The following is a 111,328-nucleotide window of genomic DNA, read 5'->3' on the forward strand; positions in this document are numbered from 1 at the left end:
CTATGCAGTTTGAAGAAGGAGCAGTTGCGGGCGGAGATATGTTACCTTTCCATTACCTAATTAATGGATGACAAAGGGGAATAAACTCATCTCCAGTCTTATAGGAGCTATAGAAATGGAAAGATGAGGAGGAGAAAGGTTCTTGTAGACCACTGAGGACCAGTTCAGCATAACCTATGATTCACTTAGTCAAAAATTTGTTTTTCTCATTTTCAAAGGTTCTGTAGAATGGTCAGCTGTCAGATTTTTTGGGCCTGAGTCTCAGGGTGAGTCCTTGGAGATGTCACAAGAGACAGATCTTGATGATGTCATCCAGTATGATGCCTTAAACCACAGTTGCCCAGAGTTTGTGAAATAATAAACACCATGTCTAATCCTTGTAGGAAGCATATACTGTTGGCCCTCCACATTTTTGGGTTTAAATTTTCTAGATTTCATTATTCACAGATTTGAATAATATGTTATCTCTAGGTATCTCTAGAGCTTCTAAGGTGAATCTGTGATTAGCTTCTTCAAGATGTCAGTAAATTAAGAGCTGCTTTTTCAATGCTATTACATGAGTTTTAATATTTTTAGGAATGGTTTAATTTTCTTAAAGCCTTTATTTATATACAGTAGTCTCACTTATCCAAGCCTCGCTTATCCAAATTCTGGATTATCCAAGCCATTTTTGTAGTCAGTGTTTTAAATATATCGTGATATTTTGGTGCTAAATTTGTAAATACAGTAATTACAACATAACATTACTGTGTATTGAACTGCTTTTTCTGTCAAATTTGTTGTAAAACATGATGTTTTTGGTGCTTAATTTGTAAAATCATAACCTAATTTGATGTTTAATAGGCTTTTCCTCAATCCCTCCTTATTATCCAACATATTCGCTTATCCAAGCTTCTGCTGGCCCGTTTAGCTTGGATACATGAGACTCTACTGTAGCTCTAAGATTTTGCTATATATATATATATATATATAGCCTGTGCAATTAATGAAAAAAATGTTTCAACACTCATTACTAAATTTGGGGGGGGGGCATGGCAAATCATTTCTAAAGTGTTGCTAAAATATCGTAGGGGCTCCATATCATAACTATTATGATGTAACAAATTTTTTGCTAATTCTTAATTAAGTAATTGCTTAAGTGGGGAAGCTTCCGGGGCTCCTTTCTCCCTCATTTTTAGAGTTATTGGGATTCTTAATATCATGTTGTATGTATGAATCTTACAAAAATAGATACAACAAATAGGGCACAAAGTTTTGCACAGCCCTAATACATATACACATTTGTGTGTATATGTGTGTGTATTAGAGTAGGGCCCAATATTTGTTTCATTTATTTCATCTGTGCATTGCTTCCCATTAACATAACGTATGCCCTTGTCAAGCCCTGAGCATAAATCCTATGCCCTGGAAAAACCTTCGTGCTCTCCCAGTATTGACATATATGGATGAAAATCTAGCTGCACTCTTAATCAGTATAGCAATAACTAAAGCTGAAGCAACAACTACAGGCTGTGCTAACTCAATGAAATTTCAGCCATGGATTTTTATTTCTATCTTTTTTATTGCCAGATCACGTATTCCTTAAAGGTAATTCCTAGCTCTTCGAGGTCTCGTGCCACAGCCTTGATGGGAGGACTCTTCGCACTCTGCACCTTGGGAACATTTCCATCCACCTGCTGCTGTGCTAACCAGATGAATGATGAGATTAGCACTTGCTGAGAAAAAGTATGAGCTCCTTTATAGCCAGGCAGAAAGAGATCTAATGTGAGGGATGGAAGCCAAGATGGACCAACAAGACTGCCAGTTCTGAGACTCTGCCTGGACTCTCAGAACTGGAAGATAGTAAAGCCTGGATTAAAACAGATACACAGCTGATTCTAGTTAATGAGGAGCAATCTGCCTGTGAAATGCTAATGTCTTCTAGAAGGGTCACTTCTTATCTTCGAACATCTCCCTAAGGCTCTAGGGGCACGTCTTATCTTCGGTTGCTTCCAGATGGCTCTAAATGTATAACCTGACAATATATAGAAAGGGAATCTTGTGCCAATTGCTTTCTGGCTGTGTGTAACTGTGAAGTTTCATCTTCACATTCTATCTACCTCAGGCCATCTTGACAGATACAAAGAGGGTTGGCAGGACAACATATATGATTTCAGATTGTTGATTTCCAACTGCTTCTCTCTTTGTTCCAATATTTGCCCCACAAGGAAAATAGAAGTGAAAACAGAGAAAGGGCCAGCTTTACCATTTGAAAGAATGGTTCAGACATTGGATTTAAGGAAAATACATGGTTAATTATTCATCCTCATTTGCCAAAATAATTTGGTTGGTTTTGGCACTGGTCGTGGTGTGAAGCACCATTTCCTATTAGATCTCAGGCAGGTAAATGTCTTGGGCTGGTGCTAGTGGAACAAGATGGGAAAGGAAGATGTAATGAATCTTACCTCCATTTTGTAGAGGAATGCCAGGCAGCCATCTTGAGTTAGAAAGGGGGAGGAGCTTAGAGAGAGACTCCTAGGATTGGCCAACCAGGGCAGATGGGAGGAGCCAAGTATTAGAGGGCAGAGGGAAAAAAGAGCTCCAGGCAGTTCTGTTTGGAGGGTTTGAAGAAGGGAGTTCTGTTTTAGGGTTTGAAAAGAGCAGTTCGGTTTTGAAGTTTGGAGTGTGTGTGTGAGAGAGAACTAAAAGCTGTGAAAACTGACAGGGTAGGTCAGGCAGTTTGGATCTCTTGGGGGAAGATAACTCAAGGGATTGACTCTCACTACTGGGCTGGTTAATAGAAGGACTCTAGGTTAGAGTTAATTAACAACCCAGGGGAATTCGTGACTATTCTCAGCAAATAGAGCGAGAGTTTTTGTGACCAATAGATAGATTGGTTGGTTGGAACTGTTTGAAACTAAGTGAAGTAATCTGATACATACAACTAAGTTAAGCTGAAGAACGTCTGTAACCGATTACGCTTATGAACCTCTCTGAAGTAATCATTTGCCTGTTTTTAAGAAAATAAATTTTTATTCTATTTTCAATTTTCAAGAGCCTCCACAGTGTATATTTCTATCAAGGTGCCTTAATAAAAGTTCCAGCAATACAACAATAAAATACCACAGAAAAGCCTCATAGTGAACATCAGTTTGGGAGTCAGGGGTAGAAACAGTGTGGGCAGTGAATGGGAGAAGCTTGCCTCAGACACATTTAACAACAAAAATCCTAAAGACATTTTAGGTTGGTGGCAGCTACCATTTTAAAAGAAAATCTAAAATCAAACGGTATATCCTTGCTTCTCACATACATGTGCTTGTGTGAGAGTGTGTAGAGTGGAGAGGTGTCTGATATATTTGGTGTCAGCACCTTCTTTATAATTGGTGGCAGAGGTGGGATTATAAAAGATTTCCCCTGCCTAAAGGAGTAGCCTCTCCTCTCAGTCATTCCTGAAGGACACATTTAGATGCACAGGACATGAAATATGCATTTCTTATTATTTCTGTTAATTCAACTTCAACTTTAGGTATCCCTATGACTGAAAGATTTCTAAGTCATCCTCTCATCAATTCAAGTCTTGCAGACTCACAGCTGTGACTTCCATGACTGAATCTATCAATTTTCAATATGGTCTTCTTTTCCTCCTGCCTTCTAGCATGCCAAGGATTGTCTTTTCTAGTGAGTCATGTCTTCTCATAATATGTCAAAATATTACAGCTTCAGTTAAATTATCTTCGCTTCTAGCAACAGCTTAGGCCTGATTTGTTCTAGGACTCATTTATTTGTTCTTTTGACATGCCATGCTATCCACTTTTCTTCAGCACTAAGTTTTAAATGAGTTGGGTCAGGAAAACTAAGACGGCACCGGCATGATAGAAGGCGTTTTAAGGAGCTCTGATATCTCTGCTGTTTTCAGTCTACCAGGGCACAACAGTTCACTGTTTTGAAATGAGTTGAGTCTTTTTCTATCAGCTTTCCATATGAAACATTCAGCATACAAGTTAAACAAAAGGAGTGATAAAATGCAGCTTGGATTGACCTCTTTGCCAATTGAAAACCATTCTACTTCTCCATAAGTAGTCCTAATAGTGGCTTCTTTTCCTTAGTATGCATTAGGACATTCAACTACTGTGGCACATCCATTTCTTTAAAAGTGATTCATAGTTTTTCATGCTCCACCATCAAAGACTGTGTTATAATCTGTGAGGCATAGACATCATTATCCAAAGTATGATTGCAATATGATCCCTTGTACCTTCTGAACCAAGCATTTCTTCCTCAATACATGGTAATTGTCTTCATTGTAGAAATGTGAACATTGCTTTGCATGGATAGGAAAGTAATGCAATGAATGGTCCTGAGATTAGTGCAATTTCTAATGTCCTCTTTGTGGGGGATTTGAGTGCTTCCAATCGATGGGCCATTGTTTTGTTTTGTTTTCCATATTTGTTGACAGATTTTACAAGAATTTGAATATGCATATCAATCTGAAATAAGCTTAGAGAGACTAATACATTAGTGATAAGCTTCTCCAGAGCCTTATTATCTAGACAGAGTCAACTCAGGTGCCAAGTCAGTGGCATCCCATTTATTGAGATTTCAAGGACAAGACCTAGGTCTGGTGCGGTGGTGCTGATGGATTATTTTGAAATCATAAGGATGGATCTACATGATGTCAGTGTACAACAGCAGAGAGATGGGAAGGATGATAGTCAAACTGTAAGTTCGTATATCGAATGGCTTTATCAAACCAAAACTGGAACATGATAATAGAACCTGTTTCTGGTACTTATCATAAAAATATTGTGAGAGTCCTGCCGCTACTTTGCCTAACCTCCATTATTGCAACACTCTGGAATGGTGTTCCATTCTTAGGTTTTCCCATTCCAGACAGTCCTTGACTTACAAACTTACAAATGACTCATAGTAAACAACGGGGGTGAGACAACAAGAAGTGAGAGAAATATACTCCTAGGAAGAAAAAATCACTCCTCGAAGAATTATCATGGGGAAAAGGTGTCTCCACTGCAGCTTTATCCCCAATCCTTGTTTCCAAAACAAGCCAAAATTTTCAAAATCCAATTATCACAGGGACAGAAAGTGAGGTAAAATCTTCTGAACAAGGGCACAGACAGCAAAACAAATGCCACAGGGGTGATAACCCTATGCTACTCAAAGCTTATACACTCTGTCTATCTGTTTGTCTGTCTGTCTATCTCAGTGATTCCCAACCTTTGGACTTCCAGGTGTTTTGGACTTCAACTCCCAGAAATCCCAGCCAGCTTACTAGCTATTAGGAACTGTGGGAGCTGGAGGCCCAAAGTTTGGGAACCACTGATCTATCTGGAAGTACACTTAAAAATGTACCTGTTCCAGCTTACAAATTCAACTTAAGAACAAACTTACAGAACCTATCTTGTTCATAACTTGGGGACTGTCTGTACTTACATTAGTTCAACAAGTCCTTACTACTTCTGTTTCTATTTGCTGGCAGTCATGATTCTATTTCCCTCCCTCTCACTGTTCCCAGGTAGGATGTCTCCCTTCCTCATTTTTATATATTTTTCATATTGCCCTAATTGCAAGATTGCAGCAAGATTTTCAAAAATAAAAACAAAAGCAAAAGGAATGTTGTGTAAAGCATAGGGCAGGAAGGTGGAGATATGGATTGCTGAAGCATTGCTGTCCTGCTACTGAATGCTCCAAAACTGTTGTTTCAGTTCCTTGCACTACCACAATTGTGGCAAAACAGCAGACTGGAGATAATGAAGCTTTAAGTCAAATTTTATCCTCTATCTCATAAAGAATGATTGCAAGGATAAGATTTGACAGTAAAGCTGACAGCATCACTACAGCAAATCTAACTGCAATGTTTTGATATGGATGCATCAGTAACTAACGAGGATTTCTGACTGTTAAATGAAAGTACAGTACTTTAATCGCAGTGAAGTAGGCAGCCGTTAACGTTGTGAGCTGATTTACATGTGGCAAATCTATTGGCTAGGACAGCATGATATAACACCCTTTACAAATATGTGAAGATCTTCATCAATGCTGTGTTCCCTTGATTTGCCAGAATCACACTCAGTAATGCACATGACATTTGCTGAAATTTTGGAATTCAACAGATGCTGTTTTCAAAGCTCATCCTATTACTGCCAGACGGACAGGAGCACGTGGTTGAAATCCTCATTTCGCTTGGCGACAGGGCTTAATCCAAGCTAAACTGTTCACTTCCAGATGAAGTTTTGTATAGCAGGACTCTGGAAATACAGTATCAAAGAGGAAGAAAGAGAGCCTTGTGGTATGTGCAGAATATATTTTGTAGATTGGTGTGATAAATCTTGCATTAATAAGCAGGGTTTCTAATACAGAAGTTGGATTGAATACAACATCTTTCATTTTAGAAAGCATTGAGGGTTGACTCTGTTAACGAAACTAATTTACTGAGTTGCTCTTAAGCCGCACATTTTCTCCACCATTTCTCAGATAGATGTGAGGCATTATCCCATATAAACCTACTGCCAGATGGCTTTGCAAAATAACCCAATTCTAATGCTTTCAGAGACGGAGAGTGGCTTGTTTCTCTTTGATCTTTCTATTTGCATAGTTTGTTATTATAAGGATCTCTTTCATGTGCGCCCATCTTACTTGCCTTGGATGCCAACCCACCCCCAAATACTCATCCCTCCCTCCTTCTAAAAAGAAAGAGATCTATTATATAAAAGAAATGTTTACTTTCTTGATGTCTAGACTTTCTTACATGTAGTCTGCCCATATCCCAGATGTGACGTAAGCCACAGCAGTCTATGTTTCGCATGTTTCCATTAGAAGCACCTTTGTGAGGTGGCCAGCTGTTGGCAAGCCCAGCAGAGGGAACAATCTTATGTTGCAGCTGGAGCTTGTTTAGTACTTATCCACCTTGGAGAAGAGGTGGATGCATATTGCTGAAAGAGGGACTCTATTTATCTGCCCCTCCTTTCCATGCAGTGAAGAGACATGGACGCAGGATGTCACTGTATCACAGCCACCACATGAAGGATTATGGGTCAAGGCAGAGGACCATGGGAGAGAGGTAAAAGGCCACCAAAGCCCCCAGAAACAGGAGCCCAAAGTCTTAATGAGGGTTAGATATCCTGGCAGATGCCACCGACCAGTAATGAATGCTTTCGGGCAGAGCAGCTTGCCTGGTGTGCTCACTCTTTCATCTGTCCTGGAGAGATAGATGACACCCACCCTTGTGCTCCTCCGCTTCAGCTCCGTAGGGTGTGTGGCACAGGAGAAGAGGCGGAGCGTCACGCTTCAACCAGAAATGCCTGGCAGATACCCCAGCTGCACTCCACACGGACTCACTAGACAGCCAGCAGAAGCAGGAAGGAGTGATTGCGCACCTTAGAAGTCCATCAGCACAACAGGAGGTGGGTAAGTACCTGGGGTAGTCACTGCACCTGCCACAGCTATATTGTCTATGCAGAATGTTTGGAAGATTTTGGACATTCTACAAACCGTCTGTGACTGTTTTCCAGGCATTTGATATATGATATACTACAGTGGCAAAAATGTGCAGGTGTGGAGGAATGGCGGCATTCCAGCAAGATAGTTATACCACTCTTTCTTTCACTTCACACTAGTTGAGTTCATTGTTACGTGACTGAGTTGTTTATTTTCCCCCTTGCACCACACACAATTGGTTGACAGTAACTGGAGTAATAAAAGGGATAGTGCATGATGTTATAGTCCACATCATAGAATCACAGAATGGGAAGAGATCGCAAGGGTCATCCAATCCAACTGCATTCTACCATGCAGGAATCCACAATCAAAGCACACCTAACAGATGGCCATCTAGCCTCTGTTTAAAAACTTCCAGAGGAGGAGACTCCGCCACATTCCGAGGCAGCGTATTCCACTGTTGAACAGTTTTTAATGTCAGGAAATTATTCTTAATTATTAGGTAGAAGCTCTTTTCTTCTAACTTGAATAATTGCTCCATGTCTTAGTCTCTACAGCAGCAGAAAACAAGTCTGCTCCATCATCCATATAACATACTTTCAGATCTTTAAATATGGCTATCATATCACCTCTTAAACTTTTATTCTCCAGGCTAAACATACCCAGCTCCCTAAGCCATTCTTCATAGGGTATGACTTATAGACCTTTTACCATTTCACTCATAAATCCACCAGAGCTGCAGATCACTCTTTCTTAGGCTGTCCCACTTTAAATTTACTGGAGAAAAGATCTGGCTGTCTGGACAAAATAAGTAATCCTCAGATAGTTTCCCTCTCAAAAAAGAGTGGCATGATTTGCATCTGTCTGATATATAGTGTACAGAGTGAGGGATATAGTGGTGCACTCTCACTAATATAGGTGGAAGCATATTTTTTTGCAAAAGGTTTGTACTCCATGTTTATACTTAATAATATAATAATAATAATAACTTTATTTTTATATCTCACCACCATCTCCCTGGAGGGACTTGGTGTGGCTTACATGAGGACAAGCCCAGACAACACAGGTTAAAATATAGCACAGTAAAACTTAAAAATAACAAACATCATACAAACATAACCATCTGCAAGCAATCAATAGCCTAACATAGTGGCCATTTACTCAACTAATCATAAATCAAATCAGAATAGTTCTACTCATGCACCAAATTTAATGGGAGTTCTGATAGGCAGCTTTATTCTACAGAACTCCAGTCCCCATGAAATTTGACAAAGTGACATCCAGGTATGAATATTATCAAATAGAACAAGACAAATGGGATCCTTTTGAGTGGCTCAATCCAAGCAGTTGGACGTTTCCATAGAAGCAGAAAGTTTATAGCAGTGATCCTCAAATGATCTGATATGAAGAACTAACATTTTTTCCCTAATGTGTCAAGTTACTAGTACCCTATCTACATGCATTAGCTACCTACAATTGTTTCTTTCTTTGATGAAAAATACTTCAGACTACAACTTTAATTAGTACCGTTCTATAGTACCGTAGCAATCACACTATATAGAAATCATGTAAGAGGGTGGGACATGAGGAGTCAGGAAAGGTAAAAGTAGATAACACTAGATCTGTTGATGCTTTCTTCCAATACTTAAGAGATTTCTCCTCATTTTAATTTTTTTCTGCAATAAAGAATTTATCACAAGGCTGGCAAATCGCAATTACAGCAATACCTTTTTGACTGGGACTCATCACTTGATGCCACTCCTCTCTTGCTGTTCTTCAGCGGCAAATGTTGGAAAGCACTTCTTTACAAACAGAAATAATTCAGTAAGGGCCTCCTTTTGTAAAAGAAACACTTTCCAGTGGTCTCCTGTCCCCAGAGAATAACAGAAGAGGACAAGTCTATGTGAGAAGTCCCGCTGTTATCCTGCTAAAATTGAAATTTGCTTGCCTCATGTGATAAACTCAAGCCTTGTAAATAATTTAGTGTCAATAAATTATTCCAACAGTGCTTAAATCTCATACCCAGCAAACATGCGGAGTTCAATTACTGCATCTAAACTCGTTTGCAATATGAGCTATTCATGCAATTTCCTTCCCGACATAGATTATCATTATAGCAATCACACGGGGGAGGGATTTAAATGGTATGTTTGCCACACATTTGAGTCTGACAAAAATGAGCTAACTATGCATGGAGGAGTAGCGTGAATAAGATGTCAGTGTTGGAAAGGGGGAATGCTGTAGGATGTCTTCAGAAGACTATTTGAAAGCAGTGGTACAGAGAAAAGGAAAGCTTTTGCTTGTTAACCATGACCCCCTGTAACCTAAAGTCTTGTTCCTTGTCAAGAAGGTTCTGGGAATTCTTGTTAAAAGGGGAGTCATTTTCATTAGCCAAGAGAATTTGAACTCTTTCTGTGTCTTTTGACTTACTGTTGGGAAGCCCTCAGTGCCCCTTTCCTCCTCTAGTGTCAACAACAAATTGATCTTTCCATGTTCATTGATCTCTGGAGTGTCTTTATCAATTCAATTGTCTGCTTACTGAAAATTCTGATGGTTCAAGTAAGTTCATATAATTGTTTTGTTAGATGCAAAATGGAAATAATTTGAATGTCCTGCTCCCAATCCTACACTGAAGATATTCCTATAAACTAGTCACTTTTAATTGTGATTGTGTGCCTTCATACCATTTCTGACTTATGATAACTTTAAGGCAATGCTATCATTGGCAAAAAAAAAAAAATGTCCAGAGGGAATTGGCCCTTTCCTTCCTCTAAGACTGAGATAGTATGACTTGACCAAGGTTGCCCAATAGTTTCCATAACTGAGTGGGGATTTGACCCATGTCATAGTCCAATGCTCAGATGATTACACTGTGCAGGCTCCCAAAAAGCACTATTTTCACTTTTAGAATAATGATAGGAAAAAAAAACCCCAAATTTACTTCAGATGCAGGCCAACCTGTGGTCACATGGGAGATAAGTAGGTTTGCCAGAGTGAAAACTGGAGATAGTGCCCATCCCTTGAAAGGTTGTGCAGAAGTAGGAATTGTAGTAGTTGCTGCTCATGAGGCAAACATGGAGTCCCCGGTGGTGCAGAGCGTTAAACCCTTGTGTCGACAGGACTGCTGACTTCAAGGTTGGGTTGCTGACCTGAAGGCTGCTGCTTCAAATCCAGCCTGGGGAGAGTGAGGATGAGCTCCCTCTATCAGCTCCAGATCCTTGTGGAGACATGAGAGAGGCTTCACACAAGGATGGTAAAAAACATCAAAAACATCTGGGCACCCCCTGGGCAACATCTTTACAGACGGCCAATTCTCTCACACCAGAAGTGACTTGCAGTTTCTCAAGTCGTTCTTGACACTAAAATAAAATAAAATAAAATCAGGCAACCAAGTAACCTGCAACGTTTGGTGAAATTGCATCTTTTTCACAATGATGAAAGAAACAGGAGCCCTCTCCAGTTTTCATTCTGGCAACCCTGGTACAAATCAGGAATGAACATAATTCGTGAAGATACAGGAGTACCATCTCTACTTTCCAATTTGGTAGCCATAGATGTGTGTTTTGTCTCTAGATGCTGTTGAACTTGTATAAAAATGCAGGGATTTGCGAATTCCTTCAGTGAAAAAGGGAAGCAGGGAGGCTTTTCCCTTCTCTGTGCTTTATTTTTTATGCAATTGAAATCATGCCCTGACCCTTTTCTCCACTTTATTTAAATAAGCAAATGAATTTTCTTTTCTTCTATGGGTGGGAAAGGAGGTTGTGGGCAAGAGAGAGGAAGAAAAACCAGCTACTACTTCTGCTATTTGCAATTATTAAAAATGAGTGGGAAAGGATTAACATGCTATGTTAATGATTTACAAACTGAAAACAACAATCTAAATGGTGTTTACATTAAAAGGGAAACATTTGTAATAACTACGTTTGTTCTGAATTGGTGTTGCACTACTACATCAAAATCTTTACCAAAATAAAGGTGGGAAATTCCATTCATTTTTTAACTCTTCACCCACAATCTCCTATTTTAACTTTGGAGAGAAGGAAAAAGTGCCATACATTTTTCAAAGCCCCCACTTTCATAGCCATTCCACCCAAACTCTCTTGCTTTCCTTTTCTTCTTCCTTTATAATCTCACCTCCTTCTTCTCAGATGTTCTTTAATGTTTGATTTTCATGTGGATCCATGTTTAATTTTGAGTTTAAGAGCGTGAAAATTTCAGTTTCCTGGAAAAAAGTGGAGTTTCTGTGAACCATAAAGTCCAATGTTGTGCTTAGTATAGCTTTCAGGAAGAGCCGATGAATGTAAAGAACCCCTTTTCCAAAACGCCCTCATTACTTGTGACCTAAATCTGATCATTCCTAAATCCTGTTGCACGATGATAACAATAAAAAGCCACACAAATCTTTTTGCAAAAATCAAGAGAATTGGGCTTTCAGTAAAGAACTAACTGCATAATGTAACAGATCATGTAAACTGAATAATGTTTTCTTTGGCGTAATGTCTCATTTCATCCATTAATAATTGAATAATTCAGGAGAAATATTAACACTGAAATTCTAAATTTAATCAATCATATTCATTAAAAAAAGTTTGTCCTATTTGTTTGCAACTTTTTATTTAATTCTGTTGTCAATTTTATTTTATCAGTTCCTTCCCATAACTATTAGTAGTATTACTAGTGGCACTGCTACAGCCAGGAAGAGAAGATTTATCATGGGCTTTCTATATCATAAGGATTTGGATAAAATTTTCATTAAAAGGATCCTCATTTCAGGGGCATAAGAAAAGAAAAATATTTGAATTTAGCATTCCTTCACTTCTTCCCTTTAGAGTATTTCTGCGTTGTAGAATTAATGCAGCTTGACACCACTTTAACAGCCATGGCTCAATGTTATGGAATCCTAAGATTTGTAATTTGGTGAGGCACCAGAACTCTTTGGTAAGAAGGCTAATGGCTTGGTAAGACTAAAACTCCCTTAATGCCATAGCACTGAGCCATGGCAGTTAAAATGTTATCAGATTGCACTACGTTTACAGTGTAGAAGCAACCCTAGTCTCTGGAGCAGCAAGCAAGCTTGTTCCATCTTCATTATGGCATCCTTTAAATATTTAAACTTAGTTGTCATGCCCCCTCTTAATCTTCTCTTCTCCAGGCGAAATTATAAAACCCACAGTTTTATAGCATTGACCCATGATAATTAAAGTGGTGTCAAACTGCATAAATTCTACAGTATAGATGCACCCTATAGTCACTGGTGTTACCAAAGTTTCAGTCCACACCTGGAAAAATGAGGAAACACCTTTGCCCTTTTAAATCTATAAAAGCAAAGTGAGCAAGTTTTGTTGTTGTTTTTGTTTACTCTTAAGGCGCTTAAATAAAAAGCCCAGACCTTTCAAGGGTGTTATGGCAACATGTTTGAGAGGTGATGCTGAGTGGATCACTTTCATCACACAAGTTCTGCTCCTAAATAACATTTCCTTATTTGCTGATAATATTTCCTTAGCCTGAAAGTGGAACTAATGGGAATGATGATGTTCAGTTGGGTCAGATTTCAAAGTAGGAGAAAAGGCTGTGAGACCAAAATCTATGTATCTCCTCCTGTTTAAAATGAGTTTATCTGTTGAACCTGCATCTGGTTTGTTGGAATATTGGAACAGTAGAACAGTAATTTTATAAGGTCCGAAGCATAATTGTACTTGTGAAATCTGCAAATACAGTAGAGTCTCACTAATCCAAGCCTCGCTTATCTGAGCCTCTGGATAATCCAAGCCATTTTTATAGTCAATGTTTTCAATATATCATGATATTTTGGTGCTAAATTCGTAAATACAGTAATTACAACATAACATTACTGCATATTGAACTACTTTTTCTGTCAAATTTGTTGTATAACATGAAGTTTTGATGTTTAATTTGTAAAATCATAACCTAATTTGATGTTTAATAGGCTTTTCCTTAATCCGTCCTTATTATCCAAGATATTCGCTTATCCAAGCTTTGCCGGCCCGTTTAGCTTGGATAAGTGAGACTCTACTGTATATAGCAATCTGCACATGAACATTTCCATGTGGGCAGTTGGTGGGACACCCATGAGAAAATGACCTCTTTTAGTTGAGAAGAATATACTATTTTCTCCCTAAGCCTTTCCAGGTTGTCCAGTGTGATTCTAAGGTTAACTTTTGGTGGAAGTTGACAATAAAATCATGTCAGGGGACCTAGAAATGCTTAAAGAAGTGCTTTCTCAGGTTTGCTATTTTTATTTATCTTTTCAGTTTTTTCACTTTCCCAGGAATCCCGTGTACTGAATCCCTCCAAAAGTTGAGGGACTATTATATAAAAAAAGCAAATAATAGTTTGTTTCTCTTTCATGATAACCCACATTTGGTTCAAGAGGTGTCCACTTTGCTCTGCCCAAAGGTAGGCCTGGCGCTGCCATTCCAGGTGCATCCATGTGCCTCCCCTCCCCATAAGAAAGTAGAGGATAGTTCGCTTGTAAAGTTGGGAAAGAAATAGACCCCGGAGGTTTGCTTGGTTTCCAAAGCAACCATCTCCCCTTCCCAGCTTTGCGTGCAAGGATTGTCCTGAGAGGCAGATTGGGTTGCTTGCAGGTGTCCAGACCCAGATGATCGATCACAGCCAAGTGTCATGGAACAGCAGGCGGGAAAGCTTTTGACCTTGACAGGAAAATAATCTGTGAAATCTTGGTTGAATCTTTTAGTAGTAATTTGCAATGGCCATGGAAGTAACGGAAAAGGACACATCCCTTCAACCAGCACTGAATATTAAGGAACAGTACCACCATGTTGGCTGACGGTGATAAAAGCATCGCAAGATTGAATTTTTATTGCCATGATATTGCATGTTTTATTTTTAAGATAATAAACTTTCAGAGTCATAAAATGTATAAATGGGAACCAGAATCCCATTGGGGTGTTAGGACTTCATATGTGGATTTAGGTTAGCAAGAATTAGAACTGTGAAGCCATGCAACTTCATTATCGAGGTTATTTGTCTGTGGAACAACATTAATTCTAAAACATTCTGATCACACAGCATACTACTAATATAATTACATTAAACAAAGGAGTCACAAAGATTTTTTTTAATTCAGAAAAAACACATTACTACAGAGCTTTCCAAGAATTTCATGTTGCTGACACACCACAGCATTTTGCACCACAGTAATTCAGCTTTACTAGCAAACCAGAGGTTAAACCAAGCCCTCATAAGAGATACAGACACATACATAAAATTGTAATAAAGAAATCTATGAGGACAAAATATATCTCATGCAAACATTTTATTTATATTTTTGAAAATATATGATTTGTAAGATTATAAAATACACTACCAAGATTTTTGTCATTTCCCATTATGTTCATGCATCACACCTAATTCATTGCAGCCGGCACACTAACAGTTTGGAAAGCTCTTAATCACTGGATAAAATGACAGTTAACAATAAAAATGGTAGCTAAACAACTGATCCTCTTTGTAATCTGCTGCTGGTGTCTTTAGGAATTTGCCGCAGATCTTTTGGGCTGATACTGAGAAGGCGGCAGTCTTGAGTGTAATGGATTTTGAATGATATCACGCAACATCCAACCTGCCCTTTCTCTCAAGAGGTCTCTCAAGAAATGCCTTCTGGGTTCACTATATAATGGGCAGTATAATAAATAATGAATTGGTCTTCCACCCCCACAGAGCCATAAATACATAATTGTTGCATATAAGATATCCCTTTGTACTTTTCCTTGAGATGAGCTGATGACATTGTTTGAAAATGGAGCATTGTAAAGTTTTTCTAAGAGCAACAAAAGATAAATCTTGGAAATATTATTGAGAATGTTGCTGTGCAACATCTGTATTCAGTAGTAGGTTGCTGTTATGTTCCCAGGGACAGCAAATGTGACTGATGCACATTAGTGTCCAATGTATAACCAAAATGGTGCACAATTGGACCAATGCGCATCGTATTGGCCCTGATGCCCATTGCATCAATCTGTATGAACATCAGGCACCAATGCACATTGGGCACTCTTGCCATTGTCCCATTACTCATCTTCTCAATTCAGTAACCTGGTTTCTTCATTTCTTTACTATTCAGCTAGGTATGAACAAAGTCACATCCTATCAAAGTTATATAGCAGATAATGTTGTAACATCAAATAACACAAACTCAAGGGAGTCAATTTGTGTGGAAGCTCTCCTGCCAACACCAGAAAATTATCCATTAAACTTGGTAACATTTTATTTATTGAAAAAAGAAGAAAAGGCTTTCTGTATGTCTCTGAACACATAAAGAATGCCAATGAATAAACAAACTAAGCCTTATGATTAAGGATGGAGGAATTCCTAAACTAATTTCTGAGCAGGATTGAGTTTTCATCCCTTAACAACAATGGCAGCAACAACAACAATGGCAGCAGCAACAACAATGAAATAGTACCTTCTGTACTGATATAAGGGCCTACCTCTGGGAACTTCTTGGCACGAAGAAAGAAGAGGAGGGTGAACAAACCCAGCCCATGCCCTTTCTCTGTCTCCAGAAGCTTGGAAATGGATCTCTAGTGGTTTTAGGGGCATATTAATCCCATTTAGGCTCAAATCCCCATGAACTTTCCTAATGTGTAAGAGAGGATGCCTGGCAAGGAATCAGAAGGCAGGCACCGAGGCAGCAGCTAAGCGAGAGGGCTGCAGGCGAGTATGTCCTTCTTCGGTTGGGCACCAGAAATGTAAGAGAGAACTTGACATCAAGTCCATCAGCCATGCTCCTACCCTTGAGAGTTGGACAGACAGCGGAGTTCTGCAAAAGTGGACATTGTTGCTGTTGTTTTTGGAAAACTTTTCCACTCTGCATTCCAGGATTCGAGAGTTTTGTTTTATTCTGCAACCACAACGACACTATGTAAGTGGAACTAGCTGGGCCAATTGATACACTTTTGCTAACACGGTTAGTTCTGCCTTGCTAAATTTGGAATGAGATGGATGTGTGTGAAATGGGTAAGTGGGCAGGGACAGAGAGAGACTATTCATGGAAAGTTATGGCTCAAAGAATACTAGAGACAGTACTGATTCGTGTCTCCCACAGTCCACACACTTCACCTGTTTGAGGGATTTCAGTTTGGTGCTCTGCCCATTTAGGATATTCATGTGAACAACCATTCATCATCTGTGTGCCTGACTTCCTGCAATTGGCATGCATGCATTAGCACGGTCCTTTCTACCAATAGTTTAGCTTGCCTCTGAGAGTATGCAGAGTGCCTTGAGCTGATTTTCATCCTAGCTGCTGCGTTAGTTCACTAAATAAGACAAGCAGTAGATAAGCCAACCATAACAAAAAGTCTTACAGTACACATACTTTTGAATAAGTCACCTTCATGTATAAGTCAAAGTCAGGTTTTAGAGCCAATATTATGAATTCCAATATAACCATGAATAAGACAAGGGCCATTCTGCAGAGGGGGGAAAGTGTCAATGCCGTCTCAAGAGAACAGCCACCCCGGCTGCCTCCACTGCCATTTTCCCACCCAGGCCAGAATCAGAGTCACAGCAAAGAGAGTAGAGGAAATTGGTATTTCTTTTAGGGTCTATTAGGATGGGCTAATCTCTCGTCTTTTGCCACTCTACTGATAGATAGTTCATTTTTTTGATAAAATGTAAGTACTTACATTGGCCCATGGATAGGTCTAGCCAGTTTTTCGGGGTTGACTAAATTTTCTAGAGTAATACATGAGTATATATAGCACCTTTCAAAGAGATAGTCATGTGAATCTGCACTGTACTACAAGAATAAACAGTGTGATGTATCTTTAAGACTAGCATATGTCTCATATCACAAGTCTTCATGGATTTCAATCCCCTTTGTGAGATGAATGGAAGTTTGGATATTTATACTTCAGGAATTTTCAAGGTCTGGGCACCTACACACAAAATACATCAATGGGTTTGTGTGATCAAATTGAAACTGGATGCAGAAATGTTATTATTAGCAGTGATCATGATCAAAAGTACTGTAATAAAGCAAACATCCTGGCAATAAGGCAGTTAACACATGTGCTGTACAGCTGCAGACTGGCTAGCTTAGCAATAATCTCTGTGGTGATTCACGGAGACCATAATACATAGAAAGACTACAGAGTAAAAAGGTAGAGCAGTCATCTCCTATATGGAGGGTCACATTCAATCCCATTTACTCTATGTGTATGAAGAAAACAACCAATTCCATTTCACACTATCTTTATCGATTCCTGTTCTGGCAAATGCTCAAGTAGATGAAATTTCAGCTGGGACATAACTGGTTGAAAATCCTAGGATTACTTCTGATAAACATGATAAACAACAATGCTGATAAAAGAAAATACCTTCCAACCTCCTGGAAAAATACGATTTTATTGCAACTATATTTACTGCAAAGATGTTGATACTGGTTGATGCAAACAGATTGTACTTTGTGCTGCCAACAGAGTCATAAAATTAGACAAAGATTTTAAAACAAAAGATTTGGGGGACATTTTTGACAGTATGTTCACTCACTGGATAATCCCAAGGACATTTTCCCCATAACTTGCTGAGATTGACCAACCCAAGCTAAACTAGTAGGTGGCTTCATCTATACCACATGATTAACAGAGGATGGATTTACACTGCCATATAATCCAGTACAAAACTGATAATCTGGATTTTATATGGCATTGTAGATGAGATTCCTTTACTCAAGCAACAGTATCTTTTTGAAAGGACTTGTATACACCCATTCGCAGAACACATCTTACAGAATTCTGAGATTTTCAATTTGGTGAAGCACTGGAACTCTCTGGCAAAAATTTGTCCATATCTTGAGACATTACAATTTCCAGGCTGTATACAGTGGAATAATGTTAAAGCAGCAAAATGTGCTAGGAATGTCTAATGTGAAAGAGCTAAAATTCTTTCTGGGCATTTATTTTCAAATTAAGATATTAAATGAAAGGTGTGGTGGGATGGGAAAAGTGCTTGTGGAAACAATTTGGAATTGGACACTCCAAATGCTTTCCATACCTTGTCACCTTCCTTACCCATATGATTGTCTACTTTATATGTTTTTACTTCTGTCATCCTTGTCTTTCCTACAAGTGTGAATGAACTGTGTGTCATAAACTAACTGTATTTAAGATTTAATGATAATGTGTAGCAATACGTGGAAGGTGTTGTGTGTTGGGTCTGACAGTCTGTCTCTGTACAATATAGACTTTAAATAATATATGTTTTAAAATATGAAAAAAGGAGTAGGGATGATAAGAGAAGCCCAATTATTTGTTTTGTGATTACACCATGCTCCTTTGAACTCCACCAACTCCATTTGGCCATTGCTTGTGTGAGGAAGGTTGCAAAATAGTGCATGTGCACCTCTGTTTCAAAGCCACAGAGAGGTTTCCTGATTATTTAGACACTCTGTGGAGTGGCTGTAGGGGAGGCCAAAAAGGGCACGGGAAAGGTTTCATCCTAGAATGCCTCTGCAACAGCTATAGGATGGCTCTATTTATTGCTTCGGCCCAGGGGACACCACATAGTGAGGAGGATGCGTCATTCTTTGCCATGTGTTAAGGGACGGGAGGGGTGGCCGAATACACCCGCCTTCTTTTCCCTTTGCCCTGCAAATAGGAGCCAAGCTTGGTGGAAAGTGGTGTCTGCTTGATTTATAGGGATTCACTCACAAGTGTCTCCTAGCCTGACAGACTGACACGTGCTGCACGAATGAGGCAGAGAATGCAGAAGTAATGGGTTCTTGCTTCTGTATATATAGGGTTCAGGAGAACAGGTGAATTCTATGGGAGGTAAGTCTTCCTATCTGAAAAAAAGTGTTGTGAGAGAAAAATTGAGAGTTGGGGGAGGGGTGTGTGTGATATGGAGACAATGTAAGTGATGGTGCTAAACAAAGGTTTCCATTAAATGTTGGGTATGCTCTTGTAACTGTGTTCATGTGTGCTGGCACATGTACATTATGTTCCTTCAAATTGTTTCCAACTTATGGTCACCCTATCCTAGAGTTTTCCTAACAAGATTTCCTCAGAGGGAGTTTACCATTGCTTTTCTCTGAGAGAGAGTTAGAGACCATCCACACTGCAGAATTATAACAGTTTGGTACCACTTTTACTTCCCTTGCTCCATTCTATAGAATCCTAGGTAAAGGAAAAGGTTTCCCCTGATGTTAAGTCCAGTTGGGTCCGACTCTGTGGATTGGTGCTCATCTCCATTTCTAAGCCGAAGAGCCGGCGTTGTCCATAGACGCCTCCAAGGTCATGTGGCCGGCATGGCTGCATGGAGCACCATTAGCTTCCCGCCGGAGCGGTACCTATTGATCTACTCACATTTGCATGTTTTCTAACTGCTAGGTTGGCAGAAGCTGGAGCTAACAGCGGGTGCTCACTCTGCTCCCTGGATTCAAACCTGTGACCTTTCGGTCTGCAAGTTCAGCAGCTCAGCACTTTAACAACTGCGCCACCGGGGGCTCCTATAGAATCCTAGGATTTGTAATTTGTGTGGCACCAAAGCTCTCTTTTAAAGAAAGATAAATATATCACAAAAATACAAGAATTCTAGAGTTTTATCGAACTGAGCTATGGCAATGTGGAGCTGGACTGCTATTGTTTATGAAAGCTTATGTTTCCAACTTTGTGCTGTCAGTTCCTCTTTTCAGGACTTTATTCCATGAGTTGCAGAAGGCATGTACGGGGTGGGGGTCATCTTTTAAAGTGCAGCGTATCTTCCCATTGCATCATTCCATTTAGCCCCCAATGGTGCAATGGGTTAAACCCTTGTGCCAGCAGGACTGCTGACTGACAGATCAGCAGCTCGAATCCAGGAAGAGCGGGTGAGCTCCCTCTCTCAGCTCCAGCTCCCCATGCAGGGACACGAGAGAAGCCTCCCACAAGGATGGTAAAACATCAAAACATCTGGATGTCCCCTGGGTAACATCCTTGCAGATAGACAATTCTCTCACACCAGAAGCGACTTGCAGTTTCTCAAGTTGCTCCTGATACAAAAAAATCATTCCATTTTACAAATTCCATCAGATGCTTTATGTTAGCCCTTTCTCCCATTCTTTTCCACATTCTGAGCCACTATACAATTGAATTCAGTCCCCTCACACTCCTTATTATTATTATTAATCAGGAAAAACTTCAGAATTGCAGAAGCACAAAACATTATGGTGATATCTTGCAGTTGCACAATTTCTTTCTATAATTGTAAGTTAAAAATTACCATTCCAGGCTCATGCAGAAGGAATTGGGAAAAGAAGTGGAGCAGCAATGCTTATTCTTCCATGTCACTGAAATGAATTGACATGGGTGAATCTGACAGTTCCCATCTCATGTGTAAGGAAGTGTTTTCTCCCATTTTCAAGCACACGAGGAACTCAGAAGACTATTTCCTCCTGGCTCCTGCCCCCCCCCCCCCCAGTTCTAATGCAGCTCATTGATTAAATACCAGAGACAGCAGCCAGTTTGCATTGTGTGAAGGGCTCTGTGGAACTTCGTCTATGAAATATTTTAGAAGTGTGCAGAATTGGTGTGTGTGCATGTGATGAAGTCCTAAGGTGAAATGAATGACTTGCCCAGGATCAACCAAGGGATTCCCCTAGCTGAGTGGAGATTTGAACCCCAGTCTCCTGGAATCCTACCTAAGACTGAAACCACTATACCACACTGGCACCCATCCACGTATAGGTGCTTCACAAACCCTAGAGTTTTGTCTCTATGACTGCATAGCCAAAAGGGACATCTGAAAAGAACTTCTACATGGGTTACATCTCATACAAATCATTTGTGCATATTGGCATGCGAGCGGAGAATTTATGTCAGAATTAGAGAACCTACATCCTTCCATTTTTGATCCAGACAGCAAACTCATCTACCAAGTTGTATGCTCATCAATTGCAAATTTCTCCCAAGGTATGGGCAGGAATTTTGTGACCATCCAGATGCTATTGTGCTACATTCCCATAAGCTCTTCCCAGCATAGCTGAAGGCAAATGATGAGAAAATGTATAGTTTATCAACATGATGTTTAGTTACAGAACTGGACATAGTATTCCAGATGCAGTCTGACCAAAGCGGAATAGATAGTACTGTTACTTCCCTCAATGTGGACATTACACTCCTCTGGATACAGCCTTTTCAATATGATTCCATGTTGCATTTATAGAAATATAGTGTCTAGATGGAGGGACATAATAATATTGCTCTATCCTGCTTTAATCAGATCTCACTTGGATATTGATAAGCTGGAATATGTCCAGAGAAAGGTGACCCAAATCATAAACATCTCTGGAAATGAAACCCTGAGAGGAGTAGCTTAAGGAGCTGGTTATCTATAGCCTGGAGAAGAGAAGGTTAAGATGCGACATGATAGCCATGTTCAAATATTTGAAAGGATGTCATATTGAGGAAGGAGCAAGCTTGTTTTCTACTTCTCTAGAAACTAAAGACACAGAGCAATGAATCCAAACTTCAGAAAAAAAGATTCTACCTGAACATTAGGAAGAAAAAAAAGGCTGACGGTAAGAGCTTTTTTACACTGCCTTGGCACATGGCTGAGTCTTCATTTTTTTATTGTGTGTTTCTGCATAGTAAAGGGGTAGCACTGGATGACCCTTAATGTCTCTTGCAAATCTGTTATTCTATGGGCCCCAGCCCTATTCAAGAGATTCAAAAGACAGTGCAGTTATGTAGTAAGTAACAATCCCATTTTTTAAACAAGGCACAACATTTTGATAAGATGCCTTTGCTTGTATTCCAGGGACTACCCATTGTTACCATACTACAGTCTATTTCTTTCAGAAGTCATAGCCCTTTCAAGCCTGGCTGAAAGGGCTACCATGGAAACAAAGGAAGAGGAAAGCCTGTTTCTGCCAGCCCAGTTGAATTGGCCTAAATCTGGATCTAACCCATTATTATTATTTCCTCTGCATTTTGATCCTCCATATGGTGCTCCAGGGGAAGCAATTCAATTTTTGAGGAGAGAGTCCAGGGTTGTGGGCCATAAAAGTAGTGTTGAGGGCCAGAGATAGTGACAGAAGTTCATTTTATCCATTTATGTTATAGAGGGTCCCAATAAACCATAACAGTACTAGGAATAGAATGCAGCTAAGAACAGAATGCAAACAAAGTTAATTCAGGGAAGTTTGAATGCAACAGAGTAAGGAATAGGCAATTCCTCTTATTTCTGCCCTGCTTTTCTGATGCCTGGCTGATGTTTTAGGACGTTACTCATAGAATTCAAATTTAGTGGCAAAGTTGGCCCCATATGTTTAAGCTGCTTGAAATGGGGTTGCAAATGGGGGCCCCAATCTTCCAAGGTGTAACATATTGAAGCCCCCACCCAAGTCATTTGATGCTTTATATAGAAAATACTTCACACACCTGTGCCTATTCCTGTCAGTTAAACAAAGTGAAAAATATTATTTTCACAACTTGAAACAAAATTTGTTACTTGAGCCAGGCATTTCACTTTGGATAATCCAGCTCTGTTTAGTGGTTCCTGCATAAGCATCCAAGTATGAGATGGAAAGGGTGAAGGTGTGAGGGCATTCTCAGCCAGGGGAGGAAGCCAGGGTATGGAATGAATTGGTTCCAGATCATTTCCCTTCTGTTTCACATTTTCACAGCTTCTCTCCATGTCCAATAAAAGCTTTCAGCACTCCCAGGGAAATTGAGCAAAACTTGACAGAATATTTATTTCTGTCAGAGCAAAATGGGGTCTTCCTCTGTCATGGAGACACAGTAATGGCCAAGGATGTTTAATCTGTTCTGAACAGCTTAATCTGGGCACAAAGTCCTGATTCCTCAGGCTATCAAATCCAGCTGAGAGAAAGAAGTAACAAGCAGGATTCAACAACTCATTTAAGAAACTTTGGTTGAATGTGTGTATGTGTATCATGGGTTGTTCAAATAACTATAGCACAACAAAAGGTTCATCTACATGTACACCAAAAGTGAGCTGGTCCAAACCATTTCTGCTCCAGACAGGTCCCAGATTCCATTCCGCTCTCAATCCACAGCAGTAATGTGATCTGAATTCTGTTCAATTGGGCAAATCTGGTTCAGCTCCACTAGACAGTCACCCTTACCTGGCCAGTTGTTCTTGTTGCCGCAGCATTAGTCCAGAGAGCTCTGTAAGACTCCTGTCTCTTAACAGGTGCCTTTGCTGATGGTGATGACCAGGATTTCTCTGGATCTCTCCAACTGGGTGCTGTGGTTCCAGAAACAACATGGCCCTGATTTGCCCCATTTCCCTGCACTACAGAGCATGCTCTGTCAGTGTGGTATGTTTGACTTGTCAGGATACTTACACAATGGAAATAATGTCTTAGATATGGCTTTTAAAAATGAGAGGTTTCAATCTGCAAAGAAAACGCACCCAAGTCCATTTTTCCTAGTTAGTGAGCAACCCAAGAGCAACCACGGAAGGCTTCAAACAGTTGGCCAAGGCAATGTGGATTCTTTTTAGTCATCTTATTTCTCTATCCTCAGCATGTCTAATGTTGCCACAATAATTAGGAACTGAAACTGATTATTTTGTTTGGCTTGTTGGGCTGGCTTTCTTGCAGACCTACCATAATTCCAGAGCCTTACATCTTTCATATTATCTGAGAGATAATATGGTATCACCATTACCCCTACATTTGTAAAATATCTGAAGAAAAGAGTGCCTCCATGTTCATGCATTTTAACTTCAGCCAAAAGTAGAGAACAGCTCCACTCCCCATGTATTGTACACATAAAAAGAGAATCCAGAATGTTCATTTTAAATCATAATTCCTTTAAATGCAGAGAACTAAATATTCCACAAAGCTTCCTTGGATTTCCCTGGAATGAAGTAGGTCCGCTTCCCTCCACAAAGTGCTTACGGACCTTTCCATTCACTTGGTTCCAACATAATCCAATACAAAACTGCCTTTGACCCATGGAATGGTATTTTTCCTTCTATCAGATATTATCATTAAAAAAAAATCCTACAAAAACAGGTACCCTATATGCTGATAAATAGGTTTACTTCATAAATTGGGGGCATGTTTTGGGGTCAAAATTAAAGATTTTGATATGACTCATGAATATGTAACAAATTTAAATTAAGCACTAACCCCTTGCTTGTCTTAGGTTTTCCATAAGTTAGAAGCGACTTGAATGAAAACAATATTCAACAATATTCAGAGTGAATATTTCTATCTTATTTCTAATTAGGGAACATTTGTAGAGGTACATTGGGTAATGGTTCATATTCCCTAACGAAAAAGAAACGAGAATTCCTCGTGGGGCTCATTTTGTTTGTTCCCTTCATATATGTGATATTGCTTTCTTCTTTTCTTTGATCATGAGAACTGAAAGGTTGTGGGCATTAGTTGTAACTGTATCAGGAAATTTCAGATTACCAGAACTGGTTTGAATATTCCTCACCCATTTCAACACATTTCTGTAGCTTGAATTCTACCCATTCTTCCCCCTGCTTAAACCGTTTCAGCTGTACTTAGCAACCTTTTTTGTATTCTTTGTAGAGTTTGGCCATGGATCTGACTTTGGGTATGGAGGCCCAGGCTCTCCTAGAAGACATGTTGGAGATCACTGCCCAGAGTCTTGTACCTATGGAAGTGACCGAGCATTACCAAATCATCAAGGAGCTGGGAAAGGGGAAATATGGCCAAGTGATACTGGTGACGCACAGAAAGAGAGGTAAAACTACATTGTGCTATATGTTCTGGTAACTCTAAATACAGTAAAAACAACAGATCCTATAAGAAATCTATTTGGCATATGGTTGGAAATCTATAACATAATTCTAGCTTTCCTGATTTGTCAAAGATCATCCATAACCCTCTGCCATCCCGCTTTATCGGCTGCTTTTGAATTGTCCCAAGTACTCTTTCCTAGGGCTATTGAAAATTATCATTAGTCCCATAAGTTGTTAGTAATCACTATTAAGAAACATGCAGAGAAGGGGGAGAAATTCTTTTTAGAATCGATATACTCATCAATAATTTTCAATAAGGTTCTGTAACATTTGGAAGCCTCCCAAAGTCAGTTTAATTTTCAGTATAAGCATTAAGCAACTTTGTTAAAGCCAAAGAGACTATTGCTAGACCGAGGCTGCTTGCCGATTGCCATAAGGAAGAGCAGCTAGCTGAGCTGGGCGAGAGACTGAGAACACAGCATTCTGGGAAATGTATTTTGGGAAGGAAAGGCCCCCCTGTGGCAGAGAGTTCAAAAGGCCCTGCCCTAAACTACATTTCCCAGAATACAGTGCTCAGCATCAGGAAGCTCAACGAGGGCTGCAGCAGCCAGCCGTTTAGAGTCAATCTAATAATAATAAATAAATAAAATTATTGAATTTGCAAAGAGGATTAAAGTACATAATAGTATAAATATGTGCTAAGTTGAAGTTGTATGGTTAATTGTGTGTCATATAGGCACACTGTTAGACAGACATTCAAGGGGATTGCTGTTGTAGCTTTTTGGGGATAAATGTTTTTGTCTAAATTTTTAAAAATCCCCAAAAACCAATAGCTGTATGAATCTTTCTGAAACTTCCTGGTTATCTTGTGCATTGCATATAAAATTCAAGTAGATAGCTCTAGTAATTTTGTTTAAAAATTATTTGTAAAAAATTCAATAGTTCCCCAGATATTAGTGGATGAGTGTAACGTTCTGAAATGTAGTAGGCTGGCTAACAGTGGAAAATGTGTGGTACAGTTATAGCAAGTTTCATCATGATAGCTCTAAGAATGAGGGAGAAATGAGCCCCCTGAAGTTTCCCCAATTGTTCAACTACTTAAAGAAAACAGTAACGAAAAATTTGTTACTTCATTATAGTTACAAAATATTTTAGGTTCATAATTTCAGAAACCTGCTCAGAAATGATTCACCTCCCTCCCCAGTTTCGTAATGAGTATTGAAACTTTTTCTTTCATTGACCACACAGCCCTAGTCTTTTTTCCACTTTCTACCTTTCTTCTAGGCTTACTGTAAAAGCCCGATTGCCTCTATTTTGGAGCTCTCGTCTCTGATCCACATTTCTCATTTTCTCCTTCTTTGCAGGGACTCCAATGGCTCTCAAGCTGTTGCCTAAGGCGAGCACCAAGCTGCAGAACTTCTTGTATGAATATTGTGTGGCACTTTCACTCTCTGTGCACCCTGCCATCATTGGCATGTTTGGCATCGCTATAGAATCCAGCCAACACTATGGTTTCCTTTATGAGGCAGCCCTGCACAAGGACCTCATATCCATAATCAAACCCAAGGTATGGAATCCATAGACAATTTGTGCCAAAGATGCTTCTTATAAAGTAATTACATTTTGGGTAGGAAGGAATGATGAAGCCCAACAAAAAGCAAACAGAAGTAGGCAGAATCAGGTATCACCTCTCTGCCAAGGAAAGGAGTTCCCTAACAGATGGTTTCCAGTGGATATATAGTTTGTTGCCTTACAGTAGAGTCTCACTTATCCAACCTTCGCTCATCTTTATTATCCAACGCAGTCTGCCTCCCGCCTGGATCCACAGCTGCTTCTCTAGGCAACAACACACTGCCGGCCAACACGCCAACAACAACACAAGTGCAGCCACATTCCCAAACAAATGGCAGACTTGTTACAAAATATGTTTTGGTGCTTAATTTATACAATAATAATGTCATTTGATGTTTAATGTTTAATAGGCTCTTCCTTAATCATTTCTAACTTGTGGTGACACTATTACAGGGTTTTTTCTTCCAGCAAAGTAAGTTTGTTGTTGCCTTTGAGGGTGAGAGAGGTGATTTGGCCCAGATAATTTAGTTGGTTTCTATGCCCAAGTGATAATTAAATGTATTCCATACTAGAAGGTACCATTTATTAAAGAGATCAAACACAATTCTTAACAAAGCCATGCTTTTAACCAATACGGTATGTTTTTAAAAAAGGGCATGTTGTTTACTTGTCTGATACAGGTTGGTCTTTTGGCATAACAGAGAGCCAGATCTATTGAGATGGACTATTTCTTCAAATGCAAAGGGGAGACACAGTATAATCCCAGTATCTGTGGTGGATAAATTCCTGGACTTCGAATAGATATATGAAACTGCACAAATAGCTAATACTATTGAAGTGAATAACTTCTGCCCTGGGAATATCATAGAGTCATGGCAGCGGACCTAGAAAATGCCTAAAGAGGATATTTTGTTGGAAGTGGATAACTGAAATTATGAATATTGGTTCCATGGATACAGGGGTTGTACCATATAGAGCTTAAGTTACTTAGATCTCCATCAACTATGTTTTTATAGTAATATACTCCCTTCTAACTGCCATGGCAACAACCTATGGAATTATTTTAGAGAGGCATTTAGAAATCTCATCCTCAGAGCTTATGGACTAAAGCACAAACTCCAGATTTCCAGAGAAAGTTGTCATGGCAGTTAAAATGGAGTATGGGGTTATAACCGTGTAGTATGATAGGGGGCTAAAAAGAGTCCTGATATAAAACCAAATGATCTTCTCTTATCTGACCAGGCGGGGATCCCCGAGCCAGCAGCTAAGCTCTGTGCCAAACAGTTGGTTAGTGCGCTGGACTTCATCCACAGCCGAGGCCTTGTATATCGAGATGTGAAGCCTGAAAATATCCTGCTTTTTGACCGTCATTGCCACTGCATTAAACTGACTGATTTTGGCTTGACAAGACCCCAAGGTACCTTGTTGCGTCTTGTAGCTGGCATCATCCCCTACACCGCCCCTGAGCTGAGCCGTGGCACCGGTGATACCCCAGGCCTGCCCATTGATGCCAGCTTGGATGCCTGGGCTCTTGGGGTGTTGATCTTCTGCCTGCTCACCGGCTACTTCCCATGGGAGAAGACAGTGCCCGAGGATTCATTCTTCGATGACTTTGTGATCTGGCAGGAATCCGGCTTGGATGAAGACTTACCTTTTCACTGGCGCCCGCTCTCAAAAGATGCCATCGCCATGTTACAACACCTCTTGGCTCTGGATCCGGCAAAGCGTGGCCCAATCCGCCGGGTGCTCAACTACCTTGATCGACCATGGCGAGCAGAGGCGAGCCCTAAAGATCCCCTGGTGACAGTGCAATAAAGCCAAAACAATTTGATGGGCAGGGGGAGAACAGCACTAAACTCCCCCTAATGTGGGGTGGAAAGAGTATGGACCCTCCACATATTGTTCAACTGCAATTCCCATTTAACCTGGCCAGTATAGCCACTGAAGAGTGGAGTTATAGTTCAGTTCCATCTGGAAAAAAGTGAGCAAACTGGCTCATGCCTGCACGCAAGGCTGTTTGGGGGACCCCAGAGAAAATCTAGGACTTCATCAGACCATTAGGAGGGAAGCGGGGGAAAGTGGGAGAAAGTGTTGGGAAGAGTGAGGACCCGTCTTACCCCAGCAAGTTCCAAAATTGGAGATAGTCAACCAACTCACAACCCTTTCTCATCTTCTTCCTGCTTTCCCCCGCTTTCATGAGTCAGATAACACTAAAACAGAATCTTCTCTCTTTTGTAGCATGCTGGCAAGATGGATTCTCATGGGCCAACATCGGAAGTGGCTGTGCGTAATGGGATGGCCTTTATGGGACTCCATTTTGCCAGTGTGCTAAAATGAAGAGAAAATGGAGAAAAACTTCCATGTAATGAGTTCCCTAGAATGTTTCAAAAATGGGGAAAATGTTTTTTGTCTTACTAAAAAGTTCCCCATGCCCAATTTTACCATGTTCCAGTTTACTTCTTGGTTTGTAAAAAAAACCTCCTACAACAGCCTAGTGGGTAAAAGCAGGGAAAACCCAAAAAGGAAATGAAATTAAAATTAAAATTACTATATATGTGCTGCTAGTCTTTCAGTTTCCACAAGCGAAACTATAATAATAATAATTAATAAATAATAATAATAATAATAATAATAATAATAATAATAATAATAAAACAACTTTTTTGTAGACTGCCCTATATCCCTGAAGGAACTCAGGGTGGTTTCCAGCACATATGGCAGACATTCAATGCCAGCAAAGAAACATATTAACAAATTATATCACAACCAAATAAGTCAGAAAATAAAACAACAATTACTCTAATTTTATACCAAATAGCAATTGACCAAAAAATAAAATTAGACCAGCCTAACTAACATAATCACATATTATTAATTTAAGCAGGATAAGAATTTAAAACAACTAGTAGTACTTTAATTAATAGTAAAATAGTTGCCCACAACTAACTGGCATGAAATCAATTCCAGTATATAGACAAGATTTAATATTTCTAGATGATGTTATGTGTCAAGACATAATAGTCTTTGTCCTCTTCATATGCCAGGGTGCAAAGATGTGTTTTCAGCAGTTTTTACTTCTTTTGGAAGAGAGTTCCAGACCAGAGGCAGGGAGCGATCATGGAGAAGGCCCCATCTCTCGTTCCCACCAGTTGTGTTTGCAATGGGGTGGGACCAAGAGTAGGGCCTCCTCTGCATATCGCAGTGGTTGAGCTGGTTTGTAAATGGAGATGCGGTTCTGCAAACAGCCTGGACCTGAACCGTTTAAGGCTTTATAGTAACGACGACCAGCACTTTGTATTTATTCCAGAAGCAGATTGGTAGCCAGTGGAGCTGCCGCAGCATGGGAGTTGTCCTCTCACAAAATTACTGATGCCTGCACCAGTTGCAGCTTCTGAACTACAAACCCTGGAAGATTTTACACTTGATCCAGAGGAAAACATGTTGGTAGCAGAAATTCAAAGAGTGAGGAAGGAGTCAGTCTGTAAACTGCCTTTCAATTATTCGAACCAGAAGCCCAGAAATTTGAATCTCTGCAAAATGTTCAACATTCTGCAATAGATGTACTGTGGAGTCTTTACATTTTGGAGAGATAAAAACATACCTTCCAACATTTGACAGATGAAATCATAACATGAACACACAAGCTAGAAGAGGCTATAGCAGTTTGCCTTCTGGTTTATTGGGAAGGGCAAAATTCTGCCACCGCCCTCCCAGATGGAGTTACTTGAGTACAAACTACTTTTGCACTTTGAATTTATTTTGTTTCAACTGAAGTAAATTGAGAACAATGAGTAAAAATGGAAGAAGGAAACAGGGACATTTTAAAAGCATCTTTAAAAGTTGATAAAATTAACTGTATAGCTAAGGAGTTCCCCCCACCCATAGTATGTGGCAAGAGAATGCTTAAGGCACAATATTAGAAGAATTCAGCTGTGTGTCTGCATCTGCAGTGTTTGAAAAGGCATGCACAATTGTTTTATTACATTTCTTTATTTCTGGATGTTTCATGAATAATTCTTATTTCTTTTTTAAAGGAAAAATTAACATAAACTTCTAGATGTTTCTCTGAAATGACTCGATTTTAAATGAAACACCTTTGAAAGGTTAAACTTTCAGAGTACAACCATGCATGCATTCTTATCATCTATATGTAGGTTCTTTCCTTTCATCCTCCGTAACTTGAATTAAAAAGAAAGCATCTTCCTCTTTGGTAAGGGTTCTGTATGGGAGTTCTGTATGGGAGAAAACTGGGTTATAGGGTAAACCAAACAAGCAAATGAGCTGATTATATAAAAGTTAAGAGACAGGTTAATCTCACAATTATGTTTATCTCTAGCAGCAGCTTCTCCAAAAGACAAAATCATAGAATTGTGGACTTGCAGAATTGTCAACCAAACCTGATCCTAGAGAATCACAGGGCTTATTTACACTGACAAAAAACCCAAAACAAAACAAAAAATGGTTTGACCATATTTTCTTGGTCCACATTTGCTCTGAGGTGACTCTGGCTCTATCTACACTGCCATAACATACAGTTTCAGAATGCGGATTAATGGCATTAAACTGGATTGGATATGAAGACTCATATTCAAAGTGCTCCAATCTGCATTATATGAGTCTATACTGGTCATTATAATTCAGTTCAAATTGGATTATATGGCAGTGTAGATGTGGCCTCTGTTAACACCAAATATCAAATTCATCGTGGTGAGTTTGCCATAACCAGTTTCACTTTTTTCTCTGGTGAATTTACCTTACTATTCGGGGATGGTCCACATTCAACTCTTCCACATGATTTTCAGCTACAAAGCCAATAGCCACTCTGCTTCTTTTCCCTTCCCGTTATGCATGCAAATACCTTATATCATCAAGTTGGCCATCTTCCTAGGCAATTGATTCTAATGTTAAGCAGTTATTACTATCTTAGTTTTCTCTTCTTCAGGATAAACATACCCAGTTCTCTCAACTATTCAACACAGGACTTGGTTCCTAGACCTTTTATCACCATGGAGGGCATCTATACTGTAGGATTCATTCATTTGATGCCACTTTTATTGCCATGGCTCAATGTTATGTAACTCTGGTAACAGCTCATGTTGACAGCAGCACCAATCATTATTTCTACCATGTAGTTGCACCCCATGAAATGCTTTGGTGGAAGCATTCTAAATTCATAATATCATTTCTCAAACTACTCAATTCATGTGTCTGATTTCATTAAGTGGTGCTTCCAAGAAAAATAAGACGATAACAGTGGCACTGCACACAGTCACAACTCTAGAGTTTCCAGACTTCAGGGGTTGATTTATATTTTCAGGGGGTTAAATTCCTTTCTCAAGGTCTCTGTGAAAGAAGAAAATAATACAATTTCGGCGTGATTGGAATCCAGAGTGGCAGACTATTTCTCTTTTACTGTTCAAATGCACCCACCTGTATGTCCACCAAGCACTTTGTGCAAGTACCATCCTATAATCTAACTAAGTAATACAGTGGGCCCTTGGTATCTTCTAGGTTTTGGTTCCAGGACCTCCAATCATACCAAAATCTTTGGATGCTCTAATCCCATTATATACAGTGATGTAGTAAAATGGTGTTTCTTGTATAAAATGGCAAGATTAAGTTTGCTTTTTAGAATTAGAAAAATATGTCTAAGCCATGGATTGTTGAAACTATAGAGAATCAGTGGATATAGAGGGCCGACTATACCCCCCCCCCCCCAATTATCTTTTATCAAAATGTATCACCTACAAGACTTATGAGAATCAGTCTTTCATGCTTCCTCAACTTTACTGCAATGGACAGTGGCTGAGATCATGAATCAATGGCTACAATACACAGCTTTACAATGATGAAGCTACAACGCTGATATGATACACTGTCAAGCTACTGAATTACAGCCATCTACAACAGTGTGAGATGTTCTGTTGTATATGAGGGCTCCCATTACATAATGTGTCACAATGCACCACATGTCAATGCACAATAGGAGATGTCATGAATTGTGTTGTCTTAGGCTGTAACCACAATGCAGAATTCTGGCAGTTCGACACCACATTAACTGCCTTGCTATGGAATTCAGGGGTTTGTAGTTTTGTGATATATTTACCCATCTCTATCACAGGGCTCTAGTGCCACAACAAACTACAGATCTCAGGATCCCAGAGGATGGAGAATTGTCTTTTAAATCAGCACCACACTGCTATCCTTCTGCAGTGTGTACTGTTTGCCATCAGATGCAAATATTCGCAATTGGATTTCAAAGCATGGAATAAGTGCAAGATTTTTCTTCTATATCCATGCTGTAGGGTAATCTTTGATACAGAAATGCCTACCAGCAATTCTTTTCTTTGAGGTGAAGATGAAATTAAGGCCTCTGACCCTTGTACACAGGTGCAGTAATGATGAGAAACACATCTGTCAGCACGGACGGGTAGTTTCCGTGTTCCTCGAGGATGGCCAAACACCGAGCTGCTTAAATCAACTCAGTGAAGCTTGCTGGAATCCATTCACCAAAGAAGGGGAACGAGGGGGAGGGAGAAGCCTGGGATGGGTTGGATGTCAGGGTTCTGGAAATGGATCTTTTCACCCTCATCACCCCAGCATTGTAGCAGCTGCTGGGTGTTTGTAAATATACCGTCCTGTTCGCAGCCTTGCCCACCCGTTGAGTGGGAGGCCACTGGCCTTGTGCCTGGATCCATGAAAGGGCAACACTTCGGCTAATGCAGCAGGGCGGATCCAGTAACGTCCCCAAAGAGGCATCGAGTGGCTGTCAAGGGGGAGGGAAGGACTGAGAATTTGCTCCTCTTGAGGATGGAATAAAGAGATAACAAGGAGGGTGCAGCAGAAAGAAGGTGGGGCCATTTAGTTTAATATTACTTTATGTGATTTCCACATATACGCTATAACCTGATTCTAGCAGCGTACTCCATAACTAAAACACGAAACAGGAATTTGGGGGTGTTTAGCCACAGCACATTCTTCCAAGGTTATAGGGAAGATGAAGTTTCCATGAGGAAGAGGAAGTTCCAAGGTAAACCTAAGTATTCTGTTATCACTACTACTACTATTACCACCACTACTAATTTTATTATCCTGCCTTTCTCCCTATAGTGACTCAAAGCAGCTAACAATGACATGGTACAATACAATAGAATTTAAAAGCAAGAAAAATACATATACATGTGGCTATAAATAGTTAAAAACAGTTACATATTTATGTCATGAGTGAGTCTAAAAGTTAAAATACAGTTAAAATATATTTAAAATTACATTTAAAAACCAGACAGACTCCAAAATCCCACTCACAGCATCTCCAGCAGCCTGCTCCTCATCATTCCCCAATTGCTTGATGGCAGAGGTATGTTTTGACCTGCTTGTGAAAGGCAAGCAGAGACGGGATAATCCAGGGCCCCTTCCACACAGCTGAATAAAATCTCACATTATCTGCTTTGAACTGGCAGTGTGGATTCAGATAACCAAGTTCAAAGCAGATAGGGCTCCTGGTCTCTCTTGGGAGGGAGTTCCAAAGTCTGGGAGCAACCAAAGAAAAGACCCTCTCCCGTGTTCCCACCAAGCGTGTTTGAGTGAGTGATGGGACAGAATGATCATAGCTATCTGACAAGCTCACAGAAATGTGGTCCATCAAATAACCTGGAACTATGCCATATAGGGCTTCACAGGTAAAACCAAGCACTTTGAATTATACCCAGAAATGAGTTGGCCACCAGTGGAGCTGCCCACTTTCTGTAGCCAGCCTCAGTTAGCAGTCTGGCTGCTGCTCTTTGGAACACTTGAAGTTTCTGAACACTTTTAAAAAGCAGCAATACATAGAGCACATTACAGTAGTCTAACCAGGATGTAACCAAGGCATGCACTACGATTGCCAGATCTGACTTCTTCAGGAATGGGCACAGCTGGCAAAAGCACTCCTGGTTGCTCCTGTTATCTGTGCCTCTAGGTTCAGAGCCTAATCCAGGAGTACCCACAAACTGCAAACTTACATTTTCAGGGGGAGTGTGTCCCCATCTAACACAGGCTGAATCTCTATTCCCAAATCTGTCTTTCAACTGATCAGGATTATCTCTGTGTCTTGTCTGGATAAAGCTCCAATTTGATTGCCCTCATCTGGTCCATCTCAGGTGCCAGGTACTGGTTTGAGCATAGGAACAACTTCCTTAAAATACATGGAAAGAAGTAGTAGAGTTGGCTTGGGCTGTGGCGCAGGCTGGAGAGCAACTGCAATGAATCACTGCAATGAATCACTCTGACCAGGAGGTCATGAGTTTGAGGCCCGCTCGGAGCCATGTTTGTCTTGTCTTTGTTCTATGTTAAAAGGCATTGAATGTTTGCCTATATGTGTAATGTGATCCGCCCCGAGTCCCCTTTGGGGTGAGAAGGGCGGAATATAAATGCTGTAAATAATAATAATAATAATAATAATAATAGAGTTGGGTGTTGTTGTTTTTTTACTGTATTAAAGAGTTTTAAATTAATGTTTTAAAGTGTTTTAAAATGTTTTTATTTTGTGTTGCTGTAATTGTTTCTTGTTGGTTCATTGCCTTAAGGAACCCTTGTGATCTTGGAGGCAATAAAGAAATAATTTAAATAATAAATACCGCACATATAGGATTTGTCACAGCTAGGAATAAGAAAGTGCCAACTGCAACACTGCAACATAAGATTCAGTAACTCACCCTATCCCCAATATTTAGGAAAATCCTTAGAGATAAATCCAACTAAGTCCTAATTTAAGGAGACCTATTAAATCAATGTCATTTATGTCAAGTTTTGATTTACCAAGTTCTGTTCTATAAGGGACTGTTCTAGGTGGGATTGTGAATTGGATTTAGCCTGTCGTTCTGATTCATCTTTCTAAACTTCAAAGCCCCTACTATTTATGTTGTCTAGACATATTATAAAATTAGGGTTATTGCTTGTTTTCTGTAACCTGAGAATTACTCCTCTCAAATCTTTTTTCAAACATCTTATGGCCTCACTAGGTGGTCTTCGAAGAGCTCAAATCTCACATTCCATTATGGGGATATTAGTTCAGAGTTGTTGTTGAGTGCCTTTAAGTCATTTCTGACTTATGGTGACCCTCAAGCGACCCTATCAAAGGGTTTTCTGGAGCTGAGAATGACTTCCCAGGGTTACTCAATGGGTTTTTATGGCTGAATGGGGATTTGAACCATAGTCTCTAGGGTTATAGTCCAACACTCAAACTATTACGCCACATTACAAAGATGAAAGCTGATATAAAGATTACTGGGACAAATATGTATAAAAGGCTGTTATTCGTGCATGGATATTCTCTACCAATCAGAGCTTATATTGAGGCATTCTGGGTCAATGGGCAGAACTTCTAGAAGTTCTCTGACTCACTTTGTAAGAATATGGTGCTGCTGTGACATATCCAGAGTCCTACACCCCTAAACAATAATGCTAAAGTTTGCAGTATAGATAGTCCTACCTTAGAAGCAAGATTATTTGTTTGTTTTGTTGAAGGGTTTGCTTCAGCTGCTCAAGCTTATTTCCATGTTCTCTTTATACATACTTAGCATAATTTCCCTGAATGCAATGGATCCCAGGGGTGGTGGACAACTCCAGTTTCACTTAATAGAGATATCCAACCAGCTGGGATGAACAAGACTCTAGGCAGTCATGGGATCTTTCCTGAAAGTCTAAACTTGACTTAAACATCAATCAGATCAAGATGTAAAATTCATCTTCATTGCCACATGTTGCTTCAGAGTTTTATAGGCCGTTTTATAGGAAATACATTATATTGGTTTTCTCCCTGACAACAGAAGGCAGAATCCAATCCCAAACCCTTAGCAAGGATGGTATCTTATGGGTCTTCAGATTTCAGACTACATCTCCTATCAGTCCTAGCCAGCACAGTTAATAGCAATGAATGGCACAATCTGAAAATTATCTGGAGAATATCATATTCCCTATTCCTCAATTTGAATAATGCTTGAATAATCTACTATGGGACCTCTGATTAAAACTGGCTTGACACAACTTTATAACTGCCATACAGTAACAATGCTATGGGATTCTGGAAATTGTAGTTTGTTGTGGCACCAGCACTCTTTAGCAGAGAAGGCTAAAGACTCCATTAAACTACAACTCCCATGATTCTGTAGCATTGAGCTAGGGCAGTTAAACTGGTATCAAATTGATTAATTCTGCTGTATATGTAGTGATTTCAGCTAGGACCACAGTTGAAGAGGTCTGTGTCTGGTGAGCATCCACTAAACCAGATCAGCCAGGACAGAGACAGAAGCTCCCCGGACTGAAGACAAGTTACAGAGGTTTATTACAATTCAGCCAAAAAGGATGCAAGTACAAGCAATTTGCTTCAAAAGGTACAGGCATATATTCACATGACATTTTATACAGTTCTGACAGCTATTCAGATTTCCTGCTCCCTCTCCTGATTTGCTAGAAAAGAGGCAGGCTAGGATCCACTCCTGGATTGCCTGATGGTTTCCTTAATGTCACAGCCAGTAGGAGATTCCTGTGGCATGAAGAATGATGGCTGGTGGTTGGCCAGTTCAAAGAACCTATCTGATGTAGAGATCTCCCCTGGGAGGGCACAGTCCATGAGGAAATAATGGTTTGGATATGTTGGCGAGTCTCTGATTAACTGAAGTGTCAGGTTCTGTGTGAGACAAAGGTGGTGACTGTGGACAATTAAGGGCTTGGCTGCTGGCATAAAGAGTTAATGAATCCATATTTACTAAGCCCCCTCTTTTGCGGGAGTGATGGACTCTCAGCCTCAAGTTGAATGACCAATATCCTGAGGTTATTTTGTTAACAATGGAATTCATCTATCTACATATATACACAATGGTTCTGAGAGTTATCTGGCTTGGGAAATGGCTGGAGGGATCTTGGCCATGGTCCCTTTTCGCGAGGGATGATGCAAATTGGGGCATGGAGAGGTGGCTACCTTTAAGTTACATTTGATACACATACATGGAATCTCGACTTATGAGTATCCTTACTTACGAGCTTTTCAAATTACGATCCATCACTCGGCCCTGGTTTCATTTTTACATACGAGCAGCATTTTAACATACAAGCAGTCAGAGGGTGCACTAGTGTCAAAGGGAGTGCTAGCGCGAGAGAACAGGGCTTCAAGGGAGCAGCCTCTGTGCCTTATGCTTGTGTGCCTCTGCCTGCATAAATCAGGTCCACTTTGGGAGATTGCTGTCCACTTTGAGGAACTTTGCTGTGGTTTTTATTCCTGGTATGTTTGGCTTCATGAAGAGAGAGGGGGGGGGGGATGGAGGCTAGAATGAATACTGTACAGTATGAAGAAAACAATGCTTCTGTCTCTTCACTTTGTGCTTCCTTGCCACAACTTTGTGCATCTACCATTTTAAAACTGATTTTTCTTTATTTATTGTTGTATGTGAATTTGCAGGTTTTGCTTTGCTGTTACAATGGCCAACACAATTTTTTTGCCTCAAATGTGCTATTTGTTATTTTTAAAGAATATTTTCTTATTTAAAAACAGCTGACAAAATGGGGGGTGGTGTTCAGGGGGCAGGAGTGGAACGGATTAATAGCATTTCAGTGGGAAATTTCACTTTGAGATAAGAGCAATTTGAGTTAAGAGTTCAGTCACGGAATGAATCAAACTCTTAACTCAAGGTATCACTGTATTAGAAACAGTTATACACTTCATCACATTTTATCTAGTGGAAATTGACACAGTAGACATAAAAGACACAAGTTAAACAAAATAATTGAATTGATACAATTTATTAAAGGATCAGAATTGGTAGAGTTTGCAAGTGACAGCTGCTGCTAAATCAATTCCGAGCCTCTGGAAAAAAAATTAATAAAAAGGGGAAAAAATCATGATATACTATAATCTTTCAGGGACGCATGGGTATCATGGCTCAATAACACAAAGATGCACCATTAGTTGACCTCCCCTGTTCTAGGCTCTCCATAAGGAGCTGGGAGAAACTAAGGCCTTTTGTCTTTGCCTGTGCTTCCCAGTAAGCTCAGGCAGTTTGAATGATTTCAATCTGATTCTTCCTTTCCTCTCCCTGTTTCTGACTCAACTGGGTGTAAACTACTTAACACTTTGCACTCAGGGCCCTTCCACACAGCCATATAACCCAGAATATCAAGGCAGAAAATCCCACAATATCTGCTTTGAACTGGGTTATCTGAGTCCATACTGCCATCTATTCCAGTTTAAAGCAGATAATGTGGGATTTTATTCAGCTGTGTGGAAGGGGCCTCATTTTGCTGCAATGGGAGTAAACGGAGGACAAAGTTCTGGCCTCCATCTCTATCTCCTCAAATTTTCTTTATATACAGCCTCTAATATTCTGTCTCTTCCATGAAGACGACCTCCTGAGCCTTGAATGCTGGCTTGCCTTTGGGTTATAGGGTTACACCATGCGGATTTGTGGCTTTTATACTAAAGAAGATACCAGGCGCCAGATAGCTAATCTCTGTCCTGTCAACACCACGGTCTTGCAACACCACAGCCTTCCCCGATTAGATTGGAATTAGGATTCAACCGTTTTCACCTTATGTGTTTCCTGCTCTCTTTATTTTTACTCTACATTTTCCTCTGGTTATGTATAGTGAAGACTTATGACAGGGAGGCGGTGTAAAGGGGTGCATCTGCACTGTAGAACTTATGCAGAAGGGAGAATCCGAAAGAGCAAAAACTCATTCAGTAAAACCCACAAGAAAGGAAATAAGACCTTTTATATGATAAAAAGCCCTACTTCTTGCCAGTTAACAGCATTGGACTTTCTGGTTTGGAAGTGTCTTCAATTCCTAAACCAAAATAGTCTACTAATAAAGACTGTAAGAATTCATAGACTGAAATGCATTGGGGCTCTTAGCTAATAAAATGCCATCTTTTCATCATCCGTCTCCTTTCTCTTTGATAGAAGCAACAGTGGAATGCAATGACTGGTCCAGAAAAAAAAAGGAAAAAGAAGCATGGAGATCTGGCAGTTTGTTCCTTCCTTGGCTTGTGTAGAAGGGTGATTACAAATTGTTCTAGCCAGGACATTCATACCCCAAACTCATAATCGTACTGTACTGGGAAATAAGGTGACAACATACGGCCAAACTGCTTTTGCTGGCTGATATAGCATTCCTATTCACTGTCTTGGTCAACTGATATCAGGTCTTTAATAAAGCCTCTTGTTTCACATAGGGAAAAACTTTTACCTTTACCCTGACATTAAGTCCAGTTGTCCAGTTGAGATGGTGCTCATCTCCATTTCCAAGCCAAAGAGCTGGCATTGTCCGTAGACATCTCCAAAGTCATGTGGCCAGCATGACTGCATGGAGCACCGTTACCTTCCCACCAGAGCAGTACCTATCGATCTATTCACATTTGCATGTTTTCGAACTGCTAGGTTGGCAGAAGCTGGGGCTACAGCGGGTGCTCACTCCACTCCCCAGGTTCGAACCTGCAACCTTTCGGTCTGCAAGTTCAGCAGTTCAGCGCTTTAACACGCTGTGCCAGCAGGGGATTCCTATGTTTGTTTGACATATATTTTAACAAATAGTAAACTGGGTGACATGTTCTTGGTGGTATGCGGATACCAAGTCACCTTGTCTGTCTCCTGAGAAATCTGTATAAAGATCAAGTAGCCACAGTAAGAACAGACCACGAAACAACAGACTGGTTCAAGATTGCGAAAGGAGTGCGGCAGGGCTGCATACTTTCACCCTACCTATTCAACTTGTACACACATCATGCAATGTGCGGGGCTTGACAAATCCAAGGCTGGAGTTAAAATTGCTGAAAGAAATATTAACAACCTTAGATATGCAGATGATACCACTCTGATTGCTGAAAGTGAAGAGGAGCTAAGGAGCCTTATCACCAAGGTGAAAGAAGAAAGTGCAAAAGCAGTTGATGCAGTTAAACATCAAGAAAACCAAGATTATGGCAACCAGACCGATTGATAACTGGCAAATAGAGGGAGAAAACGTGGAGGCAGTGACAGACTTTATATTTCTAGGTGCGAAGATCACTGCAGATGCAGACTGCAGCCAGGAAATCAGAAGATGTCTACTCCTTGGGAGGAGAGCAATGGCTAACCTTGATAAAATAGTGAAAAGCAGAGACATCACACTGGCAACGAAGGTCCACATAGTCAAATCAATGGTATTCCCTGTAGTAACCTATGGATACGAGAGCTGAACTGTAAGGAAGGCTGAGCGAGGGAAGATAGATGCTGGAGAAAAATCCCGAGAGTGCCTTGGACCACAAGAAGATCCAACCAGTCCATCCTCCAGGAAATAAAGCCCGGTTGCTCACTGGAGGGAAAGATCTTAGAGGCAAAGATGAAGTATTTTGGCCACATCATGAGAAGGCAGGAAAGCTTGGAAAAGATCATGATGCTGGGGGAAATGGAAGGAAAAAGGAAGAGATGCCGACCAAGGGCAAGATGGATGGACGGTATCCTTGAAGTGACTGGGTTGACCTTGAAGGAACTGGGGGTGGCAAAGGCCGACAGGGAGCTCTGGCGTGGGCTGGTCCATGAGGTCATGAAGAGTCGGAAACGACTGTGTGATTGAAGAAGAAGAAAACTGGGAGAATATTCCTACTTTACTTACTACCAGCAGAGGGGATGGAATAACTTCAGTTTTTTCCATTTAAAATCATACTCTATAGGAGACATGGGCAAACTTCAGTCCTCTGTGTGGGACTTCAACTCCCACAATTCCTAACAACCTACTGGCTGTTAGGAATTGAAGTCCAAAAACATGGAGAACTGAAGTTTGCCCCTGCCTGCTCTATAGGGCTCTGTACAGTGTAACTACTATTTGCCCTATTTTTGGGAAAATACTATCTACATTGGCAGACACAATTTAAAGAATGCACAGACCTGATCATGGGATGAGTGCCTATGATCTCATCTGGGGTGTGTCTACACTGGCTAGGTTAGCCATTGACATTTACAGAAGCACCCTCAGCAGATAAGAACTGGAATGGAGATCAGTGGGTGATTAGGAGCAGCAATGGTGGTAATAAAGGCATGATCCATCCTCTTTCCCTGCACTGAGTGATCAGCATAGAGAAAGGGTGCTTGCTTCAGGGTCTGCCTGGATAGACGACCAGGCCAAAAATGACCTAAGAATCATAGAATCATAGAATAGTAGAGTTGGAAGAGACCTCATGGGCCATCCAGTCCAACCCCCTGCCAAGAAACAGGAAATCACATTCAAAGCACCCCCGACAGATGGCCAGCCAGCCTCTGCTTAAAAGCCTCCAAAGAAGGAGCCTCCACCACACTCCGGGGCAGAGAGTTTCACTGGCAAACAGCTCTCACAGTTAGGAAGTTCTTCCTGATGTTCAGGTGAAATCTCCTTTCCTGTAGTTTGAAGCCATTGTTCCGCATCCTACTCTCCAGGGCAGCAGAAAACAATCTTGCTCCCTCCTCCCTATGACTTCCCCTCACATATTTATACATAGCTATCATGTCTCCTCTCAGCCTTCTCTTTTGCAGGCTAAACATGCCCAGCTCTTTAAGCCGCTCCTCATAGAGCTTGTTCTCCAGACCCTTGATCACTTTAGTTGCCCTTCTCTGGACACATTCCAGAATGTCAACATCTCCCTTCAACTGCGGTGCCCAGAATTGGACACAGTATTCCAGGTGTGGTCTGACCAAGGCAGAATAGAGGGGGAGCATGACTTCCCTGGATCTAGACACTATAGCCAGCTGTTCACACTGCTCTGAAGCCCCACAATACTCCAAAGTTCCCAGCAAACTCTGGAGTATTCCTCAATTTTGCTTAAAGTGGAATAAAGCCAGAGTAAATCTAGAATGCTCACCATAACTGCTGTGTACCATGAAGCCAGGCTTTGATTCATTTGTGATGGGTTAAGTTTTTTTTTAACAGCGTAAACAATCTTCCGAAACTGGGGGAAACATTTCATAATGTTCATTTGTGCTTTTGGACTTTTAAAAAAAGGTTAAATCATGCTAGGAGGCCCTGTTATCTGTTTAAAGCGTGAATGATCTCTCCAAAGAGGCTTTTAGGGGAGGCTGTTCACCTTCCCTTCCTTCTTTAAAAAGCATGCGATCTGGGATGCTACACAAAGAGCCCAAGATGGTCACATATGGTGCTACGATGACACATTGTTCACCCTTGTTCTTTGTCAAGAGACTACTTGACTACTTCAGATTACTTGACTCTGACTTTTAGCCTGTCTCGTTTGCAGTTGGTACTTGTCTGCCATTATCTTGTTTCTGCTCTTGTCCTTGTGCACGCTGCGTACCTGTTCCTTGCCAACAGACCAGTCTCGATTGTTACTCAGAACACAGGCAACTGAACTGGACATAGGCATTTCATGGAAGAGACTATTATAAGAACAGCCTCTTGAACCCAGAGGTGGAAATACGGCTGAGTCAAAGGTCTGAGGCCCCTTCTACATTGTCTCCTTATATCCCAGGATCTGATCACAGGTTATCTGCTTTGAATTGGATTATATAAATCTCCATTGCCATATAATCTGAGATAAGCAGATAATCTGGGATCAGATTCTGAGAGATAAGGACAATGTAAAAGGGTCTCATAAGGCCGTAGCTAAGCAAAGAGACCTTCAAAGACCATCTAGACGATCTCATAGGACCATAAGTAAGCAAAGAGACCTCCAAAAACCAGGTAGACTTAGGCCAACCCTAAGTCTAAGTTTAGGACAGGGGCCAGGTCAATGATCTTGGAGGGCCGCATCTGGCCCACCGGCCTTAGTTTGGGGACCCCTGGTCTAAAGCATCTCTCTCATATGAGAATCTAATAAAATCTCTGTCTAGTTTGAAAGTCCAATTGAGTCTGAACTGTACTGTTTCTACTGGCATCTGAAAGCATACTGTTTCTAAAATGGAGTCTTGAGACATGAACAAACCTAGATCTAATCACATGGTCTGCAGCCCTTCCTGCATACCAATACACACATATACAATACAGTAAGCAATCTGAATTATATACATAACAAATAACTAGTGGAAGCTTGAAGATGGTTGCTATTTTCAACAAATACTCTTACTTACTTGCTGGATTTGGTAACAAGGAGACCTGATGATGCAACATAAAAATCTGATTTGATCATTGCTTGAACTGACATAAGTCTGAACACATTTTCTACTATAAGTTCTCATCAAAACCTAAATCTATGTGAGTCCCAATTGGGTTGCAGTGAAAAAATGGTCAACAGTTCTAAAACCAAGAATGCCTCCTTCAGAGGCATCACATTTCAGAGACAACTCTGAAAAATCTAAGAAAAAGATAAAGAACCAGACCTTTCTTGCAACTTTCTACTGAAATATTTTCTTTGCAGTAACATTCTCATGTATAGTTTTCTAGCCATAATATGTCTAGAAAAAACGGGAGTATATTAAGGTATGCCAAGAAGATCTGGCCCATCTGTGTGGGTGGACTGGGGGCACACAATTTAATGGAAAGGGCTGGCAAACCCCAAAGTGGTGACAGAAGATGCCTTCATAATTACCATGACATGTCCCAGTATCCAAAATAGCCCTGCAGCCGTGTTACTCGCTCGGCCAGCGCTAAGCCTTCGAGGGGACATTGCAAGTCCATAGCCTGAGGAAAGCACTGACACTTGAGAAGAGAGGCCACGACCCGTCTCCTCTTTCTTACCTCATTTCTAGCATCACGAAATGCTCATACTGACTTGCTTTAATCCTGGCCCATCCATCTACTTTCTCATTAACTTTTCAACCTTTCCCACCCAAAAATATTTAAACTCTCACAGCTGAAGAAGGCAGAAGCTGAAACACTTTGGGGGGTAACAACATGAATATGGAAGATTTGCTTTTTAATCACACAGACATTTTATATTATATAATAATATGCCAACCTATTCCTATAGAGAGCCAATGTGGTATAGTGGTTCGAGTGCTGGACTCTGGAGACCAGGATTTAAATCCCTGCTCATCCAAATTCCCATTTTGACCATAGACCATAGAAACTGACTACACAATACACATACTCTCAGCCTCCAAAGAATGGCAAAGGCAAGCTCTGAATCAATCTTGCCAAGAAAACCCTATGATAGGGTGGCCACTAGTCTGGAGTGACTTGAAGGCACACGGTAAAATAACAAATTCCCATATTTTCAATAAAAGCTTTGGTTTGCAGAAACTGGTGAGTGAAGTTTTATATATCACAAACATTAACATGATCATGTGCTACTTTCAACCTGTTATACAACCCAAGGAAGCAATGGCTAGTGGTCAAGCTGGCAACTAATCCCTTGCAGGTTTTGCCTCTTCGTGCTGCATAAACTCCCACATTATCTGCTTTGAACTAGAATATATGGCAGTGTGGACTCAAATAACCTAGGGCCCTTCCACACAGCCCTATATGCCAGAATATCAAGGCAGAAAATCCCACATTATGAGTGTGGACTCAGATATCTCAGTTCAAAGCAGATATTGTGGGATTTTCTGCCTTGATATTCTGGGTTATATGGCTGCGTGGAAGGACCCTGAGAGTCAGGCCCCTAATTGCTTATAACTCAGGATCCTTCTACACTACCATATAATCCAGAATATCAAGGCAGATAATCCACATTATCCGCTTTGAACTGGTTTATCTGAGTCTACACTGCCAGATAATCCAATGCAAAGCAGATAATCTGGATTTTATACAGCTTTGTAGAAGGGGACTCAGTGGCAACTGCTTCACTAACCGAGGCATACTTGTATATGTAATCAATGTAGAACAATTTCTTGCTAGGAACTAATACTTGTCTTCAGCGATCTGTATTAATTTTACATAGCTGCATTCAGATTAATGGGGCGAGGATGTGTGTGGTTGTTTCAAAGATCTCTTCTGGACTTTTAACTAAGGACCTTTCCAGGCAGGCCCTATATTCCAGGATTTGATCCCAGGCTTTCTGTTCATCCCAGGTTATCTAGCAGTACAGACTCATATAATTCAGTTAAAAATAGAAAACCTGGGATCAGATCCTGGGATATAGGGCCTGTCTGGAAGGGCCCTAATATCCCACCTTTCTCCTGTTATGGGATATTTGCACAAACTCACACATGACCATATCCCTATACACACATTTCTCCCTAGCCTTTCAAATACGCCCATCAATTGAGAACAATATTTCATGAATTGGATGAACCTTTATCTACTCTGGGAATTAAAGTATCAATACTCCTTTTGCTATATATCCTGCCGTACTTCTTCTAAAGCAAAAACTTTGGATTAGAATTTTTGCCTAATTCAGGAGACACTACTGACCTAAGATTTAACTATAGTTTTAGCTGATATTTTGGGTTATATTACTGTGTGGAAGGGCTGTGAGGTAGGGATATGATGTTTTCATACCCACAAAGGGCCCTTCCACACAGCCATATAAACCAGAATATCAAGACAGAAAATGTCAAGGACAGAACGCCACAAGATTCAAAGTAACAGAGTTTATTAGATTACAGAACTCAAAAATGCCCGTAAAACACAAGGGCCAGGCAATTTTTGCCTTTAGGAGCAAAAAGGGGCAAAAGTAAATGTTCAAAAGATAAACCGGATTAAACCGGAGTTTAATCCGGGTAAAAACAAACTGCTTTCTTCAGCCTGGGTATAAACAAAACGAAAGCCAAGGAACAAAAGATAAAGAATGCAACTAATTGGCAGCAGATTCCTCTCTGCTGCCAACACTGTGTTTAGAGTAACTTGCGTCGCTCCCACACACACACACAGCAGACAGGATTCCAACACGAACAATTCAGCCAGGGATTTTAGCAGTAGAGTAGACCAGTTCCGTTCCGTAGATCAAAGCCAGAAGCAGACGTTTGTAGTTTTTCCAAGTCCAAGAAGGGGGGAAGACAAGCCGTGGTCAGTTCAGTCCGAGTTCTCAAAGCAGGAGATGGCGTCCGTCAAGAAGACGACGGAAGGTCAAGCTAATAAGAGTAAGCACAGGTTTGCACAAACAAATGCCCACACAATCCCTCCCGCCGTCTGACCCTGGATTCCAATCAACTTACGTCTCAGCACAGGAAAGTACACAAGTCTTCAGGGAAGCGTCCCACACACACACACGAATCCCAAGCGTTTGCCCAGATTACCTTGCCCGACGCAATTTGCAATTGCTCCCAAGCCCCATTTTATGCCAGTTACAAATCTTCATCACTGTCAGCTGTCCTCCTTAACCCGGGCGTTTCCTCATCACTTTCCTCGTCAGAGCTGGAACACCTCTGACTACGCCCAACAGCATCTCCAGCTGTGGATCCCGTCCCATCCCTCCAGCTAAGCCATGGGTCTAATCCTGAAGGTCCCCATTCATCTTCTGCCCCATCATGGCCAGTGGCCCCCAATTCCTCCCTTACCCGAGTCCAATCCATCTCATCCTCCTCTGAGCTAACCAGCCCTTCCTCCATTCTCTCCGTAAACCCTTCGAAAGACTCTTCGTCAGATGGTGCTGCAAATATGTCTCGCAGTCTTTTTCTCTCTCGCTCCTCGAGAGTATCCGACTCTCGAGGAGTCTTACGCCCACGCCTGTCAGAAACAGAGCCACGAGGCTCAATCATAACACTATCCCCTCTCACAAAGGCCTCCTCCCCCGATGGCGGAGAAGTGGCAGTGATACCCTCCGCTATAGCACCACGACGACTAGAGGTATCAAGTTTCAACAGCGAACGATGAAAGACTGGATGGACCTTTAAACTAGACGGTAAACGCAAACGAAACGCAACAGAAGAAATCTTTTTAACGATAGGAAAGGGACCCAAATACCGAGGCGCAAACTTTCCCCCAGCCTGTTTAATATGTTTGGAAGATAACCACACCAAATCCCCTTCTTCCAACTCCTCCCCTGCCTGCCTGTGGCGGTCAGCCTGAGTCTTCTGCGTTGCCTTAGCTTCCAACAGTAAGCGACGGGCAACATCATGCAATGCAGCCATTTCCGTAGAGCGGTACACAGGGTCCGAAGAGACCACATTGGTCGACGGCGCCACACCTCCCCGTGGGTGAAAGCCATAAGTAAGCTCAAACGGCGTATGCTGACTAGACGTGTGCACCGCATTGTTGTAAGCAAATTCCGCCACCGGTAACCACTTCACCCAAGCCGTGGGTTGATCTAAACAAAAACAACGCAGATACTGCTCTAAGAGCCCATTAACCCGTTCCGACTGTCCATCCGTTTGCGGATGGAAGGCGGACGACACGTTTAACTTAGTCCCCAAGCACTCATGGAAGTGTTTCCAAAAGCGTGACACAAATTGCGGAGCCCTATCGGAAATAATCACCTCGGGTGCTCCGTGCAAGCGATAGATGTGCTTTGTAAATAGTAAGGCCAACGTAGGGGCCGCCGGAATGGTTGAACAAGGAATAAAATGAGCCAGTTTACTAAATAAATCCACCACCACCCAAATACAAGTATAACCCCCAGACTTAGGCAAATCAGAAATGAAATCCATGGAAATGATTTGCCATGGCCTCTCCGGAACAGGTAAAGACGACAACAACCCTCTAGGGCGCCCAACAGGCGTCTTACTCTGCTGGCAAACGGCGCAGCTGTCACAAAAGCGCAGAATGTCTTGCCGCATCTTTGGCCACCAGTAGCTCCTGGTGATAAGCTGTACGGTCTTGAACCTGCCAAAGTGCCCAGCCATGGGTTCGTCATGGTGGGCTCTAATCACCTCCAACCTGAGGGCCCCCACTGGTACGTAAACCTGCCCCCTACGCACCAATACCCCGTCTTGATCTTGGAGATGCGGCAGTATGGTACGGTTACCTGCTGAGAGCAGCATCAGTTGCTCCTGTGTCCACACATCATCTTTCTGAGCCTCAAGGATCTGATCATGTAACCCGAGCTCATTATCTACAACACACAGCGAGGCAGTAGGCAAGATGGTCTGACATACTACCTGCTCATTGGTCTTAAATTCTGGCTTGCGGGATAAAGCATCGGCCCGCAAGTTTGCCTTCCCCTCCACGAACTGCACCTTGAAGTTAAACCTGGAGAAAAACAAAGCCCAGCGGATTTGACGCTGGTTTAACTTCTTTGCTGTTTGCAAGTGCTCTAAGTTCTTATGATCAGACCTGACCACGATCTGATGCCGTGCCCCTTCAAGCCAGTGCCGCCACACCTCAAACGCCACCTTAATCGCCAACAACTCCTTCTCCCATATGGTATAGTTCTGCTCGAAGGGTGTTAGTTGCCGCGAGTAAAATCCACAGGGACGCAAGGTCCCTGAGGAATCCTTCTGAGACAATACAGCCCCCAACGCGTAGCTAGAAGCGTCCGCCTCTACCACGAACGGTTTGTCAACATCAGGATGGGTTAGTATGTTGTCCGATTGAAAACTAGACTTAAGTTGTAGAAATGCCTCGTGAGCTTCCCGCCCCCACACAAATGGCTGTTTCTTGCGCAGAAGCTGCGTCAAAGGTACCGTGAGCTTTGCAAAATTCGGAATAAACTCCCGGTAGTAATTAGCGAAACCTAAGAACCTTTGTACATCCTTCTTAGTCTTCAGCTCCTGCCATGAGTTGACGGCGTCAACCTTATGTGGGTCCATTTTAAGTTCCCTACCTGACACTACATGACCTAGGAACTCCACTTCAGGCACATGAAAGACGCACTTGGAAGCCTTGGCGAAAAGCCCATTAGCCCGCAATCGGTGCAGAACCTGCTTGACATGTTGGCGATGTTCTTTCTCGTCCTTAGAAAAAATCAAGATATCATCCAAATAAATCACTAAAAATTGGTCAATTAGGTCCCTGAACACATCGTTCATGAACCTCTGGAAGACCGCAGGAGCATTACAAAGCCCAAAAGGCATGACTCGGAACTCGTGGCATCCGAAACACGTGTTAAATGCCGTCTTCCATTCATCCCCTTCCCGTATACGGATTAAGTTATAGGCCCCCCGCAGGTCAAGCTTGGTAAAGACCTTAGCCCCTTGCACCCTTGATAACAGTTCCGAGATTAAAGGGAGCGGGTACCTATCCCGAATGGTGTATTTGTTTAGGATCCGATAGTCGCAGACCAGCCTAAGTTCCCCAGTCTTTTTGGCTACAAAGAATACTGGTGCCGCAGTTGGAGAACTAGATGGGCGAATAAACCCCTTGGCTAAATTTTCATCTAGAAACTCCCGCAAAGCTTGCCTTTCCGGTACAGTCAAGGCATACAGCCTCCCTGCTGGCAGTTTCGCACCTTCTGCCAACTTGATGGCGCAATCATATGGCCTGTGCGGTGGTAATTTGTCCGCTTCTTTTTTACAAAATACATCAGAGAACTCCCCATACTCAGCAGGCACTCCCTCCATATCAGAATGAGTAACATTTAGAGTGCAACAATCCTGCCTCTTTAAAATCACTTTACGTGTTGCCCAATCTACTTGTGGGTTTACTACAGCTAGCCAATCCATCCCCAGGATCACATCATATCTAGGCAAGCTCGTAATATCCCACACAAACGTTCCCGTTACTCCCTGCACCTCCCACGTTACTGCTGAGGTTTCCTGGTTAACCACCCCAGTCTCCAGCAGTCTCCCATCTGCTCCTTCCACCCACACGTCGCATGCTTTGCGCACCTTAGGAATGCCATGCTTCTTAGCAAACTCAGTATCAACATAAGAGACCGTGGCCCCTGAGTCCAGCAGTGCCAGAGTAGAAACAAGTTCCCTTCCCCCAACAGATAATGTAATGGGTACGAAAACATGCTTCCTCCCCTCAGTTGACTGCTTGAGGAGCCCTAGTGCGTTGGACTCACGTCGCACTAGGGCTGGCCTTTTCCCGAAAGCTGGGAAGGTTTCACATTACAACTTTTGGCAAAATGCCCAGCATTCCCACAGTACAAACACAAGCCCAGCTGCCTCCTACGGCTCTTTTCCTCTGTAGACAGCTTTTTAAAGACCCCAAGCTCCATGGGCTCTTCCCCCATCACCACAGGTGCCCTGGTTACATGCATGGGTGGCGCACACATTGCTTTTGAATGTTTACGAGCCTCGAACCTTGCGTCTAAACGCAGCACCTTAGCTACTAAGGCGTCCCAGCTTTCAGCCGGCTCCAAGCGTGCTAGTTCATCCTGGAGCATATCATTTAACCCGGCAGTAAATAAAAGCATGAATGCATTTTCCCCCCAATCCAGCTGGTGGCGATACAGGTTAAACTTATTCAAGTAATCCAAAACAGTCCCCTTTCCCTGTTTCAACCGATACAGAGCCCACCCAGCGTTCTCCGTGCGGAGAGGATCCCCAAAAGTATCAGTTAACAACTTTTTGAAATTATTCAAATTGTCCTTGACTGGGTCATTTCCCAAAATTAAATTAGTGGCCCATTGTCCTGCGGGACCGGTCAACAAACTCAAAATAAAGGCCACCTTGCTAGTGTCTGTGGGAAAAGCATGAGCACTGAGCTGAGAAAAATAAAGCTCCACTTGTGCCAAAAAGGTTGGCAACTTGCACCTGGTTCCGTCAAAGCGTTCAGGAGTCAAAACATGTCCTTTCACGGCATGAGCGGTTTGGCTAACGGTAAAAGCCGTTTGCAATTGGTCTAATTTGGCTCTTAACTCATCCATCGTCTTCCTGACGGGTTTATTGCTGCAATAAACCTTTTATGGGCGTCGGGCAATCTGTCAAGGACAGAACGCCACAAGATTCAAAGTAACAGAGTTTATTAGATTACAGAACTCAAAAATGCCCGTAAAACACAAGGGCCAGGCAATTTTTGCCTTTAGGAGCAAAAAGGGGCAAAAGTAAATGTTCAAAAGATAAACCGGATTAAACCGGAGTTTAATCCGGGTAAAAACAAACTGCTTTCTTCAGCCTGGGTATAAACAAAACGAAAGCCAAGGAACAAAAGATAAAGAATGCAACTAATTGGCAGCAGATTCCTCTCTGCTGCCAACACTGTGTTTAGAGTAACTTGCGTCGCTCCCACACACACACACAGCAGACAGGATTCCAACACGAACAATTCAGCCAGGGATTTTAGCAGTAGAGTAGACCAGTTCCGTTCCGTAGATCAAAGCCAGAAGCAGACGTTTGTAGTTTTTCCAAGTCCAAGAAGGGGGGAAGACAAGCCGTGGTCAGTTCAGTCCGAGTTCTCAAAGCAGGAGATGGCGTCCGTCAAGAAGACGACGGAAGGTCAAGCTAATAAGAGTAAGCACAGGTTTGCACAAACAAATGCCCACACAATCCCTCCCGCCGTCTGACCCTGGATTCCAATCAACTTACGTCTCAGCACAGGAAAGTACACAAGTCTTCAGGGAAGCGTCCCACACACACACACGAATCCCAAGCGTTTGCCCAGATTACCTTGCCCGACGCAATTTGCAATTGCTCCCAAGCCCCATTTTATGCCAGTTACAAATCTTCATCACTGTCAGCTGTCCTCCTTAACCCGGGCGTTTCCTCATCACTTTCCTCGTCAGAGCTGGAACACCTCTGACTACGCCCAACAGCATCTCCAGCTGTGGATCCCGTCCCATCCCTCCAGCTAAGCCATGGGTCTAATCCTGAAGGTCCCCATTCATCTTCTGCCCCATCATGGCCAGTGGCCCCCAATTCCTCCCTTACCCGAGTCCAATCCATCTCATCCTCCTCTGAGCTAACCAGCCCTTCCTCCATTCTCTCCGTAAACCCTTCGAAAGACTCTTCGTCAGATGGTGCTGCAAATATGTCTCGCAGTCTTTTTCTCTCTCGCTCCTCGAGAGTATCCGACTCTCGAGGAGTCTTACGCCCACGCCTGTCAGAAACAGAGCCACGAGGCTCAATCATAACAGAAAATCCCATGATATCTGCTTTGAACTGAGTTATCTGAGTCCACACTTCCATATATTCCAGGTCAAAGCAGATAATGTGGGATTTTTTTCAGCTGTGTGAAAGGAGCTCAAGTCAAGAGACAAAAAGTATTCTATGTGTTGTCGAAGGCTTTCATGGCCAGGATCACAGGGTTGTTGTATGTCTTTCGGGCTGTGTGGCCATGTTCCAGGAGCATTCTCTCCTGACGTTTCGCCCACATCTATGGCAGGCATCCTCAGAGGTTGTGAGGTATGGAGAAAACTAAGTTTAGTTTTCTAGTTCTAGTTGCTTAGTTTTCTCCATACCTCACAACCTCTGAGGATGCCTGCCATAGATGTGGGCGAAACGTCAGGAGAGAATGCTTCTGGAACATGGCCACACAGCCCGAAAGACATACAACAGCCCAAAAAGTATTCTATGTCTGAGTCTCTGCTGCCATCTAGTGACCAACCGGTGAATCAGCTACTCCTTTAATTTTTTCTAGGTTCACCAAAATGTTTCTAACAGTTTGAGGGCTGCACACATGTACCTACCCATGTGCATGAACGTAACACTCACATGTTCATTCTCATACAATGGAAAGTGGAATTCATACATAGAGAGCTGGATCTCTTTCCCCTGGCAGGTGGGCTTTAGAATACAGAGAGCCCTTGTTTTCTCCTGGTATCAATCACCCATGGTTTGAAACTATTTTTAGAAAATTCAAAAAGGAAAATTTTACCATTTGTATAAAGGATGCCATTTTACTATAGTATTCTTTATAAGAGGGGCTTGAGCATCTATGAAACCAAACCCCAATGGATATCAAGGGCCCAGTGTACTGTTATGAGCTATCCCAGAGCATACAGAATCTCTAGATATGGAGAGCTGACTCTATTATTAACTGGGGCAACCTAGGCCTCTTCCACACAGCTGTAGAAAATCCACATTGAATTGGATTATATGGCAGTGTGGACCTAGATAATCCAGTTCAAAGTAGATGTTGTGAATTATCTGCCTTGATGTTCTGGGTTATATGGCTGTGTTCTGGGTTATATGGCTGTGTTCTGTGGTTATATGGCTCACCCCAAAGGGGATTCAGAGTGACTTATAAGTTATATGCACATACAATATATTAAATTATTAGCATAGCACAATATTAGTATCATGTACTATATTGTACTAGATCACTATACTGCAATATTATTAGTAATATCACATGTAATATATAAAATATACAGTAGAGTCTCGCTTATCCAACCTTCGCTCATCCAACTTTCTGTATTATCCAACGCAGTCTGCCTTTGGTGCTAAATTTGTAAATATAGTAATTACTACATAACGTTACTGTGTATTGACTGCATTTTTTGCCGATTTGTTGTAAAACCTGATGTTTTGGTGCTTAATTTGTAAAATTGCAACATAATTTGACGTTTAATAGGCTTTTTCTTAATCCCTCCTTATTATCCAACATTTTACTTATCCAGCATTCTGCAGGCCTGGTCATGTTGGATAAACAAACTCTACTGTAATTATTATACTGTATTATAATTAGTATTATATTGTATCACATTACAATATTATTATCAATATTATATGTACATACAATATACTATATTATTAGCATAGCACAATATTAGTATTATACATTAGTAGATTGTTGAGGGGGGAAGGGCTCCTCACTGATGAGACAGGAGGCATGGTGTCTATGCTAGAAAAGAGGCTGGAGTGTCCTACCAAGGGGAAATGTCTCAATGTGATGAGGTGGATTGCTGGAGTTCCCTCCTTTCAGCACACTTCTGCCTCTTTTCAACCACGGAGGGCTATGCATGATGGCCAGAAGTAGTTTAACTCATGTGATGTGCTCAGTACCTCTCCATGCTTGAAAAGAAGCTGAAGTGTCCTATGGCTGGATAACTTCTCAATGTGATAAGTTGGTTAGAGCAGTAGTTCTCAACCTGTGGGTCCCCAGATGTTTTGGCCTTCAACTCCCAGAAATCCTAAAGCTGGTAAATCTGGCTGGGATTTCTGGGAGTCGTAGGCCAAAACACCTTGGGACCCACAGGTTGAGAACCATTGGGTAAGAGTGTGAGCCATACTCTCTCAGCCTCAGAGGAAGGTCATGGTACACCTAAGGACTAGCACTGCATAGTGACTGGAGTGTGGCCAACATGTCTGAAGAGGAGGGTCTCAACCCCCCCCCTTCAGCCCTGGGAGGGGCAGGATGGTCTTGGGCAGGGCACACCCTCTCAGCCAACCTCCCCCCCCCCGCGTCACACCCCCACCCCGTCACAATCCCCCCTCACAGCCAAGCCCCCCTGCCTCCTCCTGCCCCCCATTTGTCCTAGCTCGTTGTCGCTCCCGCGCCCCCTTACCCCTTTCCTGAGAGTTGACGAGAATGGATGAAACAAGGCGCCCATTGTGGGCAGTTAAGGAGCGACTGCAAAAAGAGGCCCAAGAGAAAAGGTCCGTCATTAGGGCCAGAAGAGAGGAGGCCACCCAGCCCCCGGCCCCACCCCGCCTGGTCCGGGCCCGGCTGTTCCCCGCTCTCGGGGAGGCCGGGCCCGGGCCCCAAGCGGGAAAACAGCGGCCCCCTCGGCCTAAAAAACAGGGCCCACTGAAGCCCCTCATGGGGCGGAGCGAACCCAAGGGGGCGCTGCCGCTCCTGCCGGGCCTGCCTGTACCGGTGGCGCCCTCAGGCGGGGCCAGGGCCGGGCCTCCAAGAAGGCGGCAGCCGCGCCGGCAGGAAGGGCCCCTGGGTCAACTGGCGAGGAGGGAGCCGGAGGGGGCGCTGCCCGCCCTCGACCTGCCCCCTCCCGCCCCGGAGGCCCCTCCTCGCCAGGATCCCGACAACATCTGGGTCCCCCAGGGGCGCCTCCTGCCTGACATCCGGCTGCCCTTCCCCGCGCCTCCCCCGCCCTGGGCGCCGCTCAACATGCTCGCCAGGAGATACGGGTAAGTACGCATGCGCAGCACCCTGTCTGCACTTCAATGTTTTTATTCTGTCAGTTTTTTGAATGTTCTTCTTTATTTACTGTTCTGATTTTAGAGTTTTTTTAAATAATACTAGTCGCCAGATTTTGTTCATTTTCATGGTTTCCTCCTTTTTGTTGACATTGGCCAAGTCAAGGTGGAGTTCAATTTCCTGACACAAAACAATCGGGGCCAGCTAACCTGTGCCGTCCGCCGGACAATAAAAAGCTATAAAACTGAAACGTGCTGTCCTTTATCCGGGCGAACTGCAAATCCCTATAAGCTGTCCTATAGATATTGAACGACTGAGTCTGGATAACTTCAAAAAAGGATGTTTATTCATACAAGGTTGTAAACCTGGCACAGATCTTAAAGTTGCAGAAAATGAAACAAATTTCCATAGGTTTTAGTTGCAGAATTATCCCTGGTTCCAGAAGGCAAAAGTGATTATAAAACCACTATACCCTAATCACGCTGCCTATGTTAGAAGGAGAAACTCTTTCCTTCCCTATCTTTACAGCAAAGATTAGTTCTAGAAGCGATGGAATAACTTTGCTCCTCTAACTAGATTTCCTATTCCAGATCAATATAATTCAATACTTATCTAATTTGGATAGGCTTAGATTGGCCTGGTTTTGAGGATGATTTGTCCCAGTTAGCCTTGCACAGCTCCAGCACGTTGGAAAACTATAGCCAGAATGAGGCTCCAAAATGGAGACTAGACCCTGGTAAAAAGGGCGGTCCTAAGATGTTGCACTCTTTGACCAATCACTGCAAAGAAAACTGCAGCCAGCTTTTGCAGATTCCAAGCCACTTTTCCTGGGCTTTGCAGCCAGAGGCTGAAACAAGATGCAAAGGAGGGAAAACAAACAAACGACCAATAGGTAAGGCAAACCATCGTCCTGGGGGACGGAACACTCCCCGCTAAATTCCCAGGATGTGGGAATTTACCAATCAAAAACATACAAACACCTTTGTATACACAACAATAAAACAGTATAAAACTTACCCACTTTGGACAGGCAACACGAAATTGCTGGTTGGTCTGTCCAGGACAGATATTTTGTCCTTACTATGAGTCTTTACCTGAACTTTTCTAACCTTACCGTCAGGGCAAGGAAAGGTCTTTAGTATAATGCCCATAGGCCAGGCATAGCGGGGCAAGTCTTTGTCCTTTAGCAACACAAGGTTTCCCACCTTGAAATTGTCCTCTGGGGTTTGCCAGAGTCTTCTGGTTGGAAGCTGGCTTAAGTATTCGGCCTTCCACCTCTTCCAGAAGTGGTTGGCTAAGGTCTGCACATGCAAAATTGGTGCCACAGTCCGATCGAATTGACTTAATTGGCCCACTGAGGGCTATGAACCTTTTCAATGCGTTTATGAATGATGAAGTGTCCATTCCCTCTGCAACCTCTATATGGACAGCTCGTACTGACAAACAAGTAAACAAAACCGCACATCTTTTGTTATTTACAACACCACCCCTGGTTTTCCTAGTGACAACCTCCCAAGGACCAAACACATCGATTCCCACATGGGAAAGGGGTGGGTCTGTCAAAGTCCTATCCTGAGGTAGTTCTGCCATTAACTGACTTTGACAGTTACGTCTGAGTCGCCGACATTTGACACACTTAAAAATAACACTGCTGACCAAACTTTTAGCATTTACCACCCACAGGCCTTCATTTCTAAGGGTCGCCTCAGTCAGAGTTTTACCCTGATGATGGATCCTTTCATGGTGATGCCGAACGAGCAGCAATGCAGTGTGACTATTAGGGGGTATGATGATGGGGTTTTTTATGCACGCCTTGAGTTTAGCTTTGGCTAACCTTCCTCCAACTCTCAAAATACCCTCCTTGCCTAGAAATGGGTTTAACTCACGCAAGAAACTCCGACTGGGGGTGTCAAGCCCTTGTTCTAACCTGGCTATTTCTAGACTAAACTCATGCCTCTGAACTGACCTGAATATTACTCCCTTAGCCTTCAACATGTCCTGAACTTGCAAAGGCTGACTATCTTTGCAGACTAAGCGATGTATAAGCCTAGCAACTGCTCTAAGAAGACTGTGCCACTCCGAAAAACGTTCAAAACGGTGTGGTTCCAGGCAAGATCTTTGGCCCATCTTGATTTCTGTGGTTGATTTGCAGGCTTTCACCTCTGCACTTCGTGAGACTTGAGCATTCATAATGTCCGAAAACCTTTGCTTATCTTTCGAGAACGCTGTGGCTTCGTCTCTCTCAGAGACTTTGAAGATGGAGGAATACTCTGGAGTTATTGCTTGGCAGTAGACTGAGATGTGACTTAGGCAACTGCGCACAAGTGTAGGACGTCCACCTTTAAGCACCTGTGCTTGATTGGAGTCCAACGACGATGGTGGGTGCATCTTGTTTATGCACACTGGGCCTGTAACTGTCCAGCCTAGTGGTAGCAGCTGAGCAATGGGCGCCCCTGGAGGTCCCTTAACTTGGTCGTTCACATAGAACAAGTTCGGACAGTCCGCACCAAGCAGAAGGGCAATGTCCACATCTGGACGGAAAGCAGGTATGGCATTCTTTAACCGTCGCAAATGTGGATGAGCCTCCACAACTTCTCTAGTTACAATTTGTTTTTTGTTCCGAGGGATGGAGGAACACTCAATCAGGTCTGGCAACTTGAACTGTCTCTTCTGGTCGCAAGAGGAGACAACAAAGCCAGATGCTATGCGACCCTGCAACTTCTTTTTTCCTGCACATGTAGTCATGGTGTAATCGACCATCTTGGTTTTAAGGTCAAACATGCGGAAGAACTCTGGAGTAGCTAGGGAGGCATCGCTCTGTGAATCTAGGGCCACATAGAGTCTCTTTTTAAGCCAAGGGCTCTTGGATGGATATACATCCGCTAGGCAGATAGGATGACAGACTCTGAACTGGTGCGAGTCAGAGCATAGTTCTGTGCAGGCGACTGCTGAAACCTCCACCTGCATCTCTGGTACGGCTGGCTTGTCGGTGTCTTCGACTGCTGACTTTTCTTTTGGTGAAGCGTTCTCTTTGGGGTGGGAGATGATATTGGAGTTGTGCATTGCGGTGCAATGCTTGAGGCTGTTGCATTTCTCACACTTGATGTTTTCTTTGCAGTTGGATGCAAAGTGTGGAGTTGCTCCACAGCATCTAAAGCAGATTCCCTGCTTTTGAACTAGCTGTTGCCTTTCTTTGTATGTCTTTCTACTAAACTCCCTGCAGTTGGCCAAGCTGTGAGGCTTTTGGTGAATAGGGCAAAGCAACTCTTTTACCTCCGACCTGGGTTCGTCAGTCTTGTGTTGAGTTTCGACTGCCTTTACGCTGACAGGTCTATTGGCCTCTCTAGGTGGTTTCTTGTCCACTTCAGGTGCCTTCTCTGGCTGGGTCCCTTGGTATAAGGTGGGGAGGCCCGTCTGTGGATCATTCCTTTCTCTGGCTGCCCTGGTGATGAACTGGACCAAATGAGAAAATGGAGGGTATGCCTGGGAGTGGGCCTCCTTGTAGTTGAAGACCTCCTGTCCCCAGCGTTCTTGCAAAGTGAAGGGCAGCTTGGTCAAGATCTGCCTCTGGGACAGGTGCTGATCGAGGCACTTCAAACCGGGCAGTTCTGGATTCTCCTTGGCCGACTCTAATTCCGCAAGGAGATCGCTGAGGTCCCACAAGAGTTTGAAGTCTTTGAGTTTTAAAGCTGGGAACCTTTGGAGCTTGTCCATAAGAGATGCTTCAATCTCTGTGCTGGCCCCATACCTCTGCTGCAACCTGGCCCAGGCCTTTTCCAGGGCTTTGTCGGGATCGGCTACGTGGGCTGCGTAGATCTTCTTAACTTGTGAGGATGAGGCTGGGCCCAACCATGCAGCCAGAAGAGTCAGTTCTTCCTCAGGCAATAACTTTAAGTCTCTGATTGCTCTCTGGAAGGTGGCCTTCCAGAGAAGAAATTCCTCAGGCTTGTCCGAAAACTTTTCGACACCCTTGTCCTTAAGATCTCTTCTGGGACTTCTGATGATGGAGACAAGCTGGGACTCCGGCGTCGAAGGGAACAATTGAGGAGTTTGCTGTTGTGGAGTGGACTCCCACCGTGTACCTTGCGTCAACCTTTGGCCTCTTGGAGGGATGACATCGACCACTGACGAATCGATGGTTCCCTGTGCAGCTGTCTGTAGGGGCCAACTAGCGCTCGGCCTTGAGGCCCTGATTGACTGACCTAGGGTTTTAGCAGGAGGCACAGGTAGCTCGAGCAAGGGTGAGCTCCCCGCTATGACGCTCTGCTCTGCAGGAAACTCAAAAGTGACTTTGGGGCCCTGCTCTGGGTAAGGAGAGAAGTCTCCCTGTTCCTCATCCGAAAACTGGCTGTACATGCTGCCAAGGTGCGCAAACACTTTGGCAGAAGGGTCCTGTATTGGTAACTGGCTTACATTTTCTTCTGTGAGTGGCTCAATTAGGGCCTTGGCCAAAGTCTCAGCCCTTACCCTTTTGGCTGCGGCATCCATCTTTATTCTAAGCATCTCTATACGAGCCTGTTCTATTTGCATTTCGCTTTGTCTACGGGCCTGTTCCATTTGCATTTCGCTTTGTCTACGGGCCTGTTCTATTTGCAGTCGTTGCTCTTCTTCTTTAAAGGGAAGGGTGAGATCAGCTGCCTTAGCATCAGCCTCCGCCCCCGCTACTTTGCTCTTTAGCTCCAGACGTGCAGCCTCCTTAATGTGCAAGGCAGCTAGGGAAGAGATGGCACTCCCAGCAGCAGAAGACTTGCTAGAGTGGCTGTGTTTAGACGATGCACGCTCCCTTAGTTTAGATACCTGGCTAGAGCGGTTGGACTTAAGACTAAGTGCCACAGCAGGTGATTTCAAAAGATTGGTCTCATGGCTGCATAAGGAAGACTGATTTCCTTTTGGCTCAGACCTTAGATTAACAGGTGGAGAACTAAATTCCAAGGCATCTAGAATTGCCCTCACCTTATTTTCTTTCTCATTAGTGTCAGCTAAGACACTCACTATTTCTAACTCTGAATCCTTGGCGTTAATGCGCTCGAGGACCTGGACTATCTTAGACACCAAACCCCTCCAGAGACCGAAGGTCTCTTCAAGGTCTGTCTGTAATATGGATGGCACCCTTGTAATACCCAAGCTCTCAATTCTGTCCATCAATGTTACAATTCGCTCCCATGCCGAACCTAACCTCACATGGAGGAGCTCCTTTTCATCTATTAGATGGGCTAGCATCTTGGCTGAAGGGTGCTTTATCCTTTGGGGCCTTTCATTCCTACTTTCAGCCTCAGAAGGAGGTATACCATCTGTATCGTCTTGAAATTGCATAGACATTATGTATTCTTAATAGCAAGTAAATTTACAACAAAAGCAAATACAACATATAACACAATGCACAACACTTAACCATAGCAGTATATATCACTAAGTAACTATACTTTACAAAGATTGTGACCTTTGGCGCCAAACTTTGGTAGGCAAGCTGCAAAATGCCAACTGACAGCAACTTGCCACTTGATACCTCCCTTGCCCGAGTGACGTAAACTGCCAAAATGGCGACTTCGCCAAATTTTCAAGCACCTTGTGCTCCGCGGCTCGAGGCCTGCCGCCGAAGGAGCACCGAGGCTGGCTTTGGAAAGGAGGAGAGAAGAGATGCCTCCTCCCCGCTGTGAAGGGAGGTCACCACCGCAGGTCAATGAGGCAGGTCACCACCGCAGGACGATGAGGCAGGTCACCACCGCAGGACGATGAGGCAGGTCACCACCGCAGGACGATGAGGCAGGTCACCACCGCAGGACGATGAGGCAGGTCACCACCGCCAGGCGATGAGGCAGGTCACCACCGCAGGACGATGAGGCAGGTCACCACCGCAGGACGATGAGGCAGGTCGAAGCCGGCCGAGTGCTCCGGCCGAACTCGCAGCAGCGTTGCCAGGCCTGTCCAGGTTCTAGCCTGGTTCTGGTGGGCTTCACGCCTCAGAGCCAGCCAAAGAACTGTCGCTGGTGCTCCGCGGCTCGAGGTCTACCGCCGAGGGAGCCCTGGACGTTGCTGGGAACTGCACAGCCTGTGCAAACCCAGAAAGCCACTGGGCCACGTGCGCACACGCGAGCCAAATAGCAAGGAAATAGAGCCCCACTATTTGACTCCTTCAGGTCTGAGAGCGGGCTCCACTGCCTCAGACGCTGGTAGAGTCTTTAGGTATGCAGACTGAGCTCAGGCGGAAAAGCCGCAGCCTATACTAAAACTTCCTAAACTATAAAAAACTATAAAGCCGTGCAAGCTAGCTGAAGCGGAAAAACCGCTGATCTACCTCAAAACTGTGCCGTCCGCCGGACAATAAAAAGCTATAAAACTGAAACGTGCTGTCCTTTATCCGGGCGAACTGCAAATCCCTATAAGCTGTCCTATAGATATTGAACGACTGAGTCTGGATAACTTCAAAAAAGGATGTTTATTCATACAAGGTTGTAAACCTGGCACAGATCTTAAAGTTGCAGAAAATGAAACAAATTTCCATAGGTTTTAGTTGCAGAATTATCCCTGGTTCCAGAAGGCAAAAGTGATTATAAAACCACTATACCCTAATCACGCTGCCTATGTTAGAAGGAGAAACTCTTTCCTTCCCTATCTTTACAGCAAAGATTAGTTCTAGAAGCGATGGAATAACTTTGCTCCTCTAACTAGATTTCCTATTCCAGATCAATATAATTCAATACTTATCTAATTTGGATAGGCTTAGATTGGCCTGGTTTTGAGGATGATTTGTCCCAGTTAGCCTTGCACAGCTCCAGCACGTTGGAAAACTATAGCCAGAATGAGGCTCCAAAATGGAGACTAGACCCTGGTAAAAAGGGCGGTCCTAAGATGTTGCACTCTTTGACCAATCACTGCAAAGAAAACTGCAGCCAGCTTTTGCAGATTCCAAGCCACTTTTCCTGGGCTTTGCAGCCAGAGGCTGAAACAAGATGCAAAGGAGGGAAAACAAACAAACGACCAATAGGTAAGGCAAACCATCGTCCTGGGGGACGGAACATAACCCCTCCTCACAAAGGATTCCCCCAGGCAGGAAGCAGACAGGTTTTGAAGCTGCAAGGCTTTCGAGGTGGCCAATTGCAATATTCACACTTGCCTCCAACAGACAAGAGTTCTTTTTCCCACCCTGAATATTTCACAGATACACTAGAGTCTCACTTATCCAAGCCTCGCTTATCCAAGTTTCTGGATTATCCAAGCCATTTTTGTAGTCAATATTTTCAATATATCATGATATTTTGGTGCTAAATTCGTAAATACAGTAATTACAACATAACATTACCACGTATTGAACTACTTTTTTCTGTCAAATTTGTTGTATAACATGATGTTTTGGTGCTTAATTTGTAAAATCATAACCTAATTTGATGTTTAATAGGCTTTTCTTTAATCCCTCCTTATTATCCAAGATATTCGCTTATCCAAGCTTCTGCTGCCTCGTTTAGCTTGGATAAGTGAGACTCTACTGTATATAGAATCATAGAATAGTAGAGTTGGAAGAGACCTCATGGGCCATCCAGTCCAACCCCCTGCCAAGAAGCAGGAAATCGCATTCAGAGCACCCCAGACAGATGGCCAGCCAGCCTCTGCTTAAAAGCCTCCAAAGAAGGAGCCTCCACCTAGAAACCTCCCTTGTTTAGTGTCCAGTATACCTCACAGCCTCTGAGGATCCCTGCTATAAATGTGGGCAAAAAGTCAGGAGAGAATGCTTCTGGAACAGGGCCATATAGCCCAGAAAACTCACAGCAACCCAATTGCCAGGCTTTTTGGCTACTCTTGGACTTATCAGGATTCTTAAGCAGCTCTATCCAGCCGTCTTTCTTAGCATTAACTATGGCTGTAGATAATTTGTGGCCTGCTGCTATAGTTTCATCACTGTACAGATTCTATAGAGTTCCACCTTGTCTTTTTGCATCAGCTGAAGGCCCCTCCCCCCAGTAACATGCTAAGTTAGTTATATATATAAAACACAATAACACAATATAATTTACAATATATAATAATATAACATATTGTATATACATATAATATTCATATTATATTGTAATATGATAGAATACTAATAATACAATATAATAATAATTATATTTTATATGTAATATTACTAATAATATTACAGCAGAGTCTCACTTATCCAACACTCACTTATCCAACGTTCTGGATTATCCAACGCATTTTTGTAGTCAATGTTTTCAATATATCGTGATATTTTGGTGCTAAATTTGTAAATACAGTAATTACTACATAGCATTACTGGGTATTGAACTACTTTTTCTGTTAAATTTGTTGTAAAACATAATGTTTTGGTGCTTAGTTTGTAAAATCATAACCTAATTTGATGTTTAATAGGCTTTTCCTTAATCCCTCCTTATTATCCAACATATTCGCTTATCCAACGTTCTGCCGGCCCATTTAGCTTGGATAAGTGAGACTCTACTGTACAATATATTGGTATAGTACAATATAGTAATTTATTGCCAGTATTGTACTATGCTAATAATATCATATTGTATGTAAATTTAATTTGTAAGCCGCTCTGAGTCCCTTTTGGGGTGAGAAGGGCGGGATATAAATGTAGTGTGTATATATATTTATAATTAAAATCCGTATGTACATGGTGTTCAGCTGGGGAGATGGAGAGGGGAAAAGGCCTCTCATAGAGAGGGGTGGGGAGAGAAAAGAGCACATGAGCACAAGGAAGGGAGGCAACTGTCACTCCTCCGTGTTCTTTTAACATTACAAGCTATATAAAATATATAAAAATGTCTTTTTGTTCTGTAGGTGAATGGATCATAGAATCCCGAAAACATCGAAAGCCCCGCTTTTATTTTCATAGGTAAGCAATTGCTGAGACGCCTGGATAATAATAATAATAATTTTAATTTTTGTACCCCGCCACCATCTCCCCAGAGGGACTCGGGGCGGCTTACAGATATAAAACCAGCATACAGTATACGGTTTTACAAAAACACACAAATAAATTTAAAAGGCGTTAAAAATCACAATCATTATAAAACACATGAAACACACTCAAAACCTGTAGACTGCGGGACGGCGCACCTGACCAGGGAGATGGACGGCCGAAAGACCACCGCGACCCCACCTCCCCTCCCCCCAGATCTGGCCTGCTGTTGCACCCCAAAACCCGGAGGACAGAGCTGGGTGAGATTTACCCCACCCAGCTCATCCAACCAGGTCTCAGTGATGTAAGCCAGGTCCGCCGCTTCATCCAAGATAAGATCCTGGATGATAGCTGATTTACCATTGACGGACCTGGCATTGAACAGCAGGATCCTCAATCCAAGGGGACCGTCATGGGTGCTACCACACTTAACCTTTTCCAGGGTCGCAAGAACTCTGTTGCACTTCTCCCTGGGATGACAGTAACCACTCCTCCTCCTCCCCCACACGACCTCAATGGTACCCCCCGGCTCCGGTCCACCCCCCACCCCTTGGGCAACAGGCAGAATGGAGATGGAATTGGGTGGCCCTAGTCAGCTCTCCGCTGCCAGGGAGCTCCCCGGAATTTTATCATAGGTATGGTCTAAGAATGTATCATGCGCGGACAGAAGGAGGGAGCAGTCAGGAGAATTAGACTGACTGAACAAAAGCAATGTCTGTGGGCAGGACTCGGAAATAGATTGAGAGGGGACTGGGGTTGAACTGGGGAATACTAAACAATTTCTTGGAGGGGATGGAGACCTAATTCGATGGTTACGGGCACTATCCATTTTGGGTCTGGTGGTAATATGAGGAGGCAGTTCGAAACCTGCCAGCAGAGGCCGAATTACGGGACCGAAAAACACCTTCCTGATACTAATTTCCCATAAGTTTAACAAAGATTTACCTGCCCAAAGCTCTTCAATTCATGAACTATCCTTGAAGGTGACAACGAGGCATGTAGAGCGGTCCCGAGCTTGAAAGTCCCTGCGTAGCCAGGAGATGGTCTTAATTCTGACTACATTTGGGCTTGTAGAAAGTATCTGAGTCAGGGACTTCTGAACAGCTCTCTTAGAGGTCCATCTACCCCTATTTAAACGTGAGTCTACTATTTCAAATGCCAACATATTTGATTGAGGTAGATATTCATGGTGGCTCACTGGAGTGACCCTCTGGTCAACCATGGACATGCAAACACAACACCAGACCAGATAGCTTACCAGCTAATTCATAATGGGAAAACCAACTGCAGCAGAGTAAAGATGAAAATCAACAGGGTGTCAGAACTTGAAACCCACCAGTTGTCATCTCCTCTAAACCTGAAAAAACTCAGAGAAGCCATCAAGCGATGTAAAACTGGTAGAGCACCTGGCCTAGATGACTTAATGGTGGAGCAAATCAAACACTTGGGGCCCAAAGCTGAAAACTGGCTTTTGAAATTCTACAATCAATGCTTGGCACACAAACAGATTCCCAGAGCATGGAGTAAAACAAAGATCATTGCCATTTTAAAACCTGGTAAAGATGCCTCCAGTGCCAGGAACTACCGACCAATCTCCCTCTTATGTCATCTATATAAAGTCTATGAGAGGATGTTATTAAATCGATTAGGACCTGTCATCAAACCTAAGCTTATTGCACAACAAGCAGGTTTCAGACCAGGGAAAAACTGTACAGGTCAAATTCTCCATCTGACTGAACATATCGAGGAAGGCTATGAGAAAGGCTGCGTTACGGGAACAGTTTTTGTGGACCTTACGGCAGCCTATGACATGGTGCAACACAGAAAAATGCTGCATAAAGTCTACCATATTACCTGGGACTTTGACTTTACAAAAACTGTCCAGACCCTCCTGGAAAACCGCAGCTTCTATGTGGAGTTTCAGGGCCAGAAAAGCAGATGGAGGAGGCAAAAGAATGGTTTACCCCAAGGAAGCGTTCTTGCACCGACCTTGTTTAACATCTTCACGAACGATCAGCCACAACCACCACTCACAAAGAGCTTTATATATGCTGATGACCTTGGCCTTACAACACAAGCAAAAGATTTTGAAACAGCTGAAAACCAGCTCACTAATGCCTTGAAAGATCTCTCCAGCTACCACAAAGAGAACCACCTGAAGCCTTACCCTTCCAAGACACAAGTGTGTGCTTTCCACCTACGCAACCGTGAAGCCAACAGGAAACTGAAGGTTACTTGGGAAGACCAGGAGCTCGAACACTGTTTCCATCCTAAATACCTTGGTGTCACCTTAGACCGAACACTAACATACAGGAAGCACTGCATGAACATCTAGCACAAAGTAGCTGCACGCAATAACATCCTGCGGAAACTGACTGGAAGTGCATGGGGTGCAGACCCACAAGTAGTAAGAACATCAGCCCTGGCCTTGTCTTTCTCAACTGCAGAGTACGCCTGTCCTGTTTGGCACAAGTCTGCCCATGCAAAGCAGGTGGACATAGCACTGAACGAAACATGTAGAATAATCACAGGTTGCCTTAAACCTACACCTGTTGATAAACTCTATAAGCTAGCTGGCATTGCCCCCCCTGACGTGCGACGGGAAGTTGCTGCTAACTGTGAGAGAAAAAAGGTCGAACATTGTGAAAGCCATCCACTGCATGACTATCACCTTCCTCCCACCAGACTCAAATCAAGGAAAGGCTTCATGAGAACCACCACTCCTCTTGATGTCCCCCCAGCAACAGCAAGGGTGTCCCTCTGGGCAGCTAAAGCAGGAAATCCCAACTGGATGGCCCCCCATGAGGGACTGCCTCCAGGGGCAAACCAAGAATGGACAACTTGGAAGTCCCTGAACAGACTCAGAAGCGGAGTGGGCAGATCAAAAGGTAACCTGGCAAGATGGCACTACCTGGAGGAATCTTCCACCTTGTGTGACTGTAGAGCTGAACAAACAACTCCTCATATGTATGCTTGCCTACAATGCCCTGCCTCATGCACGGAGGAGGAGTTGTTTAAAGCTACGGACAATGCGATTGCTGTTGCCCGTTTTTGGTCCAAAACTATTTAGCTGTTTGTGATTCCTTTATTTTATCACTTTTAAACTTATTTATTATGCAATGCTTTTGACATGAAATAAATAAAATAGGTAAGCCAATATTTTTCAATTAATTTATTTTAAAAGATTATCAGCCACAAGAAAATTGTATTGTTGAAGGCTTTCATGGCCTTCATGGTTGTTGTGTGTTTTCCGGGCCATATGGCCATGTTCCAGAAGCATTCTCTCCTGATGTTTCGTCCACATCTATGGCAGGCATCCTCAGAGGTTGTGAGGTATATTGTCTTTTGAAGGCCCGAAAGACATACAACAACCCTGTAACCAAGGGAGGTTTATATATCTGCAGAAGGTCCAGGGTGGGAGAAAGAACTCTTGCCTGCTGTAGGCCAGCATGAATGTTGTAATTAATCACCTTGATTAGCATTAATGGCCTTGCAAGCTTGATGTCCTGGCTTCTTCCTGTCTGGGGGAGTCCTTTGTTAGAGGCGTTAGCTGCCCCTGATTTATTCATGTCTGGATTTTCTCGGTTTTCATAGTGTTTTTCCTTATTTACTGTTCTGATTTTAAGAGTTTTTTTAATACTGGTAGCCAGATTTTGCTCATTTTCATGGTTTCCTTCTTTCTGTTGAACTTGTCCACATGCTTCTGGATTTCAATGGCTTCTGTGTAGTCTGACATGGTGGCTGTTTGAGTGGTTCAGCATTTCTTTGTTCTCAGATAATATGCTGTGTCCAGGTTGGTTCATCAAGTGCTCTGCTATGGCTGACTTCCTTGGTTGAGTTAGTCTACAGTGCCTTTCATGTTCCTTGATTCATTTCTGGGCAATGCTGTGTTTGGTGAACCCTATGTAGACTTGTCCACAGCTGCATGGTATACGGTAGACTCCTGCAGAGATTAGAGGACCCCTCTTATCTAGAAATAGCACAAAAAAAGCCTACTATATGGTTCAGATATGTGGATGACACCTTAACCCTTTGGAGCCATGGAGAAGAAGAACTCAGCAAGTTCCTGGACCACCTCAATAGCATTGACTCAAACATTCAATTCACCATGGAAAAAGAAAAGGAAGAAAACTGCAATTTCTAGATGTTCTAGTCATCCGCAAACCCAATCAACAATTGGGCCAAACAGTTTACAGAAAACCTACACGCACTGATAGATACCTTCATAAAAACTCTAATCATCACCCAAGTCAAAAAAGAAGCACAATCAAAGCCCTGACAGACAGTGTAAAAAGAATCTGCGAACCCCACCTCCTCCAAGGTGAACTGAACCACCTAAACTGGGCTCTACAGGCCAATGGATAATCCACCATGGACATCAGAAGAGCTGCAAGGCCAAGAACAAGCCACAAAAAGAAGAACAAAGATCCACCAGAGGAAAAGTGTTCTTACCATACATCAAGGGAACCACTCACCGCATAGGCAAGCTGATGAAGAAACACAACCTACAAACTATCTACAGACCCACAAGGAAAATCCAACAAATGCTACGCTCAGCAAAGGACAAGAGGGATCCTCTCACCTCTGCAGGAGTTTACCCTATACCATGTAGCTGTGGACGAGTCTGCATAGGGATCACCAAACGCAGTATTGCCCAAACATGGCAATCCTTCCACACAGCCATATAACTCAGTCCTTCCACACAGCCATATAACTCAGAATCAAGGCAGAAAATCCCACAATGCCTGCTTTGAACTAGGATATCTGAGTCCACACTGCCATATATTCTAGTTCAAGGCAGAAAATATGGGATTTTATTCAGCTGTCTGGAAGGGGCCAAACCCAAACGGCAAAGTCAGCCATAGCAGAGCACTTGATGAACCAACCTGGACGCAGCATATTATCTGAGAACACAGAATTGCTGGGCCACTCTAACAACCACCACGTCAAACTACACGGAGAAGCCACTGAAACATGTAGACAATTTCATCAGAAAGGAGGAAACCATGAACATGAACAAAATCTGGCTACCAGTATTAAAATACTCTAAAATCAGAACAGTAAATAAGGAAAAACACTATGAAAACCGAGGAAATCCAGACATGAATCAACCAGGGGCAGCTAACGCCTCCGAACGAAGGCAGGAAGAAGCCAGGACATCAAGCTTGCAAGGCCATTAATGATAATCAAGGTGATTAATTACAACTTGCCTCCAACAGACAAGAGTTCTTTCTCCCACCCTGGACCTTCCACAGATATATAAAACTCCCTTGCTTAGTTTCCAACAGACCTCACAACCTCTGAGGATGTCCCATAGATATGGGTGAAACTTCAGGAGAGAATGCTTCTGGAACATGGCCATACAGCTCGGAAAACTCAAAACAACCCAGTGATTCTGTCCATGAAAACCTTGGACAGCACAGTGCTGCAAAGTGTATGAATTTTACAGCGTGGAATGTGGATACACTCACAGATTTGGGAGAAATAGAAGCAAAACAAGCAGTCAAGCATGAGGACGCATGAGCACAGCTGGGTCAGGCCAGCTGCCTTTTCAAAGTTTCGTTTCCCCGCAAAGGGAAAGCCCGGTCATGTGACTCTTTTCAGCTAGTCAGCCTAGATGAAGCCTCACTCGATTCGAATGGAGAGCTTCTCCCCAAAGTGCCGCTGGATTTTCGGCGCCTCTCTTCGCTAAGTGGAGCAGGTCGGCATCTGGTTTGTCTTCCTCGGGATGGGCGCTAAGGGTTCCTTGAATGAATGAGTAGTTTTACTTGCAATGGTTTAATCAGGCACCTAAAGACTTTGCAAAACTAAAAGCCCCACGATTCTATAACATTGAGCCCTGGCAGCCAATGTTTTGGAGTCCTGGGATTTGTGCTTTTGTGAGGCACCAGCATTCTTCGGCAGAGGAAGCTAAAGATCTTGGGAAACTATGTCATGCTCCCCCTCTATTCTGCCTTGGTCAGACCACACCTGGAATACTGTGTCCAATTTTGGGCACCGCAGTTGAAGGGAGATGTTGACAAGCTGGAAAGCGTCCAGAGGAGGGCGACTAAAATGATTAAGGGTCTGGAGAACAAGGCCTATGAGGAGCGGCTTAAAGAGCTGGGCATGTTTAGCCTGCAAAAGAGAAGGCTGAGAGGAGACATGATAGCCATGTACAAATATGTGAGAGGAAGTCATAGGGTGGAGGGAGCAAGCTTGTTTTCTGCTGCCCTGCAGACTAGGACACGGAACAATGGCTTCAAACTACAGGAAAGGAGATTCCACCTGAACATTAAGAAGAACTTCCTCACTGTGAGAGCTGTTCGACAGTGGAACTCTCTCCTGTGGTGGAGGCTCCTTCTTTGGAGGCTTTTAAGCAGAGGCTGGATGGCCATCTGTCGGGGGTGCTTTGAATGTGATTTCCTGTTTCTTAGTGGGGGGTTGGACTGGATGGCCCATGAGGTCTCTTCCAACTCTACTATTCTATGATTCTAGAGGTCCCATGGTTCTGTGTCATTGAGCCTGAGCCCTAACAATGCTTTGTAATTCTGGGATGTGTAGTTTGGTGAGGCACCAGCACTCTTTTGCAGAAAAGCCTAAAGACTTTGCAAAACTAAAAGCCCCACAATTGTGTAACGTTGAGTCGTGGCAGACAATGTTATGGAATCCTGGAATTTGTAGTTTGGTGAGGCACCAGCACTCTTTGGCAGAGAAAGCTTAAGACTTGGGAAACTACAGGTCCCATGGTTCTGTGACATTGAGCCCTAGCAGTTAATGCTTTGCATTCTGGGATTTGTAGTTTAGTGAGGCACCAGCACTCTTTGGCAGAGAGCTCGCAAAACTATAACTCCTTGCCAGGACTACAGTACTTCATAAGGTTGCAACAAGTTGGAAATGATATGAACGCCCCATCTACATAGGCATATAAAATCCAGATTATCTGCTTTGAACTGGAATATATAGTAGTGTAGACTCATATAATCCAGTTCAAAGTAGATAATGTGGATTAGGTGCTTTGATAATCTGGATTATATGAAAGTGTCAAAAGGGGCCGAAGATATACAACAACAAAGTCCTTGCAACAAAAGTGCCACCCTCTGGCTTTCCAGAAGTAATCCTCATTCGGTTCAGTGGTTCGGTTCTAGATAAGAGATCATGGTGCAAAATATGGGATTGTGCTGGTACGTTGATTAGGAAGTCAGAGTTCTCCGGAGTCAACAATTAAACAGCCACGTGGTTAATCCAAATCAGCTCCAGAAGCTGTTCTGGCTGCTGGAGTTTCTTTCTGGAAGACTAGAGAAAAGAGTGCTCTTGTTCACAGGCAGAGTGCTTTTCCACACAATTTGTTGCCTCACATGTTAGCCCTGTTCCTGGGTATATTTGACTAGCTGGTTCCGAAAATGGCACCAGTTTTCACCTATCAACTCTAGTTTTTGAGATACAGAATATATGCCTGTCAGCGTCTTGTAGTCACCACCTGCTAGCTGACGTAATCTGCCCAATGCATTTTTCTGAATCTGTCTACCAGAAACAGGCCTAAAAACCAAGACAACAAGAAATTCTCTTTTGATTGGCTGTGTAATGTAAATCCTAGTTGTGTTATTCTACAGTACGCTGCCCTCTTGGACTCATTTATCTAGGAACTAGGTGTGCCCAGCCACGCATTGCTGTGGCGAAGTATGATGGTATGGGAAATAAAGTACAGTAGAGTCTCACTTATCCAACATAAACAGGCCGTCAGAATGTTGGATAAGCAAATATGTTGGATAATAAGGAGGGATTAGGGAAAAGCCTATTAAACATCAAATTAGGTTATGATTTTACAAATTAAGCACCAAAACATCATGTTATACAACAAATTTGACAGAAATAGTAGTTCAATATGCAGTAATGCTATGTAGTAATTACTGTATTTACGAATTTAGCACCAAAATATCACAATATATTGAAAACATTGACTACAAAAATGAGTTGGATAATCCAGAACGTTGGATAAGCGAGTGTTGGATAACTGAGACTCTGCTGTATTGAGGAATTGGTGGTAGTTAAGGTAAAGGGTAAATGTTTTTCCCTGACATTAAGTCCAGTCATGTCTGACTCTGGGGGTTGGTGCTCATCTCCATTTCTAAGCCGAAGAGCCGGCGTTGTCCGTAGACTCCTCCAAGGTCATGTGGGATGACTCCATGGAGCGGCGTTACCTTCCCACCGGAGCAGTACCTATTGATGCACTCACAATTGCATGTTTTTGAACTTCTGGGTTGGCAGAAGCTGGGGCTAACAGTGGGGGCTCTCTCCGCTCCCCCAATTCAAACCTGCGGCCTTTCGGTCCAGAAGTTCAGCAGTTCAGCGCTTTACCACGCTGCTCCATCAGGGGATATTATTTCCTGAAGGTTGTGAATATACAATATTTCTGAGTGTTTTTTTTGTCTGTTGGAGGCAAGTATGAATGCTGCAATTAGGAAAAACGTGTGGCCAGGCACAGCTAGTTTGTTGTATAATATGATGTTTTGGTACTTAATTTGTATAACGATTACCTAATTTGTTGTTTAATTGGCTTTTCCTGAATCCCTTCTTATTATCCAACATATTCACTTATCCTGCGGGCCTGTTTATGTTGGATAAGTGAGACTCTACTGTATATTGATAATCTTATATTATCTGCTTAGAACTGGATTATATGAGGCCCCTTATTCACAGCTGTATAAAATGCACACTGAAGTGGATTATATGGTAGTGTGGAGTCAAGATAATCCAGTGCAAAGCAGATAATATAAGATTATAAATGGGTTATATAGCTGTGTGGAAGGGCCTTGAGTCTACACTGCCATATAATCCAGTGCAAATTAGATAATCTGTGGAAGAGGCCTAAGTGAGGTCTAAGTCTGCCTGTCCCCTAACTGAACCCTGGCTGTCCCTTGGCTGAGTTGGTTGCTAGGAGACCAAGTGGGCAGAGATTAGCCCTCTAAACTGGCAGCAATTGGATAAAAACAATTATTGCTCTCCCTCTAATTAGGACTTTATTTTTCTTTTCTTTTTGTTGTATCAACCTAGAGGCATGGATGATGGGTTGTGTTGTCAAATTTTGAGGTTGGGTGGGCCTGTAGTTTTGTTGTTTTGTCCGGTGCCCTGATTCCATCACTCTTTTATATATATAGATAAGTTCCACTGAACTCGCGAGGCTTACTTTTAAGTATGCATGTGCCAAGTAGCATTGTGAGACCTTTTTTGCGCTCAAAGCCCATTGAAATCAACAGACTGTATGCCAGCTTAGGGTCACATAGAATTCTTTGGAATTGGGTCAGAAATGAGAATTATTTTTGGAATAGAAATACAGTTGATGTAGTTGATCAGATCTCAAGGTAAAAATAGTGAAGTAGGGAAATGCATGCTTTGTGTCTTTCCTTCATGAGACATGTGCTGGGTTTCTAGGGCTCCTTTCACACTGCCTCGCTATTCCAGGATCTGATCCCAGATTATTTGTTTATCCCAGATTATCTGGCAGTGGAAACTCAGGCCCCTTCCACACAGCTGCATAAAAACCACATTGAACTGGATTATATATATGCCATACTGTTAGTTGGCCACCCCAATGTGGAACCCCTGGTCGCCATATCTTGGCCTGATGATGGAGTATTTTGTTATTAGTTCTTTAGTCTGTGGTTAATTGATGTGTATGTTTTGTGTACTTATGTTCACTATTGTATTATGTTTTGTTGTTGTATGGTTTTAAGTTGTTGTCTGGTTTCTTGCTATGTTGGAAACTGCCCTGAGTCCCTTGAGGAGATAGGGCGGTATATAAATAATAATAATAATAATAATAATAATAATAATAATAATAATAATAATAATTATTATTATTATTATTATTATTATTATTATTCTATAGCAATGTGGACTCAGGTAACCCAGTTCAAAGCAGATTCTCTTGCACCAGAAGTGACTTGGAGTTTCTCAAGTCACTTCTGACACGGGGAAAAAAACAAAACAAAACAGAGTTTTCTGAGGCTGAAAGAGTATCATTTGCCCAAGGCCACACAGTGGGCCAAAAACAGGATTTTAACCTCGCTCTCCAGTGAGACAAGCTGCATCTACACTGCGGGATTAATGCAGTTTGACACCACTTTGACCACCAAGGCTCCATGCTATGGAATCCTGGGAGTTATAGTTTAGTGAGACACCAGCACTCTTTGGAAGAGAAAGCTAAAGACATTGCAAAACCTGCAACGCCTATAATTCCATAATACCAAGCCATGCCAGTTAAAGTGGTGTGAAACTGCATTAATTCTGATGTGTAGATTCACCCATGGACTCCCAATCAGGAGAGTTCAGAGTAAGTAGCAACAAGATGATGAAACACCCACTGAATATATAAAATGCTAAATCAAAGCGTATCCTGCTCTCTGTGAGCATCAAAAGTCTGAAGGCAGGCGCAGGCTCTTAGCTTTCCGAGTTCTACTTGTGTTCCTTTATGGTGAACTTATTTATCCCCAAGCCTCAGAGATAGGGAATGTGAAGCTACATGAGGCAGAATAAGTATCTTCTAGTCACTCTGCCCGCGCATATGGTCTTGATATATTTATTCATCTTGTTTCAGGGCTGATGGCCTTGGAGGAAGGAGATGCTGATAACTTAAAACGCCGTGTAGTGGAACTACTGCTTCAGAACCCCCAAGGCATCAGGTTTGAGAATTTTTCTGGGGCCTTCCATCAGCTGCATGGTTACTACCCTCGTATCGCTCTTCAGGGATATCATACGCTCAAGGAATTAGTGGCTGATATGAAGAATGCTGTGGTTGTGGAAAGGCGTTCACGGCAACAAGTTTTGAAGATTGCAAAGGGCTTCCGTCTTGACTGTTGGTTGGAAGGAGAAAAAGGGAATGGATTGGAAACATCAGAAAGAGAAGTGGAGAACCTGCGAGATGAAGACCAAGTTGGAGGAGAAACAAGTAAATGCAGCCAAATTTGGATTCTGGCAGCCCAATTTAGTTTTTAGTATGATATTGTATGTGATTTTCAGATGGTGCATCTACAGTATAGAACTAGTACAGTTTGACACCTCTTTAACTGCCATGACTGGCTGCAGTGGTGCAGTGGGTTAAACCCTTGTGCTGGCTGGATGGCTGATGGTTGGGTTGCTCACCTGAAGGTTGTCTATTCAAATCCATGAGATGGGGTGAGCTCCCGTCTGTCAACTCTAGCTTGCAGGGACATGAGAGAAGCCTCCCAGCAGGATGGTAACACATCTGGGCGTCCCCTGGGCAATATCTCTGTACATGGCCAATTCTCTCACACCAGTGGCGACTTACAGTATGTTCTCAAGTTGCTTCTGACACAATTAAAAAAATGTGTATGCCTAAGGTTTTGACATGGTAGGATTCATAGCTGTATGCAGATGGTTGTCATCTTCATTTTCAGAATAGGTCTCCTGATTGCCCAAATTACTGCCATCATAGTGTCTCTGGCCTGACAGAAGAAAGGAGGAGAGGACATGCGCCAGCATGGTGGTATAAGCAGCCACGATCTGGGTACATCTACACTGTAGAATTAATTAAAGTGTAATACCACTTTAATTATTATGGCCCAATGCTATGCCTTCCTGGTATTTGTAACTAGCTGAGGAACTAGACTTTTTGTCAGCCAATGCTAAACACCTTATAAAACTGAAACTCACAGGATTCCATAACAAAGAGTTGTGACAGTTAAAATGGTGTCAAACTGCATTGATTTGAGAGTGAAAATGCACCCCAAAAAAGGGACTTTTGGATATTGTGTGTGGATTAAATGATGAGAGAGAGATATCAGCAAGGGCTCCAGCAAGGATCCACCGACTGTGCCACTCTGCACTTTAATTTGTTACTGCAGATAGCCAGTTTTATCCACAGGTTCTACTGCATTTTAGGAAATATTATAATTTTATAATTTTTACAATGTTATGTGCATTGTTGTTTTTATATTGATGTCACTGTGTGTATACTTATGTATTGTTGTTTATATGTGGCACTTGGAGAACTTCTGTGAGTCACTCCGAGTCCCTTCAGGGAAATGGAGGCAGGGTATAAAAAAAGATATATTATTATTATTACTATGTAGAATGTCTTCAGACACTCCAGTTGGTGTCTAAGTTAGGGAAGAATTCATTCATTATTGGCTAAGCTCCTGGGGGTGCCCATGTCCATATGATAAACAATAATAATAAGTGGAATATTGAGTTGAGATCCACGTTTGTAGGCATTTTGATTTATGACTTGTTCTTTTTGTAGCTCTTGCAGACATCTTGGATTTGCTCATCAGCCTCCTAACGGAGTACAAATCGGGACTGAGAATTAGCTATATCCAGAAATTCATGCTATCCAAGCATGCAGTGGACATGGAAAAGTTCAGCATTGCCCAAGGCTACAAGAACATCATGGAATTCTTGGGACATGAACTGCCAGAGCTAATAGTCAGATATCAAGAGAAAACCTGTGAATATGTTGTACAGATTCCTGAAGGTACAGGATGGAAAATAATATTTGATTATATAAAAGGGAGGAATTGATGCAGTGTTGTGATTAGAGTTTTGGACGAGGACTCCAAGAGATCAGGGTTTGAATCCCCATTCAGCCAAAGAAACCTCTAGGTCAGTGGTTCTCAACCTTTGGGTCCCCAGATGTTTTGGCCTTCAACTCCCAGAAATCCTAACAGCTGGTAAATTGGCTGGGGTTTCTGGGAGTTGTAGGCCAAAACACCTGGGGACCCACAGGTTGAGAACCACTGCTCTAAGTGATCTTGGGCAAGGCTTCCTCTGAGATTCCAAGGAAGGGAATGGCCGACTTCTTCTGGATAAGTCTTGCCAAGAAACCCCAATTCAGAATCAACCTGAAGTCACATAACTACAATTGTGGAGGTGAGGGGTTGGCTACAGTTTTACAATAGCATTGAGATCATAAAAATGAAAAGTTAATCAACAATGCCACATGGATAGTTTTTGTTACAGTATTTCCTTAGTTTCAGCTCAGGGGTGCTATGAAAACCGGATCTTCTTTGTAATCTTACCAAGCCTTGCCAAAAGTTTTGTTGTCGACGTAACTCTAGAAAATAGTTTGTTCCTTATGACCAGGACACAAAGTGTTGTTGCAAATCTCCAGTAGATCTCAGAGATCTTGAGTCAACATTTTATTAATTGCTACAGAATTAGTCAATTTCATGGATTGGCCACCTTAGTGTTTCTGTTGATTACTGAGAAGTAGAGATGAAGCAATTTGAAATACTTGCTGAAAATGAATGGATTTGTACAGATTTCCCAGCTGCTAACTGCTTTGTTTGCCATGCAGTTTACAAATATATCTTGATTATTTCAACTGTTTTATAATGTTTATGAAGAGAGTGAAGATATTTTAAAGAGTCAACAGATACTATGAATCAAACAAGGTTTCATTGTGTTTTGTGGAAGCAGGCAAGTTTGTTTCACACTATGTAACTTTGTAATTTTTGTCAGGTCTCTTTGCCTCAGATCTGTCTGTGGAGTCAGATTTCTCTACATGGAGCTCACCATCCTCGACCCAGGATCTAACAAGAACAAACTCTGGTAAGATTGCCTTTGAGATTCTGGGTCACATACCCCGTTTCCCCGAAAATAAGACAGGGTCTTATATTAATTTTTCCTCCCAAAGATGCACTAGGTCTTATTTTCAGGGGATGTCTTATTTTTCCATGAAGAAGAGCTCACATTTATTGTTGAACAACAAAATGAACATTTATTATATACTGTAAAGTAGTTGTCATCACAAACCAGCATAACCAGACAAACTATGAATCCTATCAAGAATTTCTTGTTACTACCATTATTTACATATACAACAATCTATGGTACCTCTTGCAGTTTAGGTTTCACAAGGTTTCCACGCTGATTTCTCTCTATTCTAGTTTCAATGTAGTCATGAATGATGAACAATATAATATACTATAATAATAATATGATAATATAATAATAATATAATGATATACAATATATTAATGAGATAATATAATAATAGGATAATATAATAATGGGATATAATAACAGAATAGCATAATAATATAATAATAATAGGATAATATAATAGAATAATAGAATGGAATAGAATGATATAAAATATATTAATAGGATAATATAAAATGGAATATAATAATAACAAAATAATAATATAATAATATGAAAATATAATAGAATAATAATATAATGATATAATAATAATAGAAAATATAATATAATGATATAAAATACATTAATAGGATAATATAATAATGGGATATAATAATAGTAACAGAATATGATGATAATAATATGGTAATAGAATAATAGTATAAAATAATAAGTTTCATGGCATAGGATAGGAATAAGGATGAGAGGAGAATCCCAATACGTCCTGTACCTTTTAAGGACGAGTGGAAAGGGTGTTCAAGCCCTCTTCCTTCCCTCCCACCCTCCCTTGCCCTGGCTCCAGGAGCCAATCAGAAGCCTTGGGGGCAAAGGGAGCATGGCCAGGACGGAGCCTTGTCTCCGAAGGAAGAAACGGCAGCGCAGCAGCAGCCACGGAAGGTTCTTCAAGCCGCCTCTCTCCCTCCCTCCGGTGTGTATGAATGAGTGCTGCTTTAGCCCTGCAGCCATGCTTCCCAATGGAACTCTGCTGCAGCCTTAGTTGCCAGGTCTTACTTTCAGGGGAGGCCTTATATTTGGCAATCCCCCCAAACCCCTACTAGGTCTTATTCTTTGGGGAGGTCTTATTTTAGGGGAAACACGGTAGGTACTACCGTATGTCCTGCAGTTGCCCATTCAGGGCATAATATTTCTGGGAGGGCTTGAAGTTTTAAATCTCACAGTGAGGTCAGAGTTACATTGGATATCTCTTTTGACGTAAGACATTAGAAGTAAGCAGTTTTAGAACTGATCATCAGTGTCTAAACTGAATCAGAACTAAACTTCCAGAATGCCCTGGCTGGGACTGCCGCTGATTGTGCTGGCAGAAGATTCTGGGAGCGGTAGTCCAAACACTAATCATAAGTGTTTTTGAAGGCTTTCATGGCCGGAATCACTGGGTTGCTGTGAGTTTTCTGGGCTGTATGGCCATGTTACAGAAGCATTCTCTCCTGGCGTTCACCCACATCTATGACAGGCATCCTCAGAGGTGTGAGGTCTGTTGGAAACTAGGCAAATGGGGTTTATGTATCTGTAAAAAGTCCAGGTTGGGAGAAAGAACTCTTGTCTGTTTGAGATATGTGAAAATGTTGCAGTTGATCACCTTGATTAGCATTTAATGGCCCTACAGCTTCAAAGCCTGGCTGCGTCTTGCCTGAGGTAATACTTTGTTGGGAGGCCCTAACTATTTCATGTCGGGAATTCCCCTGAGTGTCAGAAGTTCCCTTGTTTCCAGAATAATTTGAACACAGCATATTATTTGTGAACACAGAAATGTTGGACCGCCCTTAACAACCATCATGTCAGACTACACAGAGAAACCACTGAAACCCACAAACATGTAGTCAATTTCAACAGAAAGGAGGAAACAATGAAAATGAACAAAATTTGGCTACCAGTATTTATAAAAACTTTTAACATCAGGACAGTAAATAAAGAACAACACTCTGAAAACTGGAATTCCAGACATGAAACAATCAGGGCCAGCTAACACCTCCCAAGAAGATTCCTCCCTCAGGCAGGAAGTAGCCAGGCTTTGAATCTGCAAGGCCATTAAATGCTAATCAAGGTGTCAATTGCAACATTCACACTTGCCTCAAACAGACAAGAGTTCTTTCTCCCAACCTGGACTTTCCACAGATATATTAACCCACTTGCTTGGTTCCCAACAGACTTCACACCTCTGAGGATGCCTGCCATAGATGTGGGTGAAATGTGAAGAGAGAATGCTTCTGGAACATGGCCATACAGCCTGGAAAACTCACAGCAACCCACTAATCATAAGCCTCACTTCTTGTGTGTTCTATGTACCTCTGTGACTGCTTCCCCATTTCCAGTTACGTCCAAATACAACTTGTTTGTACATTAGTCTGAGTTCTGAAAATAAGGTTAGTTACAACTTTTACAGGATTCTTTTTTCTTTCTTTCTTACAGCTAGCTCTTTGTATTACACATGCAAAAGTGACCCAAACCATGTGAAGCAACCTACAAAATATGTCCCAGGTGAAACAGTGTGATGCTCTGAGTTGTGCTGTTGTGGTTTGTGTATGTGATGGAGCAGGAGTTGTTAGTGTTGTTTGTTTGTTTTTCAGAGAAAACTTTAACATGAGGCTATAAGCATGTTTGGATTTTGCAGTATTAATGAAGGTGTAGCCATCATTGGTTTCATTATATATAGCCAAGTTTTTTTACCCACCCACTTCCCTCATAATTTTGAGTGTACTTTTTTCTTGATGGATACGCTAGATGTGAGTACTGAAGTTCAATGCTTTTTCTTACAGATCTGCCGGCTGCTTCAAAGCTAATTCGGGATGTGCTCAAGAGTTTTCCTTGTGGTATCAAAGTATGTTCGCTAAAAAGGGTCCTCAGAAAGAGATGCGGATTTGACTTGGAGGCATTCCGCACACAGCACGGATACCAAGATGTGTTGTCCTGCTTGAAGGATGTCCCTGACCTGTTTCTGCTAAACACGAATAGGCATCGGAATTGTCTCGTCCGCCTTCAGCCATGTAAGCCAAATACTGTCATATCGTTACTGTGTCCCCCATTCCCTTTGTGTTTATGGATTACCAAGCTTTGTTGTGGGCATAGTCAAGGCTGCATAGACTTTATCTGCCTGGTTGGCAGACAAGTATGAATAAGTTAAGTGAGATTTTTGCCATGAGTGTGGGATTTTGGCACTTGATGTGGTACTCAACAATCCCATATGGCTGGGTTTTTTTTACAGTATTTCCTTTCTTTGGCCTTAACTCAGAGGTACCATGCAAACTGGACCTACTTGTAATCTATGTCTACCAAAACTTGTCAATGGTGTTGTTAGTAACATACCACTTGAAATAATTTGTTTCTTATGATTAGGATACTTAGTTTTGCTCTGCAAATGTCCAGTAGTTTCTTGAGATTGTGAGTGACCATCTTATTGATTGCTACACAGTTAATGAAAAGCCACAGTATTATCTTGCATGGATTGGCTACCTTAATATCGCCCCCCCCTCCCCAATAGCAGACTCTGTTAAGTACTCTGTTGAAAAGCGGAGACTGTTTCATTTAAATATATATGTTATGTAGACATTTTCCAGCTGATAGCTGTTATGTTTTCTGTGTTGTTTTGAAATATATCTTTTTTTCATTGTTTCAGCTGTTTCATAATGTATTGTCGAAGACTTTCATGGCTGGAATCATTGTGTTACTGTGCGTTTTTCAGGCTGTATGGCCATGTTCCAGCATCATTCTCTCCTAACATTTTGCCTGCATCTGTGGCTAGCATCTTCAGAGGTCTGTTGGAAGTGAGGGAAATGGAGTGTATATATATCTATGGAATGTCCAGGGTGGGAGAAAGAGCCCTTGCCGGTTTGAAGCAAGTGTGAATGTTGCAGTTAGTAAGCTTGATTAGTATTAAGTAGCCATGAAGCTTCAAAGTCAATCAGAGAGGTTATCTGCATAGAGGTAGCCTGGGCTTGGTTTCCTGAAGGTATCTCCTGCTTGGGAGGTGTTAACTGGCGCTTGATTGTTTGCTGCCCGGAGTTCCCCTGTTTCAGAGTGTTTGTTTATTTATTGTCTTGATTTTGGTGTGTTTAATGCTGGTAACTATGAAAATGAACAAAACCTAGTTATCAGTATTGAAAAACACCAGAATCAAGACAGTAAATAAAGAACACCGCTCAGAAACAAGGGAACTCCAGACAGCAAACAATCAAGTGGCAGTTAACTCCCAAACAAAGGATGCCTTCAGGCAACAACAGCAGGCTAGCTCCATGCAAATACCCTTGGTGATTGACTGTGCAGCCGCAAGGCTACTCAATGCTAATCAAGCTTGCTTATTGCGACATTCAGACTTGCTTCAAACAGACAAGGGTTCTTCCTCCCACCCTGGATATTCCACAGATATATACAAACTCCATTTGCCTCACTTCCAACAGACTTCTGAATATACCGGCCACAGATGCAGGTGAAACGTCAGGAAAGAATGCTACTGGAACATGACCATATAGCCCGAAATACTCACAGCAACCTAGTGTTTCATAATGGTTATGATGTAAGCCACTGAAGAGATTTCATTAAGGAGTCAGCAGATTCTATAAACGAAATAAGCCAGTCATAAGGACTCCTGAAAAACATTTCAGTGTGCCCTGTGTAAGCAGTAAGGTGTGTTTCACACAATGTAATTTTGTATTTTTGTTAGGTCCCTTTGGTTCAGATCTGTCTCTGGACTCAGATTTCTCTGGATATAGCTCTCACTCCGAACCCGACGGTCTAACAAGAACGAATTCCGGTAAGGTTGCCTTTGATGTTCTGAGTCACATAGTAACTGTCCTTCAGTTGATCCATTTAGTTCATGCTACATTTGGGAAGTTTTGGGGTATTACATCACATGGTGCATGCAAAGTTACACTGGGTTGCTTTTCCCAAGTAGTCAATGAGAATTGTGATTGAACTTTTGAGAGAAGAACGTTGACTCCAATCTGCCTTTCTTCTCCTCCTACAAAGTTTCTATTAGAAGACCTATCAAGGGAAGGGTGCCAGATGAAATGTCTGCCAGTGGTTTGCTTTAGACCAGTGGTTCCTAACCTTTGGGAATCCAGGTATTTTGGACTTCAACTCCCAGAAATCCCAGCCAGCTTACCAGCTGTTAGGAACTGTAGGAGCTGAAGTCCAAAACACCTGGAGGCCCAAAGGTTGGCAACCACTGCTTTAAACTGTGCAAGCTTAGGTAGAATAAATAAAGACCATTTCATTATCCGTAAAATAACACTGATTACTCTTAAATCCTGTTGGAGGAAATCATGCAGAAAGGCACAATGCACTAGCCACAGTAGCCCAAAATTTGCTGTGTATGTGATGAGAATTACCAGCTCCTATGGTCGAGGCTTTTTTCCCATGTATGGTTCAGGAGTCCCTGGTGGCACAGCAGGTTAAACCGCTGAGCTGCTGAACTTGCTGACCAAAAGGTCGGTGGTTGGAATCTGGGGAGTGGGGTGAGCTCCCGCTGTTATCCCCAGCTTCTGCCAACCTAGCAGTTCAAAAACATGCAAAAGTGAGCAGGTCAATAGGTACCGCTGTGGCGGGAAGGTAATGGTGCTCCATGCAGTCATGCCGGCCACATGGCCTTGGAGATGTCTGCGGACAACGCCGGCTCTTTGGCTTAGAAATGGAGAAGAGCAACAGCCACCAGAGTTGGACACGATTAGACTTAATGTCAGGGGAAAACATTTACCTTTATGGAGCAGGAGGCTCAAATCAGGATAGGTGGCATGGATGCAAATAGATTCCTCTGCTATGGATGGGAGTTCTTGTTCAGTGAAGAAGGAGTTATCTCTTTCAGTGGGGTCTAACAAGAAAAAAGAACGATATATGTACTGCAGTTACAATGAGAGATGAACTATGGCTAATGTTTTTTGAGAACTGACATCTTGTTTGCCACACCATAAAATTTCTCCACTGATGGAGAATGAACATACCTATTATATCTTTGGGGATGCCAGGCCACTTTCCTCTATAAGTACACCTTCCAAGATTCACCACAACAATGGCTTTCTCTGAACCATTCTGCATTGGCTCTATTTCAGTCCTGTCTCTGGAAAGTACCTCCAGCTGTACTCCTTCTCTTGATACTAATTTCTCTGTTGGTCACACAAATGTTGAGCCTAAGAAACCGAGGTCAACAAATTCAGGTAAGGTTGCCTGAGATATTTTTCTATAACACAGTAATATACTGTATTAAGTTTAAATGTTTATTTATTTACAGTATCTATATTCCACCCTTCACCCTGAAGGGGACTCAGGGTGGATAACAGAGGATGCATATGCGGCAAACATTTAATGTCATTTATATACTGACAAGACAGACAATTCTACAAAGATAGGGGTTTATATAGGCTTTCCCCATCTTTGGCATCTTGGAGGCTTGTGCTGGGTTCCAGCCACAGAAGGGTGCTGTTCTGCTTGCCAAGTTAGAAGAGCATCAGACTTTCTTGTGACTTGCCACTTTTCTTCAGAAGGAAGAAAGAGCTTTGATGGAAAAGGGGAATTTGAGTTCCCCCCTATGTTTTGGGCTCCTGGAAGAGATTGTCCAAAGAGTAATCTAATCATAAGCTTCATTTCATGAGTGTCCTGTGTAGCTCTGAATAAGAGTCTGCCTTTGACCCATTATGTTGAGATCCTTTTATTCTGGACTAGAAAAAGCTCGCTGATTCTCACAGCTTTATGTCCGCTTCTCCATTTCCAGTTAGATTCAAGTGTAATTGAGTTATTTGAAAATAAGACTGGTGACTGGTTTTTGCAGGAATCCTTTTTTTCTTTCTTATAGCTGTCTCTTTACCTTCTACCAGTGTGAGTGTGCCAAACCATGTGAAGGAGCCAACAAACCAGGCCCTAGGTATAGAAGTGTGATTTATTTTTTTTAAAATAATTTTTATTATTTTCAAATACAGTGCACATTTAAAAGCGGGGATGGGTGCAAAAAATATACAGAAACAGAAAAGAAAAAAGAGAGAAAAAAAAGGGGGGGTGAAAACAGAGAATAGGGATTAAACACCATAGGGATTAACAAAGTTCAGGGAACATCATTCTAAGGGGGAAGTAATAACTTCCATTCTTCAAATATCTATTTTATAACACTGTATTCAAAACTATCATTTTCCAATTAAGCAAAGTTATTAAACATATTCAACATAACTCAAATTATTTCTTAACATATTCTTCCAGTTTACTCCAATTTGTCCTTCTCACAGGTTTTCCTCTCGTTTCTTTCAAAAGGAATGTAAGCTTGTCCATATTTTGTATTTCTTCTAATTTATGAATCCACAGGTCTTTTTCCGGGGTCTCCTCCAGTTTCCATTTGAAAATAAGACTGGTGACTGGTTTTTGCAGGAATCCTTTTTTTCTTTCTTACAGCTGTCTCTCTACCTTCTACCAGTGTGAGTGTGCCGAACCATGCGAAGGAACCAACAAACCAGGCCCTAGGTATAGTAGTGTGATTTATGAGCAGCTCTCATTTATGCTATTACGGTTTGTGAACTGGATGGGAATTGTTAGTTGTGTTTAGTATTTATTTTAGAAAACTCCCACTATGAGACTATAGCCATGCTTCAAATTTTGCAGTTTTGTTGTCAAACCTATAGTACCTGAAGGTGTATCTGTCAAATAAGAATCTAAATTTATTCATGCGTTATGTCTGTACTCTGATGGTCATTCGACAATAAGTCTTGCGTTCCTCTATTTACATAGATGTTTATCTCTCATCTAAAGGCACCCTCTTGGGTATTTACAAATATTTAATTGTAGTTTATATTATCATTGATTTTAAGTATTAATGTCAAAAATATAATTTATTTATATTTAATTATATATATTATAACAGCACTCCATGCAGTCATGCCGGCCATATGACTTTGGAGGTGTCTACAGACAACACTGGCTCCTTGGCTTAGAAATGGAGATGAGCACCAGCCTCCAGAGTTGGACACGATTAGACTTAATGTCAGGGGAAAACCTTTACTTTTACCTAATTATATATTTATAGTATAATTTTATAATTCAGTACACCCGTTGTGTATTGCAACAGATGTACCACCAGTAAATGTGTCTGTCTGTCTGACGACCTTAACTGGGGTTCATTTTGGGCATTTTGGGGAAATCATATCAAATACCAGCTGCTCAAAACTCAATTGTAAATTGCCTCTTTTAACCACTCAACCAAACATCATACCAACCCTCAACATTTTAACCTCACGTTCCTTGTCCAACAGACCACTTACTATATAATCTACTATACATGCCTAAAGCTTTAATTGGAGTTATGGAACCTAATATTTTTTATTTTATGTAACCTCATAATATACTATAAGCATTTAAATCATTGGGATTACACAATTTTAAAATGCAATTGCATGAAGGGGTATCTCTCATATTAAGGATTTTAAAATATGAGGTTCTTCACTTTTGTTACATATGAACTAAACTATTGTGGCCATATCTGGATTGGTTTGGTGCACAGGATTATCTTTGATTGCTTTTCTGAAATTTACATCTGTATGTTTTTCCCTCTGCTCTGGTAGCATTACCAGAAGTTTTGTCTTTAGTCAGTGACCTACTCACCAAGTACAAAGACGGTCTGAGAATTAAGAAAATTCAAGATTTCCTGATGGCCACAAACAGCATTGACCTTGAGAAATTCAGCATCATGCAAGGCTACAAAGGCTCAGTGGAATTTTTGCAGCGTCAAATGCCTTATTTATCCTCAGGGCCGGCCCAAGGAAATTTTCAAGTGTAAGCGAAACAGGATTTTGGTGCCCCCCCCCCCCAAAAAAAACCCAATCACCGAGAAATAAAAGGTAAAAGGTAGAGGTGAATAGAATGGATAAAAGAGTTTACCTTACAACCAGAAGTTTATTAACAACATTATGTTCATATAGTAACATTACATAGAATTAACACCAATCTTGCATTTTAATAAATAAATATTTTAATAAACTTTGCAACAATTTTAATTTTTTTGTTATTTCTAGTCTACAAGTACTACACAAAGGTTTCCTGGTCATGATATCTCTTCAGAAGATTTTTCAGACTTCAGACTAGCTTCAGATCAGTTTTGTTTGGGAGAACGCAGCCCCAGGAGAATAGACACTTCCTTTCTCAGGAAGTGAACTCTTGTCCTTCAGAAGTGCCACGCCAGCGTGGACCATTGTAATGGGTGTAGCAAAGCAGGGGAAATCCAGTCATGAATCAATCAGGGCCAGCTAACACCTCCCAACAAAGTATTCCCATCATCAAAGTCTGGTAAATCCTCTGTTTTCTCACGGCCACAGACGGCAGAAGCACATACCATATCGCAAAGAACACCACTCTGAAAACGGGAATTCCAGACAGGAAACAATCAGGGTCAGCTAACACCTCCCAACAAAAAATTCACTCAGAGAGGAAACAGCCTGGCTGTAAATCTGCAAAGCCATTACATCCTTATCATTTTTCCTAATTGCAGCATTCATACTTGCCTCTAACAGACAAAAAAAAATCAGAAATATTGTATATTCACAACCTTTAAGAAATAATATCCCCTGATGGCACAGCATGTGAAAGCGCTGAGCTGCTGAAATTCTGGACCGACAGGCTGCAGCAGGTTTGAATTGGGGGACCAGAGTGAGCCCTCACTGTTAGCCCCAGCTTCTGCCAACCCAGAAGTTCAAAAACATGCAAATGTGAGTGCATCAATAGGTACTGCTCCAGCGGGAAGGTAACGCCGCTCCATGCAGTCATCCCACATGACCTTGGAGGAGTCTACGGACAAGGCTGGCTCTTTGGCTTAGAAATGGAGATGAGCACCAAACCCCAGAATCAGACATGACTGGACTTAATGTCTGGGGAAAAACATTTACCCTTTAGGGTTGTTGTATGTCTTTCGGGCTGTATTCTCTCCTGACGTTTCGCCCACATCTATGGCAGGCATCCTCAGAGGTTGTGAGGTATACCTCACAACCTCAGAGGATGCCTGCCATAGATGTGGGCGAAACGTCAGGAGAGAATACTTCTGGAACATGGCCACACAGCCCGAAAGACATACAACAACCCTGTGATCCCGGCCATGAAAGCCTTCGACAACATGTTTACCCTTTACCTTAACTACCACAAGTTCCTCAATACTTTATTTCCCATACCACCATACTTCGCCACAACAAAGCGTGGTCGGGCACAACTAGTATATATAATATATAATTATTAAAACTATAAATCCCAGCAACTACAACTCCCTACTCAATTAATTAATTAACAAAACATTCAGTCACCAACTACAACTCCCAAAACAAGGGATTAAACATTAAACATGTAGAGTTTCACTTATCCAACATAAGTAGGCCGGCAGAACGTTGGATAAGCAAATATGTTGGATAATAAGGAGAGATTAAGAAAAAGCCTATTGAACATCAAAATAGGTTATGATTTTACAAATTAAGCACCAAAACATCATATTGGACAACAAATTTGACAGAAAAAGTAGTTCCATGCATAGTAATGCTATGTAGTAATCACAGTGGAGTCTCACTTATCCAACACTCGCTTATCCAATGTTCTGGATTATCCAACGCATTTTTGTAGTCAATGTTTTCAATATATCGTGAGAGGGCCAGCTAACACCTCCCAACAAAGTATTCCCATCATCAAAGTCTGGTAAATGCTCTGTTTTCTCACGGCCACAGACGGCAGAAGCACATAACATATCGCATAGAACACCACTCTGAAAACAGGGGAATTCCAGACAGGAAACAATCAGGGCCAGCTAACACCTCCCAACAAAAAATTCACTCAGGGAGGAAACAGCCAGGCTTTAAAGCTGCAAGGTCTTTACATCCTTATCATTTTTCCTAATTGCAGCATTCATACTTGCCTCTAACAGACAAAAAAAAACCAATCAGAAATATTGTATATTCACAACCTTTAGGAAATAATATCCCCTAATGGCACAGTGTGTGAAAGCGCTGAGCTGCTGAAATTCTGGACTGAAAGGCCGCAGCAGATTTGAATTGGGGGACCAGAGTGAGCCCTCACTGTTAGCCCCAGCTTCTGCCAACCCAGAAGTTCAAAAACATGCAAATGTGAGTGCATCAATAGGTACTGCTCCAGCGGGAAGGTAACGCCGCTCCATGCAGTCATCCCACATGACCTTGGAGGAGTCTACGGACAAGGCTGGCTCTTTGGCTTAGAAATGGAGATGAGCACCAAACCCCAGAATCAGACATGACTGGACTTAATGTCAGGAGGAAAACATTTACCCTTTAGGGTTGTTGTATGTCTTTCGGGCTGCGTGGCCATGTTCCAGAAGTATTCTCTCCTGACGTTTCGCCCACATCTATGGCAGGCATCCTCTGAGGTTGTGAGGTCTGTTGGAAACTAAGCAAGAGAGGTTTATATATCTGTGGAAGGTCCAGGGTGGGAGAAAGAATTCTTGTCTGTTGGAGGCAAGTGTGAATGTTGCAATTAATCACCTTGATTAGAGTGAAAAGCCTTGCAGCTTCAAGGTCTGGCTGATTCCTACCTGTGGGAATCCTTTGTTGGGAGGTGTTACCTGGTTGTTTCATGTCTGGAATTCCCTTTTTCAGAGTGTGTTTCTTTATTTACCGTCCTGATTTTAGAGTTTTAAAATGATGTTTGCCAGATTTTGTTCATTTTCATGGTTTCCTCCTTTCTGTTGATATTGTCCACTTGCCTCCTCCTTGCCCAATTCTCCCTTCCTGGACGCGGCCGCAGGTCGCCAGGGCGAGCTGCGGCCGCATCCAGGAAGTAAAGGTGGATTGGGCGATCTCTGCTGTGTGCGTGCACACAGCAGGGATCGCCCAATTCTCCCTTCCTAGATACGGCCGCAGGTCGCCAGGGCGAGCTGCAGCCGCGTCCAGGAAGTAAAGGAGGATTGGGCGATCTCTGCTGTGTGCGTGCACACAGCAGGGATCGCCCAATTCTCCCTTCCTAGATACGGCCGCAGGTCGCCAGGGCGAGCTGCAGCCGCGTCCAGGAAGTAAAGGAGGATTGGGCGATCTCTGCTGTGTGCGTGCACACAGCAGGGATCGCCCAATTCTCCCTTCCTAGATGCGGCCGCAGGTCGCCAGGGCGAGCTGCAGCCGCGTCCAGGAAGTAAAGTAGGATTGGGCGATCTCTGCTGTGTGCGTGCACACAGCAGGGATCGCCCAATTCTCCCTTCCTAGACGCGGCCGCAGGTCGCCAGGGCGAGCTGCGGCCGCGTCCAGGAACTAAGGGAGAATTGGGCAATCTCTGCTGTGGCGCTATGGGCTGCTGTCGACACCTCGACAGCGCCCCTAGCGGCCAGCGCCCGAGGCCGCCGCGTCAGCAGCCTCATATGTCCAACCGGCCCTGTTTATCCTACATGAAACGAAACCAAAGACTCAACAGTGTTTTTAAACTGGGTAATGTTCAGATTGTCAACTACTGGGTTCCATTGTATTGTATTTCAGTTTAGATTTCAAATGTCTACCAGAAATAATCAAGACACATCAGCCAGTGTCTTCCAGCTTTTTTCTTGCTAGAACTGAAGGTGTCATTATAACCTGAGATCTTTGGTTTAAAAGGCAATTATGTTTTGCTCCATCACCCTGCTAGCTCTGTAATTCCTGTCTGTCTAAAACACAAGTACAGAATTGGCATAAGGGAATTCCTGGTTTTGTGTTTGTTCCTTGTTATGAATTGTGGCTTATTTTGGAGCAACGTGCCAGAAAGCCCAGTTGACAACAAGTTGAAGAAAAGAAATCTGGTTGTCCATGAAAAGAATGGTTGGACTATATGCTTAAATATGAATCTCTTCCAATTCCAATTCACTGTGGCTCATTTCAATTCACATATGCTGTTTATTTCATTTACATAGGGCAATTTTTATATAGTTGATATATAGTTGGCCTTCCACATCCATGGATTTTGCATGGACACATAGAAAGCTGAAAACATTTTTAAAGGAAAAATATCCCCCCCCCCAAAATAAAAAAAAATCAAATCTTTATTTTACCATTTTTAAAAATGACTTGATTTTACTGTGCCACTTGAGCATCCACTGATTTTGATATCCATGGGAGAGCCCAGAAATAACCCTAGTGGACATCAAGGGTCTGCTATACTTTTAAGTTTGACCCAATAATCAACAGTGTTTTTAACTGATTTGCAATAGGCAAAATTCTATTTGGATGATGTTACATGTGAGTGAACCTAGCTTGAAATGGTAGCTCCAGTTTCAGAATCAATAATGACTTTTCTTTTGGTCTAACTCAGGTATAAAGGCAAAAAAGAAGCAGCCTCAAAAACATCCCCAAACTGGAACAACCAAAAAGAGTAAGTTAGAAATGACTGCTACAGTAAAATTTGTTCTACCATGATTTTTGTATCCCTTCCAGTGTTGTTAGAATTTCCACCTAAATCTCAGGACAGCATTTGGTAACTACTCTCCATCCATTTCTTTATTCCTGCAACATCTATCTTCAGTTTCTTTCCTCACAGTCTGACTTTCTAGATTTTTCGGGGTAAGTCCAATTTTACTCTACAGCATGCATGGGCAACATATGCTTCGCCCCTCCATGCTGTTAGATTATGTTTTCATAACCCTCCATTATTGGCTGTGCTAAAACCACTTGGAGTTGGAGACCACCGGCATTTGGAAGACGATGTGTACCCCATTCTTGTTCTGTGCCTATCCTTGACTGTATGAACTGATTATCTCTCCATGTTTACCCTGTCTATCTTCCTCAATTTCCATCAAGTTTGCTTAGTGTCCTTATTAATGCACAGATATTTCCACTGTTGACTGTCTTGTATAATTATAATTAGATCCGCCAAAGGTCGATCCCAGCTAATGGGAATTTTTCTGTTTCTTTCTCCTTGTTAGATCCTTCTGTTGCTTCTGTTCCCCCTTTGATGAATGCCCCTGTGCTGCAGTCAACAAAACCACTGGAGCCAGTTTGTTCCGAATCAGGTAAATATTAAGCATCTGGCCCGTGGGCCGGGCCATAGTTTGGGGACACCTGGTCTAAAGTTTAGGACAGGGGCCAGATAAATTTTGAATTACTGATTGATTGCAGATTATTGGGTTTCTGATTGATTGTAGATTCCTTCTTGAGTTAATCCAAAATATGTGTTGTCGAAGGCTTTCATGGCCGGGATCACTGGGTTGTTGTGCATTTTCCAGGCTGTATGGCCATGTTCCAGAAGCATTCTCTCTGGACCTTTTCCAATATTCCTCACAACCTCTGAGGATACCTGTCATAGATGTGGGCTAAACGTCAGGAGAGAATATTTTGGATTAACTCAAGAAGGAATCTGCAATCAATCAGAAACCCAATAATCCAAAATAGCCAGTCTCTTAATTGCCTCTTATTCATGTCCAAGGCAGAATTCAACTCAGGGAGGTTGTAGCTGTGTAGGAGATTTTCTAGGCTTGATTTCAGATGTTGATGGTTAGATATTCCATGTAAAATAATACTAGAAGAAGGTTGTTTGGTAGAGTGGCAATCTGTTTCCAGTATCTTAATTGGCCAAAATCTGCTTTTTTTTTACCGACGGGCATCCAGATTTGGTACACAGAAATGCTGCGGAGTTCCAATGGAGAGAGAATAAAGTTTTTGGAGAATTTGTTTTGCAACATTTCCAAGGCTTTACAAGTGTTAGTATCTAAGACACAGATTTTTTTTTTTTGCGATATTAAGCATCTGTGCCAACACTTTGCTACTGAGTGTAGCAATATTTCATTAGAGCCCCTGTTGTTTTCTTGGCTTTCAGCTTCACTGCTTCCCTATGACATTCCCAGGAAAGAGATTCATTAAAAATAATTTCCAGATACTTGAATAGGTGGATTTGTTCTATGGCATGTTGGTCTAAAGTCCATTTATACCTTGGGTAATACCTGTTTGTTTGAACAAAACAAATAGCTTTTTTTTGTTATTCATTAATTTTTTGGGGTCAGATTGTCCTTTGTAGAATTTTAGCTGGCCTAAAAACATGGCAGTAAATTAGGAAATGAAAGAGAAAATACTAGACAAACTTGAAAATAATTTCTGTGTCTGTAGATTTTCAGAAAGGGCTCTAAACCCTCCCCAGAGCACCGAAGATGGCAATTTAAGCGTTCCAAAGATATGTGCTTCCATTCTGCTGCCTCTTTTTCTTTCTCATCGAGACAGCCAAAAGTTTTGTTAACTCCAAAATAACTTTCTGTGGGTTGAGAGCAGCTTTTTGCGGTCGCTTCAGAGTCTGAGGTCAACCCTTGGTTTTTTACATTCCAATTCTTGGAGAAGTAGGATATAGGTTGAACATCCCTTACCCAGAATTTAAATCCTAAATACTTCAACTTCCAAAATTATTCATATGGGTGGCTGAGTTAGTGACACCTTTGCTTTCTGATAGTTCAATATAAACAAACTTTGTTTCATGGACAAAATTGTTTAAAATATTGTGTATGAAATTACCTCCAGGCTATGTGTGTAAGGTTTATTTGCTGTTTATGCTTGAATTGGATCCTATTTCCAAGATATCTCATTATGTATATATATGCAAATACAGGTATTCTAAAGACCCCAAAGAATCCAAAATACTTCTGGTCCCAAGCAGGATGGTAGAAATTTCTGCTTTCAAATTGTATGGACAATTGTTGATTTATTGCACAGCCAGAGCTTAAAAATGTCAATTTCTTTGGAAACCAATTCCCTGAACTTTTCAGGTAGATTCTGGGAATTAATTATTAAGCATTTTTATCTTGTTGCTCTGCTAAAAAGTGCACAGAGTCCTTTGTAAAAACAATACATCAATAAAAAACAGTTCTGCCGTTGGACTTATGGTTTAAAAAGTCAGGACCAAAGGAACCAAAAGGGAAAAGAGGAGGAATAGAAAAAGAAAAGAAAGCCTTGTAGACTTCCATCAGATCTGGTTTAGTGCTACAGCTCTGTATAAAGTTAGTGGTGGCCATCTATAGGGTGCCTTTGATTTATATGTATTTATGCCATTAATGGATTATGCAGCATAATGGTTGGAATTTTGTACTAAAATTCTGGGAATTGAAGTCCAAAACACCTGGAGGGCCGAAGTTTGACCCTGCCTGGATTTATTTAATGTTGCCAGCCCTGATTGTACAAACCACAAGAGAAATATATGTTTCATGGATTCTACTTTCACGTTATTGCAGAGACATGACCTTTTGGTATGAGGAATATCAGCATCATCTCAATTTTATCTCATTTTTAATTAAAAGACACAAATCCCTGTGTGAATTTGGTTATTGCCAAATTCTTGTTCGATGTGTCCATGATTAAAGAACAGTTCAACTTCTATATGGGGGAAACTATCTGAAATAAGCTCTGCCTGTATGATTTCACAAATTTTTCCTTGTGTTCTTAATTTATCTAATGTGTTGTGTTTTGTGTTGTGAATTTGTATTTGCTAGATATCTGGACTGTAATAGAGAATCGTCTATTTATGTGGCACAAACAATCTCATAGATCAGATTGCTTCATTTTTTTCCCACTGTCTCTTAACTTGGGGAATTTGGCTAGAAGATGGACTACTATCATATTTTCTTTTATGTAAATGTCCCCAGCAGCTGACTTTGCAGTAACGGTGTGCTCTCTTCCCCTAGGCTTTGGAAGTGTCTCTAAGTCTTCCGTTACAGCCCATGATTTTACTGCAAGCAAATCTCAGTCCCAGAGCCTGCCTTTACAAGCTCCTTCCACACCACACCAAGTCAAGAATACGATCCATTCCAGCATGCGTATCCCACTTCCATCTTTTCATGAGGTCCATAATGCATCACCAGCCAAGCCTAACAATTCAGGCCAGTCTATTTCCAATGGTCCACACCAGAAGCCAAATGTATGCCTGTGTGGACCACCACCCATGGAAGAGGTATCTTGTCAGTTGGATAGGCAACCGTCTAACAAATCCAAAATGACTAAAGATGAACCTTCACAGGACCAGGATGATTTGAAGCAGCAAGTAGCTCACATCCTGGCCTTGCATCCAGAAGGCATGTCACTTTTCCAGTTCCGTGCAGCCTATAGTGCCACCTATCAGCAGCACTTCCCAATGGACAACACTGCTTCTGTCAAACAACGTTTGCAGGAAATGCCGGATGTTGTTAGTATGAAAAGCTATGGAGTCCAAACAAGGCTGCTATCTGTATCCCGTGCAATGCCATCTTTAAAATCTGGTAGGTAAGGTGGTATATAGTCTTTTGTTCTGTGTATATCTCGGATTGTTTTCCCACTTTTCAAAAGAACCAACATATTCCCCATTAACAGGGGAAAGTAAAACTTCTCTTCTCACCTGAATTTTTACATTGCTAGTTACATCTATATTTCAGTAAGAAAACCAATAGCCATGTGATCCACATTTTTAAAGGACATAGTTAGATAATGTACTCAATGTTACAAAAGTAGTGTCGATGTGACATAACCTGAGCATGAGAGATACTACTCAGTGGGGTGATCCATTGGAGACTTAGTCTGTGAAAGCTTATGCTACCAACTTCTCTTAAGTAGTTTGTAAGGTGCTACAAGATCCCCTTCTATATTGATATTCCAGAGTAACACTGCTATGTTTTGAATCCTGTGCAGCTTCTTTCAGTGTTGTACTTCCTCTACTATCAAAAGCATTTCCAGTTCTCTGTCATCTGAGCCTAATTTTCTGACTTTGCAGGTCAGCCTGTCTCTGCCACAATGGAAAAAGCTTCAGTTGTCCCTGGTCTCTCACAGCCCAGAACAGTGTCACTGACTCAAGAGGTAACTGTTCTCAAGCCCCCCCCCCCTTTTAGGCTCTTGTGGCATCCCCTACCCCATTTAACCCCCAGCTTCAGACCATTCCCAGGAAGCCAAAAAACAAGGATGATGGTGTTCTCCTCAAAGTACAGCCACCAAGAACACACACACACAAAACACCCTGCAAATCTTTTGCAGGAGCACGAGAGAACCAGAGTTAAATTGGTGGATCTTTCAGGTCAACTTGATTCATCTAAAATTAAGGAAGTGACTCATTTCTGGCAGTGCTCTGCGTAAAGCTGGTCCTATGATAGCTTCCAAATCTTACCTTAAGCCTATGCTTCCAAAGGTGTCTGTGCTTCCCATACTTCAGTTCTTTCTCTCTCTCTTTTCTCTAGAATTCTGAAGAACTTGGAGGAGATGACAGCAAGGAGGATTACCCAGTCCTTGATTCTTTGCTCCACCAAGTAGTTAAACCAAGAGGTTGTGTGCAAGAGAATGTGAAGAAGAAGCCCAGGCCAATGGGAGCTCCGGTCATTCCTCAGCCCCCTGTAGTCTGTCATACATATGCCCAAGTCACAGCTTCACGTAAACCTTTGAAACCAAATAGTCTTCATATGAAGCCCACACAACTTAATAGCCCTTGTATTTCTGCCAACAATGCCTCAGTGCCTTCCACCTCTCATTCTGCCTCTTACAACTCTGGAACATGGGCGCAGCCGGTGAGCTATCCATTTGTGCCGTTGGTTTCCCAGATGCCAGAGATTTCCCCTGTCAAGCCCGCCTATATCAAAGTTTCTAGATATCCTTCCGGGATCCAGTTTAAGAACCCTACAGTTCAGAGCTCTCCTTTTGCTCAGCCACCCCATGTGCTCCCAATTAGATATGATCCGACAATGCATCTCACCGAAAGCACAGAACAATGGAGCAACATTTGTACTCTCCCACAAGTGGATGCCTATTCTCCAGTGAAGACATCATCCAACACCCAGCAGCTTGCCCAAAACCCTACATCCTCAACAAGGAGATATCCCATATCTCCATCTTCTAGAAACATCTCCCAGACTGTCCAGCAGCTAGAATCTTATAACCATACACAGCAGGATGGTGTGCAGCTTGGATCAGTTGTGGTAGTAAGGAATAAAAGCTTCATAGTAACATCTCTGGACACACAGCCTAAGCCTCCAGCATCTGCTTATCAGAGACAATACGTTGATTGGAATCCTCTGGTATCTACTACAAACAGAGCGCCGTTCATTTCACATGGTGCTTGCTCCACTAGTCAGCTCTTCCAGCCCTTGGAAACTTCCTCTAGTAGGAAAAGGAATCCTAATTCTCTGCTTTTTGAACCTCCAATTTTTGTGGATCAACCACAACCTGTTAGTGCAAGTGCTACCATAACCACCTCATCGTACTCACCACCTTCACTTGTAGATGCTACTGTAAGCCCATATTCCAACCACTTATCTGTTTGTAATAATTCTGCTAGTCAACCTTCAAAGCCTCGAGCTTCCATTCAACAGCAACAATATACTAGCCTGAATACCTCTGTAATCAACTCCAGCGGGAAACAAGCAGGTTCATTGCCTTGCCCTCAAGACCTCACTATCAGACGATCCCGCCAACTTTCCATAACACCTTTAAGTGTTTGTACAGATAATGAGCCTCCTGTCCAAACTAAGCCTGTGGTTTCTTTTTCCAAACATGCTGACGATCATCATGTTTCTTTGCCAAAAAACCAGACATCTTATTCTCCCCCAAATAGCCCTCTTAAAAAACTGGATAGTTGTGTTATCCTGTAATAACAAACATTGAGGAGGTAGGCATTTTCTGGGATGATGCTGGTAGCAGTAATGGATGACTGCATTCAGAATTTCTAAGAATGGGAAACAATATGGAATAGGAAGTTTAAATTTACATATGCCACAGACCTGAAAGAAAACCAATACAATATGGTATATCACACCAAAACAATTAGGGCACTACAACAACAAAATACAAACAAAATGCTGGAAATGTCAGGAATATGAGGACTCGTTCTACCATATGTGGTGGCTTGTAACAAAACAAAGAAATACTGGAAAGAAATACATGAGGAGTGCCAGAACGTAATGAAAAAGATATTTCAAATGAAACCAGAACTATACCTGTTAGGTATAACAGATTTCAAACTAGGAAAAAATGAAGAAAAGATACGAAACTACCTGGTGATTGCAGCAAGAATAGTCTTTGCCAAGATTTCGAGATTAAATGAGATACCAACAATAGACCAGTGGATACTAAAGATATGGGAAATAAGAAACATGGATAGGCTAACATATTTAATGAAGAAGCATCAAGGAAAACCAGTGAGAGAAACAGATTGGACAGTAATTAAGGAATACATGACAGACAGAGAAGAAGCTCACTGAGATCACATAGGAAATAGAAGAATTAGAACATCAGAAGTGAGATACGGCGAATATTTAAGACCATTTCACATATTATATTTCACTTTCCCCTCTTCCTGATCTCTACTTCTTTTCCTCCCACACCATTCTCCACCCACTTCCCTTCCCCCCTTTTTCTCCCCCCCTTTTCATCATACTATTCTATTTATTATTTTTATTTTCTACACTTCCATTTCATTTATTATGTATGTAAATGAATTTCAATTAAAAACATTAAAAAATAATTTTTAAGATTGTCCCCATCCAATTCTGGGACATGCCAGGTGAGGTGTGTGGTATTTATTTGTTCTTGGATATTACAGTCCATTTACTAGGTGCTGCATTGTTGGCTTCTGTACCTTCATGAGAGTTGGCAGCATAAGGGTGGGGGTTTTGAACTGGAACTGGAGATAAAAGGTTTTTGTTTTCACTTGAAGGCACTAAATGACCTTGGTCCAGTTGTGAGAATAATGTGTGGTGGAGAAAATCCATACACACCATGTTAAGTATCAGAGGAAAAGTGCACTATGAGTGTACACAACACATTGTGTTTTGCATTACCTTACACAATGTTTCTTAAACAAAGGCACACATTCTGTGCAGGATCCTATGAGAAAGCTGAAGCTGTTCATAAATGCAGGCAGCTAAAGGTGATTCTGTTTAACAGCAACATTTTATAAGCTGGTCAGTATTCTGGTATTTATATTACCAGTATGATGTTTTGTTTGCAGTGTCAGAACAGGAAGAGAGAGATTCAGGTTTTAATCTCCATTTACCTATGAAGCTCACTAAGATCTTTGAACAGATAGTTACTCTTAGGTTTACTAAGGGGTTGGTGTAATACAATGGTAGTTGTGGTAAGCATCACAGTCGTAATATTATTGGAGGAGATATGTTACCCCAGCTCCTATAAGTGAAAGTGTATTCCTCACCTGTAGTTGAAAGAAGCACATTTCTTTCTACCTACTTATTTCCCTTTTTTGTTGGGTATGCAAGTAACCTTACATTTGTTTTTCCAAAGGACACAGAAAACTATGGTCAGAAAGGGAATTTTTCATTTATGTCAGAGCTGTGAAAAAGTCAGTTTACTGAAAAGAATACATATATGGATTGTCCTATATGAGGGAGTTCATTTGTATCTAATTGCACTTTAATTAAATATCAAGGAATCTAATTGCTGTGGAATGATGATGTGAAACATTCAGCAGTTAGCTGAGGTTTGTGTGTATGGATGGGTATCATGTATTTAATGGGAAAACAGATCAGTCAGACTGATGGATGAGAGCATTTTGAATGGTCACTCCATGATCATTTTCCAGTTGGTTCTTTCATTGGCAGAATAACCTTGTCAATAGATCTTAGAGGATTATTTATAACCGTATCCTGAGATTCCTGTACATCCACAACAGAACATTATAATGCCTCAACGCTTCATACTTTAATAGGTTTTCCAAACCTACATCATACATATTGAGGATTCACAGGGACTACATGGAAAAGGGAAATCCACTTTCATGGTTTACTAATAGAAGTATATATAAGCCAGCTACACCTTGTGGGGGCCATCCAGGCATTGGCAACTTCCTAGTAATTTTGGTTTTTAGAACAATACTTCTCTGCCTTCCATCTGCATTTTGGTTATGATTGGTAAATGATGATGGATTATTTTTAATATGCTAACTTCTAATTGTTATATCACATTTGTCATTCTATTTTTTTTACTAATTACGGATACATTTGTATATGGTGCAAATAAATTATAATAAATGACTGGTCTTTTATTACTGACTTTGCTTTCCGTTTTTCTTTCTGTTACATCTTTCTACATTTAGTGAAAATTGTTTGGTGGTCAAGCACATTCTGGTTTCATACTTCCTTCACCCTGATTTCCATCCATTGTTCTAAGATAGCTTAGAAATATAAGTTTGGTGGAAACTCTGGAGTATCCCAACACTTCAGGGCAGTCTAGACAGTGGGATTGGGTCTGATTTGGGCCAATCCACTGTCCAGATGGACATTGCTGCCACCACCTTTTCTTTGCACTTCTCATGCCCATGTCCCCGCTATCCTTGTTGGTCATGTGAGTGTTCCATTCTAACATCAACAGCAGTGCCTGTGATGTCCAGGGGCTTTCATGAAATTCTATGACAGCTAGGAGAAGTGCTGGAGGCAACATGGAGTAGGTGACAGCCCAGCAATTCTCTGGCTGATCCTAAGGGCAGATTAGGCAAATCTACCCAATACTGATGTGCCTTTAGAGGACAGATTAGTTAGGAATCTAGAAGAAAAATCCATTCTGCCTTGCAAAACAATAGGGAGACGGCAGGAATCTTCTGGATCTACCCAAGTGCAGTGATGGCCAGTACTATCTGAAGCATGTTCAACTTCAGTATGAACAGAACAGTATGGCAAGACTAGGCACAAGTTGAAAAATAGTGAATCTTTAGGGATGTGTGCAATCTGCCCTTTTAATTCGGAGTGTTATTCTTATTTGCTTCATGGTTTTAGATAGTCATAAGGTCAGGGAATCACCTTTTAAGTTTGTCCTTTGAGAATGAATATGATGGCCAGGGTCCCTCCAGCTGTTTTTGAAGCCAGACTACTATCAGAATCTTTGTATATCTTGTAAACAAAATAAGCTCAGGATGTTTGTTCATTTATATTGTGTTTTAAGTATGCCTCTGAATTTTACATATATTTAGTTCCTCTTCATTCTTACTCATAAACAATACATTAAGATGCTTTGAATTGCTAAAGACTTCATATTAAGGACTAATCCTCTTACTGACTTATTTCGCTAACTGCGCATATTTATTCATTTATTTATTTACAGCATTTATATTCCGCCCTTCTCACCCCGAAGGGGACTCAGGGCGGATCACATTACACATATAGGCAAACATTCAATGCCTTTTAAGATAGAACAAAGACAAACAAATATAGGCTCTGAGCGGGCCTCGAACTCATGACCTCCTGGTCAGAGTGATTTATTGCAGTGATTCATTGCAGCTGCTCTCCAGCCTGCGCCACAGCCCGAGCCCAATATATAGCCCGATATGTATATATATGCTTCAATAAACCGCTTGTGTGTTATACTGGCTCCTGTCTGGTTTTCAGGGTACAATGGGACTTCTCAATCACTGCATGTTTTAACTTCTCTGTTTCTGGACCTGGACCGGTGTGGCTAAAGAGGCTGCTTCTATAAGCTAGTTGGCATTGCCCCCCCTGACGTGCGACGGGAAGTTGCTGCTAACTGTGAGAGAAAAAAGGTCGAACATTGTGAAAGCCATCCACTGCATGACTATCACCCTCCTCCCACCAGACTCAAATCAAGGAAAGGCTTCATGAGAACCACCACTCCTCTTGATGTCCCCCCAGCAACAGCAAGTGTCCCTCTGGGCAGCTAAAGCAGGAAATCCCAACTGGATGGCCCCCCATGAGGGTCTGCCTCCAGGGGCAAACCAAGAATGGACAACTTGGAAGTCCCTAAACAGACTGAGAAGCAGAGTGGGCAGATCAAAAGGTAACCTGGCAAGATGGCACTACCTGGAGGAATCTTCCACCTTGTGTGACTGTAGAGCTGAACAAACAACTCCGCATATGTATGCTTGCCCACAATGCCCTGCCTCATGCACGGAGGAGGAGTTGTTTAAAGCTACGTACAATGTGATTGCTGTTGCCTGCTTTTGGTCCAAAACTATTTAGCTGTTTGTGATTCCTTTATTTTATCACTTTTAAACTTATTTATTATGCAATGCTTTTGACACGAAATAAAATAAAAAAATAAAAAAATAAAAAGCTTGGGTAATACCTAACATTTGTATAGTGCTTTTAAGTGTTCATTGTGTTTTACCCACCTTACCTTATTGCAATCCTGCAACCCTTATTATAAGTCATTATGATGGTCTCCCACAGATTTTCAAGGATCTAAAGGGCTGCCATGCTGAAAATGGAGACTTGCTCTTTGTTGCCACAGAGTGGAGCAGTGGAAGAATATTACATGGTTCAAACAATTTGTTTTGTGGTCTATTTTGTGCTTTTCTGTTGGTGTTAAGGTAACATCAAAGTAGAGAGAAGGAGTGTGTCTTGTGATACAGGATTGGTGACAAAGCTTCAGTGAAGACACCTTTTCCCCATGATCACTCTTTCAGGAATTAATTTCTCTTCCAAGGGATAGATTTTTCTCACTTCCTGTTGTAACACCACTATTCTTAACTATGAGTTGGATGCAAGTTGGATGTTTGTAACGCAGGGACTGCCTGTATAGTACAGGCCATTACCTGATCCCTGGACAAACTGCAGAGCTGCTGCAATTGCCCTACAACCATGCAATCTCCCAATACTAATATCTTTCTCCCTTTTGGATACCTGGTCATCTGTCCAGGAAGACATATGTGTCAACTCAAGGACTCGTGGCGAATTGCTTAAAATGATGGGAGTTGTTCAATAAAGTCTCGGAACTAAACTGGATAAAAACTAAAAAGATTCACCATTCCTCCCATTGGCTTTCTGGCTGGGGCTGATTGGGCCAGCAGTTTAATAACATCAAGAAGACTACATTTTTGCCTAGGTTTTAGATAAAGACTAAAACATTTTATTACAGCACGAGTATGAAGACAACATGCACTGTTTCGCTCTGAGGTTCATTATAGCTGTAATAAAACTTCATCTTTACCTTGAAATTCAGTGAACTATGAGGGCAGGTCTTTCAACCATATTAACAGGAGCCACTTTTTTCATCAGTGCTATTTCATCTTGCCACCATGTCTCCTTTACTATCAGATGGAAGCACTCCCCCCCCCCCCCCCCCCCCAAGGTCTAACTGCCATTCTGGAGCAGAATGAAGAAGGCGGGGCCAGGAAGACATCTTTCCACCATGTCTCCTGTATCAATTTAATGATATAATAATATATAATATTATACTATACTAATATTATATTGTATATACATGTAATATTATTATGATGCAATGTAATAATTATAATTCACTATTATGATTGTATATTTATATTACATACAATATTGCTAATAATATAGCAATATAGTTGTATAATAGAATATACTGTATGTATATATACTTATAAACTGCCCTGTGTCCCCTTTGGGGTGAGAAGGGCAGGATATAAATGGCGCAAATAAATAAATAAATAAATATTTGCATCACCCACCCTTTCTCTCTCATCCTGCAGGACTTTGGTGACATGAAAGAGCAAATTACCCTGGAACAAGGATCACTGTGTGGTTTTAATTTCATGCCCACAAACACCATTTGGAGTGGCAGGTAGGCAGGAACATGGAAGAAGGGTAAGGGTGTGGAAAAGGAAAATACCAAAGGGAGAAAAAGGAAGACAGATCCTCCATGGGTCGGTTTGCCTTTCCGTGCCCTCCGGATTCATGGCCACCACTGCCTCTGAAGATAGAAAATCTCACAGTTCACTGCATGAAGAAATACATGCTGGCAGGTTTGACTACTGCAAATTTAAATATTCATGGATTTGATTAAACTGTATTATACAAGTCTACAATGATCACTGAATGCAATTTCAAACTCCATTATATGGTAACTAGCTGTGCCCGGCCACGCGTTGCTGTGGCTGAGTCTGGTGGTGTTGTTCAGTCTACATTAGGTTGTATTGATGCTGTGACCTCCACCCTTCTTTATACTCACATTAGTAGTAGTATTTGAAGTCTGTTACCTTCTTCAATTTTCGTGTTGATTGATAATTGCTTGAGATCCCTGTTGTCTTTGGTTTGTTGTTAGTTGTAATGTCTGATTCTGCTGAGTGCGGTTTATATTTTTATTGTGATACAATAGTCTTTTTTTTTGTTTTGCCTGTGTAGGTGTTTATTGTTATTGTTGTTGTGGTCATGAAGGTTGGATAAGTTAGATGCTACTGTATTGTTTTTTGTAGGCCCAGTGTAGCACTGACTGGCCTCTCAGCCTCAGTGCCTGGCTGTTTCTTGCCTGTGATGGTGTTGATTCTTATTGTTGTTGTTGTCATTGTTATTATTATAATTGTTTTTTTGGAGGCCAAGTGTGAATGTAGGGATTGGGGAGGTGGATGAGTTGTGTTGTCAAATGTTGTATTTGTTATAGTCACAATGTGTTGTTGTGAGTTTTGTGGGTCTGGATTGTGGTTTTGTGGTGTGGTTGTGTTGTTACAATTGAGAGGCAAGGCTTTTGTGTTGTGTTGCGAAGTTTTGTATTTCTGGGGCGTTTAGTTGTGTTGTTATAGTCACGATGCATTGTTGTGAGTTTTGTGGGTCCGGATTGTGGTTTTGTGGTGTGGTTGTGTTGTTACAATCGGGAGGGAATGCTTTTGTGTTGTGTTGCCAAGTTTCGTATTTTTGGGGCGTTTAGTTGTGCTGTTATAGTCATGATGTGTTGTTGTGAGTTTTGTGGGTCCGGTGTGGTTTTGTGGTGTGGTTGTGTTGTTACAACCGGGAGGCAAGGCTTTTGCACTGTTTTGCCAAGTTTTGTATTTCTGGGGCGTTTAGTTGTGTTGTTATAGTCATGATGCGTTGTTGTGAGTTTTGTGGGTCCGGATTGTGGTTTTGTGTTGTGGTTGTGTTGTTACAACTGGGAGGCAAGGCTTTTGCGTTGTGTTGTCAAATTTTGTATTACTGGGGCGTTTTGTTGTGTTATAGTCACGATGCGTTGTTGTGAGTTTTGTGGGTCCGGATTGTGGTTTTGTGGTGTAGTTGTGTTGTTACAACCAGGAGAAAAGGCTTTTGTGTTGTGTTGTCAAGTTTTGTATTTCTGGGGTGTTTAGTTGTGTGCCAAGTTTCGTATTTCTGGGGCGTTTAGTTGTGTTGTTATAGTCACAATGCGTTGTTGTGAGTTTTGTGGGTCCGGATTGTGGTTTTGTGGTGTGGTTGTGTTGTTACAACCTGGAGGGAAGGCTTTTGCGTTGTGTTGCCAAGTTTCGTATTTACGGGGCGTTTAGTTGTGTTGTTATAGTCACGATGCGTTGTTGTGAGTTTTGTGGGTCCTGTGTGGTTTTGTGGTGTGGTTGTGTTGTTACAACTGGGAGGCAAGGCTTTTGCATTGTGTTGCCAAGTTTTGTATTTCTGGGGCGTTTAGTTGTGTTGTTATCGCATGATGCGTTGTTGTGAGTTTTGTGGGTCTGGATTGTGGTTTTGTGGTGTGGTTGTGTTGTTGTAACCTGGAGGCAAGCCTTTTGCATTGTGTTGCCAAATTTCGTATTTCTGGGATGTTTAGTTTTGTTGTTATAGTCACTGCGCAAACAACGTTATCATTTTATATATATAGATGTAAGTGGGACCTAGGGATCTCTAGCGACCTTATCAGACAGCTGGTGACAGGTGGCAGTGCTCCGCTTCGCCACGAGGCGTTGGGAATCCGCCACCCTATGCCTTGCCCTGCCCATATCACCCACTGGGACGGTGATCACATGGGAGTGGGTAAAGTGTGAGTGCTCATGGCGTCCTCACATAGATACAGGCAACACGGGAAGCCGCCTGTGTTGCCACAGCAGTGATGGTGTGCTGGTTTCGCCTTCCTTCACCCACAGAGCTGGCACAACATCATCTGATGGGAGCCAACTGGCTACATGGGTGACCAGGGCTAGATCAGCATACACCGCCTATTCTAGCTCCGTATGCTGAGGTGGCCAGTCCTTCAGTAAGAGATGTCCCTTCAAATTCTTTACAACACCTAGAATTCTGCAGTTTATTGCCATTTGCTTGGCATTGTGCATCCCACTTTGCCCAGTTGGACTGCAGACCATTCTATAGCCTCCTCCACCTACTTTTCCTGCTCTGAAACTCCACACAAAAGTTGCCACTTTCTAGGAGGATCTGTATGGTTTTTGTAAAATTGTAGTCTCAGGTATTATGGTAGACTTTCTGAAGCAATTTCCTAAGTTGCATCGCGTCATAGGCTGTCGTAAGGTTCACAAAAACTGTTCCCAGAAAACAACCTTTCTCATAGTCTTCCTCGATATACTTGGTCACGTTAAAAAATTGAGCTGTAGTTTTTCTGTGGTCTGAAGCCTACTTGTTGTGCAATAAGCTGGGGTTCAAGAACAGGGCCTAGTCAGTTTAATAGCATCCTCTCATATACTTTATTTTATAAAGATGACATAAGAAAGATTAGTTGGTAGTTCTTGGCTTTGGATGCATCTTTACCAGGTTTTAAAATGGAAATAATCTTGGTTTTCCTCCATTGTTTGGGAATCTGTTTGTGTTCCAAGCATTGATTGTAAAACTTCAAAAGCTGTCAGCTTTGGGGGTCAAGTGTTTGATTAGCTCCATCTTTAGTTCATCCAGGAAGGTTTCTTTAGAAGAGGCCTTACCACAGCCTCCTTGTGGCATGTGGGTTGATGCAAGGAGGCATTAATCCCATCCCTTTCCGACTCCACCAGTTCCACTGGCCTGTTTAGTGATCAAGGAAAAGCAAGGGTCTGATGACAAGCTCACATAAGTTATTGAGCAGGCGCCACTCCCCCAATTTCCCCATTGTCTGGTTGCCTCTTGCAGAATTCTGAGAAATGTAGTTTACGGTGGGGCTAGAAAGGTCCTTGGTTTTCCAAACTGCAATTCCCAGAACTCTGCAGAAGCAAAGCGAGCAATAGGGAAACGGCTGCTTCCACTGTTATATGTGATATAACAATCTAATATCCTCAGGTGGCATAAATGGAAAAGTATCCATTAACACTGGACAAGCAGGAGCCAAGACTGGATCCGCTGGAACTGTACAGGGGCAGCCTTCCTGTGGCTCAATTGACAATGCACGTCAAAGGGTTTCACCCAGCCTCCAGCGGGTCTCCTCATTCCTCCACCTGCCCCCAAATGGCAGCCAAGGAACTTCTGCTACTGGTTGAATGAACGCAAGGAATCCTTCTTCAGCTTTAGATGAAGCCAATGGGGGACTGGACCTGCCTCTCATGGGTCCAAAGGTCCCAGCAGGCATCCTTAACAATCCTTCTAAACTCAGAGTGTGCTGCCTCCTTTCTCTCCGTAGTAGGGGTGTGTGAGGGAGATTTGGAGATGCACTCCCCTCCTGTGTTGTCCCAAGCTGGCAGTGGAGTGGATGAGGGGCCTGCAGGTTATGAGGCTGCACCTGTCCCCTCTCCTGCACTTGGAAGGTCTCGTCCCCCATTTTGGGACCATTTCCACCTGAATCCAGAAGATCACACACAGGCAGTGTGCCAGCACTGTAACAGCAAAGGGAAAGACGTCATGCATCTCTCAACCACTGGGTTGTGGATACAACTTACAAGGGACCACCCCCTGAAGTTTGGCATAGCTCCATGCACAATACAATGCCTCCTTACTCCCTATTCATTCTTCTTCTCTCCCCCTTTCCCTTCTCCTTTCATCCTTATTTAGAAGGTGGGAGATAGGGTTGGAAACTGAACCGCCCCCAGGTGACCCCTTCGGAGGCTTACCTAGAAGCCCCTTCCCTCCCAACTTCCAGAGATCTTTGCTTCCAAATCGAGAAGAATGCACACAATTCTCTTCCATCTCTTAAGGAAAATACTTTTCAGGTGGAAACAGAAATTGGCAGGATGCAGCCGGGGTCAGTTCCTGGCAGACCCTCCCAGGGAGGCAGACACATCAGGAAGCAGACAACCTCAAATGCAACCAAAACCAGTTTATTCCATACTATGCATCAACGATAAACTATAAACCAGGGAGCTTGGCCAAATCATACTCATGCGCCCTCAGAGAAAGGCCATGGCAGACCTCTGCTGGAAACAATCTTAAAAGCCATCACGATATTGTGATTGAGGGTTGGACTGCAATTCTGAAGAGAATAGTTGGAATTACTCACCACCTCATCGCATTAAGTGGGGAAAGTATGGGTGAGTGTCCCTTTAAGAGAGAGAAGAGCCCATTTGGAGTTTTGCCTCAGACGAGGCCCCTTCCACACAGTTGAATAAAATCCCACATGATCTGTTTTGAACTGGAATATATGGCAGTGTGGACTTAGTTCAAAGCAGATATTGTGGGATTTTCTGCCTGAATATTTTGGGTTATATGGCTCTGTGGAAGGGCCCTCACACTGTAAACTTAAGAGTTGGCAATACATTCATCTTTTACATTCATTACAAGGTCAGTATTACTTTTATTTTAATCAGGAGAAACAAAAATATCCAAAATCCCAGATATCCCTTGCCACGCCCAAAGCCCCTACATTAAAGGAGACTGACAACAGTTTAAAACCAGTTCTTTAATGGGATCCTATGGTTCTGCCCCAAACCACAGAGGATACAAGAAACAGTGATCCAGGTTAAAGCCACTGGTTTACCAGGGATCTTATTGATCTGCATGGAATCCCAAAGGATACAAGACACAATCAGCCAGGTCAAAACCATTGCTTTCCATGGAATTCTACTGATCTGAATGGAACCCCCGGAGATACAAAAAACTATTGGTCTGAATGGTACCCCATATAATATAAGAGATTGCTGACAGTTGGACAATGAAAAAGGATGGGGAAACTCTGATGGTTCTCATCCCACCTGTTTTTCAGTTGTAAAGATGGGCGTAAAGTGTGGTCAGAGGTAGAAGCTCTGAATGTGATTGCTGGGTGCGTTCAGAGCCCCCCTCCCAACAAACACACATCTGGAACTTCCTTCCTAAAGAAAAAAAGATGGCCCCATCCCTCCTCTCCTTCAAAAGACTCATCTTTGCTCATTAGCATACAGAGGAGGAGAATTAGATAATGAGAGATCAGTACCCGAGCCCTGGCTGAGAACTATTGTTGTTTTCGGGCCCTGCTAATCCTTGTTGACCCAGTGATCATCACTGGCCACACAATCAACCCACATGACTTTGTGAACCTGAGTTGGCTCCTGTAAAACAATATGGCTGTCTCATGCTTAGGTTTTATATCATTATATAATTTTGTTTGCCTGTTTAACTTAATTTACTGATGCTAAATTCCAATTTTATGTTTACATTGGGATTATTTCACCACTATGTGTTTGTTTTTATTAAGGCATTGAATGTTTGCCTTTTTGTAAGTTGGAATCCTCCCTGAGTCCTGCTGGGGAGATAGGGTAGAATATAAATAATGTTTATGATTATTATTATTGCCTCCTTTCAGGACATTTCAGTCTCTTTTCAACCCTGGAACATTTGATGAGCCCAGTGCTTCTCCATTTATTTATTTATTTACAACATTTATATCCCACCCTTCTCACCCCAATTTGTAACTGTGTACTGGACTGCTTTTTCTATCTATTTGTTGTAAAACATGATGTTTTGGTGCTTAATTTGTAAAATCACAACATAATTTGACATTTAATAGGCTTTTCCTTAATCCCTCCTTATTATGTTCTGCTGCCCTGTTCATGTTGGATAAGCGAGGATCTGCTGTAATTATTATACTGCATTATTATTAGTATTATATTGTATTACATTACAATATTATTATCAATATTATATGTATATACAATATACTACAGTAGAGTCTCACTCATCCAAGCCTCGCTTATCCAAGCCTCTGGATAATCCAAGCCATTTTTGTAGTCAATGTTTTCAATATATCGTGATATTTTGGTCCTAAATTCGTAAATACAGTAATTACAACATACCATTTCTGCATATTGAACTACTTTTTCTGTCAAATTTGTTGTATAACATGAAGTTTTTGGTGCTTAATTTGTAAAATCATAACCTAATTTGATGTTTAATAGGCTTTTCCTTAATCCCTCCTTATTATCCAAGTTATTCGCTTATCCAAGCTTCTGCCGGCCCGTTTAGCTTGGATAAGTGAGACTCTACTGTATATTATTAGCATAGCACAATATTAGTATTATATATTAGTATATTGTTGCGGGGGGCAGGAGCTCCTCACTGATGAGACAGGAGACATTTTTTTTTTCGTTTCAGGAGCAACCTGAGTTGCTTCTGGTGTGAGAGAATTGGCTGCCGCCAAGGACGTTGCCCAGGGGACGCCCGGATGTTTTTTGATGTTTTTACCATCCTTGTGGGAGGCTTCTCTCATGTCCCCGCATGGAGCTGGAGATAATAGAGGGTGCTCATCCGCGCTCTCTCCGGGTGGGATTCGAACCTGGCAGCCTTCAGGTCAGCAACCCAACCTTCAAGTCACAAGGCTTTAATCCACTAGGTCATGGGGGCCCCTAGGAGACATGGTGTCTATACTAGAAAAGAGTCTGGAGTGTCCTAACAAGGGGAAATGTCTCAATGTGATGAGGTGGATTAGCCGGAGTTCCATCTTTTCAGCACACTTTCAACCACGGAGGGCTATGCATGCCGGACAGAAATAAGTTTAACTCATGTGATGTGCTCAGTGCCTCTCCATGCTTGAAAAGAAGCCGAAGTGTCCTATGGCTGGATAACTTCTCAATGTGATAAGGTGGTTAGAGCAGTAGTTCTCAACCTGTGGGTCCCCAGTCTTCAACTCCCAGAAAATCCATCTAGTAAATCTGGCTGGGATTTCTGGGAGTTGTGGACCAAAACACCTTAGGAGTCACAGGTTGAGAACCATTGGGTAAGTGGGTGAACCATACTCTCTCAGCCTGAGGAAAGCCTTGGAAAAGCTCTCTAAGGACTAACACTGTATAGTGACTGAGTGTGGCTTACACGTCTGAAGAGGAGGGTCTGAACCCCCCCCCCCTTTCAGCCCTGGATGGATTTGGGCAGGGCACACTCTCTCAGCCTCAGAGGAAGGCCTGCATAAAAAGGAGTACAGTGTCTAGATCTGGGGAAGTCATGCATGCCCTCTATTCTGCTTAATTTCTCAATGCGACAAGGTGGTTAGAACAGTGGTACTCAACCTGTGGGTCCCCAGATGTTTTGGCCTTCAACTCCCAGAGATCCTAACAGCTGGTAAATCTGGCTGGGATTTCTGGGCCAAAACACCTTGGGACCCACAGGTTGAGAACCATTGGGTAAGAGGGTGCGCCTCAGCCTCAGAGGAAGGCCATGGAAAAGCTCTCTAAGAACTAGCACTGCATAGTGACTGGAGTGTGGCCTACACGTCTGAAGAGGAGGGTCTCAACCCTCCCCCCCTTCAGCCCTGGGAGGGGCAGGATGGCCTTGGGTAGGGCACACCCTCTCAGCCAACCTCCCCCCCCCCGCGTCACAACCCCCACCCCCTCACAATCCCCCCTCACAGCCAAGCCCCCTGCCTCCTCCTGCCCCCCATTTGTCCTAGCTCGTTGTCGCTCCCGCGCCCC

At 42.2% G+C, this 111,328-nt stretch overlaps 3 protein-coding genes and 2 long non-coding RNA genes across 8 annotated transcripts; 4 read left to right on the top strand and 1 right to left on the bottom strand.

The window, feature by feature from the left end:
* The first annotated feature begins 341 nt into the window (after positions 1–341).
* LOC134292490 (uncharacterized) lies at positions 342–3,033 on the top strand. Its single transcript, XR_009999734.1, has 2 exons — positions 342–519; positions 1,570–3,033. It is a non-coding gene; the product is annotated as an uncharacterized LOC134292490 (long non-coding RNA).
* A 3,129-nt stretch (positions 3,034–6,162) lies between these two features.
* On the top strand, positions 6,163–30,783 carry LOC100563744 (serine/threonine-protein kinase SBK2). 4 transcript variants are annotated; one of them, XM_062957220.1, is made up of 5 exons: positions 18,394–19,247; positions 21,892–21,973; positions 24,968–25,142; positions 26,505–26,707; positions 27,955–30,783. In XM_062957220.1, exons 3-5 carry the CDS (start codon positions 24,977–24,979, stop codon positions 28,525–28,527), a joined length of 942 nt encoding a protein of 313 aa, XP_062813290.1. In that variant the 5' UTR covers positions 18,394–19,247; positions 21,892–21,973; positions 24,968–24,976; the 3' UTR covers positions 28,528–30,783. The 4 variants fall into 4 exon arrangements, with proteins under 4 accessions (XP_008114686.1, XP_008114687.1, XP_062813290.1 ...); XM_008116479.3 differs by lacking the exons at positions 18,394–19,247; positions 21,892–21,973 and adding an exon at positions 6,163–7,401; XM_008116480.3 differs by lacking the exons at positions 18,394–19,247; positions 21,892–21,973 and adding an exon at positions 6,163–7,397.
* LOC134292401 (uncharacterized) lies at positions 30,358–54,985 on the bottom strand. Its single transcript, XR_009999630.1, has 2 exons — positions 54,851–54,985; positions 30,358–32,055 (listed from the first exon to the last, which is right to left on the bottom strand). It is a non-coding gene; the product is annotated as an uncharacterized LOC134292401 (long non-coding RNA).
* LOC134292400 (basic salivary proline-rich protein 1-like) lies at positions 54,874–64,295 on the top strand. The gene is made up of 2 exons (XM_062957222.1): positions 54,874–55,430; positions 64,240–64,295. The coding sequence occupies exons 1-2, from the start codon at positions 54,874–54,876 to the stop codon at positions 64,241–64,243; spliced, it is 561 nt and encodes a 186-aa protein (XP_062813292.1). The 3' UTR covers positions 64,244–64,295.
* A 5,590-nt stretch (positions 64,296–69,885) lies between these two features.
* LOC103279780 (uncharacterized) lies at positions 69,886–99,941 on the top strand. Its single transcript, XM_062957219.1, has 17 exons — positions 69,886–70,061; positions 74,937–75,287; positions 76,602–76,832; positions 77,819–77,908; positions 80,432–80,500; positions 80,779–81,006; positions 82,680–82,769; positions 84,064–84,168; positions 84,804–84,872; positions 85,391–85,459; positions 86,554–86,728; positions 90,359–90,408; positions 91,262–91,321; positions 91,872–91,958; positions 94,608–95,177; positions 95,666–95,748; positions 96,123–99,941. Exons 2-17 carry the CDS (start codon positions 74,942–74,944, stop codon positions 97,524–97,526), a joined length of 3,726 nt encoding a protein of 1,241 aa, XP_062813289.1. The 5' UTR covers positions 69,886–70,061; positions 74,937–74,941; the 3' UTR covers positions 97,527–99,941.
* Positions 99,942–111,328: the final 11,387 nt, after the last annotated feature.

Source organism: Anolis carolinensis, chromosome 6 (genome assembly GCF_035594765.1).
Source record: "Anolis carolinensis isolate JA03-04 chromosome 6, rAnoCar3.1.pri, whole genome shotgun sequence".
In the NCBI taxonomy this organism is placed as follows: Eukaryota; Metazoa; Chordata; class Lepidosauria; order Squamata; family Dactyloidae; genus Anolis; species Anolis carolinensis.

Excerpts from the sequence above, each read along its gene's own strand:
- LOC103279780 (XM_062957219.1), top strand. The coding sequence starts at position 74,942 with ATGGCCTTGGAGGAAGGAGATGCTGATAACTTAAAACGCCGTGTAGTG. Across the intron at positions 77,909-80,431 it reads TCTAACAAGAACAAACTCTG|CTAGCTCTTTGTATTACACA; the intron begins GTAAGATTGCCT and ends TCTTTCTTACAG. Across the intron at positions 84,873-85,390 it reads GCCAACAAACCAGGCCCTAG|CTGTCTCTCTACCTTCTACC; the intron begins GTATAGAAGTGT and ends TCTTTCTTACAG.
- LOC100563744 (XM_008116479.3), top strand. The coding sequence starts at position 24,977 with ATGGATCTGACTTTGGGTATGGAGGCCCAGGCTCTCCTAGAAGACATG. Across the intron at positions 25,143-26,504 it reads GGTGACGCACAGAAAGAGAG|GGACTCCAATGGCTCTCAAG; the intron begins GTAAAACTACAT and ends CCTTCTTTGCAG. Across the intron at positions 26,708-27,954 it reads TATCCATAATCAAACCCAAG|GCGGGGATCCCCGAGCCAGC; the intron begins GTATGGAATCCA and ends TTATCTGACCAG.
- LOC134292400 (XM_062957222.1), top strand. The coding sequence starts at position 54,874 with ATGGATGAAACAAGGCGCCCATTGTGGGCAGTTAAGGAGCGACTGCAA.